Here is a 114667-nt window from a genome sequence, read left to right on the forward strand (position 1 = left end):
CCCAATTTTTTCAGAAGAATGTCGGTTCAAAGATTCAACATTGAACTATGGGCGTACCGAGGGAGGGGGCGGCAGGGGGGGGCAGCTGCCCCCCCTGGATCATGTTGACGTCCCTACTAAGTATATTATCTAGTACTTTTATCTATAAAAATTAAAAATTAAGAACGAATTTTTGCCATTTGTTTGCAATACAATATTTTTACAACTAAAAATTATTAATTTTTTTATTCTTTATAAACACCTAGCTTATCAAAAATCTCATTTGCCCCCCCCCCCCCCCCCCCTGGCCCAGAACCTGGGTAATTTCCCCCCCCCCCCCTGGCACCAGAACCTGGGTAATTTGCCCCCCCCCCTGGCCCAGAACCTGGGTACGCCCATGCATTGAACCATTATTGAGCACCATAAATTGATGGCATAAATCTGACTGTGGAATATTGATGTGTCACTCTGGTACAAATATGAGGAAGTGGCAGCTTATTTTTATGAGATGAATTAAATAAACGTTTGACAATTGCTAGATTTGGGGTTGCCGAATTTTGTGTGGTCTAATGATGACTCCCAAGTCCCACACCGGTTTCCGTGACTGCGCCGGTGGCAGTTTCATTGAAACCACCACTCACCAGTCATAGCATACTCACGGCCGTAGCTAGGGGGGGGCATTGTGGGGCAATGCCCTACCTTAAAATCATAATGCCCTACCTTAAAAATACCAAAACCCAAGAAAATCAATCAATTACGAATATTTTTTTTACTTCCGCCCTACCTGTAACCAATGCTGCCCTACCTCAAATCTGACTCTAGCTACAGCCCTGAGCATACCACAGTAAAATTTAAATAAATGGGATAACTGACAGAGTTTTCGGTCAATGATTTGACTAATTTATTTTATTAATCAGTCACTTTGTCTATTCTTGCGTAAAAAAACATTTTCTGTGGATGGTTACTACGAACTAGGGTGGTTAGCACGCTAAGCGTACAGGCTACACAGAAGTTCTTTTGGTATTGCTTGTGAGTTCTAAGTTGTTGGAAACAAGATTAAATCGCTGCTGGTCCCAGGTGTTCCAAGCCAGCACAATCAAAGAGATCTCAATATTTCATTCGCGTGCCAATTTCCGCTGTCCGCAGGTGTTGAGTTGTGAATTGTGATCGTGGGTCCTGAAGAGTTGTGGATCAACCATCAGAAAAGAATAATGGATATTATCCATATCTACAGGATGTAACAAAAATAAGTGATAATACTTAAGGGTGTGTACGTGTTACTTGTACAGAGTTTACTGTGAAAGTAGCAGCGCTGAAAGACGAAATTTTTTTTCACTTTTGTATGGGGAAACTCGTGACCCTCGGGCCCTTGCCCATACAAAAGTGAAAAAAAAAATTTCGTCTTTCAGCGCTGCTACTTTCACAGTGAACTCTCTACAAGGAACACGTACACACCCTAAAGTATTATCACTTATTTTTGTTACCCACTGTATACAGAATATTAAATTGTAAGTACTTGATTGTTCAGGAATTTCAGAAGAGCCTACATATAACTTAGACTAAACAATTTTCATCTTTTTTTTTTATAATTTCAGGGTCAATATTTTTTATAATTTCAGGAGCAATATGGGTCAACCAACCAAGGAGTGTACAGAATTGAAACGTAACAGTTTGGCAGTTATTAAAGCTATATAACTATTTCCAAGGGCGTCGCCAGCCGATGGCGCAGGGGGGGCAAGTTGACTTTACCTACTACAGTCTACAATTCATACTTTACTCACTCTCTATAAATGAGAAAAGTAGGTATGAATTGTAGGTAAAGTCGACAGCACATGAAGCTTTTCACTTGTACTACGAGCCTTACATCTATTACCAGATTTTAATATTATAGTGGTCGTTGTTTGCATTATATTTGGCAACTTTTTTAGAGTCTCTAGGGAGGGGGGGCAGCTGCCCCTCCCTGCCCCCCCTTGGCGACGCCATTGACTATTTCTAACAAAACTAGGCGAGCTTGAACTGAATAATTTGTGAACAGTACAGTATGTACACACCTGCATAGTTAGTTGTGTAAAACATGCAACCTCCGTTTTATTATTTATATGTGAACTCTCCTCTACCTACAGGTAAAGTTCCCCTACTAATTACATCATAATATCTTTACGTGAATGGTTAATAAAGATTAAAGAGTTACTTGTAGGCCGATTTATAAGATAAAATATTGCAATATTTGTAGTTTCCAAAAAGAGAAAATAAACAAGGTAAGTAGTAGTATAGCTAACGCCATATTATTATATGTACCTATGTATAGCGAGGTAGTTTCTATCTATGTAGTTACGATAGCTCGAGCGTTCCGTGACACTCCACTTGACAACGTCGTCGTCGCAAACAAACAAACTGATAAATTGAACTAAATGTAAGTGTTCTCATACACCTACATTGGTTCATAACACGAGGCTGGCCGCAAAAAAATTATATTAACATCAAGTTTTCTGCCATATCTAACATAATTTTGCAATTTTTGTACACAAGAGAAAATAGAGACCTTAGCTCAGCCACAGAATATATGTAATATATTAGTATGTAGTACCAAGCTCAGCTTAACAAAATATCAATAAAAATAATTTCATTGGTGTTCTACAATAGATTAATTGAATTTAATTACCTATAGAGGAGAGTTATAACAAACAGGACTTTATATCTTAAAAATTATAGCTGTACTGCCGCCTGCGGTACCTATATTGATCAATGTACCATCAGGAAATTTATTCCTAGGCAGTTGACAGACCAACGTCATTTGGTCGTGTCATGTAGCTAGGTGTCATGTCTATTTAGGGTCAATTCAGACCGCAATGCGACGCGTAGATACATACCTGAATCGTCTTGCAAATCTGTAAAATCCATACTTTGAAAATGTGCGTTGCGTTGCGGTCTCAATTTACATTTACTTATAATGTTAATTATTGTGTCTGATCGGCTGGGTTTGACTTAACGCGACCAAACTACGTAGGTCTGCCGTCTGCCTAGGAATCAACTTCTCCGATAGTACATGAGACCGCGAATAGCTACTGACGAAAGCCACTATCTATACTTAATGACTTTTATCATCTTTTGCTTATGGTTATTTACCGAAAAATGAGATTCATAATACTAAGAAGTACTAAGAACTTAAAATTGTTATTTTTTTCTAACTAGTTTTCTGTTGACCAAGATAAGATGTTATTTTCACACAATGACGAGATGAAGTGTCATTCATCACGATACGCGCAGGTAACGCCCGATAAACAACACACAATCAGCACTTGCAGTACTAATCTCGGACAATCTCTACCTCCACCATCAAACAGCTGATTTGATACACGAGTTAGTAAACTGTAAATAGAATATTCATTTTATGTAGCATCTGGAACTCTTCTTATATTTGCAGCAAAGCAAAGGCGTGCCACGAACGGCTCGGCTTTTTGAATATAAATATAAACTTTATTTTTCTACGTGAAATGAACCTTAAAACACATAAATAAAGATTATACTTGTCGTCAAGACTCAAGATGGGCGCCAAAATGAGAGGCGCGCGACTCATGTCAGGCTGGATTTATATGTATTATTATGCGTCCGAGCGTAAGCGCAGTTTCGCCGCTTCGCCACAAGATTACAAGCAAATGTACTCTTGACAGCGCCCTTGCGGTCGCACCGGTCCCCGTGCAGCCTACGCCCTCTGTGCCTCCTTCTCATGGGATCTGCGCATCAATTTGCTTCCCGCTCTCTTTATGCAGCCTCCATTTGCGATATAACAGTTTCGCAAAGGGTATAAGCTGCTGCATCTCAATAATTAGTAATGTCCAATCCAAGGACGGCGCAAAACTCAGTCCGTTGTTCAGCCCATGCAGAGCGTTCAATGAGCGTATTGCTGCGCAAATGCGCCGTATCGTCTTTCTCAGGCTGTGGTGGCACCTCAGAACAGGAAAATAAGGGTGGCACCTAGGCGATGGTTTCCTCTCGTCCGTATGGTCCAGTTAATGACCAAAGGTAAGGGCGCCCCTTGAATGTGCCATCCACTGTTGTAGTATCGACCGGATCGTTTTCACAGTTCGGCGACCGGCAGTTGGGGACGCCGTCTAGTCTTGCCAGGTGCGTATTGTAATGAGATGCGTCTACAGGTGGCGCCATTGGGTTGCCGAGCCACGACCGCACCCGAGAGAGCGGGTACAGGTCTAGTAGCACCCGCTCTCTCGCTTTTTAAACTCGGATGCCCTCCGACAACACGCGAGCCTCCAGATCCAATGGAGGGGACCCTGTCAACGGTTCTATAGCAGCGTAGTATCCGCAGCGTTAAAACATGCTCCGGGCTTCTGAGCAGCTGTCTATTCCGGGCGCCTATGTGTTCTGCTCAAACAGGACTGCAGGACCCCTGTATAATGCCGTCTGCAGGTGGGCCCTGGAGCACAGATTTTGGCAGAAGGCGATTTAGGGCCATCGTTTTCAGTTTTAGTACCAACCGACGAAAATGAAAGATAGAAAACCTTTATTTGTGAAAGAAAGCATACATAGCTTAGTTACAATAAATAATAGCTACATCATAAAATGTTTTCGATCACAAGCCGACGCAGCTCAGCATATGCCGACTGCAACCAATCAGCGCTGATCTTCCGCTGGGCCGACAGGTGACGTCATGGACATCAATCCGGGTTCACAGATACAAGTTTATATAACGAGGGGTATCTATCCACTCAGAACTGGATTCTGAGTGGATAGATACCCCTCTGAATGCAGTATGTACTTGGGTTTGGTCTTGGGACCAAACCCAAGTACATACTGCATTTCAGCGCCGATCGGCACACTCTCCTCTACATCTCTGTGATGCGCAGTGATGCTCCCGCGGGGGCGGTGGTTCCGGGGCCAATAAAAAAAAAACATTTTTTTTGCCTATCTTTGCTTTATAATCGTACGGAACCTTTCGCGCGTGAGTCCGACTTGCACTTGGCTTTTTGTTTAGTAGAGCGCCACTTTTGGTTTTCGCACCACCTGAAAATTTGACTAGGACCGGCGCTGGTCCTTACCCATAAGCGGCCGGACAAACAGCTGTACGTCTTGTACTTTGTACCTAATTTATTTTTACCGTGCGCTTGCAAGGGGGCGCTGGGTCATATATGCACACGGGCGCCACATGGGCTAGAGACGGCCCTGATAATGTTTTATCATTGTCTAATACATTCGAAAATTCCCTTCAACGGACAAAGACAAAACAAGAGCTCGACAGATGGGCATATTATTCGAAATAAAACCAAACGAAAGTACAAACTAAGGGCATAACTGCGTATTGTTTGTCGTGCGATAAACTGTTGGGAAATATTTCATAAGCGATCAGTCAAGAGGCTGACAGGACATCTATAGAATAACGAACCTAGCGCAAAATAATTCAATAAATAAGGAGATAGGTATATCTTAGATATCACATGATATTTTCATAACGTAAAGCTTGGATTTATAAAATGAGGCATTATAATAATAAACAAACGCCAAATACTATTTCAAATTTTAAGCCAGTGGACCTGAGATTTAATAACCCCTTGTTATATGCATTAAAGTCGGAACTTGGTTGCTTTCCATCAGGTGACCCGTTTGCTCGTTTGTCCCCTTTTTATAAAAATGGGTTGCTTTACTAACCTAAATTGACAGAGTTGCCGAAGTTTAGGGCTTCGGCCTGTTCAATTTTTTTAAAGTATCGTCATGCTTCAAATTATAACGGTGCACTTATTTTAATAACCTTTTTTTAAATCATTGCCAAAATTATTTTGTCAATGCAGCCTCAGCTAGGTTTTTTTATCACACACAGCGACATCTAGTGGCTTATCAGATAAGTATGTCAACTGGAAGTCTTGTCGAAACGAAATCGTTGACGCTAGATTTCGCTTCTAAATAATTGTACTCCTACTCGACAGAAGATGGCGCAAAATAAAAATATTGCGTGAGTAAAAGCTTTTTGCTAATAGATGTCACTTTGATCTGTGTGTTAAAAACAGGTCTCAGTTTTTGAATAATTTTAAAATCTATAAATATTATTTAAAATTAACTTTTTCATGCACTGTCATTTACATCTACTTATGTTAATATTTTCTGAGCAGTAATAAGATGTAGCCAAATAAAATGTTATTTATAATAGGTAAGTACCTATATTTTCACTTTTTAAATCTCTCTCGTAGGTACCTCAAATAGCAAAATAAATGATAATAACTGTACAGTTAGGTATTATTTTATTTTATTAGTTTTAAAATTAAATTAATCAAGATGAGTTTTAATATTTAAATATACAGGGTAAGTATAAAAAAATACTAAATAATTTAGCGTGTGTAAGGATTTCCTATATAGAGTTTGCTGTCAAAGTAGCAGCGTTGAAAGGGTAACTTTTTTACCTTTTATTTAAATCATTTATTTACCTTACATTTAAATATTTACAGTATTATACATTAAATTACATTTATAAATCAAAAGTACTTAAATATAACTTGGTCACAACTATAAATTAATTCGTTAAAGGGTGTTAAGCGACCTCGAGTCGGTCACAGTTAATTAGTGAGGCGACCCCGACCGCCGGCTAACTAGCGGCAAGATAATCCACACCACGCGCCTAGCGAGAAGACACCTAGTGGACATTCACACTTAATTACTTCAGCGTTTCAATTCGAAACGCTGAAGTAATTTTAGTAAGTTACTTAAAAGTTTAAATTAATCTAAATTAGGCATATGATGAGAAATCATCAATGACTTCATTTTTGTGTATTCATTCAAATATGTTTGTTTTATTTTCCCACTGATGGTTTTAGAATATTAGTACAGACTACAGAAACGGATAAAGCCCATATAAACTGTCAAAATAAATATTATATTATAAGTTATATTATTATACTTAGTACTTATACCATACAAATACAAATAGGTACGTAAAACTACTAGCTACCTGTTGTAGTTAAAAAAAAGTTCGTCTAAATCTTTCGTCTAATAATCTGTCTTGGTTTTTTACATCTCAATAGGTAGTTAGGAATTATTATAGGATTTTGAAATATAATGCAAGCTAGAAAAGAATATACTTATTATGAAAATTAAGAATTTCCTAAATGAAAACAAGCACGAAAAGCGTAGTATTTTTCTAATAAGTTGCGTTCGTCGCTATCAGTGTGAAACGCCACTAACTATCGCATTCAAAACGATTGTTGGGGAAAAACGATTTTTAATTTGTTCTCAAACGCTGAGTGGCGGAGGTGTGCGGGTGACACATTTGATTCTAACACAATTTTATTGGTGACGAGAGGGCACTCTATAATAAATTCATTTAACATCGCTCTAACATCATTTTATTTTAATAAAATTAATCCAGAGATATTTGAGCCGTAATAATTAATATATTTAGTTAGACTTAGATGTTTATGATATGGCATTTTGTCTTTAGCAAATAACTACTTATAACTCGAATGGCCCAAAATGTCGCTTAGTCAACTTTTCCTTTCAAGCGTCGATATTTTTTACAACTAAAATGAAACGCTATAAAAAACTTCATATTCTGTACCTTTAACAATAATCGATGAAGTTGGCTGAAAAGTCAACTTCAGCTCAGTCATCTCAATATAAGTTAGGTTGAAGATTCTCCTTCCTCAAAACTCCTTCTGTTTTCGTAGCGCCAAAAACCCAACTAGACACTATTCTTCTCGTGGTTCTGCCTTGTAGTTTTATTAAAGCCACTCGACCAGTATACAATCGTAGTCAATGCAAAACAATCAAATCTTTATAACATGACGTGTCTAAACATCTGATACATATCTACCGTACTTAACACAGAACATTTTTCTCAATAAACGCTCACACTTATTAACGCACGGAAAAAAAATAAAGATCCTACAATAATATTTGAGAAGAAGTCCTCCAACCGGCGGTTTTACAAAGAACAAAATAATTAAATCTAAACTGTAAAGGAAACGAAGAAATGAAAGCGTAGCACTCGAGATGGTGATTCGGCGAATGTGTGCGTTGGAAAAGGATAGAGTATTGTACAACACAAAGCCAAGTAATTGTAGACAATAGAAGCTGAAAAAGACGTTTCCTTTAACAAGATTTCTATCTACGAGTGTTTTGCCGGAGGACTCGACGGCAACGATAACGTGCAGACAAAAAATTACGCAAACGCCTTTATTTGTTTGTACATAAGAGCTAATATCAAATGAATATGTGTTATAGGAGTGGAATGTAATGTTGTATGGTGGAAGAGACTTTGTGAACGCACGCGAAGCGTAAAACAAGATTTGTCAAAGTATAATTAGGGTCCAGTGGAAGTTGACCCCCGAGTCGGGCGTCGGGACAAGGGAAAACGGATTTTGGAAGCTGGTTTCCGATTTTAACATTTGATGTAAGTTGGAAGTGTTTGAAATCGGGTACTCGGGTATTTGTAATGTGAAGACGAACAGAAGATAGAGAAACGTCGCTTAGGAGTTAGAACATTCTTATAAACGCATTGGAGAATGATAAGAAACCTAATATCCTGTTTGCTGTTCTTTGTAGGGTTTTAGAATGAGCTTAGAGTAAAAAAAAAACTATATCTACACTTTTATAGTATAAGTTACAGACAAAGTATAATAATATTAAAATTACAATGAGAAAGTAAAATTCTATAACAATTATTTTCTAACTGCCACACTAGAAATAATTAAACTGTAATCGAATGAAGATTTTGACATAAACCTCAGATATTATCTGTCAAACTCTTCATTAAATTGAAGTTTAATCGTCATATTTTAATCTAATAATTATATCAAAGTAAGTCGGGTTTTCCTTCCTGACGCTATAACTCCAGAACGCGCGAACCACGGCTTTGCATTCGTTGGGAAGGTCTCGGGCTTCGTGAGGTCTATAGAAAAAAATAAAAATAAAAACTTCAAGAGAAAAAGCAGGAAAACAGGGAAGGGTGTGTACGTGTGAAAGTAGCATCGCTGGAAGACCAAAATTTTTTTTCACTTTTGTATGGGGAAACTCGTGACGCTCGGACCCTTGCCCATACAAAAGTGTAAAAAAAATTTCGTCTTTTAGAGCTGCTACTTTCACAGTGAACTCTTTACAAGGAACACGTACACACCCTAAAGTATTATCGCTTATTTTTGTTACACACTGTATAATATACTTTATCTATGTATTTTAATGTCTCTGACTGACACAACTACTTTCTTTTATTTTTTTCAAAGTGCAGAAACATGCTTTTAGTAAGTATCAAATTAATAAATAAAGACTTTCAGATAAAAATGAAATTGAGTCTGGAGCATGAGAGCAATTTATTAATTTGAGCATAAGTTTAAGGATGAACCAAATTATCGCGACATTATGCTTACTTAATGGCAATAATTTAATCTTAAGTCACGAACAGAAAGAAGTTAACACGTCTAACGCCTTTTAAGATCATCAGGAACACAAAATAAAAGAAAATTGCAAATAATTGACAGTAAAAATTATGCAAATAGTATCGTTACTCCGCGAAAACGTTCTTAATGTTGTTGAATGATGTTTTTTTGGGGTTCCTCGCTCCGGAACCCTTCCCTTATTGTGGTTTTTATTGTGGCTTGCGTTTTATTACTTTTTTATATCTTTCTAACCGCCCTCGGTCAGTTATTGATATCGGGCTAGGGTTGAGGCGCGGGGTTTAATATGGAGTGGGCTCTGTGCGTGACAGTCCATCAGGGGGCAAGCGCCGAGCGCCAGGCGACACACTTTGTACTATGTGGGTTTATAATTTTTGATTATAGGTCTACCAGGATCTGATGCCAAATTTGGATGGCAGATTTTCAATATCCTTGATTATTTTTCCGACCCAAATATCGACCAATAGAATTGCACCATTCGACGTCACGTGGTACAACCTACATGGTATTATACTGATAATTTTTTGAAAATTTTCTCTGGTAGTTGCTATATATAAAAGACAAACACGTCAAACTGACAGGTTGAATTCAATTGTGTCTCATGGTGCAATTATATTGGCCGACATTTGGGACGGAAAAATAATCCCCCGAATACCACACGAGCTTCAAAATTATCTGGCATTTCCCTCAAGGTTCCCTGTAAACAAATAAAGTCGTCAAGTTTTTCAGGAAAAATCACGAGCGCGAAGCGCGAGTGATTTTTTAACCTGAAAAACTTGAATCCTTCATTTGTTTGCAACGAACCTATCGGGAAATATCCGATAATTTTGAAGCTCTTGTGGTATTATAAGTGATTATTGGATAAATTTTTTTATTGCACGTTTCACACAAAGAATCAGCCGCTATAAGGAAAATAAAGGACCAAAATGTTTTATTCCAATTACTCCGGTATTGCTAGAGTCAATTTCTTTTCTCACTTTTTGCCATCAGATTCTGGTAGACCTATACTTATAACGGCCGCACTCAGAGATATTTAATCATTATTATTAGATACATACCTAAAAGGTTTAACTGGGTAGTTAGTTACTAGTGTGTATAGTAGAGAAGTGAACAGTAAAGCTTAGGCCAAACCTACGCGACCAAGCTAAAAATTTAAAGAAATAAGAATTCTGACCGTCGCATCTCAATACATCTTGGAAATATGTTAGAAAGAACATAAATATTTTTAAAAAGAAAAGTGATAATCATAATGTAAATACTAGAAATAAGAATAAGTTAGCAATACCAATGTTCAGACTAGCCAAAGTAAGCAAATCCTTTAAAGGCCTATACAATAAAATCCCAGAAAATGTTCAAAATCTACCTTTAGACAAATTTAAAAAAGCAGTTAAAGAACGTTTGTGTGCTAAAGCGTATTATAAAGTCAATGACTTCATCGAGGACAGCACACCTTGGGAATAGGGTGGCTCCATGCAGGTTACTTTTCTTTTATTTTTGTTACATAGCTGTAAGCCATAACTTTGTATTTTTCCATTTTTTTAGTAAAAGATGGCCGCGTGCGAGTTTCTTACGCCGGTTCTTCTCGGCGGGGTAGTTCCCGAACCGGTCGCGGTGGTAGGCAACGTAGTTTCTTCGTTCGACTTTCAAAAAGTGTATCATGATACCCATTTTGAATAAAAAGATATTTTATTTATTTATTTTATAAGCGACTGCGAAGCTTGAGCGTCAAGTTGTGAAATGGTTTAAAAAAAGAAGTCTAGTTACAAAACACACATTTGACAACTTGACGCTCCCGCTTCGCAGTCGCCTGGTCGCGTAGGATTGGCCTAAGCTTAACTGTGTTGATACACCTGCTAGAGCGACTGTCGACGGCGATGTTTCGCATCTTATTGTTCTGCTGCTGCTTCGCATCTTATATTAACTGACTCTATTTATATTATTAATTAGAATACCATTTTTTTCTTTGTTTTTTATTTTTATTTTTTAAGACAGTTAAGCTGTAGTAGTAGTGTAGAAGTGAACAGTAACTGTTTCAATGCTGCGGCTTGGTAGAGCGACTGTCCGCGGCGTCATCAGAGGCTCACAGCGCAGCGCTCGAGTGATGCGACGTGCTCGCGTCCACGCTGATCAGGCGCGGACTTTAAAAATCACCACTCATCTACCATTCCGAAGTATTAAGTACTGAGACGAACATTTACTTTGTAATTCCTTAAAAACTTGGAGATTAATGGGTACGATACTCCAACCATTTCTTAGTTTTTATTTACTCGTTGGAATATTGTCTCAACTAATGTAATGTTCCATCTAGCGCAAATACAATTTAATGGCATTTTAGTTAAATTAATCATTAATCTCGTAAGAGGTAAAAATATGGCTATATTAATTTTCTATCTTTGTGAATGTCAGATGAAATGAATTACATTTAGTTAAAACGTAAATGTAAACGGAACACTAATATAGGTTCATTTTTTAGTAGTTTACCAAAGTTATTTTACAGCTTTCTTTCTAGGATTGTAGAAAAGAGAATATAGTTCATACACTAGTATGAACTTATGATTATCGAAATTGGTTGATACCATAAGAAAACTTACATTTTTTCAAGTTCTTTGGCTAAATAAAACAGCTAACAAACTCCTTACTCCGAGTCACATAACTAAGAGTCCGTACCTGAATTGCCACCATGATAGTATTTTGTTAGTCGGCAGCTTTGTAGCAGAGACCAGCACTTAACCGGAACATCCGTCCTCCTCTAGTGTGGGCAGAAGAGCGGGACGAAGCATCGTCATGCGACGCTGGACAATATTTGATCACTTATTGGCTACAATGGTGCGCTAGAGAGGTTGGACACTCGACTTTGTCATATTTTTACTTTGTTTACTGTACCGCATTTTTTAGCTGGACAAACACTACGCCACTGTTTTATTTTTTCCGACGGACGAGTAACGGGCAAAAGGTTACTGATCAAATGGGTTTTTGTGAATTCGGTAAAATTTGGTGAAACAAAAATCTTACTTTCCATATCGTAGCAGCCTTTGCAGACCGGCCGTGATTTACTTATTAACATAATATGTCGTGGTTGTAATAATAAGACAAGAACACTCGAGTAACTTTCTTGATATTTATTTTACAAAATAGTTATATCAGCTTAAAAATTATGCTATGACTAAGTTAACAATATTCAGAGCCGTAGCGTTTTGTACTACATTTAGCTAATTATATTTAATTATTTCTTATTTACACGTTCAGGTGGCTTTAACTGATATTTTAAATATTTTTTAACATCTACCTTTAATAGAGGCAAATATGTACGTTGGTACTTTTACTTTTCTTTGTCTCTATTAACGTAGTTCTGTTAAAGAACAGAAAAATACGTGCGGTACTCGGGGACTGCCGCGGTAATGGGCATTGTCCAAAAAAAATCACATATACTTTTTATTTATTTTTTTCGTTAAAATAGGGTATTTTAAGAATAAAAATTAAATAATTTTTAAATTCATTGGCTAGTTTTTTCTCAATACATTTTTAAAGTTTCGCTCTGACGTCATCATCGGCGGCCAATAATTGACCTCTGCAGTATGTTTTTTTCCTTTCAATCTTATTTATAATGGCTGGTTTGTCAAATGCAGGTTCTCATTATGTGAAAGTTGATACGAGAAGCTTACCAAAAGTTCGAAACGTTATGTTGGTCGAATTTATTGCTAATTTAACGCCGCTGAAGGTCAAACAAAGGTTAAACATATTTGTTCAAAAATATAAGTAACTAATGGGTATTTTTTTCGTTTATATACAGAAAAACGATCACTGACCTTATTTCTCGAAATGTTTTTGTAATGAGCAAAATTTAAAAAAAATGGACGATCCCCATTGGTAAAGCTATTGCAGAGCATTATTTGTCTAGTCACACATATTAGCTTCATGAGTCGCACGCACGGAAACACCGTGACGAAGTCTGCCGAACTGAAACTTTGATGCGCGGCAATGCCGGTCGGTGTTAGGTTTTTTCGTTACATAATTTCTTGATTCGGTCGCCGCACTCAAAGCCCGCACTTAAATTAAAAGATAAAAACTATGCGATAGCTTAACCTTCATTTAGCGCACCTAACATTAGTGTAAAAGGTCTATTGTAAATTCGCTATCCTCATCAGTATGGCGACGTATATATCTATGCCCTGCAGGAACACGGGGACAGGGAGGTATTCATCATGATCGTGCAGGCGGTTGATGGTGCGGATTTTGGGCGCGAAGCCCAGCGCCGGTATACCCAGACTCCTCACGTAGATCATATCTGATGTGGCTGGGCAGACGATGGGCAGAATTTTTAGTCCCCTGGAAGATTGAAAAATTATTTTAGTTTAAATTTTCTTGGATTAATAATTTGTTTATAAATCCTGAGTCACGACTGTTGCTCTTCAAAAATTGCAAGATTCGATCTTTGACTATTAAGAGACCGAATTTCCATTTTCTAGACTTCTGAATCCAGAGAAATATTTAGCCCCCAACATATCATGGTTAATTTATGAAACAAAATGAGATGATTATAAAATCTGCGCGACTACATAATACTCGTAGGAGGTTGGTTTAGTGAGTACGTCTTGATGATGGATGCACCGGTGTATCTACGGAAAACCCTTTCAGGTTTTTGTGACACCGCCTTTGTTTTGTTATATTCTTACCTATATATAAAGTAATAATTAAATTAATAAAACAATAAAAAAATCCTCACTACTAAGTTCATAGGTACTCACAAATCATTAGCAGCATCCTTGATGGCGACCCAGTACTGGTTACTATCATCAATAGCGGTGGGCACGGATTCGTCGATCTTCCTGATGAACTTTACTTTAGTTCCGTTGCCGAGGGCTCGAGTCCACGTGTCTACCTGGAAAGCTATTTGCATTATAAATGCAAAAGTGTGTCTGTCTGTCTGTCTGTATGTCTGTTCCCACTGCTATGGTCCCACTGCTATGTAAACTGATTTTCTTGCAGTTTTACTGGCTTTGCACTTGAATAATTCGAAATCATTTCTATAAATTTGCAACTTTGCTTTGGTCTATGCAAAAACTTTACTCGCCTCGCCCAAATTGATGTCGCATTTTTGATGCATTATAAATTATAATTGATGTCGTTCAATACACTGTGCATGTATTCGCAAAACAACAAGAAGTTGAAATTTAGCATTTTTCTTTTAATACTGCTTCAGTACGCTCATAATATAACTATCTGTCTTTACAACACTGCCAACCTACAGGAAGTATTTAGGGGAATTCCCTAGGCATAACTTTTCTAATATATATATATATACCTTAATCTGTGCTTTAGAATTTCAATTTCTCAACTGAGTTGTCATGATTAAAGTGGGGTGTGTGGGGCAACTTGTCATAATTATTTTGAAAATAGGAGAAATTTCCAAAAGTTCAGTTCGATCGACATTTCTGGTAAGGATTTGAGGGCCCCCTAAGCTTGAGGGTCCCGGGGCAGTGCCCCGCCTATCCCCTTAGTAGCTACGCCGCTGAACGGAGTTGCGGACATCGTCTAGTATATTCCTTGTCTCTTATAACTCACTAGATGACGCCCGCAACTCCGTTGCGCCAAAATTCATTTTTCTGGAATAAAAAGCATCCTTTGTCCTTTCCCGAGACTCAAAGTACTCCATACCAAATTTCATCAAAATCGGTTCAACGGTTTAGGCGTGAAAAGTTAATAGTCAGACATAGGTACTTTTGTATAATTATAATATTAATTATTAGTTATTTATGTACTTGTATTACTTTTTCCCTTTCCTCCCGTCAAAATTGAATTGAATACAGACCTGCATTTATTTCATATCATAAACGCAAAAGTGTGGCTGTTTGTCTGTTACTTTCTTACACTTAAACCGGTGAACCTATTTATTTGGATGTATTATATTTTGAGTCTGGGGAAAGGACGCGAAAGAACACGCTGTGTTTCGCCGAGTGAGTGAGTTTACCGGAGGCCCAATTCCCTTCCCTATCATCCCCAATTCCCTTCCCTTCCCATCCCTACCCTCCCCTATTACCCTATTCGCTCTTAAAAGGCCGGCAACGCACCTGCAGCTCTTCTGATGCTGCGAGTGTCCATGGGCGACGGATGTTGCTTTCCATCATGTGACCCGTTTGCTCGTTTGCCCCCTTATTTCATTAAAAAAAAACTATTGTAACAAGTACGGTTCCCACACGTGAAAAGAAGTTTTTTTAAACGTTTAGCACAATCTAGCCTTTCATATTTTTACTCACGTCCTTTTTTCCTTTCGTAAAATCTTATGAGTTAATACTAACACACTATGCTTGTAATATAAAAGATATCGAATTTAGGGAAAGTTACCATTTGCTGAGCTTCCGTCGCGGTGGTAGACATAGCTAGTCTGACGTCTACGATTACTGTAATGGTACTTGGAATTACGTTGTTGGCAATGCCTCCCTGAAAAGATACAAAATCTTTAAAAAACATCCACAACCCTTGATAGGAAAAATATATTTTCATATAACATTATGTTTATTTTAGTAAACAAGTAGCAAACGTAGTGGCTATTTAGTAATCTGTGCTATCAAACTGAAACAATAATGTTATGAAAAATAAATTTTATCATAAACTTATCACCTCTGAGTTCGCCAAGCGGTTGAGGTTCAAGCGCGGTGAGTGTTAGACGTGTGCGCATATCGGTGTTCGATAATATTCGATTAGTACCTATTGCGATTACTTCGGCGCGGTCACAGCTCGCTTCTGTGGCCGCGTTGCCCGATATATTTTGTGATTGATATTTCAACTAATAGCGAGTGTAATTACGAGGAGATCGAATACTTGAATGAAAGTATGGAGGAAGATGAGGATACGATGCAGCTGAGAAGTACTATACAAAATGAGGAGACAGAGGAGACGGAAAATACACATAGATCGATGTCGAGTAAAAAGAGGATTAGAGAGGAAGATGACGGAACTACAAATGAATGGACGACAGTAAAACAGCGTAGAGTTGGGTACAAAGAAAGTTCTGATAGTGAGGCGTATTCATTAGACTTAACGATAACTTGCAAAGAAAAAACGCCTAGACAATTTGCATTTGCTAAAATTTTGAAGCAATACAATATAATGGGGATTTCTCGTGTGAAGTACGTTAACTTTTATAAGGTGATATTATCTTTTGAAAATGAAGCTTCACTACAAAAATTTACTTCGTGCCCTGTGAGCGAGAAGTTGGGTTGGAAATACCAACGAACCTCTGAGGTCGAAACTTCCTATGGAGTGATTAAGGGAATCGAGGAAGAAATTTCGACAGAAGAATTATTGGCCAACGTTAGGAGTGATGTTAAAATAAAATCGGTAATGAGACTCAACAAAAGAAGACAACCGGAACATAGTGACAACGAAACAGGAAAGCGGTGGATACCGAGCGAGATTATACGCATAGGTTTTGAGGGACCCACGTTACCTACTCATGTATTTATATACGAACTAAGAATTAAGGTTGAGCCATATAAGTTCAGCGTAACCCAATGTTCGCGATGCTGGAAGTTTGGACATGCACGTAGATATTGTTCGGCTAAAAATGTTGTCTGTCCTAAATGCACCGGTAATCATGATAATTGCGAAGTTACGATTTTTAAATGCGTAAACTGTTCAGAAAATCATTTGCCAATGGATAAATATTGTAGAATTTATCAAAAAGAGAAAAAAATACGTGTGAATTAATGTCAAAATTTAACTGCACTTATAAAACAGCGATTTCTCGATACGTTTCAACTTCGCCGACACGTTGTGAAAAGTTAGCCCCGACAATTGAGGAAGTTATACCTAACGTTATTATAATGAGAAGCGATTCGACAAATGATTTAACTACAAGCGCAACATCAACGCGAGAGAGTTTTGCTGACGTTGTGAAGAAAAATAGTTCGAAGTTAACAAATAACGATCACAAAAATAGTAGCCCAAAAACAGAAGGAAAAAAGTCTAAGAAGCAGAAAAGTCAAAAGAAGAAGGAAAAATCAGAGCACGAAGAGAAATCATTTTGGGATGCTGAGTCTACATGTAATAGCTCAACAAATGTATCCGAAAGCGAAGAAAATGTTAATTCAGGTTCAGAAAAAGAGAAGAAAAGAAAAAAGAAGTCGAACTTTTGGAGGATTTTTACAAAAATTAAAGACAGTATTTACAATAGTGATTCTTTGGAGAAGAAAATTAAGCAGGTGGTAGAAATAGTTGTAGGTTGGATTTTCAATACATTTGTGAAGGAGTTTATCGGTAAGTCTCTTAAAAAGTTTTGTAATAATGGATAGGGTTAACAATAGAAATATACGTCTTAATATAATTCAATGGAATGCGCAAAGTATTCGACAGAAAAAGATATCTTTTGAACAATTTTAACTGCAGGAGAAAATTCATATCGCAGCGATTAGCGAAACTTGGCTTAGGTGTGATGATATATTTCTATTGAAATCCTATTCAATTTTTAGGTTAGATCGAGAAGATGGATATGGTGGTGTGTCCATTGTAGTACATAAGTCTATTTGTGCTCAGAATAAAAATACTCGAATAAGGAATTCACGTACGAATTATTACATGTTAAAATAACAAATTGTCAGTGTATTGAGAATATTATTTCGGTTTATTGTGCCCCTGGTATACAAACTTCGCAAAGGGATTGGGATGAAATTTTTTCTATTGAAAGAGATAACACTTTAATTTTGGGCGATTTCAATGAACACCATTTGAATTGGTCGCATAAAAATCATCAAAGAGGTATACAAATATTTGACGCCATGATAGACTATAGTTATGTACCACTTAACGATGGCAGTCCCACTCGCATTAAAATGTATAACAATTGTCTTTTAAAATCGTCTCCTGACATATCATTTATATCGACAAACGTAGCAATGGACTTTAATTGGACAGTGACTAATGAATCTCTCGGTAGTGACCACATAATTATTAAAATTTCATACGTTAATTTATTAAACAAAAAATATTGAAACGGAGAAATTATAAAAAAAGTAACTGGTCGGGCTACTCAGATAACATTTCTACTATTATTAGATCCAGTACGACCCCTGATGATCCTCAAGATCTTTATAATTTTCTGGAAAAAACTATCCAAACTGCAGCCGACAAAAATATTCCATATTATTGTATACCTACTTCGATTAATAATAATTTTAAACCGAAACCTTGGTGGTCTCCTGAATTGTCAAAGGCGGTAGCTGAACGTAGATTGGCATTGAAAAAGTTTAGGCGTAATCCTTGCCCTATAAATTATTTTAATCTTAAAGAAAAAAATACGGAATACACAGAAAATGATTCGTAACGCTAAGACATTATCATGGAAAAACTTTTGTTCTCCGATAGATTCAGATTCATCTCCAAACGAAGTTTGGCGAAAAATGAGGTGGATGAAAGGGTATAAAATGAATAGCAATTGTATTGATTTAGATTCGGTCGAAAAGTTACTTAAGGACTTAACTCCGGATTACGTAAACCGTAAACAACCTGATTTTATATCTAGTAATGAAATTTTAGAGTCCCATATAACGTTATTCGAATTGGAACAATCTATTAAAGATAAGGATACCGCGCCGGGTTGTGATGAGATCTCTTATTCGATGGTTAAAAATCTCCCGATCTGTGCAAAAGAGATAGTTGTGCGTATATATAATATGAGAGTTTTGTTCCTTTACAGTGGAGGTCAATCAATACACACTTGCGTGCAAAAAAATCGACCCACCCCGCGCATTTCTATTCAAGTCGCTATATCTTAAAAAGTTATAGTTATTTATTATTTCTTTTTATTAATAATGCGAGTTAATATGATAGGGAATATGTACGTTTACTCTACATTTTCATTTCCAACATGCTTGACTACAAACGACACAAATCACTAAGCACCCCCATCACTCAGTTTTTTAATCGTTAATTGAACGGTTTGGTTCTGTATGAAAAATCGGTCAAATCTTATTGTTTTTGTTTTGTCTCGATTTTTATTGATTTATTGTTCATTTAACTTCATTTTAAACGTAATTTCTTTGTGGTGAAATGGATATTACTCCAAATAAAGCCTCTCAAGCAAGGGCTTTGCTAAGAGCTGAATTTAGACAACGAGTTGTGGCTAGAAGTTGGCCAGAGAAGCCATCGCTGACGGTACTCCGATTGACGTGGAACCATTATATAGCGACTTCTTTCCATATATTAAAAAGAAATGTTTTGAAGATTGGCGGGAGTACTTCAATCAAAGATCTAAAGAAAAAGGTATTTGGTACGCAACTATCCAACCACAATTAAGCACCTACAGGACGTGGATCGGTCAATGCGGGTTGAATAGAAAGGATCTAACTTTTGCATTACGACTGCGCGCCGGGCGCCGGGCACATTCCGTCAAAGAAGTTTGCTTTTCTTATGGGTAAAGCTCCCAATCCTTTATATGAGATCTGCAATATACAAGATGACATTGTCCATATACTGACGGAGTGTGTCCGGGGCGCAGACACGGGTCACGTCTCAATAGTGATTATTATAATGTAGGCAGTATTAACAGTATCTTGGCTGATCCATCTTCTGAGGCTGCTAAAGTATTATATAAGATTTTAGATATATCTCTTAAACACCCCAGAGATGTTTAAGAGATATATCTGGACCACATAGTATGTTTGGAATGAGGCTGATTTGTTGATTTTCAATTTTTATAATTTGTATTGAATACCTATAAGGACGGCATTATCGTTTACGATAAAGTCCTTTAATTAGATTAAAAAAAAAACTTATCACCTGGTAACATTTTTTTAGTCAAAATTGCAATATTTATAGGACTTTTTTATTACTGGTTTAAACAATGTGTTTACCGTAATTCGATTAATATTCAAAGTGCCGTAGCTACCGAAGTCCAAGGGTTGTAGCGCTTTCTTGATTTCCACTTGATCCTTTCTGAAGTTTGCCGTCATATTTAAAAGTGTCTGCAGCTGTAGACAAAACAGTATTTTGAGTAATAGTGGAGTGCCTAGAGCGTAAAAATCATGCAAACCTCCGATTTTTGTAATAGTGGATGAAAATTGAAAAGAAAAAAGAAATGTGTAGCTGGTAACATAAATAATAAAGTTTACCTATTGAAAAGTTGTGCTTTTGATTTTTAAATTATTCTCTTCCACCATATGGCAGATTCGTATCTTCACGGAGTTTTCTCCAGAGCTTGTCGTATTGGACCAAATCAAAGGCCTTGGACAGATCGAGAAATAGAGCATAAACTGGAGTGTTCCTGGTCGTATAGTACTGAACAGTATGCTTGAGGCACAGGATAGCTGCCTCAGTAGACAGACCCGGCCTAAAACCAAATTGGGCATCATTTAGATTTATATGGGCCCTCAAGTGCTGGTCAAGCAGCCTGTCCAGTACCTTTGCCACAGTAGTTACCAGGGATATTGGTCTATAATTAGCTTTACTACCAGAATCTCCTGTTTTATTTTTGACTACTGGTACAACTACAGTTTTAAGCATGCTCTCAGGTAAGTATCCATGATTCAAGCAGAGAGAGAAGAACATAGCTAGAACTCGAGGCAGGTCATTGAAGGTGTTCAATACTTAAATGGTCGTGCCCCAGCGATTTTCCTTTTGTCATCTTCTTTAAAATCTATCTTATCTCCTCCGCTTTAATCACAACGGATTTTCTGCGCACACAATGTACATTACAATTTTTAAAGCTGTTAGAACTATTACAGGCTGCACTCATAGGTGATTCTACTTTAAAATAATCTTTGAACATTTCTGCTATCAACGAGGGTTCACTTAGACGTTCCACAACCGATGGAGCAGATGGTTTAGGGTTTAATAGCTTAGTTTGTTTCCAAAAGCTAGAAACATTTTTAGTTGAGTGATGCTTGGCAAAAATATTCATTTTTATCTGTATTTTATTATTTTGAGACCACTTCAGCTTGCTTTTGAAATTATTTCTAGTCTCACACATCTTATTATAAATATAACCATTTTTTGGTTTATTATACAATACCCAATATTTAAACCAGAAACGAGCGTCACTATGTGCAGCCTTCACATATTTATTCCAACCACAGATGTACTTGTTTTTGTGTTTATCAAGACGTTTTTGTTTAGCACTAAGTATAGAAGCTTATTATACCTAGTATTAACTTTATGGTAATTTCTAACAACGCCTGCTAATGTTGACTAAAAGTTAAAAATTTAGAATGTTGTTCGCCCATACTCAGAGAGAATGAAATTTAACGAATACTTAACTCAAGATTTTTGTATAAAATCTAGTTATACATGTATCTAATTTAGAATGTTGTTCGCCCATACTCAGAGAGAATGAAATTTAACGAATACTTAACTCAAGATTTTTGTATAAAATCTAGTTATACATGTATCTTGAGTGAGGCCTTTATAATCACCTACTGTTAGTGAAAAGAACAAGAAATGTTAATGAACAAGATACATTTAGTTAATGATAATAGTTATAATCTCAATTAACTTAAAGTTATACTTGTTGCATATATATTTAAATGAAAATCGAACGATTACGATAATATCAAATCATAAGTTGTTTATTCTGAACAATTAAATTATTTTATTTTGTTTTGGGCTCTTTACCTTTGTAACAATATCCTTTTCTGGTAAGCTCGATGGATGACCGCTGTTTTCATGGATTGTTATTTCCATTTCTGTAAAAAAATATAACAAAATTAAAAAATGTATACTTACTTGTCTTTAAAATAATAAAAATTGAGATTCAAAAGTATGTAAATAGTATGATAATCCAATTGCCTTGATGTTTATTATCAAATGGATTAATCATAGAAACTTGAACTATGACCAAAACTCAATCTATGCTCGCTATGAATAAATAGCAGCTAACGACTTATAGTAAAATGCGTCAATTATAAAAAAAATGTTATAGCATTACTAAAGCACCATTATTATATAACTAGTTGTAGCCCGCTACTCCGTCCTCGTAAACTTCAAGCTTAAGCTGGCCGCATACACACGTTTTCCGTATACGATTTACGAATTCGAGTTCCGTATTCGGAATTCCGAATGCATAGATTGAGTAGAAAATACATTAACTGCCGCACACGTTCGATTTTCTCCGTACGGAACAAATTCCGCACGCACGTCTCAAGTGCAAGCCGACACGTTCGCGCGTGAAAAAAACGAACATTTGTGGTAGTCTCACGGAATTCCGCGAATACGGAGAACGAATTCAGAAATCGAATACAGGAAACGTGCGTTTGCGGCCAGCCTAATGCGCGGTGCTTCCCGTTTCCATGGGATTGTCGGGATAAAATAATATAGTCTACGTTACCATACATTACTGCAAAGTTTCCTCAAAATCCATCTAATAAACAAAATTGGTGTCAAATTTCAAAGATTCGTAAAACCTTTGACCACCCCATTACCATACTCTACAGCAGGGGTCACCAAATGGCGGCCCGCGGTCCGCATCCGGACCGCCGACCTATTGTGTGCGGACCAAGCATGTTCGAAAATGAACTTCGTTAAAAATTAATTTCGGTCTCGACATACCGATGAATCTCATAGCAACCAAAATTGTCAATTTTCTCATTGATACAAATAAACACCTTTGTAATTTCGGTAATTACTTTGTTTTAAAAAAAAATTTTTGAATGACGTGTGGACCGCGAAGGTCATTTTATTTCTTAAAACGGATCCCGAGCAAAACTAATTGGTGACCCCTACTCTACAGTCTTTACTCTATACTTTTATGGGATTTAAAGTGTAGGACCTATATAAATACTTAGTGTAGACTGTAGAACCTATAAGTACTTACGCCAAGGTCTCTTGTCCACATAAGTGGCGTATAACGTGTCGTCGGGGGAGGCGAGACCCTCGTCCATGACGAACCCGACGTTCAGGGACTTGAACTCGTCGGTCTTGATGAACGCTCGCATGCCACGATCACCCCCTACCTCCTCATCTGAGAACACAGTAACAGTAAGTAAAGTTTATAATTAATAGTGAGTGTTAATACCAAAACTTTATGTACCATCGAGGAAATTGATTCATAGGCAGTTGACAGACCATCGTCATTTGGTCGGATCATGTCAATTCAATGTTCGGCTGGGTTTCACGTAAGGGCTCGTATAGAGTTGATTCAGACCGCAACGCGACGCGTAGATGCATTTCTAAATTTGTATGGATTTGACAGATTCGCAAGCATAAAGTTAATATACCTAGCGGAATAGAGAAACAAAGGCCTGAGCAAGCGAGATGTCACTATCAGTAACACTGCGTGGTAAAAAGGTAAAAAGAGACGTGTGATACATGACAGCAGAACCAATTTTTTTATATTAACTGCCACTTGGAAATTGATGGGTTAAGAGATAGCTGCACGCTGTTGAAAATACCATAGGCGCAGACAAAACGACCTTCTGCCGTAAACTAAAGCCTAAATTGATTCTTATCAATGAGTAGTCAAAAAGAATCAGGCTTATTCGCGTAATCAATTAATATTTCCTGTTATTACCTGGCATAACAGTGACGTGCAGAGTCCTCCGCACTGTCACCCCGTTCTCTATCAGTCTTCTGATGGCCTCGATGTACTGTATCGCCACACTCTTGGTGTCCTGCGTGCCGCGCGCGTACATGTCTCCGTTCTCGTCTATGTGCGCTGAAAACGGCGGGTACGTCCATTCTGACTGGAAAAAAATATAAGAAGTGGCATGGCTCAAAAGGCCATTCGGTAGGTTTTTATTATAACCAGGATAAAGTAAGTGTTTTGATAATATTATATTTAAAGGCATCGTAGATATGCGTATGTCATATACGCATATGACATGCTTGCGATGTGGTGTGTCAAATTCTCACAATTATCAAATGCAAGTTGACGCACTCCGGTGAATGTAGGTGTGGACAAACCGCAAATTAAAGATAATAATATTATGGTTATTGGCGTATGATGATCTCTACCATTATTTTGAAATGAAGTAAAACAGGAAACAAGCAGATAGGCAACAAAGTAGACGATTACAAAAGTAAAAGCGATTGGGAAGCTTGTTTAAAAACTGGAGCAGAATCTACCTCATAGACAGGAACAACATCGGCGTGGGTGTTGAGCATGATGCTGGGCAGTTCCGGCTCGGTGCCGTTCCACGTCATCACCACAACGGGCAGGCCGGCTGGAGAGTACACGTTAAACTCCAGACCCAGCGCCAGGGCCTCCCGATGCCAGAACTCCGTCGACACATCTGAAAGTATATTAGACTAGATGACGCCCGCAACTCTGTTGCGCCAAAACTCGTTTATCGCGCGGGAACCGTACATTTTTCCAGGACAAAAAGTATCTTATGTCCTTTCCCGGGAATCAAAGTATCTCCATGCCAAATTTCAGCAAAATCGGTTCAGCGGTTTGGGCGTGAAGAGGTAACAGACAGATAGACAGACAGACAGACACGCTTTCGCATTTATAATATTCAAATCAAATCAAATCAAATCAAATCATTTAATTCGGGCATCAGAGGCCCATATAACAAATACCTTAAATCTAACATACATATAATTATATAATAAATACCTTAAAACCAACATACATATTTTATATATACTTAAAAACTAACACTGTCACATTTTGCCGGCGACGTGACTCGCTTCGTTCCGGAGTCTCCCCCGGAACCTCCGATAGACTACATCCATCGGCCAGAACTCCGGCGCCTCGAAAGTCGACAGAAGATTCGTCGGTACTCTCACCACAAAGGAGCTAAAGTTAACCTTGTGGCGAGACTGCAGACGCTCGACCCTCAGGCGCAGTGTCGTCTTCTTATGGATGTAGTCCACGACATCCTGGACCTCCATGGACCAGTGCAGGCGGGATATGTACAGGGGCGTCGTGGGGACCTCGCTCCGCAGACGCAGCTCAGGTACATATGGTGCGGTGCCGCGATGGTTGCGGGCGGCGGGCTTCTTCCTCCTCTCCACCAGTATGAAGCCCTCCTCATCGCACCTCCTGCCTTCGTCCTTGCCAAGCCGAGAAGATTCCACCTTGCGGCTCTTCGTAGCCTTGCGGCTCTCAGTCTCGCAACTCTTCGAAGCCTTGCGGCTCTCATTCGCCCCATTAGTTTTCGCCCGCGGGGGAGGTGCGGGGCGACCAGCAACAGTCGCAAAGTTTTTCTGAGTCGCCTGAGGACTCGGGGTCGGCGCAACCGGGAGGGGAGCGGGGGCGGCAGCGGCGGTGTTCGTTGACCCGTCCGATGATAATGCTGACGGGCTAAACGTGCTCGCTTGCGCGCCACGACGAGTAGTGACGAATGCGGCATCAGCATCAGGTGACCTACATATTGAATTACCACTTTTTAATTGCGATAATTCAATACGTAAGTCACTGATCGTAGACTCTGATGCCTGCAATCTACCTCGAACTCCAGCCAGCTCCTCCTTCAGGAACCTGATGTCCTTCAGTAGGCTGACGACGTCGACGTGGTCCAATGTGACGGGCGGCAGCTTGTGGAGCTCCTTTGCCACAAAAGCCGGCACCTCATCAGGATCCGTCTGCTTCAGCAGGGAGATGATGTCCTGCACGCTCCTTTCCGTTCCGTCTCTTCGTCGCGACGGCATATTCGCGCTCTGTCCGAGCGTCTCGTATAGCAGCTGCTTGCCCTTGCAAATCTCCTCGCTGGAGAAGGAGGACTTGCAGATCTGCATGATGCTGACCTCGTCCATAGTGTCGATGGCGTGCTGGATAAACGCCAGCAACTCGTTGGCCACGAGCGCCATGGTCACGTGCAGCGGCAATGTGCCGCGCGATTCGCAAAAATATTACTTTTGCTGCGTGTGTAACGCGGATATTACATACATACATATTAGTATGGCTACTATGTTTTTCCGGGATAAAAAATATCCTATGTCATTTTCCGGAACTCAATGTATCTACATACCAAATTTCAGCAAAATCAGTTCAGCGGTTTGAGCGTGAAGAGATTGCAGATAGACAGACAGACAGACGTACGGACGGACTGACGAACGGGCAGACAGATACACATTCGCATTTATAATATTAGTATGGATACTGAGAACGACGAAGGTATCTAAAAATATAGTGGGTAAAATGTGTTTTTTTTTTATTATAAAATTAGCTGTTGCCCGCAACTTCGTCCGCGTGAATGTATGTTATTAAAATCGAGATTTAGAAAATTGAACACCCATCTACGACTATTTTATTTGGATCTATATTTATATCTATCTATATTATTATCTATATTATACACGAAATTTTTAATTTACATCAAAGACCCAGGAAACTTGAACCTCAGATACTTATCGTTTTGAAAAATCCTTTCTTCGAAGACCGCTTGGCGTGGACAGGGGATGGGGGCCACAGGACAGGGGAAAGGAACATATGACGGAGATAGAGGATATACTTCAGAAGACGGGATTTAATGTAGGCATCTATCCCTCTTTAACCTACCTCTTATTCTCAGATTCATAATCTACAATTTCGAGGAGTTTTTTCAATTCCATTACTTATCAAGTCACCGTTTTTAGGGTTCCGTATCAAAGGGTAAAAAGTTTAAACCACAATTTCGAGGAGTTTCTTCAATTCCATTACTTATCAAGTCACCGTTTTTACGGTTCCGTACCCAAAGGGTAAAAATGGCCGGGACTCTATTACTAAGACTTCGTCTGTCCGTCTGGGTCCAGGCTGAATCTCAAGAACTGTTACAGCTAGAGTTCTGAATTTTTTACAGATTGTGTATATCAGTTGCCGCTATAACAAAAAATACTGAAAACAAAATAAAATAAATATTTAAAAGTAAATAATACAACAAACATGATTTTTTTGGCCTTTTTGCTCGATATCAATAATATATAAAACAACAGGCAGGCAGTTGAAATTTTCACAGAATCCTTAATTATATGTGTACTTTAATAATTAATAATAAAATTAGAATATAATTAAAATTTAAGGCGGGCTCCCATACAAAAACACAACCTTTGGTATATTGTTTCTCTATAACGGTACGGAACCCTTCGTGCGCGAGTCCAATTCGCACTTGGCCGATTTTATTGTAAACATGGTATCAAATTCGGGCAATCTATACAACAAAAAAAGAATTTTGAAAATCTGACCACAAACAGCAAAGTAAACATTAACTCCTCCTTTTTTGAAAGTCGGTTAAAAAAAGTATCTAAGATGTTGACCAGGGATGTAAGGTATCATCATGCCAAATTTCATTGAAATCGGTCTAGCGGAGTCAGAGATTAGCCTGTACAAACAGACAAACAGACAGAGAAACAAAAATTTCAAAAACAGTTAAAATGTGTTCTATTACTCTTCTACTATGACCCTGACTCGTTTTTTCAAGTTTATTTTGAATGTACAAAAATTTTACCTCTACGATTTTATTATATAAAGTAAGATTGGGGTCGTCTATGGACTGTTCGTCCATATCGTTTTTTTGTTATTTTATTATTTAGAGTTTTCGCACCAAGGATAATTGAAATAATATTATGAATTTTAAATATATATATATATATATATATATATATATATATATATATATATATATATATATATATATATATATATATATACAGGGTGTAACAAAAGTAAGTGATAATACGTTAGGGTGTAGGGGTGTATAACGTATTATCACTTATTTGTGTTCCTTGTAGAGAGTTCACTGTGTAAGTAGTAGCGCTGAAAGACCAACATTTTTTTTCACTTTTGTATGGGCTCAGCGCTTCAGCGCTGCTACTTTCACAGTGAACTCTCTACAAGGAACACGTACACACCCTAAAGTCTTATCACTTATTTTTGTTACACACTGTATATATATATATATATATATATATATATATATATATATATATATATATATATTATACTTATAATAAATAAATATATATTTATTGTTTTATAAATTACATAATAATAATATTAATGTTTTGAACGGTGAGGTCCCAGTCGGTGTGGCGGCCAGTAGATCCGACATTTTCCGATTTCCTTAGATTTTATGCTGCTCCACCCTTTGCCTTTAGATGTTGTGACATTGACTTGGTGGGGAGGGGTCACTCAAGCTGGGTGGAGTTTCTAGGGTAAAATGTGTTACAGATAGGGCAATTTAGATATTTCCATCGAAATATAATTAATAAGAATAGAACACAATACACTACATTGGACGGTTCAAATATTTAGTTACTGTCATAAAAAAGTAGCAAGGACGAAACGAAAATTTTTTATGAACCCTACGAATTATTTTTTATAAATAACTAGTAATATAATTAATAATTAGATATACTCTACCTAGTTGAGCACTATACGCCACGGAGTGCTTTTTAAAAACTTTTCATGGAAACAGATCTTGGCTCAGTTACTCTTCCGTAGTATTTATTAATTTTACTATTATTATATTTTCTAGTAATTATCCGATTAATATAATATTATAACCAATGAAACACACGTGTCATTTTCTATTATCACATACTCATCACTTTATCACTTCCATAAACCTATTTGACATTTAAACCCACTTTTATAGACCTAGAGATAGATATTAAGTACACCTATACCTACTGTACTCGGCGAAACGAGGCGGTAGCGGTTATTGACCTTTTTAGACTAGGCGCTAAATTAAAAATGCTCGCACTGTATTTAGAATATTTAAGAATAAAATTGGCCTCTTATAAAGACACAGATTATTACAGATTCATCGGTAAGCCTCTTGGTAACTCTGAGAATGATAATCCATAACTTTTTATGAGTTCGAACTTCGAAGTAATATGCTTCATATTTAGTTCACATCGAGTATGCAAAATACGAATTACGATATCACCCAGACTAGGAACATCCGACCATTATAATATAATGGTCTATGCATCCGACACTGTCAATCGCGGTTTATATAGAAAATGTCAATTTTTTTGACAGGGAGTCAATGACCGCTACTGTCTCGATTGCCCGAGTACACCACAGATACTAAACTATTATAATATTTTAACCCGTGCGGAAATCCTCTGTAAAAATTCTGCAAGTTTAGAAGTCGTTATTTCCCAAAGATATAAAATCAAAAAAAAGTACAATAATTGTATTAGGTACGGATTACTTTAAAAATTGCAAAATCAACGTTTTAATGTGTGATATTAAGTAAATGTTTTAAATGAAACTTTAAATTGTATACAGTGTATACTAAGCAGGCAACGATCTAATATAAATATGAAATGAGCATTTGGAAAAGCATACAGTATCGTTTCTCAGTGTTGAATATGTGATTATACTGCAAGTCGTATATAGTTTTGTAGATAACTATGTTAAAACCACGATTCATCGAAAAACTGATTCCAATGGCCTTGAGCATACCAGTTGTTTTTAAAAATAAAATAACCTGTTTTATTTTTATACTTACATTTCAATGCCAATTTAGTTGTAATAATAATATTTAAAAACACTCACATTATTGTTTTTGAATTAATGATATAGCAATTAATAGATATAATCATCATAATAATGTGTTCATTGGTAACATTATTATTGCAGAAAACTGTAGCCCTAGCACGGCCACCATGCACCAGTAGAAATGCGAAAGTATGGACAAACTGTGGCGATAAACTTAAGGTAGCGTTCCGATCTTTTTTCGTTCCCAAAAATTCAATTAAAATGCCACTTTATGGCAGACCATAGTACTAAAAATTCAAATAATATCCTACTCTATGACATATACTATAGTCTGTCATAAAGTGGCATTTTAATTGAATTTTTGTCGGTCGCGATTGGCCGCGGTAAAGATTGGAACGGCACCTTTAGGTTTATGTCCACAGTTTGTCTATACTTTCGCATTTCTACTGGTGGCCGTGCTAGGGCTACTGGTGTCTGGAAGACTTAGCTGTGCTCGAAGAGTTACTGTTGCTCTCAGAGACGAATATCAATTAATACTTATAATATAACTCATAATTAAAATATGAAAATTTTGACATAAGCCCCATAAATAATACATTGTCTGTCAAACTCTGCATTTAATTTAAGTTTAATATGTCTTTGAGTGCCGCCGTTACTATTTAAAAAATTTTAGGTTTCCCTGATTAGATACAAATTATAAATTTATGATATAGTTTTTTCTCATATTTCATGTTCATATGCTTGAGACTTATATTCAGATATAAAATCCTTGAACTGACTCTTATTCCATATTCATATTTTTGGTAGAATTATAATTAGAATGTTCACATACTTCTGTTGTACGAAATATTTAATATGTAACATTTTTAGGTCATTTCTTATCGGAATTAAATAGCCAATGTCGTACACATTACTTATTACTTATGACTTATGAGTTATGATACACTGACTTAATTTTTTTATAGCAATATCAATAAAAAATACTTTACTCAACTTACGAAAATTATGTTTGTCAACTTTGCACTTGGCAAAGTTGACAAACATAATTTGTCAACTTTGCCAAGTTGAGTTTCGAGTATTTAATATTACCTCGATCGTGAGAATCGCAGACACAATATATTTCCAATTTTTATACGACAGCCGGGTGCCGCTTGAGGATAGATGGGTTAAATTGATAAACTGCAAACTATTCAATGATAAAACTACACTTTCACAAACTTAGATTTTTTTAAAATAAATATTTGTATACTTGCATTATTCAAAGATACTTTAAAATTACTTGAAAATATCGGACGACAAATTAAAACGTCTCACCCAAATTTTTGCCATCACTAGTGTCTATCCTTAGGTACTCCTGCAGTCGTTGTACGGCGGAGATGTTGGCATACTCCTGTGCGTTCCTCTTCACCACTGGCATACAGTTCACAGCCACAGCACAGAACACAACACAGGACAACTTCCACATCGTGTTCACTCCACTCGATTAACGCGACTGTCGACTGCTCCGTTTAATAATATCTAAGTATAGATAACATTTGTTTAATAATGGGAACTAGAATCGATAAAACTATCATCTCGTTATAAATTTGAATAGATAAGTGATATAAGGCATCTTTCCTGCTCACGAGATATTAAATATTTAATACTAGCTGTTGCCCGCGACTTCGCCCGCGTGGACTTTAGTTTATATTTGTTCCCGTACATCGATTGAGTCGTTTACGCGCAAATCAGAAAAGTATATTGTGTGGGAACCGCACATTTTTCCGGGACAAAAAACATTCCTTGTCCCAGATTCAAATTAGTATCTCCAATCTCTATGCCTTTCATCAAAATAGATTAAATAGTTTAGGCGAGAATCATAAAAATTTATTGTGCGGGAACCGTATATTTTCCGGGATAAAAAGTATCCCTTGTCCTTTCCCGAGTCATAAAAGTATATTGTGCAGTAACCGTACATTTTACCGGGACAAAATATATCCTATGTTCTTTTTCGTGACTCAAAGTATATTTTATACCAAATGTCAGCAAAATGGGTCCAGCCGTTTACGCGTGATGTCGTGACCACGCGAAATTAGATATTTCACAGACAAATTAGTCCACAAAAAATAGCCTATGATCCTTCACGTGGTCTACTTCTTATCTGTGCCAAATAACAAAAAAATTGCTCCAGTAGTGCGTGAGATAATCTCTTTCAAATAATTTCCCCCGTTTTTTTCCACATTTTCCTCTGTTTCTTCGCTCCTATTAGTTTTAGCGTAATAAAATATAATCTGTAGCCTTCCTCTATAAATAGGCGATCTAACACTAAAAGAATTTTTTAAATCGGACCAGTAGTTCCTGAGATTAGCGCGTTCAAATAAGCTCTTTCAAATAATTTCCCACATTTTTTCCACATTTTCCTCTATTTCTTCGCTCCTATTAGTCTTAGGGTGATAAAATATAGCCTATAGCCTTTCTCGATAAATGGGCTATCTAACACTGAAATAATATAATTTTTCAAATCGGACCAGTAGTTCCTCAGATTAGCGCGTTTAAGTAAGCCCTTCGCAAATAATTTCCCCCGTTTTTTCCACACTTTCCTCTATTTCTTCGCTCCTATTAGTATTAGCGTGATAAAATATAGTCTAAAGCCTTCCTCGATAAATGGGCTATCTAACACTGAAAGAATTTTTCAAACCGGACCAGTAGTTCCTGAGATTAGCGCGTTCAAATACACAAACAAACAAACTCTTCCCAATTGTAATAGTATTATAATTATAATAGTATTTAATTAGTATGTAGTATAGATTTCCACAGTTGATAAGCGATAACCTACACAATATCTCTTCCTAATTAGTACTAATCCGGGGTCCGATTCTCAGTCCTACGTAAGACTAATATGAGTGAGACAGCCTGTAATCTAAGCCACATTCAAAGTATGAGAATCACGCCCTGATACGTTGAAAAGGTTGTAGGTTGCCGCCTTGTGTAAATATTTTTATTGGTAAAATTTGGATAAAACCAACTTTAATGAGTGTAGCTAAAATTTGCTACTAGGTATGTTATTCTAACCTCGAAGATAAAAAGTAACTGCATGTTAATAAATCAATATATTTCGAATGTGAAATTTTACCTATACCCCAAGCGGTAATCGGCTGCCTCATAACAATTGAAAATTGTGTCCGCGATACCCACGATAGAGGTTGTTAATGATATCCGTTGCGACAAAATTTATGTTGAACTCGTTGAAAACGTTTTGTCCCCTCGATTGTGATTTGAACCCGCTACCTTCAGCTAGAGCGAAATATCCAAGTGATCCACAGGGTTATCAAGGAAATGTAGCTGTTAATCAGTAGAACAGTTTTCTCGTCATGCAATAACAAAGTTCAATATCAACATATCCTTGTATGAATTATCATACAAATAAACATATTAAGCTAATATTATACCTATTGTGAATATTAATTCACAATAGGTATAATATTATCTTAATATGTTTTGTCTGCTTGCTAAACATTATCTTAACAAAACTGTCCGTGCTTGGTTTCTCCTTTCTTGTAAGACTGTCATTTTAAATAATAAAAAACTTGAGAGGTCAAGGGACACCCCAATGGAACAAAGTTACATCTTATGTTCAAAAAACCTGTATACATAATATTATACACTCAAAAAAAATATTAAAAATGCCATCTATTGACGCTCAGGAATACTTACAATGCGTCGCTATTTATTAAAAAAGCGCCATCTAGTTGACGCACAGGAATACTTACTATCGACGCCCTGTGCCTCTAACATGCAGGTACTAATAAAAAAGTGTTGAGGTCAAATCAAGGTCAAATATCGTTCTGTTTAGCCTTGATATACGCAGAACGCGCGATAAGGAACTTCGTTCCAATAATCGATTCTTATGATTACGTGAATATATTCTTCAGGTCTACGTAAGACTTGCGATGCGTGTATGTTAAGGGTGCGGCCGCATGGACCTCGGCGCGGAGCGCATTGGTGGCGCCCAGAGATAAAGCAGTTGCGAATTGAGTGCATAGCCGCTCGGCACCGACATGTCAGGTATAGACGGGGGCGCAATCGAAGCCAAGACGAGGAAGACAGGCTGTACAGGCTGTACGATAGATACCGTGCGACACGTCATGCTTTGAAGGACAGCATCCGAGATGCCAAGATTGAAGCATGGGAGGAGTGGCTTGCGACTCTGGAGCGGGATCCTTGGGGTAGGCCCTATAAATGGGTAAGGCATAAGCTTCGCCCTGCCGCCCCACCTCTTACCCAGAGTCTCGATCCAGAGCTGCGCGAAACTGTCGTGTCTTTGCACGTGCACTTTTTCCGTCGAGAGCTGACTGGTCACCACCGACAATGGTCCCACCATCGGATGACTCGGATGATGAAGAGGTTCCACCTGTGACGTCCGCAGAGCTAGCAGCAGCCGTGCTTAAAATGGGAGAGAAAAACACAGCACCTGGCCTTGATGGTGTGCCAGGGCGCGTGTGGGTCTTGGCAATGAAGGAGCTTGAGCCGCAGGTGCTTGACGTTCTTACTAGATGCCTGATCGAGGGTCAAGTTCCCTCCCGCTGAAAAACGGGCAAACTGGTACTCCTCCGAAAGAATGGTAAACCGGCAGACCAGCCGTCGGCATACAGACCCATTGTTCTTCTAGATGAGGTTTGCAAGATCCTGGAAAGAGTCATCGTTGCTCGTATTAGCCAGCATTTGGGCAGAGTCGGGCCAAATCTTAGTTCTAACCAGTTTGGCTTCAGAAGAGGTCGTTCAACAATCGGCGCATTGACGCAGTTGCGCAATATCATAAAAGAAGTCGTACCCCGGGGTGGGGTAGTTTTGGCGGTGTCTCTAGACATATCAAACGCCTTTAACTCCCTGCCTTGGGCCACAATTAAAGAGGGGCTAAGGTATCACAAAATTCCTAAATATCTGCGCGAAACGATGGGGTGGACGCGAGAAAAAAAAACATCTCCGCTTCATGTGTAGGGGAGGTACTTACCTACCATAAAAAATATATTTTTACCATTTTGGCGGCATCATTAATATTATGTGCATTCATGCCAAATTACAGCTTTGTGGGTCCTACAGTTTCTGAACAAAACCACGGACAGACAGACGGACGGACAGACCGAAACAAAAAAGGTTGGGTTGCACCAGAGGCGTGTTTAAAGTTAAAGTTAAGGTTAAAGTTATGGTTATAGATAAGGCTAAATTTAAGTTTAACTTTAACCTTAACTTTGACCGGAGAAATTGACAGATGACAGCTGGTCCAACAAGGTTATAAATGAACGTGGGCGGGGGGGCTGCTTGTAAAGGATGGCTGTCAAAAATGGCGTATTTGTATGATGACAGCGTTAGTTCCTTTTTTCGCCACGTGCATTTAAAACCTTGTCGAGCTCTATAGTTATGGTTAAATGTGGCATCTTGATGGTGTCCATTTTTAACTTTAACCAAAGATTTGACATTTTGCATTGTAGTTAAAGTTATATGTACCTAGTTAAAGTTACAGTTAAAGTTAGTTGGTGCAACCCCAACTAAGGGTTCCTTTTTGACTACGGAACCCTAAAAACCGATGATGACATAAATTATTGTACAAATAACATACTCGGCCTGTTTCGTTAAATAAAGTGTGCATACCAATCATGTGAATACTTCAATTAATTAAAAGCAAATCTGATAATCCGATACCAAATATTGGGAAACTGTTGATGAGCGTCAGCAAAAATTTTAAGGATGCGTTGGAACAGTTAAAAAAACATTATTATTGTTTAGTTAATTGTTACACTGAATTAATGTAATAATTAGAAACAAAATAGAAAAGAATTATGTAAAAAAAATGATTTATTTTTGTTTTTTTTTTCCAAGTTCTATTAGCACGCATACGTTAAAAAGGTGAAAATTTTGTGATATCATAATGTTACTTTGTTGTTGTTATAAGATAAAATAAGAGTAGTTATTTTATTGCTAACTGTACAATAAATTTAAGATGCTGTGCTAATGTGTCCAGCACACCATTGTAGTTAGTGACGCAACTTTAATCCAAACCTTGCCCAATTTTCGTGTACACTTCCAAAGTCACCAATCAGGGACAGTCGTGCACAAAATTATTAAGAATTTATTACCGAAAAGTGAGTAGGTACATTCTAATATGTAAGAAACGAAAGTGTGACTCGCTTAAAACGAAAAACTGATTTGGTTAAGGCGGCTGGAGTCTAGACAAAGTACATTGTATTGATTTTAGCCCCGAAAAAAATCGGCGTGATACACAACTAGTGCAACGAATTAGAGACCAAGTTCTAGTTAGTTCTATAATATTAACAACGTGTATAGTTGCACAACTCGTCTGTTACGGGTTTAAACACATATTCATGGACGTACCCAGGTAGGGGCAGGGGGGGCAGCACCCCCCCCCCCCCATAGAAGATAAAATAAACGTCAATATTCCTGTCAAGTAGGAATGAAAAACGTGTTACCTACTCTGCGCAAAATGAAGTGTTGGAAACAAAATATATATTACATAGATATATAGTCACAGAGAGTAGTCAAAGAGGTATGCTGCACTAGCTAAAATCCTGGGTACGCCCATGCACATATTTTAATGATTAAATCATTAAAAAACCTCACCAACATTCAAGTGGACAATGCATTTAACATTTATTCTAAAGACCTGTGTACACGAGTGTACCAGTAGAGTAACACGATCGCCTCTCTGGTTGATCGCCTGGCGTATTTGTTCTCGCTGTTTGTTCTGACCACCTTCCACACACTATTTGGACATTTTAGAAACTAGAATTTCCATTTGTACGTATTAATATGACAAATTTAGTCACAATATTGGACGTCTCGAGTGCCTCATGCGTCACCTTAACTCCACACACTAGAGACCAAAATTAAACTCAACTTAAAATTTAATGAAAGAGCCAAACGGTTTTGATCATTTCTCCTAAATATTATGTTGACACACAAAAATAGTTCTTCACTGCTAAAGTTAGGAGCTATTTTTGAATTCGGAGAGCGGAGACCGCTTTGTTTGGGTTCATAATAACATATAGCGATTTAGCTTTAACAGTTAAAATAATATGAGGATATTTGTTTGATTGGACAATATTTAAACTTTTAAAAATCATGATTTAGTCATTCTGGGAGAGCAAACGTTAGTTTCTGAAAATATTAAAGTTACTAGGACTTAGACGAGACTAAACTTAGGATATTATTTATAACCTCGCATGTCACGAAAATTGAACAATGATGAATATAAACATTTCTACTGGGACCAATTGTTGTATTTCTCCAACGCCTATAAATGCTAATCGTTGCTAATTATTTGCTAAGTATTCTAAGCCTACTAAATAATAATTAATTGTCAACTTCTTTTATAATATGAAAAATGAAAGTAATATTTTCGATATTTAATTAAAAACTACCTTGAACAGATGTTGCGCGTTTTCAAAAATAGCAGTACACATAATTGAAAGCCCTCTGTGTCTTGAATTTTTTTTTATTGAAACTTTTTGAGGAATAAGCTTTTATATCCCATTGTACAATTGTTAATATCGTCCAGTAATATTATACGCGTGAATGGAAAATCGATACTATTGTACCGAGTGTTAGCACGTTTCTTGGTAAAATGGTAAAGCTATGGAAGACCAGAGTAAAGTAGATGATTGTATTATAATGTTTGTTTACCGTGTGTAAGTGGGCGAGAAATTTGAACAGATTTTTACAAAAAAAATCTTCGCAAAAAATATGTTATGAAATATTTCTGCAACGGTCCAGAAAATATTGCTTATGAATTTTGCTTAAAAAATTAACGACAATAGACGGACTGTAAGCGCGTGTAAAATATACATTATATCCTTGTCTTAATTAAAAATGCTTGGACAGTTTAGGTCAGTTATAAATAAAAAAATAGAGATTTTTAATTGGCATCTGTGCTACTTCTCTAACTGATTTTGTAAAATCTTATACTATCATTGAATCTTACACTGTCGTCGTCCAACTCACGCTTGACCATTTTTTCAGCTTATAAAGTAACAAGAATTAGGATACAAAAACGCTAAGCGATTATGCTGTCAAGACGGTGGCTGGCAATTCAGCTAGGTGAGTGCTAAGCGAATTAAGGCGAAACCACAAGCAGCCGCGCGGAAAATCGCTAATTGTGCAAACAGCCTTATTGTTACAAGTATCGAGTTCCAAAATATTTGCTGAGCTTGAATGGACGGTGAAAAATTATACGCGACGATTATTTGTAGCGAGAATTGCTAATGTAGAGTTACGCGTATTAGGTTTTTTGTAGGAAACTGAGAAAGAAAAGTAATAAAAAAAACTTATTTACTTATCTGAAAACAACTACAACAACTGCAAGTTTGACTACCTAATAAACGAATGCTGATAAGTGTTTAAAGTGTTTTTAAAATACTTATTATCTACATATAGAACAGTCGATCTATTCAGTAGAATTATTTTGTTTAGAGCTGTTAAATTATTTTGAGATAATTTTTGGTTGTTTAAGTAAACAAAAATGAAAAAAATATTAAATTTGCGTTTAACTAATTATAATAATGTATGAAAAATCATTAATCAGTAGAACATACTGAACGGGTGCACCTGTAATAAAATTAAGTTTTCTCTACTGAGTTCTCTATTGACTCTACGAGTACAAAGGGCAATAGAATCCAAAGCCAACAGTTATACAAAACATGTAAAAAGCCCTATTGCCAGTCACATGTCAAACCTTTTAACATTTCAATAGGTTATTTTAATAACAACAAATAAAAAGATCCCTCTCCCACGCACACGTTAACCACAAAATAAACTTTATCCGCTGCGCAATAAGCAACATGAACAATATATCACGAGCACAAAGGTTATATAATAATCCATGCTCGATTCTGCAATTACAAACACAATAAGTAATTGATATCTCTTGAATGGTTTCGAATAACGAGCGACCAGTATTCCGTGGCCGCCCAGTGCTCGTACTCGACTACGATTCGAAAGAAACAAGCGAGAGCTCTAACTATGTTGGACAATGAAACAAATTTACCTGCTATTGAGTTGGATTTTTGAATGAGTATTTTTTGTACAATTAAAAATAAATTGCGGCTCGCCACAGCTGTTTCGAGGATTGGATGACGTCTTTGTAAAACTATCAACCCTTTGTCAGTAATTTATTAATAGTTTATAGAAAGTGATATTTTCCTTCGAGTACCATTGATGCCGATTTCCTTTGCCTACTAAAGGAACGTTTACAAAAGAACATTCGATTGACAAGAAAAGATAATAAGTCTTAAATCTAATGAATTTACTGTAGAAGGCGTCCTTCCTCTATTATCAAATGAAATTGTAAATAGCAATATAGACTATGAGCTGTGCTCAATTATTTCCAGGCTATAATATTATATACCTTTGCTACTTTACCAAAGCAGGCGTTGTTTATACCTTGAATTATTTCAAAAAGAAGGCGTAGATTAATTATTATTATTATACAAGACAAGCAGACCACATAAAAGCCGATTTCAAGTCGTTTCTTTTGCTTTCTGCATTTCATTTTTTTCGAATTCCATTTTCAATAATAACGATAATTTAAAAATCGAATGAAACCCCAATTAGAGTCAACCCGCGGGTGTCATGGGGTCTACAACGACCCGTTAAACTGTAATTACCGACTCTAGTAGGCCACGCCCGTCACTCCAAACGGTTAAAGTAACGCCCCAAACAATGAAAACAATACAATCAATCGCTAAACAATTTAAACGATTTTTAAACCTTATAGTCATTGTAGTAAGACAGGGTAGCCGAGTGATTTTTATGCAGGGAACAATTGAAAGTACAATTGTAGTGGTCTTGTGTTGGATTGGCTTCGTGTGGCGTTTCTTTGTTAGTTAATTCGATTGACTTCACTCATTTGTGGGAACAATCAATGCTTGGTATATTGGTACTTTGTATTATGTGAAACATCCAATGGCGCTTTGTATATAAAGTGGTACTTCATATTATTTCAAGAAAGTTTACCGTTTCATGTTTTTTAATCGAGAAATCTGAAAGATATTTTTTTCACATACATTAGTTATAATATTTAGATTTTACTCAGCTACATACTTTAAAGCGAAGATATCATTTAGTATTTACTAGTTAAATATTTACTTTGAAAAATTCACATAATAAAGATAGCTAATTTTGGATTGTTATTCATTGTTTTTTTTTTTTTTTATTGTTTATTAGGGTAAAAAAACAATATCACAATATAAAATACGTTTACACACAGTCTTACTCTATACATAAAAGTAATTGTGATATCCACATCATTTACCACATATATAAAATGTAAAATGTTATTTAAGTTTAATTATAAGTAGTTGCGATTTTAACCTTGATTGATTAGCAGGCTGCCACCCTAGACCTACGACATTAGGTCTTGGGATCAGTGACAAGTACCATTAGGGTGCCGTATGCGAGATCAATCTAGTTTACAAACAGTACCTATTTAGTATCATGTAGTTAATTAAAATTACTTTAAGTAATAACGTATAAGGCTGCTTTTGATTTTGATTTATATTTATTATTGTTATTTAAATATATATATATTTATTATTATTTTATTTTATTTATATTTCTTAGTAATGGGGTGAATATTATTATGTAGGCATCATTGACAGGTTATATATAGCCTAATATAAGTTACATATAGCCAGCCAGCAGCTCAGCAAGTACACAATTATGCCCGTAGGAAATGTTATTTAAACCTAATTATATCAACAAAAAATCGGCACTTATCTCATCATCTTATCCTTTTAAAATAACAAAGTATAGTTCGCCGGTCCCTTGCAATCCTTTACAAACTGTGGCAAGTGACACCCATTGTTGTTGAGATGTTAAACCGAGATTAAACATTGTTGCGCAGATCTTAACCGTAGATTAAACCACAGATTGTCGATATGATCTGTTGGTGTTGATACTAGTCGCGATTGTTTGCGTGGGAGAGATCACTTGATACACTTTTTTAATTCACATGATACCCTTCTGCTATTTTTGATAGTTACAATGGATAAAATATTTTTTTTCTAGTTTTTTTGGAAAAGAATGGAATACTTTCTTTGAGTACACTCGAGATTTCGTGACCTTTGTTTCTTTAATACGGAATCCCTACGAATATAGGATAATAAAATGTTTCCCCACGGTACACTGCAAGTATTTAAGATACTTCATTGCAGGTTCTTGTAAATTTAGTCCGAGAAGGCTCTTTGTACTTCTCATGTTATGAGAAGAGAAGACAGGAGATGCAGAGGTGAAAACCATTTTTTTTTAATTGTGAGGTAAACAAGCGAAACCTGACAGTCAGTCGTGGTATTAAGCAACTACCGTCGCCCACGGGCACCCGCAACATCAGGAGAGTTGCAAGTGCATTGCCGGCCTTTTAAGTGGGAACAAGCTCATTTCTTTGAAGGTTTTGCAGGTCCGGAAATACTGCTTGTTTTGGCTGATACGTGATACGAAATTGCGATTTTAGAGCAATTATCGCGCAATAATTGCAATCGCATTGCTCTCTCAAGATACGTGATACGGGGGCCGAATGGAACGAAGTTATTTCTTATGTTCAAAAATCCTGTATACATAATTATACACTCAAAAATATATTAAAAAAACACCATCTACTGACGCACAGGAATACTAACAACGCGTCGCTCTTTATTCTCAAAAAACGCCATCTAGTTGACGCACAGGAATACTATCAACGCTCTCTGCCCCTACCATGCAGGTACTAATAAAAAAGTGTCGTTACAACTTTTTCAGTCTAGCCCAAGGCGCAACGCGCGATAAGGAACTACGTTCCAATAAAATTAAAAACCCTGAAAATAAGTCAACAAGCATAATATAGCCTAATGTTAGCATTAGGCTACATTATTGATTAGTCAACGGTATGCTCTTAAGTTATTAACTTCCTAACAAATCAAATTATCTTTGACCACCATAAAAAATATAAAAGAAATATTAGAGCCGGTCGTAATAATATTATGTTTATATTGCTTTCCATCATTAATGTAGATTAAATTATGGGAAAACTAGCTGTTGCCCGCGACTTCGTCCGCGTGGACTTCAGTTTATAGCTCGCGATGTCAACAAAATTGGTGTCAAAAGCTTTTATAAAAAAACCCTGGTACCACTTTAAAAATCAATATAGCTGTGCAGTGTGCACACAATAAGTATTTCATTTTTTTATATTAAACTTTATATTTTATGCCAAATTTTAAAGCCTATTTAGCCTCTCAATTACACAGCTTTACCCATAAACTATTTATCATTGATAGGTTTAAGGTTACGTCACTGCACAGATAAAGTACTGAGTTATTTAATACCGTAGAAAAGATATAACAATCGAAACTTAAATGTAAGATGATACCACCTCTTATAGAAAGACTTTTGAGCAAGCGTCAGCGCGATGTAGATGACGCACGGCGCCATCTATCATGAATTTTTGGAACTAACTTAATTGGAACAAATTTACGCATTTTTACCCCTTTACAACCCTTTTTTCTAGTAAAAAAGTAGCCTATGTCCTTTTTCAGGCTTTAGACTATCTGTATACAAAATTTCATTACAATCGGTTCGGTAGTTTTGGCGTTTGGCGTGAAAGCGAGACTGACAGACAGACAGAGATACTTTCGCATTTATAATATTAGTATAGATTAAGTGCACACTGCACAGCTGTTTTTGGGTATTTTGATTAATTAAGGGCCGCGCTACACCGGAATGGCAGCGGCGAGGCGAGCACTTTCAGTGCTGCCATTCCGATGTAGCGCGGCCCTAACGGCCGTTCCCAATATTTGATCTATCTCTGGTTTTGCCTTACTAGAGATAGGAATAGCTCACATTAGACATTAGAGACATATATTTTATGTCAATTGTGAGCTATTCCTATCTCTAGTAGAGCAAAACCAGAGATAGATCAAATATTGGGAACGGCCGTAAGAGGGGTACCACTTACCAGGGTTTTAAAAAGTTTTTAAATTTGACACAAATTTTGTTGACACCGCGCGCTATAAACTAAAGTCCACGCGGACGAAGTCGCGGGCAACAGCTAGTTATGAATAAAAACAATATATAATAAAGTAGGTATGATTAGTTCTGTTACAATAATCATAATGAAGTAAAAAATAAAACGCCATCTGTTTTCATATATTAGAATTAAAATGTTGATTGCATTGATATATTTTCTGGATGGAATATTATATAGGCCAACACGGTACACTCGAACTCCTTTAGGGCCAATTCACACCGGATCGGCAGCGGCCGGCAGCGGCGCGAAGAGCACTTTTAGTGTGAAATAATTTTAAACTTTATTTACATACTTATAACTACTAGTATCGCTTGAAAACTTCAAAAGTGCTCGAGGCGCCGCGGGCGGCCGCGCGGCGCCGCGCGACCGTCGGCGGAAAGTGCTCGCGGCTTCCCGCGACCGTGTGCGACGTCGCGAGGCGCCTCGAGGCGCCTCGACGGGTCGCGAGGTGCCGCGAGCACTTTCCGCCGACGGACGCGCGGTGCACAGTGGATCGAAAATCGAGAATCAAGACATAAGAACTTGAATTTCCAGATGCCATTTTTTTGGGCTGAAATATTGTCTCCTAGTTGTTATTACATAATAAAATGTAAAAAGACGCAGCTACGTGTAATAATAAGGGAGTTACAATTTTTATATGAAAGTAAAGAACACGGATCATTTAACAAAAAACAATAGAATAATATGTCAAGTAGTTCCAGACAATTTAATTGAATTCAGTTGGAAGTTTTAAATTGTTACTGGGGACACTGGAAAAAGAGAGGGTTAATACATTATTGTGGGCCTTATTTTAGAGCGCCTTCTGTTGTCACATATATTAGAAATGCAGTAGGAGTTCTGATAAGATAGATTGATTATTATTATACCAAGTGATTATATTATTAAACATAATATTCTAACGTATTAAAAACTATAAACAAAAACATAATAACTAATAAGTATGATTAGTTATATGTTACAATGAAGTAAAAAATGAAACGCCATCTGTTGAATCGTATTAGAACTAAAATGTTCATTGCATCGATATATTTCTTAATTTTTTATAATATTATACATAAAATATATTTAAGATTTTTGAAATATTATTTTAATACACATCGAGGACCCAGGAACATTGAAAACTTTTTGTTCCGCCTGCGGGACTCGAACCCAGGACCCCCGAGATGAGCGCTGGCCACGCGCAATGCGATATGCGAATTAATTTTCATCGATATTTTCATGGAAATAAGATATTTTCCCACATCAAAATGTAGCCTTTCTCAGACTCTAGAATAACTGTGTACAAAATTTCATTGCAATCGGTTCAGTAGTTTGGCGTGAAAGCGAGACAGACAGACAGACAGACGGACAGAGATACTTTCGCATTTATGATATTAGTATGGATTGTAGATGAAACCCTTCTAAATGTCCCGCGTCGGTCACGCCCGGTGCCCGGTACCCTGTACCCTCCTAGTACCCGGTACCCGGGTAACGCCGGGTGTGACCGGGTATCGACAAATCGATTACCGACACTTCCTGTATTTAATATTTGCAAAGCTGCACAATGGTGGAATATACTAAAGCAAATCTGAATGGAAGGTAAACGTTGTTTTACAGGAAAAAGATCTAAGCGCACAAATATATTTTTCAACGAAATATGATGAATATTATATTTTTTTACACCACAGTCCTTTAGTCTCTAGATAATACAAATAGCCTTTCAACTTAGTATACATAATATAATGCCCCGTATCAAACAAAGAATTTATAAATTTAACTTATATATAAAACTACTGTGATGTAGTAAACATTTATAATAATTAAAATTTAATTAAAATATTATCAATTACTGTATACTAAAATTATAATAATAATTATTATTATTTAATCTATAAGTCCAAGTAGAAAATTCGTAGACGCGCTACGCCGTAGGCCCGTAGCACAGCTACACGATACTTTCTCAAATATTAAGAGGATACCACAGCGGCTAGAGAAATGAAAAAAAGTACGTGTAATATCTATAGCTGTCTCCCTTACCTCAAGCCTATACCGCAGAACGCGATAGAGACAACTGCAGAAAATCCAGAAAATCAACGATTCGTTGTCCCCTGATTCCTTCTCCAAAACTTAACCGATTTAAGTACTTTTTTCATTAAAGATTAAAAAAAAGGCTTGAGCTGTGTTCCTATGTTTTGCTTTTTTTGTATAATCTATCCAAATCTGTTTTCTGGACGTTTGAACACAGTGGAAAATCTGGCCATTTTTTTGGGTTTTTGAACGTTCATATCTTATTTAATAATTAAATTATGAAAAAAAAGAAAACATAGGGACATTGTATTAGTGGCCGTAGATATTCAGGAAAAAAATTATAACTCTACTAGCATTATCCAGGGAGGAAACAGGGGACAACGTTTGTATGGAAAAAATGGCGGTGTGGAATCCTCTTAATTGTTTGGCAATTTTCAAAGAAATGTTTTATAATTATTAATGTCCGATCTGAGGTTTCCTGATAGGAGTTTACTATTCACTGACGCTTCTGATTGGCTGACGTAAAATATTAAAGAATCAAAATCGCTGTTGAAAAGTTATTTCTGTACGAAAACCTCAAAATCCGTACATCAATTATTATCACTCGTTGTAACCTACTCGTATTCACCTAAGCTTTGAAAGCAAAGGATTTACAAATCACAAATAGAAAGCACTTACATTTTCAAATGGCTATAGCAGCGACTTAGGGTCAAATCAGACAGCAACGCGACGCGCAGATGCATTTCTAAATTTGTGCCTAATTGACAGATTTCAATTGCGTAAGACGTCTTGCAAATGATGATGCTAATTTAATTTAAAAACGTCTTCTTCCATACTTGTTCGCTGTCACCAACAGTGGCAGTAATTATTTTTGTAGCTCGACCGCGCTAAGCGTATTTAGTTATGCCTAGTATTTATCGATTCGTTGCTTTATTAATTATCGATTTTCAGTTCTAGGCAATTTACCGGTGCTATTGACTATATTATTATGATATTAGCTGATTTAGTTATAATGATTCAAAAGCAGAATATGGCGGACTTAAGTAAGTAATTATAAAAATTACGTCCGACTTTGTCGCGGAGCACTTTTCAGTCCACCCGTGACAACGGCCGCCGGAAAACAGCCGAAACATCGGGAATAAGAAAAACCTTAGTAATCACTACGTAATTCTGTCGAGTTATGTCATGTAAATAGTCTATATCTTTAATTGGCTGGGCTGGACACAACCTGACAAATAACCATTAAAATGAAAATAAGACCAAATTTCACCAACGACTGGTAAAGTTAATGCTCGAATTAGTATCACGTTAGGTCTTTCGTTTTTCATATGAATGAAAGAGAAGACAGGACATTTTAACAAGCTGTTAACACTAATAGACGTTGGTGAAATTGGGGCTAAATATGTTATAAAATACTTACCTACTGGAAATGTAAGGTATTGAATTAACTACCTTTGATCGAAAATCGATCGATTAAAATAACGCGATTTAAAATTGGATTAGTTTAAAAATAAATCCGCTTTTTGATTAATCCTTCAAGCTCCATAAGAGCACCGGTGATCGCGACAACATTAGAATACAATAGCATTTCCGAGAATCCCCGATCGAAGGTTTAAAATTAAATTTCAGTACGAAGGTATTTCGATGACACTTTTACGGCTGAAATTTTACAATTTCCCAGAAACTCGTGAAACTTAGCACAAAGGATGTTCTGCCTCGCTCGCTCGCTCGCGGAGGCTGGTATTGCTGTCTCACTTGACACGTTTTGTAATAGTGCTAGTACTGGTAGCTACGCGGGAAGAAAGTATTGAAATACAGCTATTGGGTCAGGTTTATGCAAAAGCGTAGAAGTTTCATATTTGAAATTACAGTACCATTATATTATACTACCTCTTCATGTTTCATTGGACAAATACAGCTGATTACGAACGTGAATTGTGGTGGCAATCGTGGCTACCACTACTAGCCAGCATGAAGAGGAGTCTGTAGTAGCTTAATATTAAATAACTAACATCCACCCCAACACGAATTATATTTTCATCTAACTATACCTGTAATTATCATTATTTCACACATAATTTAAGAAAACTTAACATTTTACGTTTGCATGCTTCCAAAATAGAAAGTTTCATCGCAATAAAATTTGATAATACTGAAAAATATTATCATTTATATCTTTTAGGCTGGCCCCACACAGCCGGAATCGGAAATTCATATTTCCACATTTATATTCACACTGAAAAAATCAGAATGTGTGTGGAGTGTACTGGTATTGTATGGTGTTCCGGTCTTTCTGAATTAATAATATGAAATTCCGATTATGAAATTCCGGCTGTGTGTGGCCAGCCTAACTGCCGCACTCAGAGACGAATATTAATTACTTAAGTGTAATTAAATGAAGATTTTGACGTAAGCCCCATACGTTATCTGTCAAACTCTTAATTGAATTGACGATTAAAATTAATCACCATTAAATTGTATGCGAGTGCGGCAGTTAGTCGCACTCAACTAGAATAATATAATCCATATCCATACTTCAATACTTACGTCTGTCTGTCTGTTACCTTTTCACGCCTAACGATGAACGCTGAACCAATTTTGCTGAAATTTGGTATGGGGATATTTTGAGTGCCGGGAAAGGACAGGATTAGGTTTAAGGTAAGAAAGGATAGGATTCTTTTTATCCGGAGAAATGTACGGTCCCCATGCGATAACCGAAATTTGGCGTAACGGAGTTGCGGGCGTCTAGTCAGGAATAAAGTAAAAAACTACTTTCCTTCTGCATGACACCATCCACAGTAACTGCAAACCGTTCGAATTATACAATCCGTTGGAGGAACTGTATTTGAATTATACGTCAAGTTGGGCTATAAGTTGCACACCACCATTGTTCCTCGTCTTACAGCTATCCTAGTTATATTGTGCTGAATTTGCTAGAAAATACTAGTAGTATTTTTATTGGTGATTTAGTTTTAAAATAACAGGAGTCCATATTAATTTTATGAATGTAAATGTGTTTGTCTGTCTTAACACATAAAGAGACGTATCTCTACATGCGTAAACTGATGAAAAGTATGGAGTTGCTTTTAGCCGCAGAAAAGATATTATAAATGATTTAAGTATATCGCAGGAAAAAATACAATTGCGCAAAAAACTAGTACCTATTGAGGCAGTAAGGCTACTTTTTTAATTTATTAAAAAAAAGAGTTCGTTTGTGGGAACATTAATTTCAAATAAAGGATTTAACTGACAAATTTCACACGCAGGGTTTAAAATTTTAATTCACGCTCTTTATAAAACCAACAAACAATAATTATTAAGACCGCATTTAAATATAGAACGAACGCCATCTTGTTTGGGTCACGTGGCGCGCGCGTGCATGTAATTTAAATGTTCAGATTAACACAATTCGATTGTTTTCGATACGCTATATCGTGCACAGAAAGTTAGCGATTAATTCTTTGCAACAGAGCTTATTCTCGCATACACTAAAATAGAGTTTAGGGTGCTACTGAGTTCTCACTGTACAGGCCAAACAGTGTTCTTCGCTCGAACATAGAACTTAATGATTCTATGTAGAGTCAAAAATGTTTTTGCAAAATGTTCCCGCGGAAAAGGATTTAAATTAGTTTAATCGTTTTAAAATGGGTTAATTTCTGTTTCTGTCATTGACAACATAATCCTTTCAGATGTTTATTTTTTCACTAGGTATTTTCTTCTGACTTTATAAATAAACTATTAATGCAACTCTCCACGTTGGGCGGCGGCCAGCGGGTAGCCATGTGCCTAGATTGGGAAACCACATAGTGAATTTTTATAGAAATCTATTTAAATTTTTATGTAAAATTGTCTTTTAAATCTCAAAAAAAGTCAGTATTTTAATGTTTCGTCATAATATGTAGCCCAGACACCAGTCAACCATGGTGCCCACTGCATACAGCAAAGCTCAAATAATATTGAGCGATGGCCGATGCCTCAGACGGTCACATATTGGTCACATAATAATATCATATTGGTCAACTGTCCTTTCAAAAGTTCGTTCATCCCATTCCCTTTCCCATTATTTTGTTATCCTCAAACTTATTTAGAACTAAATACCTATAATACATAGAAATATTTGAGATTGAGCTTGAGCAACTTAGGAGACATGCTATGGTTCCCAATGAAAACCAGTAAAGCATAATTGTCAGCTTGTTCTGTTAGTTTAAGTTCCTAGGTGCATTCTCTCTCTTATTTTTTGCTAGATAATGCCCGCAACTCCGTTGCATAATAATTCGTATATCGCGCAGGAACAGTATATTTTCCGGGATAAAAAGTATCATAATATATTCTTTCTCGGGACTGTGCAAACTAAGTTTCAGAAAAATTGGTTCAGCGCACAGACATAGATCAAGATAGATACCGCATGTCGCTCCATTTGTATGAAAACGAGCGTGCCACTTTTTTATAGCTACTGTGACTTACCGATGATAAGAAAAGTGCCCAGTATCTAGGTCAACGTTTCTATTTCAATTTCTACAGCTCAATACGGCACTTTTTGGCATTTAGGCATTTTTAAAATTCCGATTGACGTCCGATTCTGATAGCAAACTAAAGAACAGACTTTCGAAAGACGAGCATTGCTCGTCGTTTGGGAGCGCGATATGACACGCGAAGTACATACACATGCGGTATCTATCATGATCTATGTCTGTGGTTCAGCGTTTTGGGCGTGAAAGGGTAACATGACAGACAGACACTTTCACATTTATTATATCAGTATTCAGTATGGATATTCTCGGTATAGAATAACTAGTTACTTCCCTCATACACATCTGTGGCGGTACCCACAAGTTTTCTAAGCGCGTCAGTATAATATATAATTATATATACGGCAGCCATTACACAGTCAATCCAGATCGCGTTCCGACCAAGGTCACGGATCGCAGTAGATTGATTGATGGATTGATGGATCTTGGAGCGACTGAAGCGACAACAGACGTTGAATCTAGATCACATCAGTCCACTGTTCGCTACCGTATCAGCTGAAATGTATCACGTGGGCTGACGTCCAGCCTGACCGAGCATAACACGTCGCTCGGTCGGAAGATCTTCCTTTGTGGTCACCACGTGTCCCACACAACTAATATTCAGAGCCTTACTTAGCTAAGTACTAACTGGTCGCTGTTACTGTCACATGTATAAAGTTAATATTATTCTTACCTAGCGGAATAAAGCAACAATCTCGAGCTGTTAAACGAAACCAAAATTGGTTTTCATCTGTGTGAAAAATATGTGTACGTATACACTTACACAAGCATGATTGAACATGAATTCAATAAGATTAAATTGTCAACGTGCGGCACGTGCCGATTGGACGTCAAAAAAAAAAGTGCTGCTGTCCTGTATCACACGTCTCTTTTTACGACGCAGTGTTACTGATAGTGACATCTCTCTTGCTCAGGCCTTTGTTTCTCTATTCCGCTAAGTATATTAACTTTATGGTCCTAACCCACCTTTTTTTGTTGTACTTAGAATGCAGTCTTTTTGTAAATCATCTAAAAAAACATAACTGTATTCATAACTCAATACGTTGTTTTTGTGGGTACACGAATGCTTAACAGCATCCAACTAACCATTAATATTAGCTATTCTGGACCTAAATTCTAGATCATCATGACGCTGATGGTCTTTACAGCGACGTGTATTGCTGTCGATGTCACCTTGTACACTCCACGTCAGTCCGCTGGCCATGTGCTATGACGTCACCACTCGTGTCATCCGTGACGTCATATCGAAGTCTGAGATGCATTGGGTAGTATTTGAATTTCAAATGTATGAATATTTCCCAAATATTATGTAAATACTTTGAATTTAATGGAAATAAGAATTATACTACTTTACTTATACGTGGTTTCTATCGGTTCCCGACGAATTTTCTGATCAGAAACATTTGAACGTTTGAACTTAGCGGGACCGTAGACGATAAATTTTATTGTGCAATATGCAATTATTAGGTGTTATAAAATTAAACAATTACGTTTTGTTTGAGCGATTTTATTCTCTATGTTATTATAATAATAATATGTCATGGTCTAATTTAAAATGGTTACATGGGTTTCAATATATTTACAGATAGGTATATTAATGGAATATTTTTATAACCTGCATCTTAGGTAACAAGCAAGTGTAGGTACGCAAAATGCTATCAGCTCGATATCTCAGATAGAATATAAAAACTTGCCATAATATTATGAACACTAAAGAGTATTTATGGTACTAAGGTTAATTTATTACATCTAGTTAATTTATTACAATCATAATATATTTTGGTATAGACCAAATTATTATAATGTAAGTATATCGCATACCTACACCAAAAATTTTCAGTTTTCTAAAGAATTCAAGACCAATCGTTATAATCGTTCTATTATTATAGATGAATGAATCTAAGACATATTTTAAATACTCACATATTTTAAATACTCAATTATGTACAAATTACAATATTTAACTTTAATTTCTAAAAACTACTTAACCGTTTGTTTTTTAGCTTAAAAAACAGATTATTAAATACAAATAGAAGTTTGTAAACTTGTTATCGTTTTTTTTTTTTTATTATTGTTAACCAATTTTATTCTAGTCGTATACTTGTAACATCTGTAACTAATATTCGGGACACTAAAGAATTATTGCAATTTTCAATCCAATATTAGGTATGTGTAGGAAATATAGTTCATACAAATATAATAATTCGTATACATTAAATACAAAATATTTATTAAAATTCTCTATTTTTTTTTATTTACCCAATCGATGTTAAGTCAAAAAAACTCTGCAATCGCCCTTTCTAAATATTATGTTCTATTTATTGCAGATAACATAAAATATCACTACAAATTTAATTAATTATAAATCATTGGTCGTATACCTACTGTTTTCTTACACTACAATTTTTAAACTAACTTCTACTGTAAATTTTTAAATATTTAAAATCATAAAAAGATTTATACAATAGTTATGTACACAAATCATAATTCTTTTACTTTATCATAATTTATACCTGGTAGGTATACGTTTTTATGCTTACCTATCTACAGTTCAAATCATACACAGAAAAAACTTTACTACAGAATTATAATACAACGTTTTCAATACAACACTTATTTAAACATTTTTAATTATTTTAATTTCACAATTTCTCAATCCAAGTAGCTCAAATAAATTTAATATTCTTCCTTTTATCTCATTGGTATATATAAAGAGTTATCATATAATTGGATCAAATTATACGCCGTTTCTACAACGATGATAATATATTTTCATGAACTAGATTTTGGCTTCTGAACTACACGGAATGAAGTAAATTATTTTATAAGATGGAACCTTCGAAGGTATATTAATACAAACGACTTTATAACAGTTGACCGTAGTCCAAAATCTATGTTTCGCCGTCCGCTTGATGTGGAAACCTTTTTGTAGAGTGCGTGTATCAAACGCACGATATGCCGAACGATTAAATTCCGTAATATACGTAAACGTAAATGCATTGAACAATACATTCAATGCTTAGAAACAGTTAAATATTTGAAGAGTATGTACAATTTATTATTATGTAACTGTTCTGTCACTGTCTAGCCAATAGAGTATATTATTATGCACCGAAATAATCTGATTAAACTATACTTTCATTACAGAGTAACAGTCTAAAGCACTGTCCAGTGGTTCGCGTACCCCTAATCGGAGAATCCTTCCGTGTTGGTGTTGTCAGACGTGGGGGAAGTCCCCGGCGACGGCACCTGCAGCTGGCGGCCGTACATCAGCTCCGAGTGCGGCAGAAAGGAGGATAAGTACTCCGGGGGAGGTCTGATCACAGTCGGGAGGTAGCCCGTACCCGTATAAGGCGGGGTAAGGAACCTTCTCGACGGAGAGAACTTGAAGCTCTGGTTGGACAGCGGGGAGAACGCGGACTTGGACTGATAGCTCTGCATGTACGGCGACTCCGGCGTCAGGTTGTACGATGGTTCAGCCCCGTTTACCATCATCTCCATAGCGGCAACCACGTCTCCTTTGCACCTCGCGAGGATCGCTTCGATCTCCTGCCGACTGCGCCTCGGGAATACTTTGATCAGCACATCGACTGGGGACTTCTGGAACGGCGCGGGCTCCTCCATGTTTTCCGGAATGTGGTCCTGTTTCCCGCGCCTGTACTTGTAATTGGAGTTCTCCCACTTTTCCTCGTCCTCCTTTTTCACGGTGTCCTGTCTCTGCTCCTTCATGGAGAGGTTCTCTGGAGTGAGAGAGGGTTCGGAGTGTTCTAGCTCCTCTTCCACGTTCAGGTCGTGGTCGGATGGTGAGCGCGGTGGCGGGGTGGAGAGAGGGGGAGTCTGTGTGGGGGTTTTTGACTCGTGGGAGTTTTCTGGCGGCGATGGACTGGAACAGACTTCCGTCACCCGGGCTCGCTTGTGAACTGTTGACAAAATAAATATTATATGTTAGTACTTGTTACCTATACAACTAAAATATTTTTAAGTATTTTGAACACTAAGGCAAGGCCAAAATTATGGTTTGGTCTTTTGGCTTTTATGTTTGCGTAAGTCACAAGGACATAATACTAAATAACTTTCATCAAGAGCTTATTCATACAATATTAACACTAGAAAGACCGGAATTCTGAACTTCCTAGAAAGACCAAGAGCGGTCAAATGGCCCATCGTATGTTTTAACATTTTTTTGTGTGTCTTACTATTTTGCGTTTGCATTTTATTGATCATGTAATTATTTATAAATGTAACTAAATTAAATTATGGAACAAATAATCAAGAAAATTATTTAAAAAAGCATTTTATATACCTGCTACTGATATAATGACATTAAAATGACTCAACAAGATTTATTGGTTTTATTCCTGTATTTGAGCATAAAACACCGTTTTTTCAGATTTTATATTTTCTCATTTTAGCAATAGAATGGTAAAGTTACTCTTCACGTCTAGAAGCCATGAACATCTTGATGATAATACCCTATTGGAGGACACAAAATATATTTTTTTCGTGTCGTATTTTCGGTCACAATATAAAAATCTTTTATCATTAAAGCTAAAAAAGTACAAAAAATATGACTTAGAAATGAAATATGCTTAAAATTAGCACAATTATAACAATTGTTATTATATTTTCATAGAACCACAATTCGCAACCTTTAGTTTGTTATTTGCTTCGTTTGTGTAGGTAAAACAAAAAATAAAATTAACTCAGCATAAATATTTTATTGAAATTAGAACTACTGGCTGTGTTAGGTCAAGTCAGACAACAATACTCTGAAAATTGACACAGATTTTTGTAGTAACGTTGATAATTTTCAAAAACAGGGTTTCATTAGGCAAAAAACTTTGTGGCGGTACCCACAATTCGCTTGAAATACGTTACAATATCAAAACAGGCAAGACAAAAGGTTTTATTTGTGCACATACTATATTTGTAAATATATTAACATTATTTTTACATATAAAAATGAGAAATTTTAGACCATTTATGTAAATAAAAGTATTTATCCCACTTTTGTTATTATTACACTATTTCAGTCGGGTTTTTTATAAATTTTAAATCAAATTTCAAATACAATAAACAAACAAAACATAATAATAATAAAACATTTGAAAGAAAAATAAAAGTTGCAAGAAAAACCCACTTTCTTTAGAAATTTTATTCAAGCGGTCAATTGACCGCTGCGGTCTTTCTAGGTAGGTTGTAATTTAAAACTTATAATTATTGAGCAATAATTAAAAACACGTTATCACAATTTAAGCAATCGAAAATAATTAAATGTCACAAGAGGAAAACGAATTTCACGCAACGGTAACAAAAATATCGCAAATTAAAAAAGAAAATGCGGTCATTTGACCGCTCCGGTCTTTCTAGTGTTAAGCGGTATTATTATACAGTACAAAACCCGACTTATAGCAAAACCCCTTGCAACGGGCGCCAAAAACAATGTTCATTTACATAAACACTTGAAAATCCTTGAAACATAACGTTCATTTGTCAAACAAAGAAACAACTTTTCCGGCGGCACAATAAAAGTCGCGAACAAAAAGCACACGTATGCTCAGCCAGCTCGTACTACAAATGAATTGACATTATTCTTCTTAAAATACTTTGGGGTGGAATTTTTAAGTCCGCCATACTTTTACACAGAAGGCTGTACTGGCATAAATGTATAATACATTGTACCTTACATACAGTGTTTTTGTTTTAACTTATTAAAGTTCCCCGATATTTCATTAATTGTTTTGCAAACTATTAATAAAATATCGGGAGGAAAATATAAGGAGCATTAAATTGAGGACTAATATTACGTCGTATAAAATTGAGGCAACTTTTACTTCTTAAAAACTGTCTAAACAACAACAATATATGAATACATTTTGAAATATTGATAGGAAAAGTATCTTCTTCATTCGGTAATTGTCCAAGTAAATTGAAGTTAGTTTCTTCTTGTAGGTAATTGCCTAGCTGATATCAAAAACGTAACTGATTCAACGTACCGTGATTATTACTTAAGTAAACAAGCAGATATATCATCGGTCTATCCGTGAATACGACAGTCGACGGCTAGAATGCAGCCGAAACGTGATATAATATAAGATAAGTACGCCACGACAAAATCCGTAAACGAATAAAAGACAAGTAGATATAAAAAAAGACCTGTATACATCCACTTTCTATCGTACGTCATTTCATAGTAATACTCGATGCAAGGTGATGGTGGCACTCGAAGCGCGATTGTGTTCCGTGCAATTAGAATCGCGGCTGTTCCCAGTCGTGTGTACCAATTTAATGGGCGATGTTATTGTTTTTCCGAGGGGAGGCTCGATCGCTCCTTCGGCTAACAATTAGTATGAAGAAACGTTTTGTCGTACTTTATAATGGTGCGTGTTGTGGTGATAATGACATGTTTTTCGTAAAAGCTGTAATGAACGGCAACGGCGCAGCAGTTCATATTTTTATGGCACTCATGGGAGTATTTACATATTTTTGCTATAATACGTCCATATCCAATACATAACCCTATAACAATCTCTTCACGCTTAAACAAAAGAACCGATTTTAATGAATATACGGATTTCCCGCGTGATACGAATTCAGGAAGAAGTCGAAGTAAGTCATCTAGTTTGAAACAAACAACTCTTGTGTCGTATTTTTTTATTACTAGCGCATCTAACATACCTACTACTTATGCTTTGCTTTTAAGCATTTAAACTTTAAAAAAAATGTAAATAAAGTTTATAATTAATAAGCAATGTAAATAAAGTTTAAAATACGTTTTGAGGACACTATATTATTCTCTTTTTAATTATCAAACAAAAACTTTTAAGTGCGGTACTGAAAACTATTTATATCATCACTGAATGGGCCGCGGAATAAAGAAATACAAAAACACAACGAAACGCCCTCGCTCGCATACAAAATAATTAAAATAATACTCCATTATTGTGCCATACAAAACATTATATTCAAAAGAACTGCCCATTTTCAATGTGTGAGCGAGATAGATATACTTATAAAGCTGTTAAAAAGAAGACATCTGTTCATTATGAGGATTCGCTCATTCGATTCGGTTAAGCATTGTATGTGTGTATTTAAATAACATTTAAAAGGGTTGAATGGTGGAGGTTATCTTATTTTAAATATTTGTTCTTGTTTTAAAATATTCAAATGTGCCGGTTCGAGGTTTGTGATTTTCAAAATGATAGAGACTCGTGTTACACGCGTTTTAAACATACGCACTATGCTTCATTCAATTTTAGTTGAACCGTTCACCAACTTGTGTTATGTATTTAGAAATATCTCACAATTGGCAAATTATTATTATTTGTTTTAATTTTTTTTGTACAATTCAAGTTACATTAAGGCTCATGTGGGCATTGGCACTTAATGTAGTCTATTTTATAACCCTCACTAACAAAAAGATCTTTACCTCTATATTATACAGACATTAGATAAGTTGTTTTGACTTTTCAAATGTATCTGGAAAACATTGTGTAACTTGTAATAGTTACACATCTATTGATATATGGCTCGATTTTTATGCATATAATATACTACACAATGAGATCTCAAGCAATTGTATGTAACAATTTAATGCATCAATAATTGCTTGTGAACTCGTTGTGTCATGTGTGGCGGCCTAAACTAATTAGATCTATTTATTAGTAAGGAGGTTGTCATATTATAACTTATTACTTTTTCTACTCTCGACTACTATTATTTAGACATTTACTTTTGTCCAATATCATAAAGTTAATATACCGCTAGGCAATGATGAAAAACTCAAAGCAGATATGTTACTACCGCACGCGTTGTGAAGATTCAAATACGGCCCAATTGGGCCGTCTGTTGTTTAGTCTGCATCGAGCGCAGTCACGAACGTGCCGCGTCTTGTCTTACCTAAATAAATTAAAAATGACTTCGTGCGTGTTTCGAAAATGTACCAATTATAACTCGAAAGTAAACAAAACACATGGAATCTCTTACCACATGTCTTGATTGCAATAAATACCTCGATTATTTACATTTTCAATTCGAACAATCTGGGAAAAATCGAATTTTCGTCATAGCTCAGGCGAAAAAAGAGACAGCGATACGATTCGACGTTTAAAAATAGAACTGTCTCTTTTATGTAAATGGTTTTTCGTATCTTTTGTTTCACTTATCTGTCAAATTTGTCAATGTTTGCATTTTTGAATTTGAAAATTGTTCGGAAGAGATTTAAGCCGGAAAATAGCATAGACGTAACATATCTGTATAGATAAGTAGAACATCATTGCCGCTAGGTATATTAACTTCATGTCCAATACACAAGGAAATACATGAAATACAGTAATATCCGTAAGATCGATATTTATGTACACGGCCGATGGAATATGGAGTACAATGGTGTTTACCGACAATGGCTTGTTGTCGGTAAATCGCGGGACAATGAGACAATAACGGTTGGCCGCGAGCCACGGCTCTGTCCCGGGATTTAGTGCGGCCTGCCGCGGACAGCCAGATACAGCGGCCTCGAACGAGGACACGATACTGAATATTTCATACATATCACACATATACATGGAAGCTGTTATAATAATATTAGGTCTTAGTAGACCTGCTATAGTTAGCATTTATATTATTATTTACTAGGTCTCCTTGCGCTTGTTTTATTACAATATACATTATACTTCTATAGCCTTGTATGAATAATGAAAACTTGAGTAAAAACGAAGCAGGTAAGTAAAAAACCCATTTTTGCATAAATGGAGGCTTCGGAGCCGGAAAAATTTTTTGAAATAAAAAAATGTGGATTTTATGTATAGCCAGATATATTAGCCAGATGATAAAGTAACTCTAAGGTTTTTTTATATAAAATAAGGAGGCAAACGAGCAAACGGGTCACCTGATGGAAAGCAACTATACTGTCGCCCATGGACACTCGCAACATTAGAAGAGCTGCAGGTGCGTTGCCGGCCTATTTGCCTTAAAATAAATTATTTTAATTACAAGAATGAAAATCGATAATTGTTCGTTATAAAATAATATTAGCTATCTGGTTTCCTTACTTACGTCTTTAATTATTGTTTATTAGGTATTCCTGTTGTGTTGTATACAACTGTTTACTATTAAGTCAGTTTTTCGTGATGGGTTAGTCTAGTCGTAGATTTAAACACATATCGGTCTAATTGGGTTTATGATAGTAAATACAACAACTTTCGACAACCGATAATCTGCAATCTACGGCTATCCCTAGCTGCTTATGTAGGGATAGTATAGATAGTAGGTATTTAAGATAGTGCGCCGTCTTTTGATACAGTTTCTGATTAGTTTTTATTAAAAAAGTCCATACTTTTTAATGCTTATGTTACATTAATATTATAGAGTTTTTTTTTAACCATAGGAATAAAACCTACTCCCAAAGTCCACACTATTATTAAAATCAACCCGCTACGATGCGTGAAACCGAACAAAAAACAGTTTAAAATCAAAGCACAGCCGAATAAGTAGTTCATAATGAACACACATGAAAAATCCGATCTGTATGAAAGCCCCTCGGCCGGCCTTTGATGAAAAGTTTAAAAAACAAAAAGAATTAGCCGAACTAAACTGTAAACTGAAATAAAAAGCCTTAATGACGTCATAATAACTGAATCGCCCTCCTGGATGAACGTTAATTAGCCCGACCACTGTAGCAGAGGGTGAAATATGGAAAATATTTTTTAAATGCAACGCTTTTGTTTATTTTTTTATTATAAATATGAGTTTGTCTGCGTTGAACGTTTAATTCAACTGGGCAACATGGCCGCGTTTTATTGATTACTTTTTTATTTTAAATATTATTAGCCTGCTGACTAAATTAATTATAAAGTTTGAAAATTAAACTTCATACATTGAGATTTGATATGCACAAGTTCAGTGACGTGATGAACGACCGAACTTATGCACTTTTCAACCCTACCAATGTATCTTTCTCCAGACGTCATCTCCGGAAAACGAGGGGAAAGAAAAGTCCCATTGAGCCGGTAACCATCCTTCAATTATATTAATACGAATGATTTATAAAGCTATTTGTCAATATTAGAGCGGGATACGCGAATTAATAAAACACCCGCGTCTCCATTGACGTAACCCCTAATGCCTGCCCCTTGCCCATTCTCAAGTGATTAGCGATACAGACAATGCCACCCCGCTTCTGCCGTGCCAATTGTTCGCGACACCTATTATTTACTACCTCATCCGACGATTGCAATCCGACTGTAAACTCTCCAGCGTAGAGCTCAAATTCGGCTACCTCGAAACTTTCGTAGAGCAACTTTGAATCGGCGGGTGGTAACAATAAAACCGATTGTTGGGTACCTCTATTATGAAGTTCAGTCGCTGGAAAGTTAATCTAATTGTCGGGGGTTAAAGTTTAAATTGCAATTTACTCGAAAGACTTCGCTGCACATTCGATTGAGGAATTACTATTCTATTGCATTGCGATCGTGCCGTGCAGGGTTGGTGAACTATTCATTGTTTTATTAATTTAAAATTAATCTTTGCAACTTGCATATTTTATAAAACTTTCGCTTAGATACATTCTTACTGGACATGTAGAGTACGTAGGTATGAACACAAGTAAATAATATAAGTTGAACAATGACCAGTGACTATCAAACCATGTTAAACCTGTCACTATATCCTCTTGTTACAATATTTCGAAAGAATCATATACTGTACATAGGTAAAAATCTCTAAGCTCCAAAAACTGTGTCGTACTTATAAAAAACTCCTGCTTAGTAACAAATAATGTAAAATTATAAATTAAAATATTTAAATAAAAAGTAAAAAGTGTCAACCCTAAAGTGATCCTGGTAATGAAATTACCGACAGTATTAATATGAACCCGCGCCGCCCGCCGCCGCCGTCGGCCGCCGCGCGACACACGGATATTACTACTTTGCATGTAAATGCACTACTTGGGAAGTGGGAACTTTATTAAAAATTTATAAATAAACTGTCTACAAATAAAGGGTGGTTGAAAACTAGAATTTATAGCAATTGTTAAACTTCATCTTTTGTTGTTACATTTTATTTTGTATTTTGATTTTTTTATAACTTAAGTAGCGTAAATAACCAAATTTTTTATGTCATATGCGTTTATTTATACTGTTGTATGTTGACCAGTAAAAGTATAACAAATTCTTTATAAGCACACATAAAAATAATAATATTGTGTTTGATTTACATCCTAAAATTTTGTCAAATTAAGCAATAAAAGTAATTATTAATTTTTAAAACCATCATAAGCCAACCTGTTCAAAGTTTATTACATCTTGATTAAAATAGAAAGGATGAGCTGTATGTAAATCAATTAGATGTGATCCTGTTAAGAGATCAGTTACTATCTCCCTGTTGTTAAAAGTTATTCTTTCGGGGGCCTGACGCACCCACCGTTGTGTTGCGAAGGGTTACTTTAATTTTGTTTACTTTGATGTTGATATTGGGTTTGACGGGCAAACACGGATGAATAAATGATAGCAGTTTTTTAGCGTATCACTTTTAAAGTATGTTACACGTTATTTCTTAAAAATATCAAAAACTTTAAAATTATTAATTTTTTAATCATTTTTATTATTATTAAATTAGCTTCCTTTTTGTCTAAAAGAATTAATCTACACGAATATTATAAATGCGAAAAAATATGCCTATTACCTCTTCGCGCTGGGGCCGATAAAACGATTTTCATAAAAATTTAAGTATGAGACACTTTAAGTGTCGAAAAAGGATATAGAATACATTTTGTTTCGGAAAAATGTACACGGCTCTTCGAGATAATTCAATTTCTGCACAAAGAGGTTGTAGGTGTCGTCTAGTAACATTATATTTCGTGAAAGTTGTTTTTTTTTTATGAAATAAGGGGGCAAACGAGCAAACGGGTCACCTGAATAAATGGAAAGCAACTACCGGCGCCCATAGACACTCGCAACATCAGAAGAGCTGCAGGTGCGTTGCCGGCCTTTTAAGAGGGAATACGCTCTCTTCTTGAAGGTTTGCAGGTCGTATAGGTCCGGGAATTCTGCTGGTGACAGTTCGTTTCAGAGTTTATGTGTTATGAATAAAACAAAAATATGTAGTGTAAATATGTACAAGCATACTAAAATAAGATAGGATTTCGTGACTAAATCTTTCTTTTCAAATAAAACTGGCTGGTTAAAAACTGATTATTGAAAGCCGAGTTCCCCGCTCGCAAGTTAAACGTCTTCTGGTTGTTACAAAGCGGGTAACCGGACACCGTTTAATCAAATCAGATGAAAAAAAAAAACAACGACGTGTTCGGAAAATTTAATAAAAACTCAACAACTTTCCCGAGGAACCTATTGCGTTACTGACAGTGTTTCCCAATGTTTGTGCTCATTTCTTTTTCTTAAAAAAATATTGTACTTGATTTTTGAGAAAATTGAAATATTATATATTGAAGCTTTGTTTTAAAATTGATGTTTGGGTAGTAGGTTCCGTTAAACCTAAATATGAAACCTGTTTACTAATGCAAACATAGCGATGAGAGCAATGAGATAATATTTTCACAAACGAACAAAAAACTTAGTATTATTGTCCTTTATTAAAGGAATTCATAATAATAAGAAATGTACTAATCATTTTTTCACAAAATAATTTGTCGTATAAATAAGTATTTATTTATTTTTTTGTATTCATTATACAATTTATTATGTAAGTATAGTACCTAAAGGTATACCTACAAGGTACATTTTCTGTACACGGTAGGTATTCTGTTATTTTTAATATAAAAAATATGTGACCTCGCGTTTTCCGTAATGAATTATTTTCACAAATTTTTTTTTCTAAAGTAACCATCCAAAGTATTTTTAATATCATGATAAAAAAATACATGTTGAGATCCACCGGCACTGTTACAAGGGATAAATCAATTCAGAATATTGCGTGTATCACTTTCACTCGAGAAAGAAAAATACAGATACTCATCACTCAACGAGTTTTCTCCACGAAGACCTTCAAATACTTTTGTTTACATTAAAAATTTCGAATCCTTGCGAGCTGGAAAAATGATTCTAAGAAAACTATTAACGAATTTTTCTAGTTATTAGGGTATTTTATGAATTTTGATCGATATTTTTTCAAAAGTTACATAGAACCATAATAATTAATCATTGCAAGCATATTAGAGACCGTTTATTACTTAATTAAGAGCAAAGGGACCGAGACGAGTATAACTAAAGACTTTTGGAAATTACTTATGTACTATCAGAGAAATTGATTCCTAGGCCTAGGATGGGGGACCTACGTAATTTGGTCGCGTTACGTCAATCATCACAATTATGAATTGACATGATCCGACCAAATGACGTTGGTCTGTCAACTGCCTAAAAATCAATTTCCTCGATGGTAAATTCACGAGTATTTTACTTTAGCGGTTTTTACACTTCATTTACATACTTAACACTACTTATTTTTATAGTAGGCGAGTAGGAAGTTTTCTTTAATATGAGCGCCACGGTCGTCTTTAAGCAAGCGTCTTTTATCAACAATATTACGTCTAAAGTACCATTATAAAGAAAGTATTAATATTCTAATAACCCGGCATTTCATTGTCATTACTGCCTGATATTAGGCGTAGGAGTAAAGTTACTGACCAGTGACCACCACAGTACTAATTGTGTCGTGGACAGGTACATCAATAATTTGCCTACACAGTGCGATGATCAAACTGCACAAAGGGCACCTAGATAGTTCCAGAAGTCAATTCCACGTCGACATATCAAACACACTGCGGGCCCCTCGGCATCTGTCGATTACTCGACCATTAACCTTATCCCCAAATTGGAGTTCCACTGAAGAGCCCTCCGCACAAATAGACAGACGACGCCGCAAACGAAATCGAACCTTAATACCTCCCGCGAAAAACCAATTTCCACCCGCGCTGCACGCAAAAAGAACACCGATGATGCCAGGAATTTAAATCTTAAGGTGCAAGATTTAGGATTGCAATTGCAAAGGTGACCGCGCGAAGATGTTAGATGTAATTCTTAGCCATTTTAACGGGGATCGCCATCGAGTGGCACTCGTTACGGAAAAGGTTTCAATAATCGTTGGTCAGTATAATAGGTGATTTTTCTTTTTATACAAAAGTACGACTTGTTCTGAGGGCTCATTATTTGAAGTTGTCGATGTTAGTAATTCAATGCCGGTGGATCATGGAAGCGCTTTTGTAGCTATTTCGAGTAGCAATTATTTTTTATTACACGTTTTATTAAAAGTCCTTAACGTACAGGTAGGGAGAATACGTTGAAACATGTTTTAGAAGATGTAACTCGGACAAAAAATTGTTATCAAAAGATTCGTAGCAAGGTGCTACGAAGTACGAAGCAATATTTATTTTTGATAGTGAATTATTAAAAAATATTGAAGTTATCAACGTATTAAAACGATTAAAGTGAGAACACCAGTCAGAGTGAGATTTTTATTTGTTGCTGTTTTGTACATTTACATAATTCACTAAAATTTACCAAAGTTCGTAGCACGCTGCTACGAAACCGATGTAGTCCTACTATTTTTATGTAAATGTTACAACAATATAATAGAAATTTAGACGTGAGAGAGCCATACTTCGGTACGAATGGGCTGGCTCGACCGGAAAAATACCACGTTCTCACAGAAAATCGGCGTGAAACAGTGCTTGCGCTGTGTTTCACCGAGTGAGTGAGTTTACCGGAGGCCCAATCTCCTTCCCTACCCTACCCTATTCCCTTTCCTTCTCATCCCTACCCTCCCCTATTACCCTATTCCCTCTTAAAAGGCAACGCACCTGCAGCTCTTCTGATACTGCGAGTATCCATGGGCGACGGAAGTTGCTTTCCATCAGATGACCCGTTTGCTCGTTTGCCCCCTTATTTCATAAAAAAAACAATGAGAAACTAAATTAGAAATCGTCGTGTTTGGTCTACATATTACTCGGCAATACGAGTAAGAGTCTTTAGAAACACAAACACCAACTACTTTACTGCTTGCTCATCTCACTCTAGCACGATTTAGCAATTAGTTCTAAGCACATTTTAAAGTTTTTAATTATTAAATGACCATGAAAGGTGCATATTAATTTCCACACATCCTCTTTTAATATAAAATCGACAACCTTAATTTGGTAATATCAAAATGTTATCAATATAATAAAATTAAATTAAGAAATTAAAAAAAAAACCCCGCCAAACAACTTTAAAAAGTAATGAAATAATATATTTTACTGACTTTAAGTTTAAATAATTCCTAAGTGTAAAGTGATATTTTAGTCCATAATTGTTGTCACGGTGTGTCGGGGGACCGCCAACAGTGTATTTTGCATTTTGTATCGCCAAGTCACTGATTGTCTCGATTCGGTTCGCTGTGAACTGACCCTTAAATTATAATGTTATGTGAATGCAAACATCTAAATTAGCGGTCCCCCGACACACCTTGACAACAATAATTATGGACTAAAATATCACTTTACACTTAGAAATTATTTAAACTTAAAGTCAGTAAAATATATTATTTCATTACTTTTTAAAGTTGTTTGGCGGGGGTTTTTTTAAATTTCTTAATTTAATTTTATTTCATGCTTTTTAAACTTGTGTTGGTTATAGTGCAGAATAATTCCTATCAACAGGATCATATTATACCCCAATGAATACCATCTACGAATGTCTTTTTGGATGAGGCCGTCAATATGAGTCCAAACATGAAACCTCCACTCTGGGTTCATATGGAGCTCGGCTCCTATAGAATCCAGGTGATGCTGCAGCAGCAGCATGCAAAAATTTATTGGTTATCTACGTCTTACTAGTTGTCGCAATTCAAATGAGCCCAAACACGAAACCGTTGCTCTAAGTTGGTGAGGAGTTGGATATCCTATTGATTACCGGGTGATGCTGCAGCACCAGGTCAACTTTCCATTAATGTGTAAATATTCATAAATATCACGAACTAGAATGCAATAAAGCCCACTAAACGACTGCAAGTTGCTAATCGGCCCTTCACGAACTAGATGAATCGCGACTTTTCAGCACGGAGCAAGCTGATGATTATGAACTATAGCTAAGAACACTCTCAATGAAGTCAGCTTTCAAACAAAAAAAACTGCATCAAAATCGGTCCACCCGTTTGGATGCTATGATGCCACAGACAGACAGACAGACAGACAGACAGACCGACAGACAGACACGTCAAACTTATAACACCCCTCTTTTTTGTCGGGGGTTAAAAATACATAGATAAATAGTACAAAAACATTCGAAAAGTTCATAAAATCCTTTATATTTGATCACCATATTTCTGTAGCATACAAATTGTGCTACAGAAATAAATGAAATATTTCAGGAACGAAAACACTTCACGTCCTTACAGACATAAAAAGTTGGATCGGACCGAAATAAACTGTACGTTTAAAATATCGCTTTACAAACGAAAACGTTTTACCAACCCTTCGCTTCATAAATTAAAGCGGGCATAGAAATTTATACAATGAAAATTGAGGTTGCATCCCGGACTGACCTCGAGTGGACTTGAGAGGGAGATATGTTTGTTGTGGGAGGAAGCGGGACGGAAGATGCCACTTAAGATGGTATCTGAATGATGAGACATGAGGTATGTCATATGATAAAGGAGGTTGGGAAGGAAAATGTAGAAAACCGAAACTGTTGAAAAATGGTGAATTAAGCTGACTTCTAAACGCTTTCAATGCTGAAACTATTTAGATTGATGTGGACATAATGTAAGTATCAGGAAAGGATAATATAGAATAGTTTTAATCACGGAAAATGTGTGACTCCTACGCAATAAACGAATAATATACTGAGCAAATCATAAGTGATTTGCTCAGTATATAGTATATTGCTCTCTAAGGAGAGCAGATTAACAAAGTCCATACAATATGTTACGTGACAAAATATTGTTTAACTGTAAATTCTGTAGGTGGAATATTTTATTAGTAACGTGACGTAACCTTATATCTATAAGGTGATAAACATTAGATATATTCTTCACAACTTAGATTATAAGTTCCAGTGATTTTTAGATAATAGATAAAGATTTTGGTCTTGTCAGTACAAGACCAAAATAACTTCATAAGAAAATTAATTTTAAAATACTTCCGATATTTCTAGTTGACTAACAAACTTTTTCGTTTTCGTCAATAAGCATAGACGTAATTACAAGTTGTCACTGCGAGTGGAGGTCAGAGGGTCAGAGGGAGCGAGCCCTCGCCCCACTCATTAGCGAACAACATTGCGTCATATTATATCGATATTTAATATTAATTAATATTAAACTTATAGTACGGGAGCCCTAGAATATTTTTTTTTATTACTATCAAGCTAATTTTTCGTGAGTAGCTTCATGTTTATAAGACGAACAAATCTTGAAAGGTAGCTAATAGAAATAGAAAGGATTTAATACTTTGACTTGATGGTCCTAAAATATGGATTGTTCTATTTGTAGGACAACGTTCGCGCTATCGAAGTTTTATAAATTACTCTAGGTAATATAAAGATGACAGCTGAAAACGAATATATATATCTCCTTTTCTCCAATCTCCACATTTTCCATTTAAACACAATATAATTAAATTGTTAAAATCTGTAACTAGACAACGCATTACGTAGCTAATGTACTAAATCCGGGCCATAATTACCTACGAATTTATAGATTCTTATTAATCCATACTAATATTATAAATGCGAAAGTGTGTCTGTCTGTCTGTTTGTCTGTCTGTCTGTTTGTCTGTCTGTCTGTTACCTCTTCATGCTCAAACCGCTGAACCGATTTTGCTGAAATTTGGCATGGAGATTGAGTCCTGGGAAAGGGCATAGGATAGTTTTTATCCCGGAAAAATGTACGGTTCCCGCGCGATAAACTAATTTTGGCGCAACAGAGTTGCGGGCGTCATCTAGTTTAAATATAAGTAAAGGTGCTACAGTGATATTTAAACATGCATGCATAATGGTTGTAAATCAGTTATGGCAACTAACGCATATAATAATAATTCATATATTATACTTAAGTCAAATTTTAAGTTAAAATGACCTCGTTTGCTCGTTTGGTAAATGTAAATCCTTTTTTCTTGACTATAAGGCAACGCTGACCAACAAAGATCGGAAAAGAACGGCAAAATCAGTAAGCGCAGCGGTACGAAAGTTAACGTTTTCCGCCCGGAGCGGAGGTGAGAAATAGTACTATCAGAGAAGTTGATTCCTATGCAAATCGGGGACCTAAGTAGTTTAGTTGCGTTACGTCAAACCCAGCTGACAGATCACAATTAACATTGAATTGACATATTCGACCAAATAACGTTGGTCTGTCAATTGCATAGGAATCAACTTCCTCGATGGTACATTACGCACCTAGGGCAGTAAATAAGAAAGCCTCAGATCACATGTCACCTCGGCTTCGCCTCTGCCAACAACTACATGTGATCATTTCTTTTTTTCCCGCCCTAGGTGCGTAATGTACTATTTCTCACCTCCGCTCCGGGCGGAAAACGTTAACTTTAGTCCCGCTGCGCTTACTAATTTTGCCGTTTTCCGCCTCCGTCGAGGAGAAAAATAGTATACGCACCATTGGGAAGTAAATAAGAAAGCCTTAGATCACATGTTTGTTTACCTCTTATTTTCCTGCCCTAGGTGTGCTATGTACTATTTTGTACTATTGTACTATTTTACCAGGGGCCAGCCAGCCAATGTTACAGATTTAATTTGTGTCTAAAAATAATTTTATAAGTAAGAAATTCATTCATACTTTAAACAATTTTGAAATAGCCATTAAAACTCCAGAACCGTAAAGGAGTTAGCAATTAAGTTAAGGATCATAATACGTTTGATAGTTGCACGTATAAGGGGATAAAAGAAATGAACTGTCATATAACGTAATGCGAATGCCTTCGTGGGGTCATACTGTAGCCGCAATAACCGCGCCCAAGAATGTGCGCAAGTCACAGGAGGTGGCGGACTTGCTGACTCAGCCTTGTAATGACATGACAAGTTTATATTATGAAAATATTTATTAGAAGACATTTTATTCTCATTTATATAAAGATGGTTTTAATTCGAAATCAAAAATGATTGCACTTTACTCGTATGTCACACTATGTATAAAGGTAAAGCGTAAATTAAAGGCCTATAACATAATGATACTGAGACAAATATGCCGCCTATCCACGTTACAACAAGTTATTACACACGTGTGATGTCAATTGTGCTTGCAAGCAGCATTACATTAGTGGAAATCGTGGTAATTAATCATTAATCTTGGCCGCATTATACTTAATACCCAAGCTACATTCAGTAAGTACTGAACATGTAAAGAGAAACTAAAACACAAAGTACATTTAAAACGTTTATTACAGACTTACTACGACGAAAAATTTCTTCTACAAAAAACGCCATGGTGAACTTATCGCGACAAAAATATTATTATCTCTTTAAGAAATAATAAATCCAAATGTATACATTAAAGTCTATAAAAATTCTGTAATACCAAATAACATAATAAAAAGAAAATTAAATTACAATAAAATATCTTATGACTTGGCGCTCGGCGCTCGGCAAGCGCGCGTTGGATTCCTTCGCCAATATATATCTTTTTATTGCTGCCTTTATGTCCTCGACACAGCTTAATATAGTGTTTCAATATTGTGTTCTCTCTATATTACATTCCATCTTTTATGTATAGGGGAATCTGAGTGGAAGTGTACATAGGTAGGTAAGCTCTTTCTTTACAATAGTTGTTTTAATAAACGTTTTTGTCTTAGTAAAATGTTGTGTGTGGTATTGAAATTGTTGAGGTTAAACTAAATTTAGATTTAATGTAATTTATTGTTATTTGAATTAGAACATCATGTTCCCGGGGTGGACACATAAAAATTGAGTCTTATCAAATATCTTTAGCTTGGCAAAATATAGTCTGGCGCGGTGACAGCTGGAAGTGATGGAACTAAAAGTATTTATCGCAACATTACAGTATTGGTCAAAACTAGTAAATTTTGTGTCAAAAGTGCATTCAAGCGTAGCCAATAATAAAAGAAGAAAAGCTCCCTCATTTGAAAACGCACCCTTTTTTGCCAAACATCAGAAGTAAAGCAGAAAAAAACGATACAAAGTAAACCAAAAGACGAATTCCGATGACCGACGGTAACCCACAAGGCTTATTAAAAATTATAGGCTTTTAAAAATCTGTAAGGTTAACTACTACAACCCCAAAATGTGGCTACGTCCAGTTTTAGCTGGTTTATTTTACTTTTTTTTTTTCATATAATGGCACTTCGGCTATAACCATGGCCAGTGTCGAGTATAATATTATGGCGGGAAAAAAATATTCTTTAATACAATTTTTTATATATTATCGTCAGGTCAGTCAGGTCTAAAGTCTAGTCAAAGTCTAAGTATAAAGTCAATACAGTCAAGAAGTCAAGTCGGTCGATTCAGTAAAGTGGTAGGACGCTTTACTGAAACTTTTGATAGAATTTTGGAGGGAACACAAAAGAGCACGTTTCTGGTTATTACATCACTCTCCCACACTTGTGCACGATAACGAATATTTAATGGTTAATATCCTACCAATATTACACATTAAAAACCCAGATAACACAATTTTAGGAAAATAATATAAAAACACAACATCACTCTTTCACATTCTCCCAAAAACGCTTATTTTACTTTGGTACAATTTACATTCAATTCTCATAACTTTTTTTAAAATTTTATAACTTTAAAATAGTTATGGTTAAGTGTCTACACACTAGGCCGAAATGTCAAACTCATACAAAATACGGACAGAACGCGAGGGAATAGTGTGTCATCGGTAATTTAAAAAAAAATACATTGCGGGCGTAACTTCGAAATGTGTTCGGAATAGTGTGTTTAGACACTAAGGCTCAAGAACAATATCATTGTTCTATTTATTTTCACTTTGCATTCGCTTACTATTTTACATGCAAACAACCATTTATTTCTAGATTTCTTAGACTAGCTGCTACTAGCATGTACGATGTTCTCATATCGATCCCACCCTAATAAGAATGCCTATATCAGGTTATTATTTTCATTATCCTGCTACAAACGATATGTTTTTATTACTAACGCATGCATATAGGCCGTTAAATAAAAGAAACGAGGAAGATTTGTTGGTGATGAAGGCGTATGAGATAGTTATTGCTATTTATTCTGTTGTGTGATAATATAAAAATTTTACGACGTACCGAAATGAACTTTAATATCACATATTAGTGGAATCGTTAGACAAAACGAGATTTATTAATACGGGATAACTCATAAATAATAATACATGTAACTGAACACGAAAATAAGTAATTTATAAGTTACTAGATGGCGCCCGCAACTCCGTTGCGCCAAAATTAGTTTATCACGCAGAGACCGTACATTCTTCCGAGATAAAAACTATCCTATGTTCTTTCTCGGGACTCAAAATATTTCAAATCAAATCACATTATTTATTTTGCATAATTTATGTGTGTAGGATATAGGTAATAGATCATTTCCATGTTAAATTTCAGCAAAATCGGTTCAGCAGTTTCATCGTAAAGAGGTCAGACAGACAGACATACAATTTTTTAGTTTATAATATTAACTATAGATGGCTACAATCTGATACGTCCAATTTTAGCCGGTTAAACTAGGTGTAAATATTTACACTTGGTTATTTATTTATTGATACACAAAAATGAATGTACAGTTAACAAATAACAGTGTTAAAAAGCCCATACTGGGCTTGTGCTAACACGGCCTCACGGGATATAATATAATATTAAGTATGGTTGAAATAAAAAAATCAATATAGGCCGCGGTAATTCACTTGCGAATCTTCCATTTTGCGAGCATCCACAGTTATCGCTTTCGTACAGGAGATCTGTTTGCATGTGCTGCCTATTTTTTTACAAAAATTTTATAGCTAAACTGTATATTTAAATAATTTCTCAGATATTATATATATTATTATTAATGCCGATGGTGTCGCACTGCTGGGCAAAGGCATCCCCTCTTTCCTTCCACATGTCTTTATCCTTTGCTGTATTTTGCCACTCTTTATCAACAGCGTCATCGCGCCACTTTTTCCTGGGTCTGCCCCTGTTTCGCCAACGTTCGGTAGCCACTCCGTAACTAGATGTGGCTGCCCAGCTCCACTTAAACTAGCCGCTTTTCTGCCCACGTCCATTATTTTCATTTTGGAGCGCATAGTAGTGTTTCGGATATGATCCGTCCTTTTGGCACCTATAAAGCTGCGCTCCATAGCTCTTTGAAAAACTCCGAGCCGGGACTTTTGTAGATCGTTCAAAGACCAAGACTGAGCACCGTAAGTTAGGATGGGCAGGATGCACATTGCACATGTCGACTACAAGTTTACGTTTTAGGCAAAATGGAAGGTCCCCTTTCATAAGTTCTTTCATCGACCAAAAGCTTTTCCACGTCTTCTCAATTCTTTGGTCTACTTCCTCTTGTGCTGTCCATTATGAAAAGATGTTAATAGGCCTAACGCAATTTCATCGCTTTTTCGCTTTCATTTGGTTTGGATTCTCAGGAAAATGTAGTTATTGTAAACCTTGTCTCTTTTTGGAAGTCGTTTAAAAATATTTATTTAGCCTAACTAACAGTATACCTGCACATTATATAAGCTTTGGTCTACGAATAATAAAAACTATAGTTTGTGCGTTTTAAGATGATATGGGTGACAGTTTTCATATTCCTTGCTACGGGTCTTTTTACAAGAAAACAAAAAAAAATCAAAATGTAATAAATTATATTCCATCTACAAAAACAAATGTTTCCTATAATTGTAAATGAATAAAAATAAAAAGTTGCTAAATGCTTATTAATATAAAATTATAAATATTAACTGTGAAATAGGAGTATAAAATTATTGTTACGAAAACATTTGAAAAATATCAGATGCATGAAACGAAACTTATGTCAATAGAGATTGACTCTGTTGAATCGAAATAAAATCGATAAAAAAGGGCGGCCATCTTAAATCGCGGGCACCATTGAAATATCAGTACGAAATCGATAATTTCGATTGCAATTCCTTCACGAAGTGATTCGATATTTTTAAATTAATCGATATAATTTTTGTTAGGTAACTTGCCTACTATTGTCAATTATAATGTGTCACGCATATCATCATAAAACGCACAAACTAGGAAGAATAAATTTGTCAAAAAATCTGTCCACGAGTCTACAAAATGTGACCCAAATACATGCATACTTTATGCATGTATTCGGTACACAATTTTGTGTAAATATAGAAGTGACAATAATTATAGTCAACAGCTTTATTTCATTTTGAGTGTTAGTTTTGCGTTCCTATTACCATATTTTAGTGTGCGAAAAGGAACCAAATTCAAAATGATTGAAGCATGGGAGTTACGTTTCCTAAGTTTATATATGGTTTATATTATTCGTAGGTTTTGGTCAAAATTTTAAGTCAAAAACTTTGACACTAACGAGTGTTTTGTTCCCCTACTAATTAATTTAGTAGCAAGTACCAAAACGCACCTCACTAAGCACAAAGTAAGCGCGACATTTCGCTGTAATGGTACAAAAATCAACCCCAAGTCGACATAAAGCGCGAATAAACCAATTCAAAGGCTCCGTAAATAGTCACTTAGCAGGTGTTCATCTAGCCTAGGTATTAATATGTATGAGCTGAGTGCTACGTTTCCAGACTCAAGTGTAAGAAACGTTTTATACTGTTTCTAAAAGGAATTTGAGAACGGAGTAGGGTTGTCAACTTTTTTATGTTCTGAATATTTTGAATAAATGCTTTTTGCTGACATAATATTAGTATTTTATCTGACATACCCATTATCCATACTAACATTATAAATGCGAACGTGTCTCTGTCTGTCTGTTACCTCTTCACGCCCAAGCTGCTGAACTGATTTTGTTAAAATTGGGTATGGAGATACATTGAGTCTCGGGAAAGGTAATAGCAGACTTTTTATTTTGCAAAAAATTTGCAGCTCCGTTGCGGTCGTCATGTACTTTTTAATAAATGTTTTTTTTCTGTTGTATAGTGACATTTATGAAACTAATAACCTGATAAGAAATCACTCAAATTGGCTGGTTAATAAAAGAAAGGCTTTAAGCCTACCAGAATACTAATTTGGTTTCCACTTACTCTAAATATTATATTATAATTTTTAATTTCATAAAGCATTGACCTAACACAATAACCTGATAAGAAATTACTAAAATTGGCTGGTGAACAATGGCGACGCTTTAAGCCGACTATAATACTAATGGTTTTCACTTACAAAAAATATTATATAATTTTTTTATTACAAATATCTCAATAACAGTAACAGCTTTACTTCAGTAACTTATCGAGTCCAAAAATTCAAAAAATCTCATTTGCTTTAAGATTAGTAGTAAGTACTGCTTTAGATATCGACTATTTCTTGTACATACAAACGCTTTCACGTTTTTATGTTAAAGTGACAACCCTGGTACATTTAGTTAATTGCGCAAACTCTTTATACAAATGTTTATAATTTGCGACTTAGTACATCAAAAGCTTCGACTGCTTTCACTGCATTTGGAATCTAATGTGTATATGAGTAAGATTAAAAATGTTTTGAAAACGCGCACCCAGACTAAGTACTACTAAATACTGAGTAAATTCTTTGAAATATACGTGTGTTGGCTTTTTGTTTTGTGTAATTTTAATTCAAAGTAAATCGTTAGTATGTTTAAGTCAACAATGGGTTTTCTATTAGTTTTGAATTTAAGTAAACTGTTTGAATAAGAGAACTGTTGATGTTAGTAAGATTTTTGTTTTATCCTTTTTAATTATTAATGCACACTGACTGTAATTTCCATTAGTGTCTAGATTGTTGCCGCAAATTCTTTAGCGCAGATATTTCACATTTATTGTACAGAAACATGCTTTTACACTCTTGGGACTCGAAGTACTTTCCTACCAAATCCTACTTCCTACTATCCCACTAATATTATAAAGGCGAAAGTTTGTTTGGATATATGGATGTATGGACGTTTACTGCTTAACGGATTTTAATTAAACTTTACAATAATATAGCTTCTACATCAGAATAACACATAGGCAACAATTTTAACCGACTTTCAAAATGGGGGAGGCGTTATGTTCGTTTTCTTATGTTCAACGATTACTCCGCCGTTTGTTAACGGATTTTCAAAATTTTTCTTTATTATCCCAATTTGGTATTATATTCACAAAAGTAGTGATCTGATGAAGGATCCATAAGTAATTGAGGGAAGTCCTCAAAATTTATAGGGAAACATGTGGTGACTTCGGTTTCGTGAGAAGTATTTTAAGCATATGCTACTAACAAGTAAGATTTTGCACCGAGGTATACCTGGTATACCGTGGTTCGGAAGGTGCTGAGAGAACTCCTGATTCTTTATAGGTACAAGTATGGGAGTTTCGGTGTTGTTTTAAGAACGGAAAGCATATATGCTACTACGCAAATTACATTTATCATCAATATCATCATCATCATCACTACCATAATATACCATGTTATTGGTACTTTTCATAGTCTTTTAGATCGAGACTCGAGTTTGTCAAGCGATAATTAAAAAAATCTAAACCTACCTAATATTATAAACCTGAAGAGTATGTCTGCTTGAACACGTTAATCTCAGGAACTACAGGTCCGATTTAAAAACTTATTTCAGTGTTAGATAGTTCATTTATCGAGTAAGACTATAGGCTAAGACTAATACGACCGAAGGAACTCAGGAAAATGTAGGAAAAACGGGGGAAATACTAGAAATTACGAACTACTGGAGCCATTTTTATGGCAATATTTGGCACAGATATAGAGTAGACCAAGTGAAGGGAGTAGGGACATAAGCTATTTTGTATGGGAAACTGTACGGTGTCCGTAAAATTCCTAATTTACGCGGGCAAATCCGCGCGGGACATCTAGTTTTACCATAATCGGTTCAGCAGCTTGACCGTTAAGAGACAAAGAGATATCCATACGAAGAATTGACTACATTGTATTTAATAATTTTGCTACGTAGTGCTACGAGTTACGACATCCACACATCTTGCATAGCAACTAAATATTTTTATTAAATTTTAGAGCAAAAGAAAACCAATGATTTACTTCATGTAAATATCACAAACCGTTTGAGTTTAAAATTTTAATTATTTTTTTAATCTGTTAAGACTTACAATCGATCAAATCGTTTGCGGTAACTACGACTTCAACGGTTTGTAGTAGCGTTAATCCTCATTAAAATACACTTAATTTTAAGTACAAGCACGATATTTCTTAATACATCGCGGTTGTAAGCTTGATACGTAAAAATAAAATAAATATTTGTTATTGCTACGGAATTCGTAGCGCTCTACGAATTTCGTAGCACTTTTTACGGCAGCAATATAGTAACAAAATAACGGTTTACTATATTATACTGTCTACTTACTAGTTACGACATCCGCCGTTGGTACCTATGTTGGTAGTTTGGTACCATATAGAGGACTACTGCGTCTTTTTTATAGCTTTATTAAAACTGAATGGCGGATACCGTCATCATTTTAAGCACTTTTATATCCACTTAAAAAGTATATGTTAAGTATTTTTTGTTGTGTGTTCAAGTTTTTTTTGTTGACTCACCAGGTTCGTCTTCTGTGATCTCTGGGAAGTGCGGCGCGGCGGATGGCTGGCCGGCGTACAGCAGGTTCAACTCCCGCGCCTCGTTCTCTTCTTGTGCTTGCTGTCGTCGCAACGCTACCTGTTTTAAATATATAAAATTTAGTCGTGTGGAAGTAATTTAAAAATATTATTTCAGTATTTGTGTCAATTACTAAGAAAGACAATGTTGAATAAAGTTTGCGTGAGTACATTTGGAGTCCAAATGTACTCACGCAAACTTCACTAGTCGTAAAGGTCTCATCAAAAGCAGTTCGCGGGCGGATCGGTTACACGGCGATAATACAGCGGTAATACGGCGATCACTGGATCATAGGCGGTGTGGCAGCGGCGAACACGCGGCGAATTCGCAGCTGATTTGCGCCGCTCACTATATGTATGGGCGCCGTCAACCGTTCCGCAAAAACCGCTAGCGTGATAAGGTCCTCAACGAATACCACCAAAAAAACTGTTTTTCTTTAGATTATTTAGATTAGGTGTCACCAGTCAAATTAGAATGGAGATCCAATTATGGCGCCCTCTTAATATTTTTTACCACCAAGGCGCCCTCTGCAGAGCCATGGCACCTTGATTGACTGCTCTTCGCCTTATAGTAGGGCCGGTCCTGTTAATTTTGTCTTCTCCATAATGTAAAGGGCCTACCTGTGCGGCCATGACGCGCTGTCTCTCAGCGATGAGCGTGCACTTGGCGCACACGCAGTCCCGCCACCGGCAGTATCGCTTGTGGCCCTTCAGCGCCGACACCACGCCGTGGTTACGACACCGAGCGCATTTCGGCGTTCGCTGGGAATTATGATTTCATTTGAGCAAAATTTGCCTAAAATTAGGAATATAAGCAGATTTTAATTAGTAGGCTTTCAGATGAAAGCGGATTACTTTATTATAGCAATTCATCCATACAAATGTATTATAAATGTGAAAGTGTGTCTGTCTGTAACCTCTTCACGCCCTAAACGCTGCATCGATTTTGCTGAAAAGTATAATGATATGTTGAGACCCGGGAAAGGACATAGAATACTTTTTATTGCGGAAAATGTACGGTTCCCGTGCGGTAAATTAATTTTGGCGCAACGGAGTTACCGGCGTCAAACGTCTGCTCAACAACCGTCAAATGAATGATAAGTAAGTGTCTTAAGGTTAATTCAGACCGCAACGCGACGCGTAGATGCATTTCTAAATTTATATGGATTTGACAGATTCGCAAAACATTTCACGCAATTAAAATCTATCAAATCTATACAAATTTATGCCGCGGCGCACCTCGCCTTGTCGCGTTGCAGTCCCTTTGACCCTTACGAGTTATACCAGACAAAATATTTTTGATGAAACCCTATACCGTATTTTGTTAACCGTAAGTTGAAAGATAAAAATAATAATGCATACATGTATAATATATAGAGCTCCTATTACAAAATGCAAAGACTTTTCCAGAACACAAGAATTTCGTAGTAAATTCGTCGTGGTCAACCTGAATCGATTTAACGTGATATCAGTGTGCAAACTGTCGTTTAAAATGTTTTATTTACCTAATTAACTTAAACTTACGTAACGCACAGATAGTTACGAATGTAGTTTTATAGTTCCTTAAAGATAGAACGCAACGCTATTCCATCGACCCCCTTAAAATATTCCATTATATTGACAAAAAAGAACGTTGAAAGAAACTTGATAATTACATTATAGTTAACATTGCAAAAAAGTATAAAAACTTTTTATACAGTTTTATTATTAATACTAACAATGAACATAATATTTATAGTATCGGTATAGGGTGTTATTATACTGCAACACTTGAGAAGGAAGTGATACGTAACACTTGTATTATAATGCTAATTAATTTAATATTAAACCCTATACTTATGATAGGAAGAATTGGCACATTGTTACGGTCCACCATGATATACAAACACAAGGTATGAAATGAAATTGTGAACCCCTACTTCCTTATAGGAGTGTACAATTACAAAGTATTTATTGCAGAATGCTCTATACGGCAACTTTCCAACAATAAGGGTGAAGCCAAACGAGCGTAATTTGTGAGTGGTGAGACTCAGAATTTCGGCTGGCAGAAATTCAGTTTCATACACAAGTCCTGTTTGATACACACGAGCTTAATTTGTGAGTCATGATTTGTATTAGAAGATAATTTACGCGGCCGAAATTCCATCTAACGGCTGCAATCAATAAGATTAATTAGCATTAATTGCAAGTTGCAACACTAGCAGGCGCATTCAATGACATTAGTTATTGCTTTAATATTAATTTCATTAAGAATTTGACATAAACTTTAACTTTTTTAGTTAAATAAGCAATGCTCTGAGTGACACCTTTGCAACACTAACGGCCGCACTTATAGGGATTAATGATGAATGAACTTTAATTTATAAAATATTTTCGCATCAACTCCATACAATCATATTTATGTTATCAAACTCTTCATTAAATTTAAGTTAAATACCTAGTTATTGAATGTCTCTACGGCCGTAATATTTGCCGCCGGCACATAAACCATTTTGCAACTTGAAAATATAATATTTTATGATAATTTATTTATGATACATATTTATATTATTGGAGATAAAATTGTTTAATATGTTTTTCTTTTTTAAAAGTTCATAACATTTTTAAGACGTAGGTATAGTATAGGTAACATGAAACATCACACAAAAATTACAATTTTTTTTATTTTGAAGCTATTATCGGTTACCTTAATACCTAAAACCTATTTTAAATTCGTAACAATTGAATTTAAATGTAATGCTCAATATACATTATTATTAAGTATATCGTCTTCTTTTGATAATTTTCATTGATTAGTGATTACTGATTTGTATAATTTGTATCATAACTTTACCGCCGCGCCGTACTTAGAGACAGATAATGTATGAGGCTTATGTAAAAATTTTGAATTAAATACATTTAAGTAATTAATGTTCCACTCTGAGTGCGGCAGTTAGTGACATAAAATCCTCTAATTGGATAGAAAAAACTTTGGTTAGATTACGTACAATCATTTAAAACGTTGGTTTGATTATGTACAATCATTTAAAAGCTTTGAAAGTTTTGTCATTTTAGATGAAACCCAACTAAAATAATAAAACTTAAAACGTTTTGATTGCATCAAAACAACGTTCTAGTATTAATATACCTACTTACAGCACTAGCATAATATATTTCTTTAAATTAAAACAGTGAAATTATCTCCTCTCCTATATTTTTTATGTTTAAGAATTTTAAATCTTTCATTTCTTTTTTTCAATATTTCTACTTTATGGCTTTTTTAATCTCAACCATTTTATTTTCTATTAAACATTTTATTTTCATATTAAAAAGGCGCAGTCGGTAGGATACTTTAACTTTTTATTTTTACAGAAAGGTGTTACAATTTTTAAGACATCAATAATTTCACTTGGTTACCTGATATCTCTCTGAAGCACGAAGGAAGAAGGGAGGTAGAGCTGCCAAGACGGGATGCTGCACCAGCTGTGAGACGTCAACACCGTTCGGAAGCGACATTTTACGAATTGTCCAATTCAAGAAACCCACGAACTATCACAAACTAAAACTTCATTATTACAAAAACACTTAAACCAGTTTACAGTATTTTTTTATTCTCTCGAAGATAAAATTCAATCCCGATCCCGAAAAAACGTCACCCGACGTTCGGTCAAACGCAACAGTCAGGGCGACGACTCGTTCCGCGTTTAGTTTCAACACTGTTGCTTCAATTTTGGCAGAATGCTGACAGTTGCCGGGGTCCGTGCGAAGGAGAGGGAACGCTCGTGCGAAAGGACACACTGTATAAAGGAGTATTCCCGTCTCTCTCCCTCTGTAGTGTTAACTGTATATGTTGTATCATCCGGTTATATAAACTGTTGACAGATGAGAGTGCCGGCGCGGCCAATGGGGAGGCCCGGGGACCCCGCCTCCGGCCGCCCATTGGCTAGATCATGATGAAACTTTAATTTATAAAGGTGACTTTTTTGAGAACCAGTTTTTGTCCAGACAAAGCGAAATCGAATGAGGCACAAAAAAACACAATTATGTTTGTTATTCGCGATGAGGAGTTTGCTTTTTTATTTATTGTTTAAGTTTTTGTTTACGGTCTCGGCTGAACGTAGTCAATATGTTCCGAGGGGGTTACTCTATGGTTTTGTGGCGATGAGATCGCAGCGATAGTTCTGTCGGTCGTGTGGTATCGCCTGATGCATACTGACATCGTCGTCCGCCCCGCTGCATCCATTTATTACGGACGTATGCTGATTCGACACGATGAACACTTTTATGAGGATATCTTAAATAATGTTTCCCTGACGATAATAATAATTCACCACCCTTAACGCTGCAGATAACGCGACATTCGTATTGTAGTACGAAACAACAATGGAACTCTACGTTTTGTAGAGCTTTGGGGTTTTGTAATAATGTGAATATTATATTTTACCGAACACTAAAACTTCGTGAACTAGGTTCATCTATTATGAGCTACTTTTCGTAGATATTAATCATCCAAACAACTCAGCATTTAGTATCTTTCACATTTAACAAAAATTTGAATCATAATAATATTATATACTATTAGGAATAGTAATCAACAATTTCAAATCTAAAGTTTTCCTTTTCAAGACCCTATAATTTTTATTACAGTAAATAATGTTACGACGCGAAAACACAAAGTTTCAAGCACCTCTTTGGTCATTTTTCTTTTGTTGGTCGGTCTTCGCCCCGTTTTAATGAGCTCAAACATATGAATATTTGTATTTATAAATTGAAATAAAGGTTATCTTAAACTTTAACTTTTATACTAATAACTGTGCTTTGTGGTTAGTAGTATTGCTTATTTCTGATATTTCCATAGGTATATAATATGATAGGATTTTAAAATGGAATAGAGCCTAAAAGTAGGTACAATGAACGAATGGTTTATGAAAATTCTTAAGGTCTTATTATAACCCTGACCCTAAAATAGAACTCACTATACGTTTACATCAATCTCAATAATTCTAAGCTAACATTAAAATTGAAAATTCTATTACCTAAAGCTTAAATTAAAATCACTTTTAAATCAAACCCACCAGTACACCCAACTAATGACGCCGACTCTACAAAAGTACCTCGATTCTACGATATTCGTTCTTTATTCGATACAGATCGTTTCGTATTAAACAACAATTTGTAGTACAAAATTGATAACTAAACTAAACTAGCATTAAACGAGTTTTGATTGGTGAAATCTTTAACAGGCAGCTATTTGATGTACCATACAAGAACAGGTGGCGGATTTACGTTATTTGGTCGGTTTATATCAAGTCAATGTAAGTCGTGGCCAGATGAATTGGACACAGTCCGCCATCCGCCTTTGAATTGATTTCTCTGCTTTGTTTCTCTGATATTATGATATTGAATGTACTGTAACTTCTTGGTGGAAATTCGTGTTCAATTAAATAATTATACACTTTCCTTGCGTCATTTTTTTCATACATAATATTTTCCATACAACAGAATACTTTTTGGTGTTTGCAAGAAAATGGAATAGATCTAACAATGAACAAATCAAATTATCTAAAATACTGGAATCAGGACCCAGCTATCGATATTAATATCTAAATTGTCAATGCGTCACAGCCGGGAGGTGCCAAATTGAAATATTTCAATTTGCTTGTTGAAGGGAATTCGATTTAAATTACAATGAGCCGGGGGGGCTCGAGGGGGCGCTGGGGGAGGCCGGGCGGTGTAATTATTAATGTATAACTGAATATCTGCGCGTATTGTGTTTCGGCCAGGGCGCGGATATCATTAATTTTATACCTGTTGCGATTTGATTGAGTACGTCACGAATAATTGTCATTTTTTCGAGAATGAATATAGTTTTTCTGTAGTTTTAATTAAATGAGGGAGCTGTGAATATGTTATAACCTTAACATTTAAATTTCAAAATAATCGTTACAGCTATGAAAAGAGCGTTGAGTAAGGCTTAAGGTAGGTAGGTAGGTAGGTCATTAAGAAAGTAGTACCGCTGTAACAATAAAATAACAAACCCGTAGCAAGAAAAAAATAATACCTTATAAATAAAATAAAATAAAGGATTTACTTACAGTCTAACGGCCATTCCCAATATTTGATCTATCTCTGGTTTTGCCCTACTAGAGATAGGAATAGCTCACAATTGACATAAAATATATGTCTCTAATGTCTAATCTGAGCTATTCCTATCTCTAGTAGGGCAAAACCAGAGATAGATCAAATATTGGGAACGGCCGTAAATGTCTACTTTCGAAGATATGTATTAACTTTTCTTTTCCTTGTATCACTATTATTAGCAAAATACAAATAAGTGTATACTTTGGTTTTGAAGCACTTTAAAAATACTTAAAATAAATCTCAAGATAATCCTCGAGGCGATTAAATTTCCTGGATATTCGGGTGTGAACCCTGCTTCAGGTGAGAAGGGTGTGTGCGGGGAGCGCGGGGCTGACGCGGGGGGGAGGGGCGCGCAAATGAGAATTCCGGAGCGCTACGACCGATTCGTGAAATGTTCACATTTCGCAAACGTCTCAACTTGGTGTAGGGATGGCGATGTGGCGGTATCGATATCGATAATGTAAAATTTATGAATATGAAAGCATTATAAATCAGGACAATTTAAGGTGGCACCAGCGGTCATTGAACTTTCTAGTCTAGGAGCTGCGTAAAAAATACTTGCACTGCATTCTGTTAACTTAAGAATAAAATTGAATTCTTGTATATACAAAATATTATAGTTTCATCGGAAAACGTCTTTGTTACCTCTTCGTATGATAATCTACAACTATTTATGAGTTTGTAGTGATATTTTTTTCATACTGTGTTCACATCGTACCGTGTACCTATGCAAAATACAATATCACCCTTAGGCCCACTTGCGCCAAAACTTTGAGTTAAATAAATAACCCGGGGCTTAATAACACAGTGTTAACGTTTTTAATTTTTAACTCATACTACATATTGCACCAGAAGAATTTATCACAGAGTCAACTAACCCGGGCTTATGTCATGTTCATTCATTCTTTTTACATCCAGCCAAATATGATAGAGCAAATGCTGAATAATTTAAGTGTACTGCTCTCTCTCGCTCCACAGTACTTTAAATAAGGCCTTATGTCAGATTTCAAATGACACGTGATTCTATGTCATATTGGGTTGTGAATTGCAATTGTGATATTTTGTGCAAATAAATTAAGCGGAAAAGGATAAAAATTGGGAAGAAACACTTGTGTCCAATGTTTATCCAGTCTACCTATTTATAAAGGAGTTCACTAAAGACGCACTAATCCAATGATATTATTATTAAACTTTGGTAGGGAATTACTTTTTATGCTCATGAGTATATTGCAATTATTTTCAATTTTATTTAATAAAAAGAGAACAGTTTTTTTCTAGGCGAAATCTTAGATGGAAATCTTTGTCTCTTTGTGAGTAAATACGGGACCCTAAACAGATCGGTCCGTTCTACTACAATCCTTCTGTAATACGAGTCCGAACTAATGTATTCGATAATTTCTTCATCATCAGATAACAACCACTGATCATTTATCATGGTTAAACGCAAAATAAAACCGGTACCTATTACTGAACACAACAAAGTACATAAGTTATAACCGAAAAATCTTAGTTTTGATATTACTAACCCAGAGTTAGTTCATTTAACCCTCCGACATCGGTGGGTTAAAAATTTAAAAAATTAACTCGCGGTTAACTCCTAACTCTTGGTGGTGCAAGACATGATGTGAATTTAAATTCTAAGGCCCACTTGCGCCAAAACTTTGAGTTAAATAAATAACCCGGGGCTTAATAACTCAGTGTTAACGTTTTTAATTTTTAACTCATACTACATATTGCACCAGAAGAATTTATCCCGGAGTCAACTAACCCGGGCTTATGTCATGTTCATTCATTCTTTTTACATCCAGCCAAATATGATAGAGCGAATGCTGAATAATTTAAGTGTACTGCTCTCTCTCGCTCCACAGTACTTTAAATAAGGCCTTATGTCAGATTTCAAATGACACGTGATTCTATGTCATATTGGGTTGTGAATTGCAATTGTGATATTTTGTGCAAATAAATTAAGCGGAAAAGGATAAAAATTGGGAAGAAACACTTGTGTCCAATGTTTATCCAGTCTACCTATTTATAAAGGAGTTCACTAAAGACGCACTAATCCAATGATATTATTATTAAACTTTGGTAGGGAATTACTTTTTATGCTCATGAGTATATTGCAATTATTTTCAATTTTATTTAATAAAAAGAGAACAGTTTTTTTCTAGGCGAAATCTTAGATGGAAATCTTTGTCTCTTTGTGAGTAAATACGGGACCCTAAACAGATCGGTCCGTTCTACTACAATCCTTCTGTAATACGAGTCCGAACTAATGTATTCGATAATTTCTTCATCATCAGATAACAACCACTGATCATTTATCATGGTTAAACGCAAAATAAAACCGGTACCTATTACTGAACACAACAAAGTACATAAGTTATAACCGAAAAATCTTAGTTTTGATATTACTAACCCAGAGTTAGTTCATTTAACCCTCCGACATCGGTGGGTTAAAAATTTAAAAAATTAACTCGCGGTTAACTCCTAACTCTTGGTGGTGCAAGACATGATGTGAATTTAAATTCTAAGGCCCACTTGCGCCAAAACTTTGAGTTAAATAAATAACCCGGGGCTTAATAACTCAGTGTTAACGTTTTTAATTTTTAACTCATACTACATATTGCACCAGAAGAATTTATCCCGGAGTCAACTAACCCGGGCTTATTCCGGGTTCATTCATTCTTTTTACACCCAGCCAAATATGATAGAGCGAATGCTGAATAATTTAAGTGTACTGCTCTCTCTCGCTCTACAGTACTTTAAATAAGGCTATCTCCTTATGTCAGATTTGAAATGACACGTGGTTCTATGTCGCATTGTGCGTGGGTGTTGTGATATTTTGTGCAAATAAATTAGGCGGAAAATGATAAAAATTGGGAAGAAACACTTGTGTCCAATGTTTATCTAGTCTACCTATTTATAAAGGAGTTCACTAAAGACGCACTAATCCAATGATATTATTATTGAACTTTGGTAGGGACTTACTTTTTATGCTCATTTGTATATTGCAATTATTTTCAATTTTATTTAATAAAAAGAGAACAGTTTATTTTTCTAGGCGAAATCTTCGATGGAAATCTTTGTCTCTTTGTGAGTAAATACGGGACCCTAAACAGATCGGTCCGTTCTGCAATCCTTCTGTAATACGAGTCCGAACTAATGTATTCGATAATTTCTTCATCATCATCAGATAACAACCACTGATCATTTATCATGGTTAAACACAAAATAAAACCGGTACCTATTACTGAACACAACAAACTACATAAGTCATAACCGAAAAATATCAGTTTTGATATTACTAACCCAGAGTTAGTTGATTTAACCCTCCGACATCGGTGGGTTAAAATTTTAAAAAATTAACACGAGGTTAACTCCTAACTCTTGGTGGTGCAAGACATGATGTGAATTTAAATTCGAAGTATAATATAACTCATAGTAAAGCGTGTTAACCCAGTCTGGCGCAAGTGGGCCTAAGAATAATTTAACTCAGAGTTAAGCGTGTTAACCCAATCTGGCGCAAGTGGGCCTTAGTCTAAACATCTGTTACTTCATTGTCAATCGCGGTTTGAATGAATAGAAAATGACAAGTTTTTGACAGGGTCAATGACCGCTACAGACAGAATTCCGCGATTTGAGAATAGTATCCTACATGTACATAGCATCGACTCTTCTATTTTAGGCAATGTCAGCTGCAGCTTTTTTCCTTGTTCGTTTCTATTAAGCCACAAAATGGTTATCTCATAATATTATGTAAACCATATTAAACGCTGGTTTGACGTAAATTATAATTCGATCGTACAGGGAACGTTATATTATTAATGATGCATAAAATAGCCAGTTGTCTCGGGGTTACTAGTCTTAATTTTTGACGGTAGGTCACGAACAGTATAAAATAATTTCAACGCCAGCCAACTATCCAATCGATTATTTTATAAACTTAACGGAGTTAAATTGATACTTCTAGCAAAAACGCTACTTACTACGGCTACGAAATTGCTACGCTGCTACGGCGTAGCAAACAAATCTGAAAAAACATAAGATTACCAGAAATAAATGTAATAATTATTGTTATCGTTCATAGCAACTTACCATTCATTTATTTATAGTGATTAATGATCGATATTTTTAATTCCTACGATTCAACCAGTCAAATCTGGTCATGTGGTACGAACTATTAGTTATTTGAAACTTTATATACGAAACAGTTTTAATATTATTTGTTTTAGTATTCCTTTCATTGCGTTAATTAGGTCACATATTTAAATGAGCTTCTACGATAAAGTTAAAACTTTGACGTCATTCATCGACATTCAACTTCCCCCATCCCTAAACACCGTGGGAGCGTCTAGCGAGCAAATATCTTGGTAAAGCGTTAAAATGAAATGTTCGCTATTTGAATATCATCCCTCCCCCTCACCCCTCTACCTCCGTCTCACTCAGACACAGATCATATTAAAAGGTGTTAATGCCAGGTTGATTTTGAACGAAACACGTTTAGGAGTTTTAAGTTATTACTTTTTCGTTTTCGTATTTTTACAGTGAGTTTCACTTTATGAGGCACTTATTATATATACCTCAATTGTTTTAAATTTTATTTTTTATTTTTAATTAAAACAATTGAGGCGAATAATTATGCAACCTACTCAATACACATAAAATACCATACTACATTTATTTTGAAACCTCCTAGCATAATAAAATAAGTGCCTCATAAAGTGAAACTCACTGTAAAATACGATAACGAAAAAGTACGTTATATGTCATGACATGAATTGGCCTATTTGCAATATTAAAAAAAAATGTTTTATTCCGCTGCTTTTCAATATTATTGCGTAACTTTCATTACTTGTCCATGTATATTATTTACTTTATGGCATATTTCTGTAATGACCTCACCTACCCAAAATTTATAACAGCTTTTTTCAGGCTATCTTTTACCATTCTGTAACAACGTAGCTACAGTAATGGAGTGGGCCCCGCCCGCCGGGGGCCGCCGGGGCCCAATCCCGGGGCCCGCAACTGTTGCAAGCGCGCCATTGGTGACGCAAACGGATACATTGTAGAGTATACCTACGCATAGGCTTTATACCTCTTCCTAGTGGTATTTGATATAGTACGTAACAAATTTGAAGGTATTTTTTTTAATTTTTAACAAAAAAAAAACACTTATTGAGACTCGAAACATATCGCGTTATATCGACTCATCCATTTACAATGCTAGACATGATGTTAACCTTTCTCTAGAATCAGTTTTTTCACTGCATTATAACCCGCTGAAATCAAAAGACTATAACAATATTATTTCTCATAGGTTGCTCTTTGGAATATACATAGTTTCTATCACGAATTATTATTTTTGAAAAGACGTTTCGTTTAGAAAAAAATTAAAGTTATTTTGTGTTAGTCTACGTCTGTCTACGTCCTAAAATTTTATATGTAGTCTCCTAATCTAATCATAAAAACCGATAACATAAGCTTTTGAAAAAATAACACCACGTGGTCCAGTCACACAAAACAAATAAATAAAACGAATAGCCTAACAAACAGTAAAGAAAGCTATAAAATATAACTAGAAATGATGGTTATCGGTGTTTTGCATCAGCACTGTTAGGTACAGATGTTATTTTACCTTTAACATGACCTTAACGTGAAGAACACAAGGGTTATTTTCATACAACTCCGAGGTCATAAGGGTTGTAGTGTGTGGTACGGTCAGCAGAAACGCGAACAAATAGACAGTGGCGCGGTGGCGACCGCTGCCGAATATGGCCGCCATACGTCACTACCGCTGGACACACGAAATCCATAGTCAGGATATACCGGGTTTAGTACCTATTAGTGCTAGAGTTCTTCGTTTTCTGTTGCAGGAATATACATACACACAGTCTTAAAATACGATCTCAACGCTATCTCATATAATAATTGACAATCGAAAATCAAATGTCAAGGATAAAAACAATTAGACATCAAAGTGGCCGATTTTCAACTATGATAAACGTTTTATTGCTAAAGTTGCGCCGTGCTTTGTAGTGTGTTGCAAGTTGATAGTGCGCAAAATAATTAGATTAATAGTTACTACACTATCTCCAGAGGTACTATCAGAGAAGTTCATTAATAGGCAGACGGCGGACCTATGTAATATTACGATTAATTTTTTTCTAACTTTTTTGGTAAAAAAGTGAGCCCCGTGCGAGTTTCTTACGCCGGTTCTTCGCGCCGGGTTAGTTCCCGAACCGGTGGCAGGCACCATGTAGAACCTTCTGAAAATATTTATTTTAAATTTATTCAGAAATAAAACAATTTTGATTTTTATATTTGCGTTATGTCAAAGCCAACCGATGGATCACGAGTCACGACTATCATTAAATTGACATCACACGACCAAACGACATGGGTCATTTCTTCGATGGTACATCTGCTTTTATTATTTACTTAATAACTTTTAAATTACTATCTAAAAAAATATGTGAACTAGCTATTAAAATATTACACCTTATCCACATAGTGACACCGTCAGGCGTCTAGCTGACCAACAAAAACTAAAGGCCGTCGCTCGGCTGCGGCTGACTTGATAGAGGGACTTCCGTCACAGTTTTTTTACTTCTCCTTTATACGGCAGGCTTTTTTAGCCAGCCTATTCGTTTCCATACGTGAATATTCTTTTTACGTTTATTGTTCGCAAAAATGGAAAAAATTGCATGTACGCAGCTTTTTCGGCGGTCCGAATTCGAGTTAGGCAAGATCAATATCCAACGTTTAAACGTTAGAGGCTTGTAAAGTTAGTTGGAAGTTGGAACTAAAATGAATGTTGATCATTGCCAGTGAAAGAAATGGTGGTCGCTTAATTAGTAGAATAATTCTACTGCACGTAGCTACGGCGTAGCATAACGTAGCGCTGCTACGAATTACTAGACGCGTAGTATCATTGTTTTCGACTAAGAGCTGACGGGCAAATCGGTCATGTGGCTTCAACTGTATTAAAACTCCGACCTTTTCTGATAATTAATCTGCGTGCTGGCAGGCCGTGGGCGGTGGGTGTGGGTGTAGTGGGGTCGGGAAAAAATGGAAAAAATGTAGATTCAGCGACTTTTCTTTTCCAAACAGTTGCTCTGTACTTCCTGTGCACCCAAAAAAATGTTAAATGGAATGGTGGGAAGGTGTTGCCATCGTTAATTAAAAGTAGGAAAATTATTGTTATTTTCATGTGGTTTCAGCTGTGTTGGCTTTTTTTTTCTGACGCGAAATTAGTATGTAATACCAAAAAAAAATTGCCATGACAAAATAAATCAAAAATCACATGAAAATAATAATAATTTTCCTACTTTAAATTAACGCTGGCAACCTCTTGCCACCACCCGATCGATTTAATTTTTGCGATGCGAACACCAGATGAATTTCTAAGTTGAAAAATTTTAATCGCTAACGTATTTTTGTATATATAACAACTTAAAAATTGACTGCATAGTTAAAGTTGCATATTTTCATGGGTACGCTCAATCCTAAAAGTTTGAATAGTGCTTTAAAACATACTGATTAAAAGGAGGTATTCCCACTCTCTTATATCTATAAAATAAAATAAAAATAAAATTATATGTATATACTAATATAATAATTGGGAAGAGTTTGTTTGTTTGTTTGAACGCGCTAATCTCAGGAACTACTGGCCCGATTTGAAAAAATCTTTCAGTGCTAGATAGCCCATTTATCGAGAAAGGCTATAGGCTATATTTTATCACGCTAATACTAATAGGACCGGAGAAATAGAAGAAAGTGTGGAAACAACGGGGGAAATTATTTGAAAGGGCTTATCTCACGAACTACTGGAGCAATTTTTCTGTTATTTGGCACAGATAAGAAATAGACCATCATAGGCTATTCTTTGTGGACTAATTTGTCTGTGAAATATCTAATTTACGCAGGCGAAGCTGCCCGGAACGATATATTTCGCGTAGTCACGACCTCACAACATCACGCGTAAACGGCTGGATCCATTTTGCTGGGTATAAAGATACTTTGAGTCTCGAAAAAGAATATAGAATACATTTTGTCCCGAAAAATGTACGGCTACTGCACAATATACTTTTATGATTTGCGCGTAAACTATTCAATCTATTTTGATGGAATTTGGTATGGAGATACTTTGAGTCTCGGGAAAGGACAAGGAATACTAATTTTATCCCGGAAAATGTACGGTTACCGCACAATAAACTTTTATTATTCTCGCCTAAACTTATATTTAATCTATTTTGATGAAATTTGGCATGGAGATTGGAGATTTACTAATTTGAATCTAGGATATTTAACCGATTGAGCTGAAATTTTGCATGCACGTTGAGTTTGGATGACCATGCACGATATGGTTTGTGAGTTGTGACATCACTCTAAATCCAATATGGCCGACCATCCAAGATGACGAAATAATTATTTCCTTTGCAGTCCTACAATATGGAATATAAATGAAAGGGTTTTTATGAGAGTAACTCGAAAATTAATGTAATTTCATTCTACATCCAACATGGCGGCTCGTCCAAGATTAGGGAATAGTTATTATTTATGCACTTCTGCAATATGGATATCAAATGAAAGGGCTCATTGAAAGTAACTCGAAAACGAATGTCATAATGTCATTCTACATCCAATATAGCGGCTTAGCCAAGATAGGGGAATAGTTATTTTAAAGCACTTCTATAATATGGGTATCAAATAAAAGGGCTCATTGAGAGTAAATTGAAAAGTCAAGAGAAATAGTCAGTCGTGTCGTGTCGTGTCGTGACTGACTGACGGGTTTCATAAAATGCCCGGTTGAATCCGGTCTCTTTTGTTAAATGAAATTTAACTTTTCAGTCATGCAGAAATCTAGCCAGAGATAACTAAAAAACAAAAAATAAATTATAAACAAAAAACTTTTTGAGAAAAAGCTTTTATTTAAATAGTCTAAAAAGAATAAAATAATTTCTCCCTAAAAAATTTAACTATTAAGTTATAATCCTCAATATATTATACAATTTGCATGATAATAAAAGCTTGTCGCGCTATCAGTACTTGATAAATATTTATTAAAATAAAAATATAATATTAATTTACTCAGTTAAATTGTATTATTAGTTTATTTTCAAATCGCGCGACAAGCTTTTATTATCATGCAAATTGTATAATATATTGAGGATTATAACTTAATAGTTAAAATTTTTAAGGAGAAATTATTTTATTCCTTTTAGACTATTTAAATAAAAGCTTTTTCTCAAAAAGTTTTTTGTTTGTAATTTATTTAAAGTTCCTTACCCAAATAGAAAATATTACAAAGACTTTGAAGCCTGTCTGTCTGTCCGTCTCCAGGCTGTATCTCAAGAACTACGCTAGCTAGATAGTTGGCATAAATAACGTTTTTCTATTGCCGCTATAGCAACAAATACTAAAAAACAAAATAAAGAAAGTATTTGAAGGAGGCTCCCATACAAGAAATACCTTAATTTGGCCTTTTGCCGTCAATGTGACCACAAAATACTCAATTGTGATTATTTTATTAATCAGTACATTTTATAAAACGAAGTCCTTAGTTCGGTTTGTCTGTATGTCTGATCGTGGTAAACTCAAAAACCACTGCACGGATTTTCATGCGCTTTTCAATCGGAATAGGTAATGATTTTTCGTGAGGTTTAGGCATATTAATTAATTTGTTACCGACTTCCAAGAAGGAGGAGGTTATACGTTCGGCTGTATATGTATCTTTTTTTTTTTCGATGTTCAACGAGATTTGTTTGTGATCCGATTTTTAAAATTCTTTTTGTGTTGTATAGGGTTTAACTCGAATTTGGTACCATGTTCACAAAAGTGGTGATCTGATGATGGGATCCTAGAGGAATCGAGGGGACTCCTTGAAATTTGTATGGAAACATATAGTGATTTAAATTTTTTCTGAAGCATTCGAGGTAAATGCTACCAAAAGTAAGATTTCGCACCAGGTATACCCTGGATCCGAAGGTACCCAACAGAACTTTTGAATCCTTATAGATACAGGTTCGGGGATTTCGGCGTTGTTTAAACAACTGAAAGTATAAGCCAATACATAAATTTATTTGATCATCATCATCAAAATCATAATTATGCCATGGGTCATCACATTATGACCCAATTATTGATGCTTTTCGTGATACTTTACATCGAAGCAGATGTTTTTGTTGATTATTTCGCTGTTTGTGGACCGATCTTCAAAATTCTTGTGTTGTTGTATAGGGCATAATCTTGATTTTGTATAATAATTACGAAAGTGGTGAGCTGATGATGGGATCTATGAGCAATCGAGGGAAATCCTTGAAATTTATCAAAAGACTCATAGTGGTTAAAATGTTGTTTCTGGTAACTTAAACATATGTTACGAATAAGAGAAAGTTCATACAAAGGTGTCTCTTGGTCCAAAGGCACTGTACAGAACTCCTGAACCTTTAAAGATAAAAGTTTTTAAATTGCAGTATCGCTTAGATAACAGCAAGCATTTACCACAATTTCGCTTACAGTAACATAATGTGAATAGTTAACATTCGTAGTGGTTATTTAAGCATAAAGCCTTATCTTGTAAATAACTAAAAAGAGGGAAATTATTATTTTTAACAAAAAATTAAAAACGACTTCCAAGGTAAAAACAATAATAATATGAACTAAAAAGTAATTAAATAACTTTTACTCTATAATAGTGCCTTTTTCAGAATTCGTCTAAATCTCAACTATTTCTGTACATACTACGGTCTTCATTACTTTGAAGTCGGTTATGGTTTTTTTGGAGCTTATGGCCTGGTTGCTGAGACCATGGGCGTACCGAGGGGGGGGGGGGGGGGGGGCAGAGGGGGCTGCCCCCCCCCCTGGCTCATGTTGATGTCCCTACTAAGTATATTATCTAGTACTTTCATCAATAAAAATAACGAATTTTTGCAATTTGTTTGCAATACAACTAAAAATTATTATTTTTTTATTCTTTATAAACACCTAGCTTATAAAAAATCTGATTTGCCCCCCTGGCCCAGATTCTGCGTAATTTGCCCCCCCCCTGGCCCAGATTCTGCGTAATTTGCCCCCCCCCCCCCCCCCCTGGCCCAGAACCTGGGTAATTTGCCCCCCCCCCCCCCCCCGCCCCCTGGCCCAGAACCTGGGTACGCCCATGGCTGAGACCTTTAAGCCACAACTTTATTTTGTTCTGAAGACATCATGTGTGCGTTCAGAAATTTATTTTTTGTAAAATGTCTACAAAGTTCAGGTACTGTTATATTTATTTGTATTAGACATTAATTTTCGAAAATTATTTGTTGATTATTTAATTTTTAATTCCCGAAAATAATACCTAAGATTTATTCTACAGTAAAAACATAAAATCATCGGAAAGGAACGGAATTTAGGGAATAAAAAATCAGTTGGTAAAGGTTATAAGATTAAGGAAAAACAATCTACAGGTTAACAAAAGTGTAAATGTCTTTTTATAGGTTGTCTATGATTTTGATTTATAAGCTATTCATACGTAGTGGTTATATACTCTTTAAGCTATTGTCTATGTCTCGAAAGTTCAGGCACTGTTATTATATTTGGTGGTTTTATGCGAGTGCACATTTTAATAACAATGCCGCGTCCTAGAAGATCTAATCTTTCCCAGCGAAGCCGTAATGCAATTAGGCAACGGAATATCGCGAGTCAATTATCTGATGGAGAACGAGAAATTGCACGAGAACAGCGCCGCGTTAGTATGTAGCAAAGAAGGGCCTTAATTCGTGCTTCTTAAACACAAGAGCAAAGAGAGGCAGCCCGTGAAACGGCTAGGTTAGAAACGAGAAATCGTCGAGCTTATCGTACAGATGAACAGAGGAATAATCTTCGAAGTGCAAGAAGAAATGGTTAAAGTATTGATTTGAATCGAGCAGCGTTTCTGTATGATTGCACCATCGACTACAGCTTGCATCGTTTATTGGTCCAATGGAGGTTGTTTGCCAGCATTGTGGAGCATTGAAGTTTGCTGGTGAAACGCCTGGTTTGTGCTGCCTTAGTGGTAAAGTGAAATTGCCATTATTGGTCCCGCCATCAGAGCCATTGTGCTCCCTGCTTTATGGCGAAACACTAAAATCACGACATTTTCCTTCGGTTTTCCTTCCTGGCGCTATAACTCCAGAACGCACGAACCGATTTCCACGGTTTTGCATTCGTTGGAAAGGTCTCGGGCTCCGTGAGGTCTATAGAAAAAAAATCAGAAATACCTTCAAGAGAAAAGCAGGAAAATAAGGAAAATAATTTTATGGCAAAACAACATTTGCCGGGACAGTAGAATAGTATTATATAAATTATAAAATAATAAATTAGTTAATTTTATTTTATTATTTATTATTATTATTTATTACATATTTTTTTTTGATTATTTAAATTAAATAAATTCATCTCAGAGAAACCAAATACATATTGGGCAATTTATTGATGGTATACGAAAAGACTCCAAGTATTATTGTGCTTTATTAAAAAAACCTGATGATGTAAAAAATTCAAAAAGATCAACACATTCAATTGAAATAAATCAAAGAATATGAAACGAGCAAACGGGTCACCAGATGGAAAGCAACTTCCGTCGCCCATGGACACTCGCAACATCAGAAGAGCTGCAGTTGCGTTGCCATCCTTTTAAGAGGGAATAGGGTAATAGGACAGGGGAGAGTAGGGAAGAGAATAGGGTAGGGGATTGGGCGGTGGGCCTCCGGTAAACTCACTCACTCGGCGAAACACAGCGCAAGCGCTGTTTCACGCCGGTTTTCTGTGAGCCCGTGGTATTTTTCCGATCGAGCCCGCCCATTTGTGCCGAAGCATGGCTCTCCCACGTCACAACCATACAAAATTTTAAAAAGTAGCGGTACTACGGAACCCTACCTATATTGCGCGTGGCCCAACACGCACTTGGCCGGTTTTTTTATTTTTATTTTCTAAACTATCTATTTTCATCAAAAAAATCAATGAACACTATGAGGGAACTTTTGAGATTGACAGCTCCCGGACCATAAGTATATTTATATTCTCTTTGATAATTTAAAATTAATTATATAGTGTTAATTTTAAAGTTCTATGTGTAATCAAGCTGTGATTCTATTGTTAGAAGTCTGATAGTTTTTTTTTTATGAAATAAGGGGGCAAACGAGCAAACGGGTCGCCTGATGGAAAGCAACTTCCGTCACCCATGGACACTCGCAGCATCAGAAGAGCTGCAAGTGCGTGGCCGGCCTTTTAAGAGGAAATAGGGTAATAGGGGAGGGTAGGGAAGGAAGGAAATAGGATAGGGGATTGGGCCTCCGGTAAACTCACTCACTCGGCGAAACACAGCGCAAGCGCTGTTTCACGCCGGTTTTCTGTGAGAACGTGGTATTTCTCCGGTCGAGCCGGCCCATTCGTGCCGAAGCTTGGCTCTCCCACGTATAAACAACAAAATAAAATAGTATATAATATATTTTTGATTTTGAAAGAAATTACATGTTTTCTTTATACAAAATATTTTTTTATTTCTTCTTGTTACCACTTTTCAATACGCCAGTATAAATAAGTGATTAGACTAAAAATATTTAATAAAATTCATGGTACGAATCCACCCATACCAAAAAAGAATTCGTCGTTTCATACCACTCCAAGCACCGCGGTACGAAACAGGTAATTCAAAAACAGTACTTCGCTGTTTCATACCGCGGTATGAAAAATAAGTGGTATGAAACAGGAAGGACCCGTTGCTCCTTGCCCCTGTGTGGCTACGCCCAAGGGCCTAAAAGATAATTTGTTCTCAAAGTGGACAGTAGACAAAATAAGTTTCGGAACCCCTGCTATAGAGTATAGTGCCTATAGTGGCCTTAAGAAGATGTGAAAATTTCACTAGTCTAGCTATAGCGGTTCTGGAATGACAGCCTGGAGACAGACAGACAAACGGACAGACAGACGGACGGACAGTGAAGTCTTAGTAATAGGATCCCTCTTTTAACCTTAGGTACGGAAGCCTTAAAAGTAACATGAACTCGTTGCCAACCTCCTTTTTATAACATCGAAAATTGTTTAGGGTTCGCCATCTAATATCGAGTAGAAATATTAAAATGTCAGAACAGACTTGCAAGACTTTAGTAAAGTAGCTTATTAAAAGGTTCAACTAAAACTCAATAGATGACGCTTTGCTAACTTGTTCCAATAGCATCTAAGAGATGGCGCTTTATAAGAACTACTATTTTAAATAGTCGGTTTAGCATCAATCAGGTGTTTTTTTTGCTATTATAAAATGCCAGATAAAAATATATTCGCTGTCCTTTGAAACTTTTACCTGATACCTACTTTTCAACAATGCTGCTTACGCAACGCTTTCGCGTCGCGTCGGGCCGCGGCGGGCGCGTGGCGGTCTCTGGCGCCCATGCGTCGCGCCGCGGCGTCGGTGGTCGGCGCGCCCTGCCCCGCCGCGCCGCGGTCGCGCCGCGCGCCGTCAACAAAACAAAATTGAGTCCGACCGTGCCGAGACTCTGCAAAACCGGTGTACCCTAGACGGCCGGCGCGACGCGACGGGGCGTCTGCGGGGCGGGACGGCGGCGTTCAAAAGTATTTTGTAGTATCCCGGTTCTGTGGAGAGGGAGAACACGTCGCGCCGAGCGCGGCGCTTAGTAAATATTGCCCAGAACAACCTCAAAATGGACATCGAAAGGCTAATAGAGTGTGTACGAAAACATGTTTTCCTGTACGACGTAACTCATGTCGACTACAAGAACGTCAGCCTAAAGAACGCTATTTGGGAGGCTATAGGGAATCAGCTCGATCAGAGCGGTAAGTTGAAACATTTGGTCGCTTTGTACATTTATGTACCTACTTACCTACGTTTCGGTTTGTGTGTATTTACTATTTAGTGCAGGTAAACCTACTGTGCATTATAGACTACTAGATGACGCCCGCAACTCCGTTGCGCCAAATTCGTTTATCGCGCGGGAACCGTACATTTTTCCGGGATAAAATGTATCATATGTCCTTACCCGGGACTTAAAATATCTCCATACCAAATTTCAGCAAAATCGGTTCAGCGGTTTGGGCGTGAAGAGATAACAGACAGACAGACACATTTTTACCAACCTGCACTAAATCCATTAAGTATGGATTTAGTGCAGGTTAGTACTACTAATATATATTCTGTGGTGCAGGTAAACTGTGCATTATAGACTATAGTAGCCCAAATTACAGGAACGCAATTCAGACTTTGAAACTCATTTAAGTACCTATGTTTTCCTCATATTTTAACTTAGTGCTTGATTCAAGGTAGGCAACGAAAACGAAACTAAATAAAGTAAGTACAATAAAGTTACATCGCTACAGCTAGCGTGCGAGGAAGTAAATTATTTCAGGTTTTGTAGGCCTGCTTTTAAAGATAAAATCATAGATCTAGTTATTATTGTTTAAAAGTTTGTAACGTAAGTAATTGGGTAAGTATAAAACAACAAAATCATAAGTAACATTTTTAGGGTTCCTTACCCAAAGGGTGAAAACGGGACACTATACCGACTTCGCTGTCTGTCTGTCTGTATGTCTCCAAACTGTAGGTATATCAAAAACCGCGATAGCTATATACACTTCTGAAATTTTACACATTTTTTATGCTAGGAAGTTAATCCATATCCATAGTTCCATACTATCCATATTTACTATAATATTATAAATGCTAATGTCTCTCTGTCTGTCTGTTGCCTCTTCACGCTCAAACCGCTGAACTGATTTTGCTGAAATTTGGTATGAAGAAATGTGCTTTGAATACCTACCGGGAAAGGTCATAGGATACTTTTCATCCCGGAAAAATGTACGGTTCCCGCGCGATAAACGAGTTTTCGCGCAACGGAGCTGCGGGCGGTCAGTATAAGTATATTAAAATTATGAATAATATGATGTTTAAATACAATATAATATAAGTACCTACTCGTATCTATAGAGGGTGACAATAGTTTTAAGCGTTTTGCCCTAGCACGTCATGTTCAGTCAGGGGAATTTAAATTTAGCACAATCTCTTTATTTGCAGGTGATGCAGTGAGAACAAAATGGAAAACATTAAGAGATGGCTACACAAAATACAGAAAGATAGCGAAGATGACGACGGGGACAAACAAAAGACTGTCACAATATCTTTGGAGCTCACAGCTGAGTTTCCTAGACGACTACAACACACCACGGTACGGAAATACCACCGAGTCTCCTCCGCGTCCTGACAACCCTGAAGAATACAATATGTACGCGCAAACTATTTCCAGTTTAGCCAGGACGACCAAAGACAAAAGACGAGGCACAAAAAGAGAATCCAATGAGGTCAACGAACTATACAACTACTTTAACAAAAAAAAGAAAATGGACTACGACGGAATCGACCATTTGTTCTTGAGCTACGCGGACGCTTTTAAGAAGTTCCCTCCCCGCGAGCAGGCGATACTGAAGATTAAGCTGGCGAAAATGTTCTCTGATACTGAGTTGAGGCTACTATACAGTGATGACTCTCACTGTTCTCCTTCCACTTCCACATACGACTGGTTCAGCAACACTTACGAGGCTTTCAGAAACGGCGAATACATGGGCGTCAAAACCGAGGAATCGGAGCATTGTGATAGGTCATAACTGAAGACGTGAGTGGAAGATCATAATAACGCCGCGTTCCATTTAGCGTTAAAAACGATCAAAACGCTCAAAATGCCTCCTATTTTTAACGCTAAAATCTAAATGGAACGCAGGGCATGTAGCAGTAAAAATGCCGTTTTTTTATATAAATGGAGGCTTTAGGGCCGGAAAATTATTTGAAATAAAAAAAATCTGCATTTTATATGTAGCCAGATACATTAGCCTGGTGATGAAGTAGATAAGTTACAAGGTTGTTCAATTACGGTGACGGTGGTCGGTTTCATTAAAGTCCAGGCCAGTTGGGCGGGAATAATTTTTATAGTGCCCAAGTGTGTACGCAGCACACAAGAGCAGTCATTCTTCCTTTACTCTCATAACCGAGTGAGGCAGACCGACACGACTGGACGACGACTTATACATACCTAGACTTAGTTACTATACCTACTGATAGATTTAATGAATAAAATATTTATTTAAGGATTTTAGGACTTTCATTACTTATTAAAATCAAAATTTTGTTTCAGAATCATCCAGGTAGTAGGTATTCAATATTATACTTAAGTAAGTACTTAATATATTATTTTATACAAACTTTTTTGGTTGACCAGGCTTATTCAGATTTAAGTATGTAACTTAATAATTAATCATCTCTAATCTAATCTAACATAAATCAATCTGCAAATTACAGCAGTATTTTATTTCTACAGGGTGCAATTTAACCTACCTGCCAAATTTTTTTTGGGGCTTCGGTATTATTAGGTAAGTCCATTAAACCTAAAAATAGGGTGTTAATTTTTTTACAATAACATATTTTATCCCAAAAAAAAAATCGATGCACAATGGTCACTCCATAAGTTCATAATAATTACGATATTGCGAGGTCGCTACTACATCGCGCGCGATATCCAATCGGAAGGCCGGTTATGCGTACGGGTAAAGCGGGGGTGACGCCAGCGACCGTTTAGTGCCACGCGCGTAGATGTATAGCTAACACGTAATTATTTTGTTTGTCACGGCCCCCTCGGCCCCCGCGCTTTAATTAGTGTCTGTTACAATGTACCCTAACCACGATCGAGTGTTATGAAATGTGGAGGTGCTACATTTTGAGTGGCGAAAGATTACGCGGAACCCAGAGACTGTACGAGCAAGAAAGCCTTCCTCGTCTTCGTAACAGCTGATTGATGATTCTCGAATGCAGCAGCTGTACCCTGAATCTGAATCGCGAAACAATCAAAGACTCGGATTATGGACAGTTCGCTCTTCGCAACACCTGCACACGCCTAGCTAGCCTCGAAGACATGCCTCTAACGAGGTTAAAAGTGACAAAGTTGTGCTTAACAAACTTTTAAAGTCTTAAAGACAATGTGCAAAACGCGCTAGACTGCTTAGAGCAAAACGGATTGCAGTTTGAACTATGTTAAGTGTAGACAAGATGGAAGTAAATAAGATTTAGAGGTAGGTTATTTTGATTTTTAATTAATTGTACTGTGTACATAAGTTAATTGAATTTTTTAAATACGCCTAAATGCAAAGGATATGGTTTAGATTTATTATAAATTTCTAAAGTGCTTATTTTTCGTACCTAATTAGAAAGTTGTAATTTTCCATTATTTTGATGTGTATCAATTAATTTTATGTTAAACATACCTGTCTACGTCCTTTACATTTGACGGTCCTAAGTCCGTCAAAGTATGAAGAGAAAATTCGCAACTTATGATAATAACAAGAATGCAGTGGCGGATTAATCAAATTAAGCAATTGCCTAGGGCATCACGTCTGAGGTTGCCAGAAGAGTAAAGGTTCAAAGACCGATTCGGATACGGATCGAGTCGGTCGAGATACGGATAGGGGGGCCCACAGGCATGGATTGCTTAGGGCATCAAGTAGTCTTAATCCGTCACTGCAAGAATGTCAATGGAAGGACGGGGCGGGGCCGGGCCGCGCATGTGTCCATATTTTGTGGTGTTTGGTAGGCTAACTTTCGGAGGCTATTTCTCAAAATTTTAGTACTGAGTGATTATAAAAGAAGAAATACGTGTATTTTTATTTTTAACAAGGATCATTATATCCAAATTTGGCAGGAAAGTTAAATTGCACCCTGTATATGAGGCACATTTCTAACTAAGTAAAGTTTTTGCTGAGCTCAAATAGCCTTATAAATGTTGTTTCAAAATGTTTGTGGATAGTTTACAAACATTACATAGAAAACTAAGTACCATTAACTCTAACGTTTTTCAAACGGTTTCTAGCAAGGTACGGTCTATATAGGTACTTAGTTGCTACGTTTTGTTAGGTATTGAGTAGCGAGTTAGTACAAATCAGGCTTTTAAAAAAAAACAATGCCAAGCTACGTTTCAAGTAGATCAATATTACAAATAATAATTTTGGTCACAATATTATCATCACCTATCAGTGCTAAAGTTCTCAGATACAAGGGACATTCACTGAAGCCTTTAGAAAATGTTTACGGTGATAAAACCAACGAAAATAATTCTATTCTAATTTCATTGCTGACTTCGCTGTGCAAGAAGTTTCCCCATGTGCCGTGCCGAGTTATAACTGGAGACAAAACATTGCAGCGACTCATAGAAAAATCTCTGCAGAAGATTAGCGACAGCCAGAACCAGACTAAATCACATCAAATAAAACGTCGCCCAACAGAAACGAAACAAATATTAAATTCTATGAACGTAGAAGAAAGGAAAAAAAATCCAGAAGACACGGAGAAATTCTTAAAGAGGACCATACATAAACACGATCAAACAATTTCAAAGAAATATAAAAGAATAACGCTACATAAGTTTTATCCAAAAAACATAAAATATAAAGGGAAATTCACAAACCCTAAAGAAAATATTATCTACCCGGAAGATCAATATGCCATTAAGCACCTGGATCTAGACGAGAAGAAGACTCATCAACGCTTTTTATTCAAACTGCAACCCAAAGAACTGCCATATTGGAAAATACACCAGAATCACTAGTATTAGAGATCTTGGATTACTTTAATTAAGCACCTATGTACCATCGAGGAAATTTGATTCCTGCAGTTGACGGACCTACGGCATGTGGTGGACTTATGAGGATGTCAATTCAATGTTCGATTGCGATCAAATTACTTAGGTCCACCATCTGCCAAGGAACCAACTTCTCTGATAGTACCTACATTAGTAGTTATAAGATTTATATCAAAGCAAGAGCCTGATTACATTTCCATCAAATACTTTAGGTTTAGTTACGGACAGTCCTTAAATCGCACTGACCCTTCTTGGGGGAATGGAATTTAAAATGTTATTGCTGCTCCCTGGAGTTATCACCTAAGTCGTCAGTCGACACTCGACAGTGGTCACAGATTTAGGGTAACAGTGGTAAAAGGATTTTATACAATTTCAGGTACGGTACTCAAATAGTTGGTAGGTATATTTTACTTTAGTTACTGACCTTATTACTTTAGTTTAGACTTATCAATATTTACTTTATGAGCTTCTGCACGACCATGAATAAGAATAGATTGTTAGGTATGTGTATGATGATAAGAAAAAATGTGATAAACTGACTCTCACACTTGTTATCACTTTGTGTTTATAACTCTACCACAGTTAAATATAAGGGTTAGTACTCAGTGGAACTATTACAATTTTGAATTTACATCCATAGAAGTGTATGTACTTCTTTATGTAGTTTATACTTTGTTCCACTTAAAGTCGTACTTATATTTAAGTTGTGATCGTTATAAACTCCCATCTAATTTACCTACTATACATTTTATCATTGGAGAAGTTGTCCCAATTATGTCTTTTTAACCGACTTCCAAAAAGGAGGAGGTTATATGGTTGTCTGTTTTAAATTTATTTTTTTGTATATTCTACGATCACTTCGCCGTTTGTGGACCGATTTTCAAGATTTTTACGCTATTGTATCGGGTTTATTCCAAATTTTGTACCATGTTCATAAAAAAAGGTGACTTGATGATGGGATCTATAATTATTAATCGAAGAAATTCCTCGCTATTTATACCAAAAACCCATTTATCTGGATGATATTGCGATTTCGATTCATAATCAGCTGAAGTATTTCAAAAGGAAACATAAAGTGATTTTGGATAAATAACGAAGTATTCCAAGAAAATCTTACCAAAAAGTCAGATTTTGCACCAAGATATACCACGGTTCGAAGGTGGTGAACAGATCTCCGGCCTCCTTAAAGATACTATGTTTGGGGGTTTCGACGTTGTCTAAAGAATTGAAGGCATATGCTAATGGTATATTAGATTAATCATCATCATAATCGTCTCTACCCTTACATCTTGCAACATCACATTACGACTCTATTATTAGTATAATCCGAATTTGGTACAATTATTATTACGAAGGTGATGATCTGATGATGGGATCTTTAAGCAATCGAGGGAAATTTTTGAAATTTATAAAAGCACGCGTCATGGTGCTTAAGATGTTGTTTCTAGTATCTCAAGCATATTATGTTACAAATAAGTGAAATTTCATACGAAGGTGTCTCTAGATCCAAATTCCAAAGGCACATGAACAGAACTTCTGAGCCTTTACCTAAACATAAAAGCTTGGAAATTTCAGCATCGCTTAGATAACTGCAAGCATTTACCACAATTTCGCTTACAGTAATATAATGGAGATAAATACAGAATAAGTTGAGGTTCAGTCGAATTTTGAAAAAAAAATTTGTTTCAGTTGTATTTATGGGGACCCCTAAATTTTTTATAATTTTTCCATTTTTGTATCAAAATCAATCGGTTCACAGACTACATCTTACTAAGTTTCAATAGTATAGCTCTTATAGTTTCGGAGAAAAGTGGCTGTGACATACGGACGGACAGACATGACGAATCTATAAGGGTTCCGTTTTTTGCCATTTAGCTACGGAACCCTCAATAGGCACTAATGAAGAATAAGAATTATAATTTCATACCTACTTTTTAGACCATTTTAAGAATATATTTTTTACCTTGGAAGTCGGGTTAATTTTTTTGTTAAAATATAATAATTACTTATTATAAACAACCCTGCACTGTGTATTGTGTAACAGAAGTGAATAGTTTAGCTACAGCCAGCAGCAATAAGGTAATTCTTATTAACAAAAAGTAATTAGGTGGGAGGTGAATATTAACGAAGCAAATTTACATAAACAAACCCGTGTAGAATAGGCCTAAATGCAATCTCGCAGCGTGTGACCCCACACAAAACTTTAGTATAAATGTCAGTGTTAATCTGAACACACGATTCGTTTACGAATAATTAATTATGTCGCGACCAGTCCTTACCACGCACGTGTTGGACACGTCCTCTGGAAAACCGGCGAGGGATTTATTCGTCGAATTGTACAAACAGAAGGACGATAAATGGACGCTGTGGCACAACACTATTACATCGGCAGACGGCAGGATACAGTTCCCCTTCTCTAGCGAAGTGGTGGGAGCGGCAACTTACAAATTAAAATTCAACGTTGCGGACTACTACAAACAAAATAATAAGGAAACGATTTATCCCTATGTCGAGGTAAGTAAAATTTATGCCTAACAATTTTTAAAGAAACTCGATAACGAGTAGATTTTCGCCTATTGGTAAGCAATAATTACCGCCGAGTACTGACGGCAGTCGGCACTAACCCCAGAAGAGACGTATTGCCAGGCGCCAAAATCGATGCCAAACTTCCCTACTAACTAGTCGGCAAAATATAATGCTTGCCGTTGCCGGTTGAGTCAGCCTATTTTATTTTTGTTTTATTCATGCGTCTACCGCAATTTAGTATGCTCCTCGACGCTCGTGTCACGTGTGAGTTCTGAGAAGTCAAAAATGTTGTGTAGAGTGCTGCATAAGCTATGTCCACACCATGCACTTTCATCTTCAATTTTTTATTTTCGTCATCTTCTTTCAGCATGGTACATTTTGAGTTAATGCGGTCCCCGATTCTTCGGAGCTCGCGCGATGAATATCACGCGGCGCAGTTTGGGAACCCCTGCCTTATACACAATCTATACTAATATTATAAATGCGAAAGTATCTCTGTCTGTCTGTCTGTCTCACTTTCACGCCAAAACTACCGAACCGATTGTAATGAAATTTTGTATACAGATAGTCTAAAGCCTGAAAAAGGACATAGGCTACTTTTTTACTTGAAAAAAGCGTTGTAAGGGGGTGAAAATGCGTAAATTTGTTCAAATTAAGTTAGTTACAAAAATTCATAATAGATGGCGCCGTGCGTCTTCTACATCGCGCTAACGCTTGCCCAAAAGTCTTTCTATAAGAGGTGGTATTATCTTACACTCGATTTCTTCGATTTTATTTATTCTTTACGTTATTTACTAACCAGTACTTTATCTATGCAGTGACGTAACCTTAAACCTATCAATGATAATTAGTTTATGGGTAAAGTTGTGTAATTGGGGGGCTAAATAAGCTTAAAAATTTGGCATAAAAAATAAAAATAATATAAAGTCTAATAAAAAAATTGAAATACCTATTATGTGCACACTGCACAGCTGTTTTGATTTAAGGGGTGCCAGGGTTTTTTTTATAAAAGCTTTTGACACCAATATTGTTGACATCGCGCGCTATAAACTGAAGTCCACGCAACTATTTAACTTACCACCATCGCCATAGTTTTGTCGAGTTCTCGGTGGTCACCCTTCGAAGACTGGACATTATGGCAAAAAACAGCTGACGCGACTAGTTACGCCATAGATAATACATATATATTGAGTTACGCGGACTGATGAGCCCGCGTAAGTATTGTTTATTCAGAATGTTTTTTTTTTCAGATTGTATTCAAGACAACGGAAGGGGAACATTACCACATCCCCCTGATACTCAGCCCCTACAGCTATTCTACTTATCGGGGCAGTTAACTTGTAATTCGTCATAATTCACAAATAAAGGCATCCAAGCAACAATACAAATTTTTATTGGTTTGGAAGTTACATGTTCCTGAATCCTGACTTTCAAGACTTAGGTACTTAACTACTAATGAAACTTATATTTTATTAAGGGCCTGTTTCACCGCTTCCTTAGCACGGGGATTGAAATTTGTTTCCGATCTTCGTAGACAAAATATAGCTATAGTTTTTTTGATAAAAGATCCTACGTGTAAGTAAATAAGGTCGTAGATTCATTGTCAATGTTATTTTATTTTGAAGTGCATTTTGTGAACTGTTTTTATTATCCATTGTTTAGCGTGGGAAAATTGATAATTCCACCCTCAAAGAATCTACATCGCCAAAGTGCTAGACAAATTGTAACATTTTATAAAATGTTTATAAATCCGAGCTCGCAAAACGTAAAAGTTACTCGAAAAACTTACATAAAAAATGATTATTGTTGCCGATGAATCTACGACCTTATTTACTTTATGTCAGGAACTATTTTCCAAGAAACTATAGTTATTTCTTGTTTTTATCTATTTCTTCTAGATTGACAATCCCCGTGCTAGGACAGCTGATAAGGCTATTCACCACTTAATTTGACAGATGGAGTATGGAAAATCTGTCAAATACCCTATCGGGCACCTTATCAGGAAGCGGTGAAACAGGCCATAAGTATCTTGAAAAGCTTAATTTAATAATTATACTTTTCTTAGGCGGCGGTATATCTAAGTAGTTAAGTAATTACCTAATATGCATTCGGTAGGTACTTAGGTACTTTGGTAGGTAGGGAAGATGCATAAGATCAGATTACTCGTAAGCTCGTTTGCTCCTTAATTTCTTTGGCAAGTAGTTTACAATATCACATTCATTATTGTATAAAATTAAATAATTTAAAAATAAAGACAACTTGTAGTCAGCCAAATTGATACTCATTTAAGTTTATAGGTTAAATAAAAGAAATAAAATAAGTAATGAAGGTATTTATTCAGAATAAGAACTTTAAATAAACAAAAAACTTAATGTATATGTACTTAATTGGAATTTATAATAAGTAGGTAATGCTTGACAATTCTAAAACCTATATTTACATAATAGAGAACTTAACAATAACAATTATAATGAATGAAAAATAATATACATAAGTACTAATTTATTACGTATCGTTACATTAAATTTTAAAAGGTGCCGACAAGCCGGTGTCCCCAATGTCGACTTTATCCACTTGGCAATCAGGTCGACAAAGAGCATACCACCTTATCCACTACTATACTGTAAAGCTGTTTAAAGTTTAAACATTTTAAAATATAAATGCTCCAATGTCTTATTTACTTCACACAAAAAGCACTAAATAATAATAAAAATATGAGTATAAAGCTGCTATTTGCTTAATAAGCCCATTATTTACGGTGGGTTGCACCAGAGGTGTGGTTAAAGTTAAAGTTATGGTTACATGGGCGTATATAAGGGGGGGGGGGTCATGGGGGTCCGGACCCCCCTTCCCCCTTATCAAAGCTATATATACGCCCGTGTATGGTTGTATGGTTATAGTTAAATATGACTGGGTTGCACCAACTAACTTTAACTACAGTGCAAAATGTCAAATCTTTGGTTAAAGTTAAATATGGCGACCTTACCTCCGCTCATACGTGAATTTCTCCGGTTAAAGTTAAAGCTAAAGGACGCCATATTTAACTATAAAAATAACTTTAACCTTAACCACGCCTCTGGTGCAACCCAACCTAAAAAGCATATTGTTCACATCATCTACATTAATTATAGAAGTAACAAAATATATGTTAAGAACTATAAGATTGGATTGCACCAACTAACTTTAACTGTAACTATTGAATTTCAGACTTCTGCTCCAGGCTGAGCACTATAATATAAAACTGATAAGACAACCTAGGTATTTTTCCAATGTTACAAATAAGTGATCCAAAGTTTTATCATAATATTTACTATTCAATGTTCTGATAATTATGGAATTGATATTTACTTGTTTCACTTTATATACTTATTTGTAATACCTAAGTAATAAACTAACATATAAGTTTAAAAATAACATATAAGTTTTCTTAATCAAAATGTAGGAAGTCTATTTGGACACTAAAAGAAATTACCTATGTACTTATAACTGAATTAAAATTTTATTAGAATATACTTAAAGAAACTTAGTGACATTTAAAAAAAAATAGTTGATAGGTACTTATTTTACCGTTTCTGAAGACAGGTTAGTAATTCTTATAATTGATTAAAATATATAAACATCTGGTGTACCAGAGCTTAGGTATATTATCTTTTAGAAATATATAATTTGGCAATTGAAAAAATTATAATGTAATATAAATAGTCTTATACATAATATGCTATAACATCAAATGGCTAGATTACTTCGTTGTAACCGTACCTCCTTAATCAGGTTGCTTCAAGAAATTATCATTATTTATTTAATTAACGTCAATAAAAACTTATTTGTTCCACGAAAATGCAATAAAATAAAAAATAAAAACTGTACAAAAAATGATAGTTATAACAAGTTATAACAAGTACCTAATGCCTAGTGCTACTAGAATACTTGAATAAACTTTTATTCTTTACAAAATATATTATTTGAATTTTTGTTTGGCACGCAGTCTCGCAGCTGGCTGATTCTGTAAGGTAAATGGTCACATTCATAAATAAAGTGTCATTTACATGTCTTGTTCTTTTCCATTTCTTCCTTGTCACTAAAGTACACTAAAATCACAGTTTTATCACAGATTTCATGTCCAATTTGTCTCTACTATATAGTTCACCTTTGTACCCTTACCAGGAGCTTCTTGTAAGTATGTCAAAAGTACTTTAAATGCAAAAGGAATTTATATATTTTAAGATTGAATGCTGCAACAGTGAAGTTACAGCAATCAAGTGAGCATCACTTTTTTCAATGTATAGGAAGGCAAAATCAATAAACCTGTTAGGAAAAAAATATTAGTCTTTGCAAAGGCTAACTTAAATACTTACTGAGTTTATGCTAGGCAGATCTTAGCGCAGGCCCATCGATAACCCAGGCACCACATCTATTTTTGTGAAGACAGAATCAAAAGATTAAAATATGATTCAACAACACTTTATGACAAACCCAGTATTTTTCCCTTCTAGCCACCGAATCCATATATCAATTGAAGAAAATATTTATTTGCTTCGTTCCATAACTGTAGTCGCTTAGAATATTGTTGTAAAATTTTGAATTAATGTTAGGATGGTTTTGTAGCATTCTGTTAGACATAGTTAGTACACAAAAAAAATATAAGAAATTCTATACAAATAAATAAATATAATTTAATACATAGATGGTTTTATGAAGAAAAAAAGAATAAGACATGACTAACAAATCCATGTTGCTGTCATTGTCTTATATTTTGGATTAGTTGGTCCCTCCTTATTTATTATTTATTTATAAGGTAGAATAGTTATAAATAATACAATTTAAACAATGATGTATTATAATTTATAAAACAATGACTTAATTGTGCAAAAAATTGTGAAGGTAACTTTCAGTACCAGAAGTTGCAGCAAAATTATAAGTACCGTATCATAGGATAAAAATGAATGGATATACACAATATTATAAAAATATGGAGTCATGTTTCTGGTTTTTTAATAACAATTGCAATGTTTTTCCATATTAAACTGACCTGGAAAATCCAACCTGTAACAAACAATGATTAATTACTTTTAAGAAAGGTTTAACTCACCTCTTACTTTCCGTCCTCTTCTTGGCCAACCACTTCTTTATATCTGGCAATCATAAGTTTCTTCACAGTGTCTCTGTATGTCAAACCAGGTGTAGGAGTATATATGCCCCTCTTTTGTCCCAATCCAGCCAGACTTGGTCGTTGTTCTGCCTCAATGGGATTGATCCTTCCCTGTTCTTCCTTACCCAGGCCTTTACCCTCAGACCAACCCATCTTTTGAAGCATTTTGCCACCAATCGTGTCCACAACTGAGGGAGGTGGATAGGACACAGCCGATGTAAGAATTTCAGGTGGTTCGTACCTCTTTCTGATTGGTGGGGGCTCATCTTCCCCAAACTTCAATCTTCTCTCGGCTGCTCTGTCCCTGTAGCCATTTGTTTGTGGTAAGAGATCATTTTTCCTATTGAATTCAGCTAAGTTCTGCTTATGCAAGTCAGATAAAGTTTTGTGCTTATTCAAAACATCTGCAGAAGGGAATTTTCGTTTACATAGTAAGCAAGTCAGTTTAGCCCAATCTATTATACCTTCATCTAGGTCTACCGATGCAGAGTCTGTTTTCTTTATTAAAAATTCTTCATTGTGTACAGCAGGTGGTGATATTTCTCGCACATGAGTCAGCGATGGTCCAGCACCGAGGACGGAAAAGCCAATATCTGCTGAACCTTTACTAGCACTTGTGTCGAGTGGCTGTTCCATAACAAAGTTACTTTTAGCATTTTCTTTTTTCTGATTTAATGTGCGAGCCCATCTCTCCATATCCTTGGCTATCTTTTTAGCTACCTTTACTTTATCCTCTTTCTCTTTCTTTTTCTTTTCCTCTGGCTCCTTTGTTTCAGCTGGCTTGCCACTCTCGTTAGTCTGATTTTGTACAACAGCCACATATGTTGATGTTGCTGCATTCCAGTACATATATTGGCTCGTTTGACTATTATAAAAGTATTGAGTATTACCATCATAGTATAAACTAGTTGCTGGGTCATAATAGTATCCAGAAGAAGCATCATATAAAAATGTACTTACATCTGGAGCAGTGTAAACAGTTTTACCGTCTCCAGTGGGAGCTTTGACATTAGTAGCGCTCTGGGAGGGAGTAACGCTAGAAGCCCAGGTCATGTTACGAGCCTGGGCTGCTGATATAGCAGATTGAGCGACTGCTGCAGCAGCATTCACTCGGTCTGCCTCTGATATTGACTGAGAAGAATTGTATGCAGTTGTTGATGCATAGTATGCACTATAATCAGTAGAATTGACGGGTTTTGAAATCTTTTGAGGCTCATTATAAAAGCTAATTAATACTTCTCTACCATCTATTTTTAAAGGGGGTTCTAGTGCTAAGAGTTCAGAATGAGCAGCTGTAGAATCAGCTATGGAATTAAAATTAATGTATGCTAAGCACTTGGACGCTCCAGTTAATGTCTCCCTACCAATAGTAATACCGGCAATTGAATCTAGAACCGACTTTGAACAGCTGTTTTTAATAGCTTCTAAGATTTTTTCTTCAGTTGTCAAAGCATCGAGACGTCTGAAAAGCAAGCGTTTGGTAATACCGGCCCCTGAGTCTAAGCTTCCACTTCTGTCTGAATCACCACCATATATTGTACCTTCTGATCTTTTCCCCGAGCAATTTCGTCTGTAGCAAATTTGACGCCTTTTAAAATTGTACGAACCACACTGACAAATCCAGTCGCCCGGGGAGGCGTGATTCGGAGCTTGGTTGTCGTCATGTTTCTCTCTTTCGTATTTTCCTTCATAACTATCGACGTTGCTATCTTGTCGCTCTCGGCTGTCGGATCGACTGCTGGACTGGGACTCTGGTCTTTTGTCGAGATCACTGGCTGTAATTTTAGGAGGTGAAGGTGGTAAAGGCACTCTCTCATCGTGGTGTCGCGGGGATCGTCGACGATCTCTGTCGCGAGGTTTGTCGTAGCGGTCGCGACGGCTGTACCGATCCGAGTCCCGATCGCGGTCCCGGTCTCGGCGATCGCGGTCATATCTATTATGTCGATCCCGGTGTGGACGGTCCCTAGACGGGGATAGACGGCTTCTATCAGGACTTTTGCTGCGACGCACTTCCCACAATGGCGACCGACTCCGATTGTCCCCCCAGCGGCTCGCGCGATCGTCCCGGCCACGCCAAGACATCGTTACTGCCTGTGAACATCAAGCACAATAAACCAAGGATACACTCAAACCCTCTCTTCTTTCTTACTCCCCGTGCTTCGATGCTTCCCAATTCCAAAAACCTAAATGAGTACGTCATTTTGTTTTAACCTTCTTCGTTTATGTTTTACCTGAATTCAATATCCTTTGATGTAATTTAAGTTAAGAATATCTTAATTTGTTGAAATTCGATAACCGATGCAATATGAAGTTATTCACGAAAAATTATAAAATGAAAACTTTGTTCAATGAAAAAATCAAAACCTACGCCAGTAGCCATGTTTCAATTAGTTTTTTTTTCATCCACGCGTAGCGCAGTGTTGCCAGCACAGAGTACTTTGTTACATAGACATAATATATCTTTGTTATATGTTGCCAGACGGCCAACTCGGTTTCTCCCCAAGTGTTCCCCGAAATCCTCCCAAAATTCGGGATTTCAAGAAAAATCGCCCCACAAATTATGAAAGAAAATTTTTGTTCATTATGAATGGGAATTTCACAAATGGATACGATTAATTCGTCCAATCATTACAGAATCAGCATCTTCGCGAGCTCCTTGATCATTTTTATGGTTCCGTGAATCGTAACCAAAGGGTAAAAACGGGACCATAGTACTTATATTTAGCCTACTGTTCCCAGATTTTTTTTCCTCCAACTATCCCCCCAAAAAATTGTACCCCCCAATTTTCCCCCCATCACCTAAAAAAACCCCCAAATTTGGGGGGATTCTGGCATCACTGCCGTAGCGTAGCCACAGAATGCAAATAATGGCTGGTTTACACATGGTTTACACGTCTAAATAAGACGTATATATATTATAGGGTAAATGACTAGTAGACTGGACAGTACCAGTCATTGGAAAAAGCACAAAAACACAATATTTACTCATGTTGCTTTAAAAATTGCCTGTTTTTAAAGTAAAAGAACCCCTGATTTTAAAGAAAAACAGGTAGTTTTTAAGCAACCTTAATGAGGGATTTTCCTATTTTTTAAATAGATTGTCAAACAGTTTCCATTTTAGTAACTAGATGGCGTATGGGTAGACAACTATCGGTAATACCTGGGAATACCATCAATAATTGCTACAAAACTGGGCAAATGAATGTAAAACTTGATACATTTCAATTTGAAAAAGACGCAATAATATTCCAATGAATAGGATAATAAAGTTATTATAACGATGTTTTAGCTAAAATTCACGGAAGAAATAGCCCTATTTACCGATATTTATACCAAATGTCACAGGAATAGGCTACTTGACCTAATTTTTTTCTTCATGCAAATCGCTTCTTAATCATTCATTTTTACAAAAAAAAACTAATATTTTAATATTTTACACAATAGAAACCCATAAAAATGTTGATTGAAAAATATGCCTTATAAATGGCGCCGAAAACCATAAACCTATAATGCTATATGTCTATGCCGAAAACACTGTCCGCCATAGTGTGACGTCATACGTTTTGTATTTTAAACTCTTTTTATTGAAAAAATTTTAATGTGCTAACTGTACGAGTCTAAAAGTGCCCAAAAATTATAAAATAGTAAATAAGAAATTAGAAATCATTTGTTGTTGAAAACTTTTGGCCATTTTATTTCCCGTCTACAATAAATGGAGATAATATATAAAACTGATGTTTTATTTCAATTATTCAAGAAAATATATTTTAGAAATCTTTCTAGGCTTATTCTTATTATTTATGTACAAATAAACTTACATATAACGAGCGCGATAAATAAAAGATACTAAATTAGGAGTCTGATGACGTCACATCCGAATCGGAAGTACCGCAAAAGCGTTTTCGTCAGTACAAATCCTATTTTCATAAAATCGTATTTTCAAATCGACTTTATTTATCAATCATAAGCTTTTATTTGATGATAAGGGTGAAATACGGTTTCCTAGGCCAAGTTCTACTAGAAATATGCATTAGTTCAATGAAATTGAATATAGGTCAAGTAGCCTATTATACATTTTGGTTTTGACAACATCTTGCCTGCACTTGTGCAAGATAACGGATATTTAATGACTAATATTTTACCAATAATCAATATCAAAAACCCAAATAACACAATTTGGGAAAAAATAATAAAAACCACACCAGCAATAAAAAGTAGAAGAAGTTTGAAAGTGACATGCCTGCCAAAACTCTTTCAGTTGTCAAGTTTCAGTTTGACAAGTTTTTATTATGTCAGCGTGTTCCTAAACTATTACCAGTGTACCGGCCTAATCGCTTAGGCCAATGATCGCTTAGGTTTAAGATATTTTGATTTATGTCACACTTGACAGTACACTGATATTTTTTGGAAACACAACCCATATGTAGTCAGTGATGCCAACCTGCAGATAATTTCAGATCGGTGAGGAACCAATAGAAAATCTAGAAGTGTCTATCCTTACGCCATCTAGTTAAGATTGTTAAAATTAAAATTAAAAAATATAGGTAAATGAAAATCCCTCATTCCTCGCTATTTATATCAAAACCGCATATTTATCTGGATGATATTGTGATTTCGATACATAATCTGAAGTATTTCAAATGGAAACTCATAGTGATTTTGGATAAATAATGAAGTATTCCAAGTGAATCTTACTAAAAAGTAAGATTTTGCACCGAGATAATATTATACCATGGTTCAATATAATAATATAGTACCTGGATGACCGAGTTTTGCTCGGTATAGCTAACACTCATTGACTTCGTGTTACTTAATAACGCCATCTGCTGGTCGTTAAAACAATTAGTTGCTAACAAAATAGTATTATTATTCGCCAATAGATGTCAGGAAGAGTCATATTTTTCAGTTTATCGATTATCGATAAAACACGAATAAAAATACATTTTCTGTAAATGATTCCTAGCTAGATCGATTTATCGCCCCTGAAATATATATATATATATATATATATATATATATATATATATATATATATATATATATATATATATATATATATATATATATATATATATATATATATATATATAACTGGAATCTCGGAATCGGCTCCAACGATTTTCATGAAATTTAGTATATAGGGGGTTTCAGGGGCGATAAATCGATATATATATATATATATATATATATATATATATATAT

General features: G+C 36.0%; 5 protein-coding genes across 8 annotated transcripts; 2 read left to right on the plus strand and 3 right to left on the minus strand.

Moving 5' to 3' along the window:
* Window positions 1–12607: 12607 nt before the first annotated feature.
* On the minus strand, window positions 12608–31224 carry LOC121727966 (aminoacylase-1-like). Its single transcript, XM_042116051.1, has 10 exons — window positions 31045–31224; window positions 24423–24589; window positions 23869–24040; window positions 23173–23319; window positions 21975–22045; window positions 20219–20335; window positions 15714–15809; window positions 14117–14250; window positions 13456–13697; window positions 12608–12742 (listed from the first exon to the last, which is right to left on the minus strand). The coding sequence occupies exons 1-9, from the start codon at window positions 31193–31195 to the stop codon at window positions 13490–13492; spliced, it is 1263 nt and encodes a 420-aa protein (XP_041971985.1). The 5' UTR covers window positions 31196–31224; the 3' UTR covers window positions 12608–12742; window positions 13456–13489.
* Window positions 31225–52440: 21216 nt separating this feature from the next.
* Window positions 52441–79519, minus strand: LOC121727956 (doublesex- and mab-3-related transcription factor A2-like). Its single transcript, XM_042116038.1, has 4 exons — window positions 79421–79519; window positions 76646–76786; window positions 75968–76085; window positions 52441–53234 (listed from the first exon to the last, which is right to left on the minus strand). Exons 1-4 carry the CDS (start codon window positions 79517–79519, stop codon window positions 52501–52503), a joined length of 1092 nt encoding a protein of 363 aa, XP_041971972.1. The 3' UTR covers window positions 52441–52500.
* A 17068-nt stretch (window positions 79520–96587) lies between these two features.
* On the plus strand, window positions 96588–99254 carry LOC121727810. The gene is made up of 2 exons (XM_042115810.1): window positions 96588–96952; window positions 98187–99254. Exons 1-2 carry the CDS (start codon window positions 96820–96822, stop codon window positions 98771–98773), a joined length of 720 nt encoding a protein of 239 aa, XP_041971744.1. The 5' UTR covers window positions 96588–96819; the 3' UTR covers window positions 98774–99254.
* A 4580-nt stretch (window positions 99255–103834) lies between these two features.
* On the plus strand, window positions 103835–105698 carry LOC121727852 (5-hydroxyisourate hydrolase). Its single transcript, XM_042115880.1, has 2 exons — window positions 103835–104304; window positions 105567–105698. Exons 1-2 carry the CDS (start codon window positions 104050–104052, stop codon window positions 105651–105653), a joined length of 342 nt encoding a protein of 113 aa, XP_041971814.1. The 5' UTR covers window positions 103835–104049; the 3' UTR covers window positions 105654–105698.
* Window positions 105699–107729: 2031 nt separating this feature from the next.
* On the minus strand, window positions 107730–111860 carry LOC121727838 (RNA-binding protein 5-like). Of its 4 annotated transcripts, XR_006035732.1 has the most exons (4): window positions 111834–111860; window positions 109406–111556; window positions 108672–108727; window positions 107730–108319 (listed from the first exon to the last, which is right to left on the minus strand). XR_006035732.1 is itself a non-coding variant. In XM_042115864.1 (3 exons), exons 1-2 carry the CDS (start codon window positions 111843–111845, stop codon window positions 109409–109411), a joined length of 2160 nt encoding a protein of 719 aa, XP_041971798.1. In that variant the 5' UTR covers window positions 111846–111860; the 3' UTR covers window positions 108596–108727; window positions 109406–109408. The 4 variants fall into 4 exon arrangements, 3 of the variants coding, with proteins under 3 accessions (XP_041971798.1, XP_041971797.1, XP_041971799.1); XM_042115864.1 differs by lacking the exon at window positions 107730–108319 and having other exon boundaries at window positions 108596–108727; XM_042115863.1 differs by lacking the exon at window positions 107730–108319 and having other exon boundaries at window positions 108596–111556.
* Window positions 111861–114667: the final 2807 nt, after the last annotated feature.

This window comes from Aricia agestis, chromosome 6 (assembly GCF_905147365.1).
Source record: "Aricia agestis chromosome 6, ilAriAges1.1, whole genome shotgun sequence".
Taxonomy (NCBI): domain Eukaryota; kingdom Metazoa; phylum Arthropoda; class Insecta; order Lepidoptera; family Lycaenidae; genus Aricia; species Aricia agestis.

Excerpts from the sequence above, each read along its gene's own strand:
- LOC121727966 (XM_042116051.1), bottom strand. The coding sequence starts at position 31,195 with ATGTGGAAGTTGTCCTGTGTTGTGTTCTGTGCTGTGGCTGTGAACTGT. Across the intron at positions 24,590-31,044 it reads TAGTGATGGCAAAAATTTGG|ATGTGTCGACGGAGTTCTGG; the intron begins GTGAGACGTTTT and ends ATATACTTTCAG. Across the intron at positions 24,041-24,422 it reads ATGTTGTTCCTGTCTATGAG|TCAGAATGGACGTACCCGCC; the intron begins GTAGATTCTGCT and ends ATTTTTTTCCAG.
- LOC121727956 (XM_042116038.1), bottom strand. The coding sequence starts at position 79,519 with ATGTCGCTTCCGAACGGTGTTGACGTCTCACAGCTGGTGCAGCATCCC. Across the intron at positions 76,787-79,420 it reads GTGCTTCAGAGAGATATCAG|CGAACGCCGAAATGCGCTCG; the intron begins GTAACCAAGTGA and ends CATAATTCCCAG. Across the intron at positions 76,086-76,645 it reads AGCGCGTCATGGCCGCACAG|GTAGCGTTGCGACGACAGCA; the intron begins GTAGGCCCTTTA and ends TATTTAAAACAG.
- LOC121727810 (XM_042115810.1), top strand. The coding sequence starts at position 96,820 with ATGGACATCGAAAGGCTAATAGAGTGTGTACGAAAACATGTTTTCCTG. Across the intron at positions 96,953-98,186 it reads GAATCAGCTCGATCAGAGCG|GTGATGCAGTGAGAACAAAA; the intron begins GTAAGTTGAAAC and ends CTTTATTTGCAG.
- LOC121727852 (XM_042115880.1), top strand. The coding sequence starts at position 104,050 with ATGTCGCGACCAGTCCTTACCACGCACGTGTTGGACACGTCCTCTGGA. Across the intron at positions 104,305-105,566 it reads CGATTTATCCCTATGTCGAG|ATTGTATTCAAGACAACGGA; the intron begins GTAAGTAAAATT and ends TTTTTTTTTCAG.